At 39.7% G+C, this 144,179-nt stretch overlaps 1 protein-coding gene across 7 annotated transcripts; it reads right to left on the bottom strand.

Annotated features, from left to right (window-relative positions):
• Window positions 1–68,296: 68,296 nt before the first annotated feature.
• On the bottom strand, window positions 68,297–123,489 carry LOC101871905 (ADP-ribosylation factor-like protein 8B). Of its 7 annotated transcripts, XM_031046278.2 has the most exons (9): window positions 119,282–119,330; window positions 106,583–107,772; window positions 105,361–105,450; window positions 88,719–88,799; window positions 76,184–76,257; window positions 75,745–75,838; window positions 73,606–73,673; window positions 70,720–70,790; window positions 68,297–68,698 (listed from the first exon to the last, which is right to left on the bottom strand). In XM_031046278.2, exons 2-9 carry the CDS (start codon window positions 107,549–107,551, stop codon window positions 68,649–68,651), a joined length of 1,497 nt encoding a protein of 498 aa, XP_030902138.1. In that variant the 5' UTR covers window positions 107,552–107,772; window positions 119,282–119,330; the 3' UTR covers window positions 68,297–68,648. The 7 variants fall into 7 exon arrangements, with proteins under 7 accessions (XP_030902138.1, XP_033918686.1, XP_033918685.1 ...); XM_034062795.1 differs by lacking the exons at window positions 105,361–105,450; window positions 106,583–107,772; window positions 119,282–119,330 and adding an exon at window positions 92,992–93,282; XM_034062794.1 differs by lacking the exons at window positions 68,297–68,698; window positions 70,720–70,790; window positions 73,606–73,673; ... (2 more) ...; window positions 88,719–88,799; window positions 119,282–119,330 and adding exons at window positions 100,188–103,545; window positions 122,686–122,843; window positions 123,415–123,483.
• Window positions 123,490–144,179: the final 20,690 nt, after the last annotated feature.

Here is a 144,179-nt window from a genome sequence, read left to right as displayed (position 1 = left end):
GTGGTTTTGATGTTTTCACTTTTTACGTCACTGCCAATGAACAAGAGACAAACAGGAGGTGAAAGCAGAAATTTGCAGTTTAAAATTTCCCTCTTTGCATTCTGCAGTTCCCTGGGAGAAAATCTGAACACTGTCTTCCAGGCTGGCAGAGCTAGGATTCACAGCTTCGAAGCTGGTGCCTTTCAAATGGATTTGAATTCCGCTGGACATAAAGAAATAGTGCCTAATTCTGCTCTGGCCTAGTGACCCCTCTACTACTTCCTAGTTACTATGATTTGTGCAGAACTGTCCTTGTATTGGGTCCTACCCGCTGGAGGAAAAGGCAAATCCATGCAACACAGAATCTGTTTTCAGCAGGGCTGCTGATGGGCCGTATTGCTTTATGGAGGAAAGAATATGGAGGCATTTGTTTCAGTCTTCTCAAATCCTCCAATTTGACAGCCTCTGGTTGAATAGGATGAAGTGGGAAGAGGACAGAAGGAAAAGGTAAAATAACAGGCAACCAAACAGACCTTTCAGTGCTCTTTGACAGTGATAAAGGGCAACACAGAGCCAGAGCTGAGAATGAGTCTTTATGACCAAGGTAAATGAAAGAACATGGGAGGAGAAGGCTAATGCAAGAGGCAGGGAAGCCTCTTTGTTTCTCTCTCAGCAGGCTGCCAGCCAACCTGAGAAGCAACAACAGGTTCAAACCAGAATGTTCCAGGGAGTATTGCATTTCACCCCCATCCCCTTACAGGGCATCCTAAACCTTTGCAGCAAACAAGAAATCATTTCCTCTTGCTTTTTTAAATTCTGAGCAACCAGAATTTCAGAGAGAAGTGTTTAGTACAAGATGGTGTTCCACATCCTTGGAACCACACTTATTACAACAGGAAATTGAGGACAGAATTATGTGTAAATTCATTAAGCTCTTCTCCTTGAAGAATTTGAGCTGCATCAGTTCTGTAGAAGAAGCACACATACAGTTTACACCAGCTGTTCAGCAGGGTCCTTTCAAAGTTCTCCACTACATATTCCATATATATATAATGTATGTATATATATATAATGTATGTATATATATATAATGTATGTATACATATATTAAACACACATACGTGCAGCATTTTCCTACCACCCCCTCACCTGCACCCCAGGAATCTGTAATGGCTTTAAAGAAGCTTTGCAGAAGCGTGCTACTGCCATTCTGCTACAACAGCTGACTGAACTGACAGCATTATAGCTGGAGCGCAAACACCAAAGCTTGACAGTACTAGTATTTAGTGCAAAGCCTCAGTATCCAGGGTATGAGCCTGAGTTCCTAGAGCCTCTGCAGCTGTCAGCCTTCAAATGTGAAAATGCAGATTTCACTTTTAAGACATAAGCACCCAGCTAGGGAATGTTATTCCATTACGTACTGAAATCTGTATTTGCTATATTTAGGAGACTCAGTGATTGTGATGCATGGAGTAAACCAAATTCTAAGTCACAGTCAACATATATGTTAACTCAGATTTTCATTTTAAAACATAAGCATCCAACTGGAAGATTTTATTATTCATATGCCAGACAACATGGCTTCTATGTTTAGGATAGTTAGATGCCATTGAGATATGGAACAAATGAGTTCTTCTTTGGAGACAAAGCATTTTTCTGTGCTTCTGAGCACATGCTTTGATCACATATAAATTCATCACTAATGTTTTTTCTTTTTGGGTTCATTCTGAACATTTTCTCTTTTTCCTTTCTCTTTACCTTTGTCATCATAGTGAGTGAATCCCATGTCCATATAGTCCTGGCTTTCTGTTCCTTGAGCGCATTCTCAGCAAGCATATTATTAAGTTAATAAGGTTTAACTTTGATCCTTTTTCTGAACAAATCAAGCTCTGTACTTAATTTCCTCCCATTTTATGCTTTCTCAAAAGCTTCAGCACTATGAATAAATTTATTACTTCTCTGAATGCCCCTCTAGCATTCATACTATGAAATGTATTGACCAATGAATAAACTTTTCTAGTCTTTTTCTATCAATCAGGAAAGAAAAGTAAGAGCAGTGTGATAAAGTCTGTTTCCCCTGCAATGAGCATTTGCATGGATAATACTTATGAATTCTAAATTGAGTTACACATTGTGCGGAATGACGTCACTGTTCAGAAATGTATCTGACAGAAAGCCTATTCAGAAGATTGATATCTGTTTAATAAATGCAGTGTAAAAAGAAAGCTTTTTAGTCTTAGAAATATTTTATCACAAAAATAATTCTTTTTTTTCCAGCTCAGCACATAAAATATCTAAATAATATAGAACCTTTGTTATAAACATTAAATAAATTTGTTTATGTTTTAAATAATAATGACACAGAAGCTCGAAAACTGTCTTTTCCTGGAATAATACTCCTGCTTCAGACTGTGCCTATAGTTCTTTACTTGGGGATAATTTGGGATTAAATTGGTGGTATACTTCTTCATTTGGAAAATTTTCCCTTAAGTATAATTTCTAATATCAGCTGTCTCTATTTTGTTTATGCAAGCACCCTTAAGAGCGATAAGGCAAATAAGAATGGGGAAAAAAAAGGTAGATATTGAGATACTGCTGTTCAAAAGAAGTAAATATTCCATAAAAGATTAAAAGGGACCAGAAGAGAAGAGAAAACAATAAAAAGTTAAGCTCTTCATAAAATCTGAAGGCTGGTCTGAATACAGTTAATGAAGAAGCACAGCTTACAGCACCAAAGTTATAAAACATGCTTCAATATTTTGAAGGAGGCTCAAATCCTTTTGTTTTAGGTATGGCCTTATTTATAATAATGAGAAGAAGCTAAGTAGGTGCTTTTCTAGAGTATGTCCTTCTGCCACTGAATGCTGATGGGATTATTTCAAATTCCTCTGTGACACAGCCACCAGCTCTCTTAGCACAATAAAAACACCTACTTTGCTATGGAGAAGCGACACAGAGGGAATTAAGGGATGGAAATATTTCAAGGATTATTGCTGAAGGGCACTTTTCCTTCAAATTCAGAAAGAAAATATTTGTAGGAAATCTAAGGCTTGTAATTCCCACTGGGACACGTGACATGGGAGCTGATGCTTCTCTCAAAATGTCAAGATTACTGACATTTCCCACAAAGTTCCCAATCCAACAGAAGCAATGACTCTACCCAAAGGCAAAACAGTACTGTTATGCTCAGTAGTACCTGAAAGCAGCTGTGCCATATAGCTCAAAACCATACTTCGTGTGCCTGGTGTCAATAGTGGATGCCAAGAGAGGAATACAGGAACACAACAAAAATAAAGGAACTCCTCTTCAGAGTATTTTCCCATTGCCCAGTGATTCATTACTTAGGAAATTCCTGAGCCAAAATTAACACTATAATTGCTCCTGCTGTGCATTTTCCCTCTATGAATTTGTCTCTTTGCTTTATCCATAACATCATGTGGAAAGTTGTTCCTCAGTTACCCAGCATGAAACTGTACTGTCTTTTGTCTGTCTGGGACCTGGCATCTACAAGTTTTGCACAGTAAATGAGAGTCAAGACAGCATTTTCTCGTTCTCCTGTGGGAGCCAGAAACCACAGGACCATACTAACCACATGCAGTTCTCTTGTTTCTCAAACAATCCCCCTTCCAAAAACATCACTTTGGAGGCATATTAGCTTGCCACAGCTTGGAGAGTGAAGCAGTTGAAGTTAAAAGACATATAAACATTTTAAAAGTTCTGATGCAAATGCACATTCATTTTAAGGGATATATGAAGTGAAGAATACAGGAATGACACAATATATCAAGAATTATGTACAACAAGAAAGTGTTTTGAACTGACTTGAAGGATACTAGAGAGGCACAGAACCAAGGCAGAATATTTTACAACTTAGTGTTTGGAAGATATCTTTTTGCCCACAGCACACTTTTTCAAGTGTGGAGGGTTCCTTCCCTGTATCAGCTATCTTTCTGCTGTTGGTCTCTTCCTCTAGGCCAGTGAATAACCCCTTCTTTCTTTGATAACCTTTTGTTAGAGGTTTTGTTAACCGGCTGCTTAGTGTCATCACGTGATCATTGCGTAGTTGCTTTTACTCTCAGGTTATCTCAACCTCATTCCCATCTTGGGTGCCCAAAGGCAATCATTGCTTTTTTCACTCTGAAATTTAACCTACCATTAATAAGACAAATCAACACAGTAGGTAGGTAGGCCCCCATTCATAACTGGGACTTGTAGTTTAAAAGCTATATAGGAAGAGTCCCAAATGGCATCTGAAAGAATTTGCCAGCTGAAGATTTTGCAAATCATTGTAAGTACTACGCATTTATATATTTTTGAGCACTCTACTGATCCATTGTCTTCTGTATTTTAGGGGCTAGAAAAGCTTTCTGAGAAGCAGTGTATAAAGGCAGCTCTTACAATTTGCATTTACTTAAGTAATTGAATTATTCAGAGTCCACTTTTAATTCTGTGTTTCTTTCTTAACATAAGAAAGCAACAAGAGTGATAATTCTGAAATACTAAGAAATCTGAAAGGGAATATGAGATGTATTGAAAATAGAAAATGAAGCATGCTGTCATTAGATTTTTAGATAGCCTTCTGCTCCAAAGATGTTAAACATCATTAAAAATGCCTGGGCTCAGAGACAGGAGGACTGAGAGGACTCATTCAGCAGCCTGGCAGAGTGCAAGATCATCTGAAATAAAGAAATAGAACAAGTTTTGATAACATGCAGAGGGACTAAAATAAAGTACTTTTATCAGGATATCTTCTAAAATGTGTGATTTGCTTAGCTTAACAGCTGCTGTGGAACCATGATAAAAATGTCAGGACTATGGAGATTTCACAGAAACTTTTACCTCAAAAAGCAGTGACAAATGCCCATGTCCTCCTTGCTCTTTCCTTGTCCTCCACTCATTAATAAGTGCCATCTAAGTGCCTTTCTCTAACGTGTTTACTAGGGGCTGGTAATTTGCCAAATGTAATTCATTCCCTCTCTCCTACCCTCAAGGACTGTCATCTTTAAGCAGAGTTTTCTAACAAGTGTGTATATTCTTACACGTCACTCTTCACAGCCAGTAGTCTTGGGAACAAATTCAATATAAATAGGGCAAGAAGTCTTTCTTTCCTCATGTACATCCTATCACAGAAGTAGTACGCTCTTTGCACGGGAAAGATCCAGCAGAAGTAGGACAACCTGCAGTCCATGGAACACCAGATTGCCTTCAGGAAAAACCTAGCACTTGTTACCCAGCCATAACTTAAATACATGGGTGGATTTTTGCACCTTTTCAAAAGGATCTAAACTTTAAAAGAGAGGAACTAATGTTCTTGTAGGATGGCATCAGCCTGTCAGACTTTGGTATATTGGAACTGAATAAACTGGTCTTCACAAGAGTTTCAACACTGAAACACAAGGAAGCAAAAACTGCTTGGAAAGAAAGTAATATTCACATCTTGAAAACCTCCACTACTGCTTTCTGTGGTGTGGTCTAAGGGAATAAAGGAATTGAAACAATTTCTATACCTTAAATTGTGTCTAAGGTAAGCAGGAATGAAGGATAACCACTGTAGTCACCATACAGAATTATTGGGGTTATTTGTGTCTGTGATATCAAAGTTAACAATAACCCAGCATTGCATGCAACTCAGTGACCTCAACCAAGAGCAGAGGGTGTATTTTCCTCATTAGGTTGTGGTAAACATGGTAAACAAAGTGTATACACTGACATAAGTGCTTATTTAAATATAACAAGCCAGTGTATAATGATAATATTTTCACCTGCAGTTTGTGGGCTAGCTTTGGACATGATTTATAAAATATCCTTAATATTCAGTTAGGGCTTGTCTACAAGATAAAAATGTGGAGAGCAAAAGGCACCAGAAAAATAGTAATATTGAGATTCCTCATGTGGTTTCTTCACACTGAATAGCATGCAGTAACTTCATCTAAATAAATAACTGGCTTTTACTTCACTGAAGTTCATAGCTCCTTCATTAGAAGAATTCATCAGTAAGTTTGGATTTGGGGCAGATGTCTGCATTCCTCTGGGTCTTATGCATTATGAAAGTGTTCCACTGTAAAACAAGGCACACATCCTACTTCAAATGGCTTCCAAACCCTGTTACCATTAGAACAATATTTTGCAGTTCTTATTGGGCTGGAAAACTATTGCCACTTATTTAGAAACACAGACAAAGAAGTACAGCCTTGCAATGTGAGAGCTTTTCTGGAGCATAATACGCACCTTAAATTGTGTTTTATATATACTGGTCATTTGATTTGCAATTAATAATTTTCAAGCATATTTGAAATTAAAACAGTGCTGGTGGTTAAGAGTATTCATCATACAGAGATGGTCTTTGCTGCAAGATAGTTTTATTACTAGGTTTACATTGGTGAACTCTAAGAGAAGAGAATGGCTGACAGAGCTAATGCTTTATATTCTGTAGATAAATCATAATGAAGGGCAAGGAAGCTGCTGCTAAAATTCTAAGAACTTTCTGTGTGGTTTGTATTGACACAATATTGACTCCAAGTTCATGAACTGATGCTGTAGGTGCTCAGTATCCAGTAGCCCACATAGCTCTATTGAAATTCTGGCCCCTTAGATGACATACCTCTCAGACACCAGGGACCCTCAATGACTTGATCCCCTGCCTTACTTTTATATCTAGTGTAGAGAAAGAGGCACTTTTAAAGTGAGTCATCTTACCTAAGCAGGACATCTGCTTTTGAGATGAGATTAATTCCATTGTAAAACACCTTTTGCTTTGTGGAAAAAAAGGTCTATATAGGATTTTTTAACCTTTTTTGTTGTTGTTGTTGTTGTAACTAGCATATGTATGGTGTCATGGCTTAAGCCCGGCCAGTAACACAGCACTGCACTAGCTACTTAGAAGGAGAAAAATAACTGCTACAGTTGAACCCATAATGTAGGGGCAGTTACATTTTCTATTTTGTTGAGATGAATCCAACTTTTCTTACCCAGTGTGCATAAAATAAAAACAGTAGGAACCATTATACTTCTGCACCCATCTATGTCTATTTTTCATGCTGAGCAACCTCAATTTCCCTTCAACATAGGGATCACCAGTATAAAAACAAATAACAGAAGGATTTATTTCAGAAGTATCAGGTAATGCTTACTAGCCTCTCTGTAAGACTTCCCAAAGTCAAAGGTTTTGACACCAAGTACACTCGTTTTATGTATACACATGAAGTTTCACTGACAAAAATGGGGTCTTTTCCTTAAATCAGTCTGATTTCTTACAAATTCACACAGCAAAAATGGAATGAAGAATACAGTAAAAGAGACCTGATGCACAAAATCTGTGTGTAAGTGCAGAGAAGAGAAGAGAATAAGCACTCCAAAGATAACCTTCCATACTGAAGCCAGTTTATTATGACTTCTTATGCACATTTTTGTTACATAGGGGCTCATTTGTAGTATAACACTGTGCATACTGTAAGAGTGCCAGAGCTTCTTTACAGCATTGCCTCATCTTTAATGGTAACAGTAATGCAGGGACTGGATCTACATGATCTTTTGCTAATGATTGCTTTTATTTTCCCCATCATATTCCTAGTAGTAGCACAATAATTATTTCAAGAAGAAAGGGATTTTATTATTTAAGAATAATCATTCTGAAACTAAAATCCTAAAAGTCAAAATTACACATATTTTACAACCAAATGTTCCTGTAGACATTGAACCTCCATGCTTACCTTTAATCAGTTTAGGTAAAGATTTTCAAAGCCCAAATCCTCTAAAATAAGCTTTGTCTGAAAACACAGCACTGTTTACTTATTTTTAGTGAACTTCCACAGTCAGCTGACACATCCTTACATGTATATGAAATAAATGTTTCTTAAAGATTAGAGCAGTTCAGTTTACGGATTGCTGACTTTGAGATGCAACATTTTTTGTAATTATTATTCATCTATCTTAGCATTTGGAGCAATCATTTTCACATTCTATTTTTCTAGAAACTAACATTTTTATTTCTGAAGATACATAATCAGTTTGCTTCTTTCTCCAAAATTATTCTGAAGGATTTTGGGATTGATAAGCCATTCACTTGATGAAGGAATAAGTAATAAATAATCTGTAATTATTATTATGTAATTAAATAGTCAATCATTGCTTTACTGTAATTATTATTGTGATGATGGTTGTTGTTATTATTGTTGTTATTATTATTATTATTGAAGGCAGGGGATCCTGATTTAATGAAATGAGAAATTCTGCAGTGTATTACTCTGAAACCGTGCAAATCCCTGAGGCTAGAGAGAAAGAGAAAGATACAAGACAGGATACTAATTACAGAATATGTAGTCCTGAGGCAACGCATGGCAAATTACTTAGGTGAGCTGTAGAGAAAGTGTCAATGCCTGTAGTAGCATAAAGAAGGCCTTAAAGGAATTTGGGATAATACACATCCATGCCAATCATTTTAAAGTTAGAGGCAGAAAATGCTTTTTATGATAAATCTTAAAATACAGCAAGTTCATCCCACAGGTGAGGAAGGCAGCTGATGCTGAGCCGGTAGGAAGCTGTGGCCAAATGAACACATTAACTTTTGAAACTTTTCCAGAGCACAGTCTTATTGCTGTCATCTACTTTTGATGACAGGCTGGAAAGCACAAACAGCAGGGCCTCATTAACATGCACACATTGTAATTAGAAAAAATAAAGATGAAAAACACAAGGAAGACTCATCTTCAGAGGAAGGAGTAAACTGCAAAGCACTGCTGATCAAGATCCTACTCAATGTACCAATACCTCCTAAGGCAAAAATGGTATTGTACGATTGCCAAGATAAACAACTAGGCATGCAACATTCTTGACTTTTACTGTGAGGCCATATACCTGCGAATGCAGCAAAGTCAATTTCTCATTTACAGTTCACACAATTATAGCCGAGCAGTGAGGATTGTGTACCAAGCATTGCTAACATCTTAAGAAAGCTCATGCATTCTGTTGGCATACCAAATAAAAGACAATCTAAAAGGGTAACATACTGTCACCCTCTTAATTAAATATGTATTTCTATTTCCTACTCTCTATAGTCAGCTATATATCTGCATCTGCAATGTGATTTTGCATGCAGAGCTAACAGAAATAATACTCAGGAATTATGAATCTAGTAATAACTCTAGCAACTGCCTTCTGCAAACTCTTCATGTGAATCATCACACTGAATCCAAGGAGACTGCTTTCATAAGGACTATTCTTACAATTATGTGGTGTCACAATTTGTTGTCACAGTGCTATAGGCTATGCAGGAAATGTGTTACTCAGTGTTTTCTTTAAAAGCCATGTGGATTCTCCGTTTCTGCTTTGCCATTTATTGAGGTGTCAATCTACCCAGAAGAACAGTAGTCATCATGACTCAGTATGGGTTGTTAGAAACTAATAACCTCTCTAAAATGGACACTTCGCACAATTTCACTGACATCAGACATGTAGCCATGGAGTATCCCAGGGCGTGAGTTGTGTTTGGAGACTTCAAAGGAATGTGTGAAACTTTAAATGATAAAAATGTAAGCACAGAGGACACTTGGTTTAGCATTAGGTCTGAAATCACAGCAGTCAATTCAAGAGTGCTCTCACGTTGAAAAACTGTTGTTTGTTTTTTTTTAATACAATTTTAAATGAAAAGAATCCTGAGGAAAAAAATGAAGAGTGCAGGGAAACAGACAGAGAAAACTTTCTTGTACTTGAACTAAATGTAACTTGTCAGGGTTATAATCGTGCATGCACTGTGTTGGAGAAGACAGCATTAGGAGATATTTTCACAGATCAAAGGAGAAAAGGACTTGAAGGTCAGTCTGAATTTACAAAAGTTGAAAAAGACAAAGAAATTTGCTGGTAGCTCACAGCACATCAAGAGGAGGAAGAAGTAGCTTTAGACACTCCTCCCTTTTTAAGGCACTTCCATCTAGAACTTCTGTAAAGAAGAGGCCCCTGGGTTTCCCTTTCTGCCTGTGACATGGCAAATGTCACATTTCAAAGCGCAGGAAAAAAAGGCCTCAAGTTCTCTGATTTCAAAGAAACTTTAGATATTTCTGGGTTTTGCATTAGTTTGTGCTTTACCCTTTTCTGTAGATCTGCAGCAACTCAGTAATGACTATGTTGCAAGTTAGACTAATGCAGCTAATAGAGACTAATAGACAGCTAATAGAGACTAATAGAGTAGGAAAAATGACTTAAACAGTCAAACCCAAAGCAACCAAATAGGTTGCAAGCAGCAGAGACAACTGCTTTTGACTCTTTTCGAGGAGCTTGTGTTTAGTATACAGTACTTTACAGGGATGTTTTAGAGCTGTGTGTTGCAAATGGGATATCTGCTTTGCAGCCCTCCCTTTGAGCACGAAGAAGGGGTGACTTTGGCAAAGCAGTTTAAAAAGCCTTTCTTTATAACCAAGAGTTTTCAATTCCTTTTTAAAAGCATCTTTCTTTGAACTTGCATATGCCATATATCCCCAAAAGGTTAGAAGATCAATGGGGGCCTCTCTGTACGTTCAAATACTGTTTCACTGTCCTTTAGACCATTCCATCCATATCTGAATACAAAGCATGGCTAGAGGATAACTGCTCCATCCCATCAGAAAATAAACTTTAAATTCCTCCCGAGAAACTTCTTTTTTGTAAAAACCTATTGTATATTCTGTGTTTTTCTCACTAATGTGTCACAGTGTGTTTCAGCATATTCTTTGGTCTAGGAACCCACAGCAAGACACCACTTTTCCATAGTTTAGCTATGACATTTCATCAGTTGAAAAGCCTCCTTCAAAGCTTTTTTTCCTGAGAGCAATAACACATGGTGTACCCCATGCACAGAAATCAGCATTTAAAAGCCCCTGTTTCATTATTTTGCTTATTTCCTGTCCTGATTGAGTAACAGGGGCAAAGGGCAGGGAGCCTGACGGCCTGCGATTAGGGTTAGACCCCAGACAGCAGTGGTGATGAAGCTTTTCAGAGGATGTTGCTAAAGAATGAATATTTATGATTTCTTATCCTGTAACCTATTTCAAAGCATAAAACCCACAGCACAATAATGCTCCCGGGTTGGCAAAAACCCACAAAGCAACAAAAATCATTTATTCAGTAAAGGGGGGAAGACTTGTGTGAAGGTAATTGAAGGGTGATTTTGACCATATCTTTGATACTGACTCTGAATTAACTCTAAATCTGAGGGCTAAACTATGTCTGCAGCTTTCCCTGTCATAAACAGTCCACAGACCTGGGTGGATGTAGATAAGAATAGAATTTATCCCACTATGGGAATTTTGGAAAGTAGATTCATTTCCTGAGAGAAAAACGTGTAGAAAATCGCCTTTAGAAAATCACCTTTATGTTTTCATCGATGCCTTTTGAATTTTAGTTAAGAATAGTTTAGTTTAGAAGAAAACCTTTTTTAAAAATATTGAAAATACCTTCTATTTAAAATGTTTCTGGTCTGTTGTTTGTTTTCTTTTAAGTCTTACATACTTAGATGACAAGGATTCTTTTGTGGCAAAATGTTCCATTTCATCCCTAGAATCACTTGTTGAAATGCAACAAATCAAAATTGTTCATGTTTTTTTTCCAGGCACATCTAGTCTCAGTTTTCAAGAGCACCATCCAGAATGATATTCAGGGAGTCCTATTCAGAAACAAGTCCAGTGCCTCACATGGAAATTTTATATCTCAGAGACAGGTGTTAAGGGAGATGTCCAAAATAGTTTGGATTACTTGCTCTCTGGAAATAACTCTTTTCTGCAGCTCTGAAGGAAGCCTACAGTGACTGAGTCATGCTTTGATGTTTAGCAGTGTTCATCTCTTCAGGATTTAAAGTATCTCAGTATGGGCACAGCTATGCAGCGGAGTACCTACTTCAGGCTGAGAAGACAAAATCCAAATGTCTTTCCATCTGACTCTCCTCCAGGGCTTATTCCACTCCAGTTTTTGAAAGATCTGCAGGCAGTCTTGGTCTCAGCATAGAATGGAGTGGTGGCTATCCTCTTCTTCACAGTCAAGCCAGAGATGGAGACATATCATAGAATCATATAATCATTAGAATGGTTAGGGTTGGAAAGGACCTTAAGATCATCAAGTTCCAATAACTTCACAGTATGAGAAGGGAACAGGGAAAGCAAATTCCAGTGTCTTCCTCATTCCAGTGTCACCCTTGGAACATCTGGAGTGAACTGGGCATTAAACAGTAATTATTCCCAGCAATTCTTGGCAAGGAGAGGTGTTGAGAATTTCATGCACTGGTTGGTAGCCAGGTCCTTCATGAACATGCTTATTTATTTGTTGCCTACTCAGGGAGGTTTTTGTGCATCCTTTTCTAAACCACCATGTTCTCTCCTTCAACTCTAAATTCAGGACCACAATACCTATGGCCTTTTTTTGGACTCCCTGCTTAAGTGTTTTACAGCACTCCTGTTTCCTAGGTAGAAAAATTATGGGATTGCTCCTTGTCAGCCCAGTGGTAGCACTGCAGCAAGGGTCGGTATGCTGGTTGGGCTTTGTGCACGAAACTCACCTTTGCAGCTTTCTCTCTTAAATTTTTTAATTCACTTCAGCTCCCCTAGAGAGTCTTTAACATAAATCTTGTCTTTGGGGTTGGCTTCTTTGCGTTTCTGGGTGCCACAAAAGATGGAATTGAGTTGAGTTCTTGAAATTGAACAAAGAAGTGTTGGGGGACATGCCTCCTCCGGGCACCCATATATACTGAGGATGACACCACACATTTGAAACTTAGCAGCCTGGAATTTTGCCCCTTCGCTAGTGCCTGGAGGATATATTTCAGCTGACCTTCATCAAGGAGAGAAGGGAATGCCATGACTAGCAAATTTAAGATTGTTTTCTCTCCAGTTTGTTTTTCAGATGAATCAGCTTTTATCCCTGCAGTCTGTGTGTGTGTGATTGAAGACTGTGCTTCTAAAATACAGGCAAAATATAGGGCTACAGAAGGAAGAGAGCAAGATGGTAACAGTGTTTATGAAATTATCCTAACCAATTCAAACTGAATTTGTTCATTTGGATCTTGCAGATGGGTCATAATAACTTAACCTATCCTCTCAGCCAGCCTGGACATTCACAAGACATAAACCTGGTTTAAAAAAACCCAAACCAACCAAACAAAAACAAATGTAAAGAAACCCAGCCTCTTTTCAGAAATTAATCCAGCTTCCAGACTAATATTCTTTCTTTTCTCCCTTTTCTTGCCACATTACATGACATTCCATGCTGTCCTGGCGCTACTCCTCACAACCCACAAACCAAGAGATTAAATTCATTGGCTTCAGACTCCCCATGAATCTGTATGAGTTATCAGGCAGCTCCAGCTACCCCTTCTGCATTATTTTTCACTGGAGCTTTGGCTTGCTAAAGGAACTGTAAATCTTCAGTTCATTTCTCTCCACATCCCTTTGTTGCTTGCAGGGTCAGACAGAGGGAACCTCTAGGCCTACCAAACAGAAACTACTCTCAAGATGACATATGCTCAAGGCATGGGCACCCCCACAGACTCTCTTATGTTATAGTAATGACTGCATCAGCCAGGATACCAATAAGACAGTGCAGACTTCTGGCTGCACATCCATGTGAAAAAAAAAGAAAGAAAAAGAATAGCTGGTTCTAACAAAAAGCCTGTTTTATTGATCTCTGTACAATCCTTGATAGCAATTACCTGTGAAATGCCTCAGACTACTATAATAAAGTCTGTTAATCCTTTTGCAGTAACAGAAAGGCACACTCCTCCCTGCATTTCAAGCACCAGCAATTCCAGAACAACAAGCTTTTTATGCAAGTATAAAAATGCTTCCAATGTATATTGGGAATGACATTTCAAGCAGTAACTTGCTTATATCCAAAGTGAACTGAGAACAGCTTAAAACTAGACTGTCTTGCTCAGATCTGCCCCAGTTCTCAAAGCTCTCCCACCCAAACAAGAGCGTCTCAGCTCAGTTTCATTTGTGTAGCACACACTGTCCTGAGGCATTCATAAAAATGAAATTTGGTCAGAGATATACCTTTCTAAATCAAATTTCTATGATATCACTGTTCCACATCCCTGTCAAAAAGAAACAATCTGACAGCTGCACTCTCCTGAAGAAATGCAGAGAGTAATAAGAGAAATGCCATTTTCTAGTTGTGATGGCTATTTACAAGAGTTACTGAGGATCCTCTGGCACCATGTTATTGTGGCCACATACCTTCACTGCACAAATCCCTGCTAACACCTGCATGCGTATTTGTAGCACAACTCTCCATACTGTGTCAATGTTAAACAACTGTGCTTCTTGACAGAGTTTGTAAAGCTGCTTGGGAAATGAAATTGTTTAACCAGGTCACTCAATGGAAAGGGTAGACAGGAAGTCATTCAAGCACAAACGCTGGTCATTCAAGACTTTTACATATATATACATTGCTAAATCTAATTCCTAGCTGCAGGAGGCAAGTCCTGCATACAGGTGCCCCCATTTGTTCCCAGCAGGGACATGACCTCCTTTAGATGTTGCAAGAGCCTTCCCTTCAACATGTACTTAGAGAGAAAACACCCCCAAACAGAATATAGCTCTGCTTCAAGGCAGCAAAACTATGGCAAGCAACAAGCTATCTTAGATGGGAAATATTTCAGTGTAAATAAAAATAGGTCATATAAGATCTAGGCTTATCTTGGCTTTTATTCTGTAATGCCTGGCTCCTAAATCTCTTCCTTTCTTTGCTGCAGGAAAGCTTTTCTAAACAGAACCAGTCAAGAACCTGTCCCTGTCTCTGTAGACCTTCTCTTCCTAACAGACAGACAGAAAGCAACTGATAGGAAAAGTTCTCAAGAGCTCAAGGAGAAGAGCAGCCTCTCATAGCAGTCAACAACAGTCCTAGAAACACATCCTAAATTTGCAAAGCTGTCTATAAAGTCCATAAAACAAATTTCTGCCTGCAATCTCTTTCTTTGGCAAAAAAGGTCAAAACAAAGTTTTCATCTACATGCTTTCCATATTTTTTTTGCTTGATTTCTTTCCTTGAGCAGAGAGTATATGTCCTGAAAAACGTATATATTAGTTGGTGATGGTTATACACCTCAGATTGTTTTGGTTTATAAACCTCCATTTGGATGGCAAAAAAATGTCATGGAAAGAAACCCAGAGTGTCCTTTCTAAACTGTTCAGTTTTGGGGTTTGTGAAACTAATGCCTAGCAGTATCCTGATGTATCACAGATGCTATAGTATGTAAACTATCTGCGTGTTTATAGAGTGGTAGAGAATGTCCATTTAAAACAGCACAATCACAGTTAGCCAAATACAACCTTCACCATACACTGTATTTGCACATGTTTATAGTCTATTAGATTGGGCCTAATTGTTAAGTATAGGACTGTAGTGGATGTAAAAGTATCCTACTTCCATGTATGTCTTTTCTGAAAAGTCATTTGTAAAATCAGATTAAGCTAATCCACACCTTTTCCCTGGTGCCAGCTAGAAGCTGCTGGCTATAGCATTCACATGGCTACAACATGAACCCAGTCAGAGACTTCAGATTTAGCCATAACTTACTGAGTGAAAGACATTTCAGCTGAATGAGGTCCACCCAGAATGCATGGGCACTAATGAGATCATAAGGTAAGAGCTGATGGTATGTGGATGGTTTTTAACAGGTATGGGCAGGGGTCAGCCCTTTGGTAGTGATGTGAACTTAGATCAACTTAAACTTCTGGTGCAACTTCACTATAATGAAAATTAATGGCAAAACTCTACACCAAGGGAGAGTGATGAGGAATAAAATCCATGTTTTTGGATGACTAAGAAAATGGGATTTTGTTTTGATTCATCTTTAATTAGATGAGAGACAAGTATTCCATCACATGCTGTTAGGGCTCAATACCAGGCAATCTGCAATATAAAGTTCAATGTTATTTACATTTGTTTTCTCTTCCCCTCACTCCTTAATGTATTCTGGTCTTCCCACTCATTACATAGTCACATACAGAAGTGTTCTCAGTTATTAAAATGCAAAGGAAATTTCTGCATCTATTCTTTACACAAACACCTACTAAAATCTTAAGATTTGCCCAACTCAGAATTTACCCCTTAATATTGTTGCTCATCATTGATGCAGTGAGTCTCAAGTTGGCATTAGTCCAGCAACATGAGAGAAAACAGGTATCTGCCATTATTGCTGAGATGCAGGATGCATCCTCTGTTCCCACTGTAGCAGACTATTTCAGACATGAAATAACTAAGATGGACATATAAATTAATAATTTTTCATTGGGATGCAGAGTCCAGAGTTAGTCAAAGCTCCATGTAGCATCCCAAAACCAAACAATGAATTTCACTCAGGTAAAATGTCTTTAAGTGGGGACAAAATTATTTCGCATTTTGTCTGCTAAGGTATATTTTTTACAAGGACATAAACCAAAGATGGTAAAACAGCTTCCACTGGACTGATGCCAGCAATCTGGTAGAGAAGCTCGCAGTGTGTTTTAGATACACGTAGGAAATCTGTAATCTTATTAGAGACAGAATTATTACCCAGAATTGTTCCACAGAGACCACTAGTAGAAACAGCTTGGAAAATATTTTCCTGGGTGTAATAGTTGTCAGAGTTCTTCATTACGTAACCACTGAAGCAAGAAAAAGGATGCTGTTTAGACTTGATTTTATCAAGAAATAAAATAATTCAGAAGCTTGTTGTACAAAATAATCTTGGGTTGAGAAGTGATGGGTTATTTCTGTTCAAAGAAATCTAACAATAAAAACACAGGTCTATATCTAAGACTGCTTTCAATAACCAAGTGCTGAAAAGTTAAAGAAACTTCATAGCAAAATCGTACGGATGAAGGCACACAGAAAATCTTGAAAGTGGACTTTCTTCATATCAAAGGAGCTAGTATGTTCAGGAGTCTGCATTCCCCAACAGATGAGAACCTTGGATGAAGAGCTATCTGATCCAGTAGAATACTAAGGAGAAAAGAAGTCTAAAAATAAGAAGGATACTAAAAGTAAGAAAAGAATAGTAAAAAGCACAGAAATCTCTATGCTGGGCATCAAATTAGGCAACGTTTACTGTGCTAATGACCAAAAAAAAAATCGAACTGAATTCAGCTTTCTGACATAGAGAGAATATTTGTCCAGCCATAAATATATATATATATATTATTGAACAAAATATAAGAATACTGAAGAGATAGAGTAAGATATATTGGAGTGGTCCAAACCTAAATACTCTGGTTAGCTTTCAAGACTGATGATGTAGAAAACTAATCCCTATTGAAAACAGATAGTGAAAATGTATATTTAAAACTAGAAATTGTCACTACTGCAGTAGAGAAAAAGCTTACAGAACATAGGTCAAGTAGTGAGGTATGTCCTCAGAACTGGTATTGAATTTGTAAATACAAAATCAAGAATTTTATCAAGTCCTTCTGCATAATTTAAGATAGCAAATGAGGTATCTATATTTAGGAAGGTGGTGTGAGCAATTTCAAGAGTCTCAGTCTAAATTCCAACATAGCAACCTGGAGAACTGACTTGGAAGGAATGGATAAGTGAAAATTTGGAGGTAGATGAGATGAAATGTCTTGTGGCTTATTAAAATGACTTCTTGACAGATTGACCTAAGTGTTCTTTGATGGTATTTGGCAAAACTAAGTATATCTCATTTATGTGGATTTCAGTAAATATTTTTATGTTCTGTAAATATTAGTTAATCTGGCAAATACAGAAATTAATAAAAGAACCCTAAGGAATATATTTTAAGCAGCATATAATTTATTTGAATTATTTGTTCTTCAGTTAAGTTATAGTTTGTTAAAAGAGTGAGTATGTGGAAAGCAGCACCTGGAAAGAGCAAACACTTGTTGCTTCTTATGGAGGCAAATAGATATGCCTGAAGGTCAGTAGCTTTGAGAGACTGTCATGAGTGATGGGGCAAGGAAGGAGAGAGACAATACACAGGGCTAGGAGCCGGAGTTCAAGGAGAGAAACTCAAATGTTCCTGTAAGGACAAGAAAGAACAGGTAGGTCTCAGAGGGGACACGAGTTTGATGACTGTTAGCCAAAGATGACTGGGCAATTTGCTGCAACTCAAGAGTCATTGAGGTAGCTAAGGGTAAACACAGAAAGAAAGATCTTTCTGCAAGAATTGAGTGGGCAGGAGGAAAATATCAATTAGCCCTTATTTGTTACTGTATCTTTCCTAGCTACATTAGGGTTTTTTCTGTTTTGGAAGCTAATTCTTCATATTCTGATTAAAGCTGATTTCTTTGTTTGAAAATTTGAGACCTTGGACCAGTTTGCAACAACAAGGTCTTGCCTATCTCATCAAAGCTGTAGCTGACTCACGGTCCTGTCATGCCAGGGAAGAGAATGGCATAAACAATAAGTGAAAATGGGTAGGGAGGGTTATTTAGGGGTAAAGAGGTAACCAGTGCAGTTCACCAGAAGCTGTTTACATTATTGACCATAAAATACTGCAGTCCATGCTCATGAAATCCACCCCTGGTACAACACTGAATGTAGCATCAAGGCATGGAATGTTGAAGTATCATATAAAGAGAGAGATACGATTAAAGGAGTAGAAAATATAAAGGAATTAAATAGTGTAAAATTAACTAGTAATATCAGTTCTGAGCTGTTAAGGAAAACAACAGCAAATTGGGAGTTCTTCAAGTAGTAACAGCAATGAAGGATGGTGTGAGTGGTTTTGAACTCAGGAATAACTCAGTAATCTATGGCCAGTGTAATGTAAAAGTGACTGTGATGTTTTAGAAGAGAGGTTTGTAGTAAAACTGTAAACTGCTGATATTTGCCCCATTGTACAAGGCACTGCTACACCCTTGCCTACAATATCAAGAACTTGTCTGATCCCCTACATGAAAGAAATATGAGGTCAAACTAAAAGAGACACAGAGAAAGAACATAGGTTTAAGTTTCTACAGAATCTAAACATGGCAAATAGAAGCCTGAGAAGGCAATTTATTTTTCTATAAAGATATGAAGCAACTAAATTACAAGGATCAAAAAAAAAAACAACCCCAAAAAAATCTAAGGGATAAGTCAAGTCAGAAGTGAGAGCTATGTCTAGAGTGTCCCTGCTAACAAATTTCTGGAAATTAGAAGGTTTCTAAGAGTTATAACAAAAAAGTAGAACTAGTCTGCTATTCAACACCTTCCCCATCTTATTGTAGGAGATAGCATAGAAGTAATGTGGCAGGTGCTAAGTTATATCTACCTGAAAGTCTGAGGAGAGCAAAAGTGGCTTGGGTTGTTTCTTTTTTTCCAAAGTATCAGCACTACTGAAGAAAAATGTTAAATAAAAAGTCTCCATAGTAACAATGAAAATTATGATTTGGAGGACACATGTAATTAAATATTCATAACTCTCTTTTCTCATGTGTTTTCCCAGGTGTTTTTACTTTAATGAGAAGCCTAACATTTATAACTATGTCAGACCAAGCCTGTTATATGTCAGGTCTAATAACAAGTGCAGTTATAAAATTCTGCAGTTTGCCACTTATTTCTTTTTCATGTTCTTGACCAGCAGAACTAACATTCTTGTGTTCATGTCCTCCAAAGGCAAGGCACATTCTTCAGCTGGGTGTATACTTAAAACATAAACTCTTATCAAAAATCAGTGCATTTCTGAGAGGATGAGGAAGAAAATTAACCACATGAAACAGATGCTTGTCATGTTGCTTCAACAACTAGAAAGTCCGAGATATTATGAAGATGGAACTATAAAAGAAACTATCCCAAATGGCCATGACTTTATTTAATGCCTAAGTAAGAGATTAGTGACTGTCTAGGGCAAGTCTGCATTTTATCACACTTTAAAATATGCTTTATAAATTTCACTTACAGCATCATGGCCTAACAATATCTGATAAAATATGTGTTGTCATCTTCAGGCTGTCAAACTTGAATCTGCAGCATCAAACAGTACCACAAGCTTCATCTAAGTTATGAATTGTACAACAAACCATGATTGATTCCTTAATTTACATTTTAATGGCACTACAAATAGCAATATTTACACCCTTTTTGGCATTGCACCTCATTTCGGCAGCACAGAGACTGATAAATAGCATTTTATGTCCATTACCGAGAACATAGATTGTTTACAATTTACTTGATCTTGGCAGTTTAGATTTACATGAGCTGGATAGAGAATAAATTTATCTAAAATATAATATTTATTTTCTTCAGTAGTCTCATTTCCAGAGTTGTACTTGGGTCACAAAACTAAATAACAAGAAAAGAAAAAGTAAATTAAATCTTCTGGGACCAATCCTGCTATTAGCTGCAGCAGAAACAGCACTGAATCCTTCATGAGGCGATTAATATGCAAAGCAGAAGAAAACAATATTTTATTGTTGATGTTTACTACTGAATGTTTATTTTTATTACCTTGTGGAAGCTGAGGATCCAAAAGTGTTATGGGGACACATAATAAAGGCAAATACTTCTGAATTTTTATATTGGTGATAATTACTTTGATCAAAGTTTTCAAGACAGCTCTTTTACAAAGTCAGAGAGTAAATGACATAACACATAAGAAAAATGGATAGGGAACTGATCAAAATATGTTCCTTTTGGTTATACCAATAAATATAGAAGTTTAAACCTATTCTAATAATCTATTTTTCTTCTGCTGTACTTATTTTTCAATACTTTTTAGAAGATTCCTCATTTTTGAGATGCCAAGCATACATCAGCATACCTTTTCATTAATGTGGCCCTGCTGTGATCTATCTAGAACTTTCATGAATGTTTAACGCTGAGTTATCATTACAGAATCAGCAAATTCAAAGAATCCCGTATATTATGTCATATTGCAAGTAGATGACCACTGAATAAATGTTTACTCAGAGATGTCAGAACTAAATCAAGACAAGGTTAATGAAGTGCAACCAGAGGTTTCAGACATGGTCACATGGATTCAGCTCACACCTACTAGACAATTCTAAGAATGTTGTCTTAGAAATGCCCTAAGGACAGGTCACTGGTCCTTGGAGACTATCCTGAAAAGCATTAGTATATGCCTCTCTTGTTCCACATTCCTCCTTGGTCACCTGTTTTTAGCTATTTTCAGAGATAGGAGTGTGGCAAGATGGACCTTTGCTTGTATTTATCACAGACCCTGGTCTGATATATTTTTACATTAAAAGCCAAATGATGCATGAGAGGTTGCTCCTGGTGAGAAAGGGAGAATTCAATGGCAAGGACTCTTCCAAGGCTATTCCTTGTCTAACAGAACACTACAACCACCTATGCAATTCCAAAAGATGCTTTAATCTGCTGTAGTCACTGAAGGTTAGTAAGCAGCTGAGCACCATGCTAAAGATCATTATTCACATAACAGAAAAAAAAAATAAAACCTCTGTTTTCTTTTTTCTAATCACCTCCATTACTATGAAGATGCAATAGCTTCAGAGCAAATCAAGTGGAAGTGAAACCCTTCTAGGCTAATGTTGTTGCTTTTTTGTCCATTGTACTTTTCTATACTGGCCTCCCTAAAAGTTGTCTTTAAACTGGTCATCTCTCACTGAAAGACACTTATCTGTGTAACATGAGCTTCACGGTTAATGTCCTTTTTATTTCCCTTTACATTCTTCTCAGAAAAGACTACAACTTACCTTTCTCAAGAGCAGTCACTTCCCAGTACTTCTCCATGGAAATTATTGGTTTCATTTTATACTTTAAAATGTCTTTAATTTAAAATCACAATAGAGGAAAGATATTCAAACATTTCCTTCTTCATGTAAAGTTTTAATAAAAGTCCTTCAACCCATTAGGAAATTTGGGTTTTCAAAGAAAGGCAGTTCTGCCTACAGGATGAAAAGCCCTTGTATAACTTTGACTGCTGACCAAAGAAATACCTTCAGTTTATTAAACAGCCAGTAACACATGAGATTTTCTGTATTGCCGCATGATCCAAATTTTGGAACATCTGGAAGGGAGACAACAACACGAAATATAAAAATAAAAATGTGCTTGTTACCTGGACCAGTGTACTATATATCGGGCATTCAAATGGGTGACAGTAATAATTCCTAGCAGGCTTGTATGTTGAAAGCACAGCCTAGACATCCATTAATCTTCATAATACCTAGCAGGCAAGAGGGTAAATACAGTTATTGCCATTTGACAGATAACACGAGTATAATCAGGTCCCAGCACACTGGAGACTGTGCAATGAGCAGCAGATACAGTGGGTATAGACCAAGTACCTGAAGACCTATGTGCCACATCGTGATCATAGCAAGCCCATAAAATAGATAATTAGCAATCAGGTTGTAATAACACTGACACTGAGGGGTTCTGCCTATCTTGTAACTAGACTTTGTAATATTGTTTATATTATATTATTTAACTTCCACAACATCCCCTGTGGAGTCTTTTAAAAAAGACCTTGCTTAGCACAGTGTATGGGAACACCTATAAGCTGACCTGAAGTCCTTTAGAGGACACTGCCTGAAATCTGCTTTCAGCTAATCCATCAAGGCTGTTATTTTCTCATGAAAAATAAGCATGTGTTTTACCAGTAGGGTTGATCAATCATAAGCAAATATGCCAAGCAATTTTTACCTGTCTGCTCAGATCATGGTATGTTACCAAAGCTGAGATGACTGGATTAATGGGCTGCCAAAAAGCATAGCTGAATTCAACTCATGTTTTCAGCTCTTTGGCTCAATAAATATGGCTTTCACCCTCCTGGCTACTACGAAGTTGAGACTTGCACTGCTTTCTGTGGAAGAAGATAATACTGTGCTATGCCATGTTATCATTACTAGGGCATGGCTTTAGAAATTTCTCCCCACAGAACTGTATGAAAGGCAAGTTTATCTAAAAAAACCCCAGACAGTTTCTCCTCTTTAAAGGCAAACAGAGAGAAAAAAAAATCCCACTTTCTGTGAAACTAGGGAAAATTACCAGCTCTCTCAAGCTCATCGATGTAGGAAAGAAGCAAGTGTTCAGATTTACACAATGCTTTAACACCTCATCTCAATTCCATGTGAAGAAAACCTTCCCTCCCTGTCCTGCCTGCCGACTGATAGTAAAAGAGAGAAAGGTAGCAAGGGAGAATAAAACAACAATGAAAAAAAAATGGAATCACCTATTAATTTAATAATCCTATAAAAGTTGTCATCTTTTCTGTCTCTGTGGACAGAGGATTTGGGTTAGGTCCTCATTTTTATTATTTTTTTAAAGCATCACTTGTATCCAGTGTAGGCTTCCCATATTCTCTAATTCATTACTATGGATGAGGTGCTGTTCTGTGTGTGTTGACATAAATGCATATAAAGTCTGAAGTATCAATACGGAGCATTTGGCATTACTGCTTTGGCTTTGCTCAGTGTTATCCAGCTACTCTGAAGTGCTAGTCCTCGGCAGCTTTGCTGCAATTGTTTATCACTCAAGCACACAACAGTATTTTAAATTTCCTGCTTTCAGCGTATTCACATTTATGGCATTTGTAAAATACTATAATTCAATTGACAACGGGACTTTATTGCTCAGAACAGACAGAATTTACCTCATGCAAAACAATCATTTTTAGAATTTTTGCTAGTGTCTGTTTTTCTGTGACTTCTTTTCCTCTTTTTCTTGATTATACAAATAGCAACGCTGTTATTGTTAGGGAATAGAGGTAGGAAATTGTATGCTTGGCACCATACTTCTTAGGTAATGCATCAGAAATTGTCACAGTTTTGCTTCAAAACATTATGTCGATCTATCTTTCCAGATCTTTAAAAAATAGCAGCGAGTGTTAACCCCATGGACTGGCTGTTTTTTGTAGTAGATGACAGCATATAATATAATATGCAGAGAGTGCTGCATAACCAGACCTTGAAAACTATCCAAGTTCCAATGCGAAAACTTCCATGACTGGTCCTAGTGCAGTCAATAGTTCATACCCATACTGTTGTCCAGTTTGGTTCTACTAAGAAATACCCAATGATAAATCAATGTATTATATACAATGTGAAAACATTTATATGTGGTGGCCCAAGCCATAGCTATCTGTCCATTTGAACCACTAAAAAAAATCAGATCTATTCTGCACTGAGGTGTGGGCAGTGTGAGAAGGCAGACCCTAAAGCAGGGAACACATCAACAGAAGTACCATTTTCTTGTCAATGGAACATCACGTACAGCCAAGAGGGCAGCAGAAGGGAAGGGAGCCTAATCAGGCTGATTAGGGATGTGCATTCATCAGTTTCTTGGCCAGGCAGCACATGCTTGGAGCACAGGTAAGGCAGGGTCAAGAAACAATGGACCTGAGGCCAAGCCATGGCTGGACACTTTCCCCTCCTAGTCAGAGGGTTAAATATGAAATCTATAGGGTGACTGATTTTCATAAAGGTCTTCCTGGCTAAAGTCTGTGGCTTCTACCACATTGGTCTGCACTGGTATACAATTCATGTATAGGTCCTTGTCTCCACTTGTCTTATTTTGAGACAGTAACATGAATCATGCAATATTATTTTTGCACCAAATAGTTTGTCTAAATTACATTCTTTTTGGGACCAGTTTGGGGAACTGAAGCCTTCTGCCTGCAGCTTGCTGCTGGGGATGTGTCGTGGTTTAAGCCCAGCTTACAATTTAGCCACCCAACCCTCGCTCACTTCCCTCTTTCAGGCAGCTGGGACAAGCGGCCAGCATGGGGCATGAAGGGTTGAGATACCAACAGATCTGACCGGAGTGTGTCTAATCGTATTTGTGATAAGCATTCATTACTTCGGATTAATAGTCACTCGTCACAATGCTGATTTATTGGCTGTCAAAGTTGTTGCTTCTGATCTCACAGTTTCAGCATGTCGTACCTTACTTACAGCCGGTATTTGATGTGTTAGTGTTTATCAGATGGGGGCTTGGGCTGAGGTTCTTTTCTCATTTCATTTTATGGTAATGACTTGTAATACAATAGAATCATTGATCATTAAACTGATCTGGCTTGTGTTCCCAGTGTGGTCACCACCTTTATACTTTGGTAGATATTCCATACCACAGCATGTCATGCCCAGGATGTAAAACTGGGGGCAGTTACTCAGAAGGACTATTTAGCTGCTGGGTATCAGCTTGTGGGTGGTGATTGGTTGTAATTCTCTTCCCTTGTTATTTCCATTATCATTATTATTATTGGTGGTAGCAGTAGTGGTTTGTGTTATACCTTAGTTACTGGACTGTTCTTATCTCAACCCGTGGGAGTTACATTCTTTCAATTCTCCTCCCCATCCCTCCAGGAGCAGTGGAAGGAAAGGGGAGGGAGAGTGAGAGAGCGACTGCATGATTTATGCCTGAGCTTAAACCATGACAGTTCAGCAGTCCTGACCACCTCAGAGCACTCTGGGCTGCAGCATCCAGTTTGCTATGCTGGGGGGACAGACAGATGGCTGACATCTGCAGGCTCTCAGCACGGGGGATGGTGGTGAGAGGAGGGTGGCAGCATTCCTTTTTGCTGTCCTGTGGATCAAGTAGCTGCACAGAGAAACAGAAATAAGATGCAATCCAGGTATCAAAAGGAGACAGTAACATCCAGGATCTGTTACCTGCCAGTTCTGAGACTGAAGAGTGTGAGGGAGGGAAGTATATCCCTGTGGATCTAATCAGTAAGGAAATACATGTCAAAAGGAGGTTAAATTCAGCATAATCGTATTTTCCTTTTCGATTTCTTACATTGACACTCTTTAAACAACAAAAATTATCATTTTCTAGAATTTGAAGAAATGTATTACAAAAATAAACCTGCCTGTGGCAGAAACTCTCTGACATTAGTGTTTTTTTCTTTATTAGCAACAACAGCTCATGAAAATATAAAAATTGAAAAGTTCTCATAATAACCTCAGTGAAAGCATACAGAACATGTACTTTGGACAGACATCCAACACATGCCTTACTGGTTCCATCATTGTTATTCGGTGAATGTGATATGGAAAGTCAGTGGAAATGAGCTTTTGCCTCTTTTGAGTAATTTCTGTCTTGGTAGCTGGGTTCTCTGCTGCTTTATCAAAAACTCCTAAAGTAACCAGGTAACTCGCTTCTTACGGCATGTCAGAACATGAGGAGAGTTCCCACTGGCCCTACCAAACTCTAATTTAAGATCTAAAAACTCTCTCTTGTTTACCCATAATTTACACTGTAATGTGTGTGACAAAGCTAGGAAGTCCCAGAGGGCAGTACCATCTCTCCTGTCAGTTTGGATACATTCTCACAGGTCTTGTGAGTCTCTGGGATTTCACAGTTGTGTTGCAAACCCCAAGGCAATTTAAAAAAAATAAATAAAAATCAACAGGAAGCAGAGAAATCTCACACTGTAACTTAAGAACAGCCTTGTCTCTTATGTGGACTCTTGGTTTTCAGTGACACCATGCAGATATATCAGAAGGATGAGCCTTCCTCTGCCCAGCACCAGAAGAAAGCACGTTTACAGGAAAACTGAATAATGCTGTAGGGGGTTGCCATGTACCAGAACAAAGAATTGAAATGGTCTCTACATTCTCCTTTCTGTACTGTGGCAGATCAACAGCAATAGAATTGACTTGTTAGAATAGCAAGTGTGTGAAGTTCCCCCCTGCTCCATACAATTTTGTGATTATTGAGACCAAAGTGACAGTAATGGAGACAGAAAGGAAAAACTGCCATGGCATGGTTAACAGCAGCACAGCTTCTCTCCTACTGCTTCATCCATATGGTCCAGAAATTAAATGGAGGAGCCACTTTTCTAACATAGTTGAGTAGATTCTTGTCCTTTTCCTCTATATTTAGGTGTCTAGCAAGCTCTGCTGGTCAGGTCCTGGTGACAAAGGTTTGTCTTGTGGGGATTTATCCACTTGGAAGACAGGTTTTAGGCCACCAACAAAATTTTAAATAGAATTCAGGCGTAGGAATCTAAATAATATTGAGGTGAGAATACTTCATAGAAGTGTATGTCTCAGGAGTTCTGCACGGGACAGTATTTGGTCCTATGCTGTTTAACAAATGTAGACATTTTCATTGCTGGTCTGGACTCATACAGAAAAGAATTGCTGATACAGTGTACTGATGTTGCACAACACTGAAGGAGTGGTCTTTAACAGTGAAGAGAGGAAGACTCATCTGGAATGATGTGAATCAAGATGTACCCTGAAATAAAACATTTTTTAACATAGACAAAACCAGAGATACTGTATTCAATTTAGTGTTTCCTAATTGTTTTTCATTTTTATGTGGCTAAATCTGCATTGAAAAAAATGTTTTTTCCAGCTAGAAATTCTTCATTAACTTTGTCCAATTTCTCCAAGTATCTGTAGCCAAACAAATGTATCTGAGGGAATGATGTTACTACCATGCCTTTTTATCCACTAGCCTAGGTACTTGTTCACCCCAGGAGAGACCAGGGGTCAAACCTTTTTAGTGAAGGGATCTGTCTTCACATCTGACAAGCATCAATAAAGTTAGATCCGTATGCTAGAGCTTCTCTGCTCAGCATAAACTACTTAAAATACATTGACCCATCATGTGAAGGAGTGAATTATTTCACTACCTGACTTGATCTTCTGGACACTCTCATAGGATATAGCACACTTTCATTCCAGTCCCTGATTCAGTGAGTCTTTCAAAATTAATATAAAACAGCATATATGACCAACAAGACACAATAAGGACATCCCACTGTAGGATGATGGTATTTATGCCAGCACGGTATGCATTTAGGGAAGCTTCCTGATATGTATTGGTTCAAATTTGCTCACAGAAACGAGCATGAGCCTTTGGCCTTCCTGAGGATTTTGCTAAACCCTAGAAACTGTATAAAAGAAGGTCAATGGCCAAACTATCATTAATTTTCACTCTTCATTTAATTTTTTGTCTTAAAGTGATAATCAAATATTCTGCACATGTTCAATGTAATGTTTCCATAAGAGTGTGACTATATTTTTCCCTTCTTTTTTTTTTTCTGGTTTGGCAAAGATAAACAAAACCAAAATATAAAATTCATTTAAACTAAATGAAATTTCATTTATTATTTTCTTCCACTGGTGAAGAGAAAATAACTACTCAAAGATCTTTAATTGCATCTATTTTGGGGGGAAAGGATCCTTAGCACTGTATTCAATTGTCACCTAAAAACTTCATCAAGCCTTTAATGTGCACTTGCTGAAGTCTGAATAATTGCATTTGTGGTGACTGAAAGCTTATTATGTGATTTTAATTGCTGAGAGGGCAATCAATCTCTGTACCCTGCAGCTATTACTGTGGAAAATTCTATTTAGTGCCCTTTTCCTTCATTTTCTTTTTTGGGTAAAGGAAAATTGATCAGGTTAAGTTTTTCCTCCACTTGTAAAAATGTATATATTTCATTTTAGGGTTTAATACTAGTTGACCTGCATAAGCAAGAAGAGCACCTAAGAACAGTACATTTCCTGATATCATTTGGCAACAGCTCAGCTCTGCGTTTTCTTGACCAAAGTGTTGTTTTGTGTGAACAGGTTTGCTGGTCTGTTGCATAGTTGATTTTTGGACCTAAAGTCTAATACCAAAAAGAAGTTGGCCAGTGTGCCCTATCTGTGAAAGGGGAGATGGGGAGATAAAATATTTTCCTGTTTAAGATGCTGGAGATTTTATCCCCTTTATCATTTAGACACCTGCAGCTAAAGATGTCACCAGGAAAAAGATGGGAAGGTTGGAAGCCCTCTGAAACCTCTCTGGCAGTGATATGTGCTGTCTGATTCTAAAGCAATTGTGCCTTGCAAAGTGAAAAAAGTCTTTGATTTTTCTTTAAGTCCTGCCTCAAGTCATTCTACTGTAAATTAGGCTTAAGTGAGAGCCCAAGACAACTGAACTCATTCCCCACATTATACCCTTTCTGACACTTATTCTGTCACACGCCTATTCTGCAAACACTTTCAAAAGTACCTAACTGAATTCAGCATGACCTCTTCTGATCAAATGCCAGACTTTTGTAATCCTGGTTAAACCAGGATCGAAGGATCATATAACTCCTTTTGCAGTATTATCTCACTGTCTAGGACTAACATATCCAAATCTTTTTTTTTTTAAGTTAATTTCTGGTAGATATTCAACATGTTCATTTTTCTTAAGATCACATACCATTTGGACCTACCAACCAATTCATTTAAACTGAGCAAGTTACACTGTTCCCACTGCAGTTAATGAGGGAGAGCAGCAGCTAAAAAAAAAAGTCTTTTCACTTGGATACTTTCTCTTGGCTACAATTATAAAGAGGATCTAGGTGAATTCTAGTCGAATTCCATGTGTCATTTAAATCAATTAAGCTTATATCTAATTAGTATTAGGAGTTGGAAGTAATTGCTGTTTTTCAGGCTTCATGATCTGGCCATTTTTTATATTTCTATATGTTCATTAATATATTTCAGTAGTGTTTGCCATAGCTATATTTAAATTAATGATATATTGCACAAAATATTTGATTCTGTGAAGAATAACAACTCAAACAATTCTAAATGCCATAACTTATTCTTTACATCCAGTGGATTACTTCTGTAGGAATAAATGAATAAATGATAGAATTAACTCAAAGATGTTTAATTTTTCTGTACTGGGAAATCTCTATTGCCAATTTTATATCATACACCTAAGTAAGTTCTTTATAAAATAAACAAAATCTGTTGAAAGATAAAAATAGATCAGAGGTCACTTTGTCTTAGGAGTGTCAATGATATAATCGTCTTAGCTTAGTTTCACTATGGAGAATGCTTTGACAAGCAGAACACTACAAAGACTTATTAAAAGTTTTGTGCAGCTTTGAGGTATTATGAATGTCAGTTCTTGCATGAACCACAATCACTAAGATTCATTCTTTGTCAGTACTATTTCTCCTTTTCAAAGAATGACTACTTAAAAACCCTTCCACAGCAAAAGTTGCAGTTACTGAGGCTCATTTCTTGTGAGCAGCAGAATAGAAAAATATTATAAAGAAAATGAGATAAATGTGCAGAAAACTATTCTGCAGATGCTGATCTTTCTGTATTAATGTACAGCTTCCTTGAGGATATTATATATACTGTGCTGGCATATAGTTTTTCATTTATACTTTTACTGGCTGTAGCTTCACAGTTCTTCCAGTTTCATCTCACTGACTTCTCATTCTCAACTCTTTTAACTGAGCTTATTTGAAAGCAAGAGAGGAGGAAAGAGAAAAGGCAGCTCAGAAAGAAATCAGACTGCGAGAAAGTGCAGGAACATAACCTGAAAATATGATTCAAACTGTCACCATGATTAATATTTTTGGCCTCCCTCTCATCTTCTACTCATCAAAACTTCTTTTGCCTGTGGTCTTGGATCCAGCAATATCACTTACTTTTGATTCTACTTCACTTCTAGGTCTTTTACCCTTTTGCTCCATCCTTCTCAAGTTCAGCCTTGCTCTTTTTCACTCTCTGCCTTTCCCTTTTCATCACCCACAGGACATCTTGGTGAGTTTCCTCTTCAGCATAATTCACCTGAGAGAATAAGGTGACTTGGGTTAACCACTTGCTGTCACCAGGACTCTCTGCTCAGCCTGTTGATCATTTCCCTGCTTGCACATGAAAATTACACCACCCTCCCCAGACCCCATTTTTGCAGAAAGCTGATCCTGAAGGTCTCATCCTAGCCTGAGTGAATGTACTCTCCTCAACCAAAATACACTCAAGACTAAACACAAAGCTGAATGGTGGTTTGGGGTGTTACATCTAATTTCCCTGATTTTCATCTAATTACACTAATTCTATGTCGGTAAATGATAGAAGAAAGATTCTGATCAAGTGTAAGTAATTTGCAGATCTGGTCTACAGATACAACCCATATTAGGTTTCAGAAAATCAAAAGCAAAGTTCAGGCCTGCTCTAAGAGCAGTAGAAGAAGACAGAATAACCAGACTAAAGGAATTTTTCCTAATGCCAATATAATGATACATCAGAGCTTGGGTATCAAAGAATCATAGCCGATTATTGCATCACAAGTAAGAGAGTGGAGAAATGCCATCGTAAGGTTTCACTTTTTAAATTTATTGCTTTTGATTATCTTAAGTTATTTCAGCATTTAAAGAATGAAACTCACCAATTTGACAGTCTGTCCTCCATTTTCTTATCTATCAGCTGTTGTACCGTAATGTAATTTCTGATCAAGCATGCTACGGTACAGCTAAAATGTGGATGATAAAACAGTTTCATCTACTTGCACCCATAATTAGTAGGTTAGAAATTCATCTACTAAAATAATTCAATTTATAGCTAGATAGAAACATTCATCAGGATCCAGTATTACTACCAATCACTACAGTATTTATAAGGGACAAGGGAAAAAATGGAACAACACACAGAAAGGACAGAAATGATGATTAAAATAAACTCTCAGTGCTATGCACTTCATAAAGTCAATTTTTGCTTTGTCTCTAAGGGATTTTCTTCTTGATAAATCTGAACTCTAGCAACTGCTGAGGTTATGTTCTACAGCTGAATCAGCTGCAGCACCAATTCATCACAACTGCGCACATCTGGCAGACTATTATACAGTTCATATAGTTTATTTGCCTGCTAAGGTGGCTAAAAAAAAGTTTTTACTTGAAAGGGTTATCTACAGATGTTTCCTCTGATACAAAAAGTGTATGTGTTTCCCAGGAGCTATCTCATTACTCAAACAGGGCTGTATTGAAAGCTGTGCATTGAAATCCAAGTGCTCAGCATTAGACAGTCAGGTTATTCTGGCTGGAAGAACTGCTACCAGCTGTGCTGAATAAGGCTGCAGCTGAATACTAGCTGGTAGAAGAAAGCAGGAATTGCTTTACCCTTTTTTTATTGTTTGGGCTTTTGGCATTTTTTTTTCTTTTTCTTTTTGCTAGAAGTCTAGCCAAAATAAATTTCTTAGATCTCCCTGCATTAAAGAGTTTTCCTTAACACTAGAACAACAAAGAACAGGGCCAGTTCCATAACATAATATTTTCCTTGTGTTCCAGGAAGATACTCTGTTCTGTGAAATCATGGCAGTTCATACAACGCATCCACCTTGTTCCATACTTCTGTGGGTGAGCTGGTACACCAAACAGCACCAGCTGGCATAGTCTATCAGGACAGTACCCAGCAGAAGATGACCCTATTGTCTGCAGTGTCATTCCTACCTTTGATCTTTAAGTCAGGAAGAGAAGATTAGGGGTAGGATTCCATTTGAATAGTTCATGTCTCAGCTTTTAATATGGGTTCACGTTGGCCTGAATGAGGGGAAGTGAAGGAGCTGTTTTCCAGCCCTCCTCAAATAATTGTTCAAATTCTTACCCAGTTAACAGAAAAACAATTAACTTCAGAAGGTCTGGTCGTCCTTGTATATGTGGTGCTTAGGAACATGATTTAGTGGTGGACTTGGCGGTGTTAGATTTATGGTTGGACTTGGTGGTCTTACAGGTCTTTTCCAACCTAAATATTTCTATGATTCTACAAAAAGTGTCTCACTTCTCCAGTGGGCTACATGAGTGCAGAGGACAAGTCCTTCTGTTTAGATTTGCAACCTACTACCTCACTGAGAGTACAAGTGGCTCAAATGGAAATGTTATGTATCTTAGACCAGCATCCTATTCAAAGTGTTCCAATACAACAGTAACTGGAAAAGAACAAAGGGAACAGTGGCAGAGCTCAAAAGACACATTACTTGAAATCTCTCCAGAGAGTCTTCTTAGTCTGAGGATAACTGTGTCCACATGTTTCCAATTCCATGTGAGCACCTTTACCTTCAAGGCAGAGGATATGCAGGGTGAGAGGAATCTTTCTCTGTATCTTTGAAGAAGCATCATTAGGAAGGACAATAGCACACCATGACACAAAAAGTCAGAAGAGAGGAGGGAGCCTCCAAGACTATAGGAACCTTCAAAATTTTTACAGAATAAATAAATATATAAGTAAAAAGTAGGAATTAAAAAGTAGAAATTAATTCACATAAGGGGAGGAAAATCCTCCCTTCATCTTCCCTGCCTCTTCCCAATTGCACTGATTTACCTGTTAGCTGACCTCCCTCCTAACAGACATTGTCATGCTTTTAGGTATACGTAAAAGGATAAGAAAAAGATGTCAGGTGTAGGAGAAAGAAACTGCAGCCTGTAAAACCTGCCTGGCAAAACCAGCTCTGAGAGAAACTGCTAGAAAGTTGAAGACTACCTGTGGTACATCAGGGCTAGGACAGAGGAAAGAAGTTGTTCATGGTTTGTTCTGTGCTAGTGCTAGTACCTGTGGCCAAAAATAGATTTGAAGAGGGACTCTTCTCTTTTAGCAGGTTCATCTTTTCACATTAAGTATGCAGCTGCATGCATTTGGTTTTTAAGTGGATGCCCATGTTTTGATTTTTGCATTTTCTGCTCTAGGCTATTTGAGGCCAATACATTTATGGTTGTTGTAACTCTTGGTAGCAAAATTTGCTTTGACACATAAAATCTTTTAGACCTTAAAAAAGAGGAAATGATCACACTTCACACTTTCTGGCTAAACTACAATTCTTGAGCAGTTAAAGTAATAATCCTTTAGACATGTGCAAGTATTTAGTGTCCACAGTACAGATGTGAAAACTGTTTCCATTAAAATGGTGTTCAGTTTCTCTCTAATTTGTGTTGCTGAAATTATCACTCACTTGGCTTTCTCATTTAGATAAATAATAACCCTAGTATTTACCACAGCTATTCACCACTGCAGTGCTGAGGGAGATCTGCAGAAGAAAAATAGAGAAAAACTGCCTTTGTGGGAAATAAAAAAAAAAGAAGGAAAAAACCAAAAGGAGACCAAATGGCCTCCAAGAGAACTAAAAAGTATTTATTGTACAAGAAGCTATTGAACTTCTTCAGCATGACAGGACAGTAGAGAATTGTAAGTTCCAGCTGCCCTTGAATTACAGACCTTGGCTCTACTGTCATGCAAGAAGATGAGACTGCAGCAGGTAGGGTTAAAAAGTTGATTCAATCACTTCTGCCTGAATCATAGAATAGTTAGGGTTGGATGATTTCTGGTGCATTATCTATGGGCCTTAAATGGACCAATACTGTACATTTCTGCCCTTGTCCCTTTGCTTTCTTTTCAGAGAGTAGTTATTGAGGGAGGGGAGATTATTCAGACATGCTGACAGATGAAAATAAGTAAATTTGAGGGCTAGGAAAACGAATCAGAGTGGTATTGTGGCAACGTACATTTGTTCCCTAACAGAACCCCACAGGATATGTAAGTAGTAAAGTGAAGCCAGCATATTAAAATGGAACAGAATATGTTAATATTCCAGACTGAAGACAGCAAAATCTCAGTATAGGAAAGACATGGACCTGTTGGAGAGGACTCCAGAGGAGAGACACAAAATAATCAGAAGGATAGTGTGGGAAGGGCTGAGAGAACTGGTGTTGTTCAGCCTGAAGAAGAGAAGGCTCCAGTGAAACCTTATTGCTGCCTTTTAGTACATAAAAGGGACCTATAAGAAAGATGGGGAGAGGCTTTTTAGCAGGGCCTGTTGCAGAAGGACAAGGGGTGATGGTTTTAACCTAAAAGAGAGAAGATTCAAGCTGGATGCAAGGAAAAAATTCTTAACCATAAAGATGATGAAGCACTGGAGCAGGTTGCCCAGAGAGGCGGTGGATCCACCAGCCCTGGAGACATTCAAGGCAAGTCCAGATGTGATTCAGGACAACCTGATTTAGTTAAAGATATGTCTGCACATTGTATGGGGATTGGACTGAATGAGTTTTGAAGGTCCCTTCCGATCCAAACTATTCTGGGATTCTATGATTCTGTAAGTCATGGGACCCTTTCCTATAGCTGAAGTGGGCATTGCATCAGGGTCCACATGGATCAACATAAGGGAAGCTTTACTTATATGCAGATTCTCACCTCATAATCTACCAACAGAAGTGAAAAATAGCACTTATGGGGTAAAACCTTTCATGGAAAAGAGTTTAAATACTTCTATTTGTTGTTAATGGGAGAGTACATCTAATCCATCACAACTGCCATGGAACAAACATCCATACAACACTCTTAGTTGGTAATCTTTCCCCTGTTTCAAAGGTTTCTAAAGTGTCCCTATACCGAAGTGGAGCTGGAACAACTTATTTTTAATGTTGTGGAAAGGCTCTAGGGCTGAATTTTGGGCTGCCCTCAGTACCCGTGCATAGGACAGGCCGCCCTGCATAGGCTGACAGCTATAGGAGCTGCATCTGACAAGCCATAGGTGTTTCTATTATCACTTGTATTCAAATTGTTCCTTATTCTCAAGAGAGTTGTAGCTTTTTCTTCTGCAACTGCATTGGATGTTGCTGTCAACTATGAAACCAGTCAAAACTGCTGCCCTGGAAGAATGAGCAGTCTAAACAAATAACAGGGTGGGGGGAATGCCTGGCCAGAAATCACCCCGGAGGCTGGTCACAGGATTCAGGATTCCTGCTTGACAAATTGTGCTATTTTGTCTTTCGTCATTAGTGCTCCCAAATCCTCATCTGTGTAAAAGCAAATGCCGTTCATCTGAAATATTGCCCAAGTGCAGGCAGCACAGTTCTTAGTGTCTTTACATGCGCTTCCCTCTAGTGTTAAAAGTCAGCAACTCAACATACTTGCCGGAGCAATTAGCTTGCCTTTAATTGTTACACTTAGCAGGAATCCCAGATTTCTCTCTGCAGTGAAATAACATCAACATAAATAGTGCCTTAAGTATCACAGGAAAAAAAAAACAAAGATCCTACCATTTACTGTGTTTCCAGAGATATTGCAAGTCATGAGAATTAAAACAAAGTCAAGGTAAAAGATTCAGAGCCACAACATATTCATTAAATTCTATCAGACATTTATGTACTACAGCTGTGCATTAATATTGGACCTGACTTTCAATCATCACCCAAGACAGCATTGCTGATATTAGGAGTATCCCTAAAGTACAATATGTCTGTGTCTGAACGTCAATAAAGGATGTACTGACAAGCAATACCCTTCAGCACAATAACCTAGACAGGCCAAATTTAGGGGACACATTTTAGATGTCTCATTCTAGCCATGCTCAAAGAGGTCAATGAGTTTTTTAAGCCAGATGCTGGCTTAAAGTTGGAAATACTGTAGTATAGCCAAGCTAATTTATAAACATGAAGAGAAAAAAATCTTGCTAATCAAAGACTGAAATTTTAAAGGCATTTTCATTTTGTGAATAGAACACTTGAAACAAAAGAGCATCTGTCTGAAAACAGTCAAATCTTCTGATGGCTTAGCAAAATTTGTTCACTACAAGACCAAAACTTTCTCAGTATAAATATATATATATATAAAAACTCTGTGCCTGAATCAGTATGTGTATGGTTTGGCTGGTCACTTTCTAAAGCCATTTCTACTTGGGAAACATATTTCAATTAACTAACACAACAAAGGTATCACCTTAGCTTTTCTAAACAATATTGTTATGCAATTTGTTCTTTTTAAGTGTTAATAAAAAGTATGTTCTAGTTAAACCTATTAAGAAGTGTCCATGGATGCATTTTAAGCAGCATGAAAGCTCCTGAAATTCACCATGGTAAGGTCAATATGAAGTTACCAGTATTCTCCTTGTTCTTCTTTATTAATATTTTCATCTCCTATTTGGATTCCCTATTGTCTTACATCCCTGCAGACAAACAGTCTGATGCAAATGAATGAAACTCTACTGATTAGCCAGTGCTTGCTCTGGCTTACTTATATATCTGTAAATGTCCGAAGAAGACCAAAAGCACCAGAGATTTTAATTCACTATTCACAGGGCTGTTTTATGATATACTCAGGAGCCTGAACACAACAGCTGAGTAACAAAACCACAGAAAAAGTCTTCTGAAACGTCATCTAATTAATAAGGCTATAGCCCTGCAGTTCTCCCTCCATGGATGTGCTTGTTGCAGCTTTGAGAATTCTTTGGGAAGTCACATACACACCATTTATTTGGTTCACAGTTCTAATAGGGTAATGAAATATACAGGGTCGTGTCCTAAGTTTAGATGATTACCTCATGAGAAAAGCTGAAATAAGCAACTAGTCTGGATCTGAAGACAAAAAAAAAAAAAGGAAAAAGCTGGGCAACATTGCTTGGACTCATAATTTATTTTTAAAAAAATAACCTACTAGGATTGAAATAACAAACAGTTTGAGTTATAAAAATGAGAGGAAGGAGTTGAAATACCTCTTTTCAAGAAATCCTGAGTTAAACATTTTGACATCAGCATGTGTCATAGTTTAATTTCTTAAAAACCAAACCAAAACCAAACCTAACCAACTTAACTCCTAAAAACTGAAAACTTCTCATCTTTCTGTTCCATTTCTGGGGTTTTCTTTTGATCACAAAACCAAAATGTGATCCAGGGCTGTAACCACACAATTCCTCCTGTCTTTCACTTTCTTCATTTCATGTGGCCCTCTAGAATTTCTCAGTAATTGGTACTCCAAACAGGTAAGTCTGCAGTTTTTGTTTGTGTGAAATATGAAATACAAAATTCTCTTAAATTCTGCAATTATAGAAAACTGCTTAGAGAAAGAAGACAGAGCTAGAAAGATATACTATTATATGCCTATTTATACATAAAAGTGGAAAGAACTGGTTGTCTAAGGGATATGGTGGTATCAGCTGGAGGAAAATGAGGTATGTGAACTAGATAATCTTAATGGTCCTTTCCAACCCTAACTGTTTTATGATTCTATAGATAGAGCCTTGGGTGACATGGTTTAGTGGGAGGTGTACCTGCCCATGGCAGGAGGGTTGGAACTTGATGATCTTAAGGTCCTTTCCAAACTTAACTATTCTATGATTCTATGTTTCCTTCTAGCCACTTTCATGAGCTCTGCCTAAAACCACCGCTATTTCACAGCTTTCTCTCCTTATGCAAACTGTGTTCTGCTCCTTGACTAACTATCTTCAGAGGAGCATCACTGCCCCCATCATAACCCAAAGCAAAACTTAGTGACCTACTGTGCATACACACTAAGCCTGTCAAGAAAACTCTTGCAGAGCTGGCATCTCCAATTTTAAGAAGTTTAGTAGTTAAGCAAAAAAAACCTTTGCTTGGGATCCATCTGTCCTAACTGAAATCTAGCAGTTATATGTCCAAACCTTGCCAATCACCCTTGGATCTATGTAGTCAATAGAGTGAAAGAGATATCAGCAGATGATTCATGTGTCCTGTCTTCTTTATGAGGGCTAGAAAAATAAAATGACCTTCTGGAAGTTAGGATTTCTCTCCACCAAATGTAAAAGGACTCAAGGGTAACAAATGCAGATATATAATTGTTAGATGACTCATTTAGGTCAGATGAATCTTCTCATTATTTCAGCAATGACAGTAGCTCTTCTAGCCAGATGCAAGACTACTCAGAAAGGTAGTATCTCTTCCTTGTGATGCACCAATGAGTTTGTGCTACAGTAGTCAGTCTAGTTGGGAAGTTAAGTCACAACAGACCTCATAAATCCCAAATAAATTAATAAATACTTAAGAAATTCAAATTACAAGGTGGTTTTTTTTATGGTTAAGGTTAGTGTCTGGAGGAATCTGTCTCGTTTTTGCAGGTGGTTTGGGGGGAACATGCTGAGCTATTGGAGTCTTCCTTAACAATCTAAAAACCAGTTTTAATAAAAACAATGGTAGAAAAGATCCTTTCACAATATACTCTGCTTGTGATGTGAGTTGGAAAGCTTGTAATACAGATTTGCTTTTCTGTTCATTCAAATTGAGGAGCAGAAAGCATTGCCCTGTTAGTACAGTTACTATTCAGATTCATTGCAGATCTTCCTTTCCAGTTAACCATAAAAGTTTTGGCCTTCATTGCAGCTACCTGAGTTTTCTGTGATATGCCCTGAATTTATAATTTGTGAACTGCCTCACATAATTGGGATTATCAAAACTCAAAAATACATTTGATATGTTACAGAAAAGCTGATTTTTTAAATCTTTTTTTGTATTTTATTTTAATTGCATTGAGGAAACATTGAGAGAAGCTAGATGTCAGCTGTTCTTATCAAATTTGTTCAGATCATGTCAGCAGCTGCCTTTTGCTTAAGACATTAGTATGCTAAAAGTAAGGGATGCTTCTGGGTAACAGGGTATAAAAGTAGGTCAATATACAAAGACATCCTCTCAGTGACAGCTTTATGACTTAAAGCAATAGAGCATCCCTGGCTACTTGTGTTTCAAATTCTAATATTGAGTTTTCAAGTAAAGAGATGAAATTAATATATGATCCTTCAGCATTCAGAAGTAGTAAGTTCTCTTCATTTGTATCTGTCAATGGAAAATTCAGTTCTAAGTAGTATCTTTCCTAAGAGATCATATTTAGTGGAATCACTGAACTGTCTTATTCTTTCTTCCTTCTTACAGGAAGTTCTTGCACCTTTCATTTTACTGAATAGTGTTATCTCTGCACTAACGTTGAAAATTACAAATTTAACTACCTTTACAAAAACCAGTTAGAAGTACAATTGTGTGCAATTAATGAATTGGTTAATATTCATTCATGTAGACTTATAAGAGTTTTGGAAAAACAAATACAATGTTTCCAGTTGTTGAACCTGTTCCTAGAGCCTGCAATACCTTCAATATTGCAAATGTTTAAAAGCTTGGGTCATTGAGCAACCAAATAGTTAACTTACTTATTAAAAATCTTGAGTTTTATTTCACTTTTGATTTTCTATTTGCTAAAAATTTGCAATGCCATCTCTTCTCAGCACCGATGGCTTGTTTAGAAGCATTGCTAAGGGACTAGATTTTGAATTTGTTGACTGAAATTATTCATTTTAATTATACATTATGCTACCTAATCCTGCTGCTCTTGTTTTCTTGCCTGTGACCAAACTTTTTTTCACATTGAATAATGAATAATGAATGACAGGCATAAGTCCAAGATTGCAATCACTAACGGAAAAATAACACTGAAATGTTTGAAGGATTCACAGACATTTGCATACAATAGACTCTATTGTGAAATTATGCACAATGGGGAACATAATCCCTCAAAAAGCCGCAAACTTAGGGTGGCACCAGGATAATACCATAATAGTGAAAACTGCAGTCCAGCTACTTCTTAGGGAAAACATGTTTCTTGGCCTTTCTAGGGAGTGTTACTCTGCTTCACTACTTCACCTATCTTTTGAAACTTTTCAGATCAGTGAATACTATGAATGAAAATATCAGTAGTAAAACGCCATTATTCTTCCTTTAAAACTCTCATTAATAAGTGTTTTTCTTGCACAGTAGAAGAAAATGGAAATCACAAGAAAGAGCTGTTATTTCCATGGTTGTTTTTTACATTGCATCTGGGTCATACAAGTAGCACAATCTCTTTTCATCCGTTATCTATAGTACAGTAAGTTCTCAAGGCTTGAAATAGGGCGTAATCCTACTGTGCTAGGCATAACACAGATACAGAACACAATTGTTCCACTGTAGAGATTACAATATAAAGAGGAATGTAACTGTAAAAAAAACCCTCACTAAAGTATGACACAATCAGGCTTGGCAAAATGAAATAACAAAGACTCCTAGGAGCTCAGGCAGCATAAAGTCATGGAGACACCAACTTTTGAGTACTTCTGTGATTTATTGAACAGCAATAGTTTTGATTTTTATTTCCTACTTTAGACAAAAATATCAATAGTCAGAAATTCCCCATTAAGAACCTTAAAACTTTAATGCCTCAAACTTTACCTTCGGGGGCGGGGGTGGGAAGAAATAAGAACACACTGTAGCACATAATGTGGTCCTTTCTTAAAAAAGAAAGGTACGTCAGCTAAGGTCTCATCTGGAGCACTCTCTTGCTCAGAGTGGACTGCACCTTTCCTGGGCACAAGACAGCCACAGACCACTTAAAGAGCATCCAGTGATAAGCAGACAGTGTGAAAAAATGTCTAGAAAACATTTTTGTTGAAGCTGATTGTTTAAATTAACACTGATAATAATCTGTACTGTCAAGACATGAGAAACTCCTTTGTGAAATAAACACTGGCTAACATAGCTTTGCTTTGTATAATCACCTCTCCAAACTGAGAGAGTACAACAACAAAATGAATGCACAGAAAGAAAGGAAGGAAGGAAGGCAGCAAGCTGTTTCTTTCCAGAAGAGAAGAAATAAGCAAAACATTATGTTGTGAAATCCTAGTGGCTCAACTTGCCTGCCTGAGGAGTACAGGAACAGGCTCTGGAGACACAAAGCCAGAATAAACCTTCATAAAAAATGCATTGAACTGTGATACCTCAAGAGGTGAAAGTGGGAAAAGATTAAAAAGTCAAAACTAAGAGAAAATAGGTTTTCTTGCATGCTGTCCACTGATGAAAACATATTCAAGTAAATTGAAAGTCTGTGAACTTCAAATGTATTTTTGCTGCAGAATTGTGCATGTCTTATGCTGAATCAGCCAGCAATAACTGATCAATAGTAGAAATGCAGCAAATAAAGTAATTAGGTTGTTAGCAAAGTCAAGTTTCTTTTGAAAATGGAAGAAGACAGTTCATAGGAGCAGAGTCTGCACAGTCTAGCATTTGGGCAGTCCCATCTGAGGCTGAAAGACTTCTTGCCTGAAGCTTTTACTAAGGGTGCTCTTGAGTGAAGAATTACAGAGAACACTGGAAGGGACCTTGGGCAGTCACTTAATTTTCCCTCTGTCATGCCCAATGACAGGGTACCAAGGGTCCCCAGTATCTCATTTCTCAGAGAGATTGGTTTAATCTGGTCTCTAAAAGCCTCAGCAGTGATTTCACAGCCTCCTTACACAATGTGTTGAGTTCTTAACTCTCCTGCTTGCTAGATTTTGCTCAGTATCTATCCTAAATATTCTTTGCTCCAGTTTAAGCTTCTCAGACCTTGTCCTATCTCCAGTGTGTATGAGAACAGTTCATTTCCCCTTTGCAAAAACATTTGAATATTTTCAGACTGTAGCTGTCTCCCAAGTTAGTCCATAGTTTCTCCATATTAAACAAATCTATGTCCTTCATTCAGTGCCCACAAGTTTTGCTTCCTGATTTTTCTGATTATTTCCTCTGAAAACTAATCTATGTTTTCCATGTTTGTCTTGCCCTGAAATACCCCCAATTTTAGAGATATAGGAAGAAAGTTTTAACAAGGAACGTGAGTTTTTATATAGGATGTTCTCAATTCTCATTTTACATCTCTAAGGTGTCTTCTTTGCATTATAGCTAATAAATGGCACTCTGAAATACAATGTCTGAAATTCCATTAAACTACCTTATTTTTTATGCATTTGCACATTGTATGTACAATAACCAGGCTTTTTTGATTAATTATCCTTTCTTTGGTGGGTGCAGCTCTGCTGAAAGCAATGGCCACCTGTTACTGTCCTCTATATCTAACCTATCATCTCCTGCCCCCCATGGTGCAACTCTCACAGGTCATTTAGAAGATTGTAATAAGAGTATGCACTAGGAACTTCACTTTTTTGAGACAGTGATCTCTGCATAGCCCATATCTGGCTCTCTAAATCATAAGGGAATCTCTATGCTTGTTGTGGTTTGACAAACTGGAGGAAACAGAATGGGTGGACAATAAAAAAATGGAAGGATACTAAAATGGTGGACACAAAAAAAGCTTGCTGAAAACCATTTAGTACAAGTAGAGAGCACTCAGACCCAGAAGGCAGTTCTTTCCATAAATCCCAAAGTCAAGCTCTGCTAGGTACCCCTGTTCTCTCCAATCTAACATCCCACTCAGAGTGCCAGAAGTTTGAACTTCAAAACTTTTATCAAGATGCACAGAAAAGCCCCAGAGGAAAATGCAATTCCAATGGCTGTTTCTTTTTTTCTGAGCATGTATTATTCTTCTGTGAGGTTTTTTTTTTTTTTTACCCCTAGGAGAGCGTATGGCTGAACAAAACTGATCAGGATCAGGCTAATCCAATTACAAGCTCTACCCAGCTGTTCCTTCTTTTCCTTCATATGGTTTCCTTCACTGCAACATCTGACAACCATATATCCTTTTTTACCCATCTGACACTACTCCTCCAAGATATGACAATGCTGTTCTTCCCACTAACAGGTGGGAACTGAGATAACTATCTGGAAATGGGCTTAGGTGTAGCAATGCTGAAAGCTGCAAGGCTCTTAGAAGATGCCTGGAGCTTGAACAAGACTTTGCTGCTCAGAAGTACCTGAACAGCATGGGGGGAAAGTCAAGGATCTCCAAATAGGGTTGACAAGACCCACTGTACTGAATAATGTATCTTAGGAGCTCCCTAAAATAGCCATTAGGAAATGCTAAAGAGAAAGGTTTATGTAAATTCAATCTCTGTCCAACTTTCTTTTTCCAGCCTCAGGGCAAGGACTCCAAGTCCCTCCAAACTAAAGTATCTATGTCAGAACAGTATCTTGGATCTGGAGGTGTCTTTCAAGAGATGACCTTGCAGATAAGAACAGGAAGACACGGGTTTGATGACCTCCTCAACCAAGGGACCCCAGCGGTTTGTTGTATGCACCAGACAGAGCAGGACTGCAGGGGCTTGGGAAACTTGGTAACTAAAATTTGCACTTCTGAAGGTTTACCTGAATGTTTTTCAGGTCACACTCTTCAATTAATATTGAGGATTAAAGAACCTTGTATTAGTGTCAGTGGCACTGATGTACCTTGGACTTTCTGGGTGCATGCGATTAGCCCAGTGCCACACAGCACAACCTAGAAAGGATTGAAATGAGGGTTGTAAGACCAGCAACAGCCCACCATCCTTTAACACCAGACAGCTCTTTCTGGAAACATTGTAAGAGCTGTCACAGACACAGCACCTCCCAAGTCAGCAATATAACAGCAAGGGGCTGCTTATAGCTAGCCAGAGTCCTGGCCTGTATGGCACCAAGCTTTCCTCCAGAGATTGACAACTGGAAGAATTTCACAGGCCTCCTTTCATACAATTGCTCTTGGTTAATGGCCTTTGTTTTGCTTCCAGATGCTTTCCAGTATAAGACTTATTGACTAAATAGCAAAATGTACATAGATGAAACATAATGGTGAATAATATCAGTACAGTTCGTGCAGCACCAGTTAATGTGAAACAGCATCCACAAAACATGTTTTAATGTAGGCTGCAGATAGGCACTTCTCTGGAAGCTCATATCTCAGGTAAATCCCCTCTTTAATTACCAATACAAGTACAGTAAGACATATATGAAAGTACTTATGTCCAAATAGATTCCCAGTGGCTAGACGAAGGTTAAAACTCTTGTTGGCTAATTGCTTCAATTTAATACTTTTAGCAGATGCATTTATAGTTTTAAAACCCTTTTTATGATGTCTAAGTAATTGCATCAATTTGGCAACCATCTACTTAATTTTAAACAGCTTTAACAGAATGCCTACAGTTGAAAACAATTCTTGTCAATGCTGCATAAATTGGCTCATTTTAACTGTTTTTTTTTTTGTGAAAGGGGGCAATTTGAACAATTACTCTGCATTGAAAACAGCTTTTATCATTGCTAAATTGAGTCACTTGAACTGTTATTTACATCTGCTATAAATTTTTATTTACTGTCAAAGGGCTTTTCTTGCAATTGAATTTTCATTGTAACTCTTAGATTTTGTTTAGAGTTAAATGGTTAACTCATTGCCTTCTATTAGGCACTCCCAGTTGGTGTCAGTGATTAGAAACAGACTTCTTATTTTCAATAAAATGAATCTCCACCCAGTACTACTCAAGTAAAATCATCACTATTATCCACTTCCAGTAGAAAAAGGACATTTTTTGAAAGGTGGAGAGTCACTGACTGAATTTTCATCATCTTTCATCTCAAAGCTCAGCTTCCCCCAGCACTTTGAAGCTATTTCCATTAGACAGCCCTTATATGCCAGGGCAATTGTAGATGCAGCAATTAATTCCAGACAAGACGCAAAATATCTGCTGCTCATTAGCAACTAGCTAGTCCATGAGAAAAGACAAGCCCAGCAGTACTGACATCAGTTGTCTCACTGATATCGTACATTTTCACAGATGAATTCAAGTGGTTGTCAAAAGTGCCAGCTTTGGAGCTTTGGTGAGTAAAGTCTTATTTGAGCAGAAAAAGATGTGGTACTGTTTTTTTTCCCTGCTTTGCCCTTTCAGCCTGCTTCATGGATCCATGGAGAGCTCACCCAAGATGAACAGCTTGTCCTCTGATCACATGCAAGGTCCTCTGACAGAAGGCATCGGCTCATGTCAGTCACAGTGGAGCTGTGCACATGGGCTTGCCTGCTTTAGGAATAGACATCTGTCTGATGAGTAGTTACTTTGTCTGACCTTGGGGCTGGGGTTGAATTGATAATTCCCAAAGTGAAAGGTCTTAATAAAGAAAAGGACTGCAGTGATTGTTTGACATTTTAAAATACCAACTAGCCTCTACAGTACTGCAAAATGATCCCACTTGGTTCAATGTAGGAGCTGGGATCTCATGTGGATTTCAGCATCTTTGCACCCATCTACAATGGAGACTTCTTTGCTTATTCTGGAATATGATGGGAGGAAAGCTTGACTGTGCCATGGGCTAGAGGGTGGATTTAGTGACCTCTCCAGACACTCTTCAATCTGATTTTCTCCAATAATTCTTTGGATTATTAAACCTCCATCCCCTGTGGCATACCCTGTCTATTGCAACTTTTCCTCAGTCCTACGAGCGCTTTAGCTCCTTTATCCTGAATGTGCTGTGAGCCCACACAGTGCACACATGCTCTATCTGCTCTGCTTCTGTTTGGCAGTTTATTGCAGATCCAGATGTTGTTTCATTGATTTTCTCATTGCACACAGGTTCTTTTCACTCATATTACAGGTGCAGCTTGTAGAGGGTATTGTCAGCATCCCTTGTCCTCGTCTTCCTGAGGCTGCTGGCTCAGGGTTTCACTGCAAATTAAGTACAGATCCTGTTTGTTTTCTTCGATGCTGCGGTATGAATGATTCTCTTGTGCTAATGGCAGAACTGTCACAGGCAGAAGAATCTGCTGTGTTTACTCAACAGCAGCAGTAGCAAATTGCTATTATTCTGGACAGTTTCACATTTCTTTAATGCCATTATTTGTTTTGCTACCAGAATCCCAAATGTTTTTCATCTTGGTTCCAAGGACTTCTCTGACCTTCTTTGCTTTTTTTCTGTGTTTTTGCAACTGTGGCAGCCGAACAGCCAGATGCCATCTCTTCCTTTCAGTTTAAAGAACTACAGCTTTTTCCTCTATGCCTGCCTATGCACGCTCACTGTGCAGGCATTCAGAGACAGGTATTCTTCATTTTAATTAAATAATGACTTGCTCTGGTCATCTGGGCATTTTCCAGTGAGTCAGACTGATAGAACGTGGGTTGTTTTGGGGTTTGTTTTTTTTTTTTATATCTCTGCTTATCACCAGATCAAAACTTGCTCTCAAGCTGTATTATACATTTAAAAAGTGTTCTCTTCATAGCTGCCCGCTGAAGCCACCCAGCACCAAGCAGTGAAGATAACTGGCACGATGAAGGTTTTGCGGTTCTAGACTTCTTTCTAACTTGCTGAAAATCTAGTGCACGTTTGGGAAGACTTCCTGTACATCACAAATCTGCTGACTGTCTGCACATAACCATTTCCATCTTCCTGGCCTTCTGCACCATTAATACCATGGGGATATCTCTGACTGGCATAAGAAAGATTAACAGATCCAGACATCATAGGCCATTCCCAGTGCAGCATACATAAAGGTCCTCTAAAAATAGTATGTGCTCTTGTAAGCAAAGACTGAGCCATGACATCCCTGAACAACTGGCAGTGTACCCCTGACACTAGCTAGTTTGGAGTGCTTAGTTTTGTAGCTTAACACTATTAGAGTATACTTTGTCTTGTATGATTATATCTAATTTGGGTACAACCCTTGAGGAGGCTTTTTTTGTGAGATGTAGTACTTTAAATATCTTTAAATCTTCAGTGGAATGATGGTTTAGTTTTTGCAGCAGGTGCATCAATTTCAATGTTGGCAATTAGGCATGGAGCCCTTGTCAGACTCATGAAGCTGCATTTCAAAAACAGCAGTGAGCTGAGAGTTGGGAAATGAAAGACTTTGATTATTGAATGGTTTCTGTGTAAGCGTTTCCATTTGTAGCATCTATATTTGAAAGCCACTTTAGTCAAACAGGTAATCTAAAAATATCCTGTAAAATTCAGATAGAAACTGAAAATCCCTAAGTAAAGGGCAAAGAAGTTACACCAAAAGAAGTCCTCCCTATGTCCTTGTCATAGCCTCCTTAAATGGTAAATGCTTTTACATCTGCATGAATGGATTTTAATTAAATATATTCATAAATAGAATACTGAGATGACATATCTTGTTGCAAATACAATCTGTCAGCAAACAGCATCTGGAAGAGATGGTGCTCTGTCAGCTAAAGCAGATATAGCAAGCCAGAACCCATTCCCCTTTGAAGATTAAAGGAATGCTATCTCAGCTCACTGAAGATGGTCCACACAGACCCATATATCCCCAAGTTTCAACAAAGGAATGAATCTATGATATTAGAGAGGGGATGACTGGATTCCAGTAACAATTTTCTGGTACCCCATCTTAAAAGCTACTCCAAGAGACTGCCCATCCATCAGCATCCATCAGCTGAGGTAAGAAGCCTGTTCTCCTTTCATCATTCACAATAAATATCTTCATGGCAAATAAAAGAAAATGTAGATAAACAGCAACAATAAAATAATGCTACAAGCTCAGGAGTGTTACACCCCGACTAGAAGGAAGAGCAGCAGGAGGGCCAGGAGACCTGCTTGGACGGATAAGGAGCTGCTGAGAAAAATTCACAGGAAAAAAGAGGCTTATAAAGGGTGGAAGCAAGGACAGGTGGCATGGGATGAATACAGGGATGTTGTCTGGGAAGTTAGGGACCGGGTTAGGAAAGCTAAGGCCCGATTGGAGCTAAACTTGGCAAGGGATGTTAAAGGTAACAGGAAGGGATTTTATAGGTATGTAGCAGCTAAAAAACAGACTAAGGACAATGTAGGCCCCCTCTGGAAACTTTCAGGAGAACTGGCTACACAGGATTTGGAGAAGGTTGAGGTTCTGAATGACATCTTTGCCTCAGTCTTCACTGGCAAATGCTCTGACCGCAGCACCCAAGTCTTGGAAGGAAGATGCAGGGACTGTGGAAATCTAGACCTTGGGCCTACTGTATGAGAAGATCTGGTTCAAGACCCTCTTAAGAACCTGCACACACAGAAGTCCATGGGACCTGATGAAATCCACCCGCGGGTCCTGAAGGAGCTGGCAAATGAAGTTGCAAAGCCACTGGCCATCATAATTGAAAAATCATGGCAGACAGGTGAAGTTCCTGATGACTGATAAAAGGGAAATATAACCCCCATTTTCAAGAAGGGGAAAATGGATGACCCGGGGAATTACAGACCAGTCAGTCTCACCTCTGTGCCTGGCAAAATCTGGGAGCAGATTCTCTTGGAAGGCATGCTAGAGCACATGAAAAACAACAAGGTGCTTGGTGACAGCCAGCATCCCTTCACTAAGGGAAAATCCTGCCTGACCAATTTGGTGGCCCTCTATGATGGAGCTATGGAACTGATGGACAGGGGTAGAGCAGTTGGTGTCATCTACCTGGACTTGTGCAAAGCGTTCGACATTGTCCCACATGACATCCTTGTCTCTAAATTAGAGAGACATCAATTTGATAGGTGGACCACTCGGTGGATAAAGAACTGGCTGGATGGCCACACTCAAAGAGTTGTGGTCAACGGTTCAATGTCTGGCTGGAGACCAGTAACGAGTGGTGTCCCTCAGGGATCAGTGTTGGGACCGGTCTTGTTTAACATCTTTGTCGGTGACATGGACAATGGAATTGAGTGTGCCCTCAGCAAGTTTGCCGATGACACCAAGCTGTGTGGCTCAGTTGATACTCTAGAAGGAAGGAATGCCATTCAGAGGGACCTTCACACGCTTGTGAGGTAGTCTGATGCCAACCTCATGAAGTTTAACCATGCCAAGTGCAAGGTCCTACACCTGGGTCAGAGCAATTCCAGGCACAGCTGCAGGTTGGGCAGAGAAGAGATTCAGAACAGCCCTGCAGAGAAGGACTTGGGGGTGTTGGTCAATGAGAAAATGAACATGAGCCAGCAGTGTGCACTCACAGCCCAGAAAGCCAACCGTTTCCTGGGCTGCATCAAAAGGAGCGTGACCAGCAGGTCGAAGGAGGTGATCCTGCCCCTCTACTCTGCTCTCGTGAGACCTCACTTGGAGTATTGTGTGCAGTTCTGGTGTCCTCAACATAAAAAGGACATGGAACTGTTGGAACAAGTCCCGAGGAGGGCCACGAGGATGATCAGGGGACTGGAGCATCTCCCATATGAAGACAGGCTGAGAAAGTTGGGGCTGTTCAGCCTGGAGAAGAGAAGGCTGCATGGAGACCTCATAGCAGCCTTCCAGTATCTGAAGGGGGCCTATAGGGAAGCTGGAGAGGGACTCTTCGTTAGTGACTGTAGTGATAGGACAAGGGGTAATGGGTTCAAACTTAAACAGCAGAGGTTTAGATTGAATATAAGGATGAAATTCTTTACTGTGAGGGTGGTGAGGTACTGGAATGGGTTGCCCAGGGATGTTGTGAATGCTCCATCCCTGGCAGTGTTCAAGGCCAGGTTGGATGAAGCCTTGGGTGATATGGTTTAGTGTGAGGTGTCCCTGCCCATGGCAGAGGGATTGGAACTAGATGATCTTGAGGTCCTTTCCAACCCTAAGTATTCTATGATTCTAATGTGGACATCTGTTGTAGGTCTACTTGCATTTTAACATCATGGGCACCTGTTAAAGAATAGGGTCATTTTAGGTAATGTATCTGAACAAACAGAAGAGTGGCAGATAAGACAGACTGGCTGCATGCCAGAACTATCACTGGCTGCTATACTATGCACACACAGTCACCTGCCATGTATGATGGGGTTGTTTTAAGTCACACCAAAAGCCACCTATTTTCTGTGCACATTGTCACAGCAGGGCTTGCAAACCGAAGCCTCTGAGCTCTAGTGTCCCACAATAATAGCACTCACCATGTCTACACGGGTATGGCAGAAAGGAAGAAAAGCCGAAGCCTGGGCCCATCAGCAATCTGGCAGTATTTTGTTTAAGATGGTAAGGAACAACTAGCGACACAAGGGTTCTGAAGATACTTTGGTAATAAAAACAACTGCACCTTTTTTGTGGGTGTATTTAATTACCACAAAGGGACATAAGCAGGAGATATACATTTTCCAGGAGAGAGCTATTTAGTCAGCACACCAGCTGTTTCGTGTTATACTAAATCTGAGTGGAAGTTGTCTAGACTCAGCATTGCATTCCTCTATTCATTAACACCCTTAATGAACTGACCCTTAATAAAGCAAGGCCCTTCCTGATTACCATTTCAGCAGTTCCTCTCTTCCTAAAACAGGGAGCTTTCACCTCTTCTTAAAAATAGTCACTCCCTCCCAAACCCTTTTTGGACTTTACTCAACTGCCCAGCTCCTTGAAATGTTTTTTCTTACAAAACAACAGCCACAAAACCTATTTTTTTTACTGAAACACACCATAGAGACCTTGAAAAGATTGCCATATGTGTTTGAAAGCATTCACAGACTAATAAAAGCCACAGCCAAATACATACAGGAGGGATGGGAGATCTCATTCTGTTATCCATGACAGGAGAAAGATAAAAGACAGTTCCAGAGACTGTGATGTATTTTAATGATGAGCATTTCTTAACAGTTACAGTGTTTGACCCTTAACCCCTTATTAGTCTTTTATTATCCATCTGGAGTGCTAATTACCTGTAACATTACCTTGAGCCTGAAGTACTTCCAGCTGATCTGTCTCTGTCTCAGGCAATAGTGAGAAGACTAAAGAAGCAAAACCATGAACCCTGAGCATTATTACATGAATGCAGTTAAGTGTGGTTATGTTGTGTCCAACGTTATGTTGTGTGCAGTGTGGCACAGTGCAACTTAGTGCTAAAGTAAACTGCAAGATTATATGCTGTAACTTTGATATATGTTACTGCTTGGGCCCCGCATTGAAGAGCTACTGACCACAGGAACTGCTGTATTCAGCTACAAATTCGGTATTTATGAAAACTGAGCTGCAGAATGTCTTCTTATTCCTGGATACCTAGGCATATCCTTGGGCAATTGCTATCTTTTTTTATTCTTTGCTCATCTGGTGGGCTGCCAATTAGGCTTCTGGTTCCTATTAACAATTGCTAAATGACATCTGTGGTGTTTCTCCCAGAAAAGATTGCAGTGAATACAGCTTGAATAGAGCGGCTCATTTCCACAAATTTTGCATTTCACTAGCATCCATAGATTTGCAATCGCATCCCTGTAACATTTCATTAAAGATACAGAAAAGATGTAGTTGAACAAAACTACCTTGGGCATTAAAATTAGCAGAGGGATAGAGCCCAGGCAAGCTATGAGCATGGAGGGGTTCTATCTCTCAGCTGTAGAAATCAGCATATTCAGAGGTACATCAGTTGCTTAATGTATACAAAACTAGAGAACTTTCATGCAGAGAGCTGTCATTTCCATTTCACAGGTAAAGAACATAGGCACAGTGAGCCTTAATTGGATTACACCCACCCCAAGCTTATGTACAAACTAAGTTCATCTTAAACTCAGGCAACTGTCCTTTCAAATGTAACGCAAGCTGTGCAGAAAGCATGTCAAACTGCTTTAAATGCACAACAGACAGGACAAGACAGCTTTGAACACCTCCAGAGAACAATTTAGAGAGCCTAAGTAAGGAGTTTGCTTCTCAACTTGTTAGTGTACATAAAGACTCTTAGTGCCACTTGTCCCTGCACAGTTGAGCAGGCAGCCAGCTAGAGTCGATCGATAGCAAACACTAAGCACAGGCCCTCAGCTCTTCTCCTACCGTATGAAATGCAGCAGTGCTGCTGCCTGTCTTCCTGTGTGGCAGCCTGCTCTGTGGGGACCTTTGCTGAGCAAAGGTGAGCCTGCAGTCTGGAAGATTTTCTGGCAGACAAGTCCAAGGAGGGTACCCATGTATAGGAAGGTGAGGCATTCAGGATGGGAATACTCCTCCATTCTCTGCTCAGTAAGACCACTGTAAAGCTGCGGAATACAACTTGTGCTGAAAGAATGGCAACTTGAAAGAATCTGATTTTTAATTAGAGGATTATGGTCTTATTGAAATATGGACTTATTGAAGTCATGTGATGTCTTATACTCTTTGGGTTATTTCTGCTTTTTGCCTACAGATGTCAGATGCATAAACACTTTTGCAGGTAGGTATGACTGACCTACAAGCATGTTCAATTGCTTCTTCTTAATCATTGGATAATATAAATTCTTGACATATAACATTATTCCATTGGTTGTATATTTACAGTATCTGGGCCTGTGTGTCTAAATAAGACATTTGTATGACTTTAAATGTGACTATATTAGCAAGTATTATAAAACTAGTGGGTGCAGATGCTGTTTCTCCTCTTTTGAATGTTGTGGTTCTCCTGCTGAGGGGATTACCCCAATAAATGGGCATATAAAGGAAACCAACACTTCATTCCTTTCTTTTAGACTACAGTAGCATTGTTTTCTTCCCTTTACTACACATCAGAGAGCAATTAATCTCTTTCAGAGGCTATATTGATTTCTTTTTTTTCTTCTTTGACACACTGTATTGCTTCAGAAGGGCTCCAGTTTTAGCATAGGACACTCTCTGTTTAACCTGTAGCTAGAAGGGCTCTCTGAAAATATTTCCTTCATGCAAGAGGGTGTTTGACTTGGCTTTTCCAAAGCTCTACTGAAGAGGGAATTGAAAGGAAAGCCACTTTGATAAAGCAAACAGTTGCTTTCTTATAGTCATTGCCATTAAACAGAGAAAAAAGCCAACTGTGATTATTGCAAAGGAGTACAGAAGGATAACCAGCTATTGCTTCAGAAATAAAAATGTAAAATAAAACTTCCTGGGCAAATCTTAAACATGAGTTGAAAGTGAATCTTGTTAGTTTTCACAACAAAGTCATCATATTTTAACTTTGGGCTTAAAAATAGAATCATAGAATCAACTAGGTTGGAAAAGACCTTTAAGATCATCAAGTCCAACCGTTACCCCAGGACTGCCAAGTCCACCACAAAACCATGTCACTAAGGGCCTCATATATATGTATACATATATATGTGTGTATTTAGAAGTCCACAGAAGGGCAAAAACTTACTAGAGCCTGACAGATTAGAAATATATTGATAAAATAATAATCATTTGATTCACACAGTAAGACTGGAGATCTTAATTTTTCCTTGTAGCTCTTCAATGATATTAGTTTACATAATTAATGGCAGAACTGTGAACTTTGGTGAACACTTCTTTGAACTGAGATTTCTTCCCTCTTGCAATATTAACTTAGCATCACTGAGTTCTCACAGAAGGCAGAAAAATTGATTCCTCACACACAGGACTTTAAAATATCATATTCTGTCTGTTTGTACTTCACTGACAGTTCATCTAGGCCAAAATTAACAGTGGTAAATACTGTATTTTCTGGATTGGAGCTCAAGGTATTATAAGCCTAGGAAGACTCATGTACTAACTGCTATCCTTAATTGTTCTATAAAGTTTCTTGCTGCAATATTACATTATATGAATCAATTCTAAATAGCAGATTAGGTTTCACTTCAATGCACACAGACTGATGTGCAGATTAATGGAAAAGGAGGCATCATGGTACTTCAATACAAGTCAACATTTCAGCAGCATTTCTGGCACTGATAGACTTGCTGATTTTATCTTAGGCTCATCACTGGATATACCCACCAGGAGAATATTTTTTTTCCCAGTTAATTAGCTGTAGAAAACAGGAAACATATTTTTAATATATATGAAAGACTAACTGAAGATGTGTCCCAGATGGAAGCTTCTCAAATTCTCTGATGTCTCTTAGTTATTGGCAACTTGTCCATTTTCCATTTCAGAACAATTTCACATCTTCCCACCCACAGCAAAGAATTGATCTCATTTTGACACAGATTATTAAAGATGTTGTGGATGAAATCCTGGCCTTATTGAATTCAGCAGGCATTTTGCCAGTGATTTAAGCAGAGTCAGGATATTACCTGGCTGACTCTAATGCCTGGAGCTTTATAGCAAAACTAAAGCAGTTCATTTCTCCCATCAGAGAGAAATCTGCTCCCCTACTCAATAGTCCAGGTCTTTAAACCATGAAGTAGCTTTTGAGACAAAGCTCCCCATGGCAGGAGAGAGATGTGCAGGTTTTTAAGGGCCCTCCCACAACACACAGTTAGTTTGTGGACCTTAACCTTACAAGGCTTTGAGGAACTTTAGGAAATTACCAAATAGCTGTAAAAATGTTATGAACATTCATATTTTTTTTGTTAAATAAGAAAGGTTTGGAAGAATCTAAGACTTTGGGTTGTGGATTATAAAGAATCTTGATTATTTGATCACAGTGTAATGCTGTGTTTCATTGCACCTTCTTGAAAATCTGTGCAACTGGAAGGATTGTAACTGGGAAAAGTATCAGAATTTAAATCTGCAACAATTATTTACCTACATCTTTATTGTCCTTACCCCTTTGAGATTAAATATCCTTCACTGGTTTCTTGAAGCAACACATTGAAAACACATAGATTTGAAATATGTACTGTCTCCTGAAACATGAAAATAACATGGTTGTCATTACTATTCCTAATAGTATTTTAATTTTTATTCTGATAAATAAAGAGATGCAGAAGCACTTGACTTGCAGGGGAGATCACTAAGTAGGTGGGAAATGGTTGACTAAAGCAACAAAAGAAAGCTGAGTTCACTCTCTTCCTCAGTCTCATAATATGACAATGATCTTCAGAAGACTTGTAGAGAGTGAGGCCAGGCTCCCATGACCAGGCAACTTTCAAAACTGTCTGAATATAAGTTAGTATTTCCCTCTATCATATTGACACCTGTGAACCTGGTTCAGGGTCCCTATTATGCTAGACATCATATATGCAGATTACAGAGTGCTAATGTTATCTTTTGGTATAAGGCTGAATGCCTGCTCAGAATAGTCACTAGGGCACATTAATCAGTATTGAAATGGCTGTTCATCCCAGCTAGCATCTTACACATAGTTCCATGGCCATACTGGCTATGGTGCATCTCAGAAGCTGCTACTGCACATGAACAGATAAATCACCCCGTTCGCTCCATCTGTGCAGGCAGACACTTGTTGCTATGCCATATGCTTGAAGATTCTGACTGGATTTTACTGTACATGTCATATAGCCACCCTGTGCACATAGAGGGTGCTTGTCTGGGGTGATGGAGACATCTCCAGGAGTATTGTGCCCATGGCCTCCAAAATCCCAACTACAGTCCTGACAGTTCTTCAGAGAATTTGCAGCTCTCTGTGGGTATTCAAAAAAATAAGACAAAATACATGGGGCTCCAGGGTGGGAAGCTGAAATTAAAACAAACAAACAAACAATCAAAAAAAAAAAAACCCAAAACCCAATGGAATTAAAAGAAAAATTAATCTTTGTCCAGCTTCTTTCTCATTAAAGGTTATCAATTTTAGCATGACACAATAGGTGGAAGGACGATTATTATCTTGAATACATCAGTGATTATAGTCTGCAAAATGGTGATAAAGATATACAATATTTTTTACTTGTGTTTACCCAAAATGTGCTGGAGGTATTGTAAATAAATGATTAACTGCTTTCTCTGAAATGGCATGAGCAGAGACAGTATTGATCCATCCCAAATCTGTGGGTTCTTTCATCCCATTATGCCTAAAGCGCCAGTAGGATCTGCCTGAAACCTGCTCTATAAAGTCTGCCTCACAAGCAATTACATCCTACACCAAACTTATGTGTCACTGTCATACTGCAAAGTCACCTCTATTGAAAGCTATTCTTTTTCCCCTTCTTTGAGTATTGCATGATCCTAGTTCACTTGCATTTTATAAAAGTATTTGCTAAAGCCACCATTCTAAGTTTATGTATAAAAAATTAGTCTATTATTTCAAGGAATTGTGAAGAACTAACAAAGTCCTTGTTTTCACCGCTTTTATCCAGTTCAGTGAAGATAGAAATAGACTTTCTATAGCCTACAAAAAAGTTCAACTTTTCTCTGTTTATCCCAAATTTTAAATACAGAACTACAGAGTGATGTTTCCTATTATTTTCACTGAAGAAGCAGCATTTCAGCATACTTACTGCAATGTACTCAGCCCAGTAATGGTCGTAGTGTACACACTAAGGAACTGCCAAGCAAAGCGCAGGAAAGCCTACAGGAAAAATAGTAGCCCCAAGCCTTACGAGAGATTTATGTTGTTTTGAATAGATTTATCTTGTTGCAATACATGAAATTCAGCTCAGGGTCTTTCACAAGCACAAAGGCAATGGCAAATCTCACTATTAGTTTCAGGGGAGAATGATGAAGGTACATCAGCTGGTGGCAAACGAACAAGTGAATGATTCTGGATAACCAATTTATCTTTCTGCCACTCAACCCTCATAGCTGTAAATATATAGCTGTAGTATCCATACCCAATGCCGACTGCATCATCAAAAGCAGGATGAAGTCTGCTTTGCGTAATTACTGTATTTTGACACATACATATATATGCGTGTGTATATATATATATATATATATATATATATAAACCTTAGTTTATTTTTCTCCTTCTGAAAGAACAGGGCACACATTGCATCACTTCTTGCTTTTGGCATAGTGCATTTATCAGAATTTCTTCAGATTAAGTTTTGCAGTACATTTTTTAAATATTCAGCTTGTAATAGCAGAAAAGAAAACCACACAACAGAGCTAGCAGTCTATTGACTTACAAAGCAAGTTTCATTTCTCTGTGACTGCAATATAATATCTGCTGAGTTTTCCTTGATCTTCTGTCTCTACGTGTAACCTCAGCTAGAGCAAATGAGGGGTAAAAAATATCTCTGGTACATACACAGGCTCTCGTTTCCCCAAAGCTATCTATTTCTGCAATATCTAGGCCGGCAGTTTAATAAACACAGCAGGGCACAGATGTCTCTAGATGCCAATGAAAAGAAGTTTCTCCAACAGACAGCAAAGAGTTCTCCTTGGCTATATCAGCTCCATGTTATATGCATGTTAAGAGGAACATCACTTTTTGAAAAAGAGACTGAAGCAAGTGGATAATACTCAAGGGACTGTGAGATAACAACCCCGAAGGTATGAACAACAGTTTATGCTGAGTTGCTGAAACTTCCAAAACCAATTTGTTGCTCAACTGTAAAAAGCATTTGCAATTTATGTATGTTTTGGGTTTGTAATCTGCAGATTCTGAAATCTTTTTCCTGGAAGTAGACCTGCCAAGGACAAATATTATTCCATACATGTAGTTTTTTAATGTTTCCACTTCTATGACAAAAACTTATGGATTTGGTGAGGTTGAGTAAGAGGTTTTTTGTGTGGACTGGTATGTTGCTTTCTTTCCTCACCTACTCAGTATTTCACTGAAGTCTTTGCAAAGAGAGTGGACACAATTCCATGGCAGAGTCTGGAGGTCTTTACTGGAGGCTGTGGTGACGCTTGCTAAATATATTTTTCACATGTCCAAAGTTTTAGTCAATATGGTCAAGCTCTTCAATTTTATTCAACAGCAGATTTCACCTCCCTCCTCAAACATTTAATAGTGTGATTATCATATCACCTTGAAAACTCCTGCACTTTACATGCGTATCTCATGCCCTACTATAGGTCAGCAAGCTTCCCTGCACTCTACCAGTCACAGGAAGACACATCTGCCTCTCAGAATCCCATATCAATAATTTTTCAAATCAACCTGTACAACTGATATGAAAATATGTCCATCACTCTCGAATATTCCCCAGCCTGGAGCAATGTTCTGGGGAGTCATGGGGTTATTAGGTTTCCCAGTCTCCTACTTCAGAAGCTGGTAATATATGCTGTGGATGTCATCTGAAAGTGACCTTAAAAATAGTCTCATTTCATGGCAGGTTAAGGCAAAAGCAAATAAATACGTGTATTTGATAAACACAAAGCAGAAAACACCATTTTCAAAATACAAAGATACCGGTGTGCAGAAGTAATGAGCACTTATTTGTAATATGTATCCCATAGTTGAATAAGGAATTGAGCAAATTATTTAATGCTGATGTTTTTCACCACAGCAGCCCTTCACACTCTGCTGTAAAAGCTCAAACTTCAAGCTGAAGCTCATTAATACATAATATCATATAGGTAAATAAAAAGTGCATCGGCTATAATACAATATATATATAGGTGTGTGTCTATGTGTGTACCAACATATGTATTTTTTATGTATGTTCTGCTGCTTTAGATTGAGACCACTCTATTTTGGAACATTCAAGGTGAGCTGTCTCTGAACCCCATCACTGAGGGACAAGGGAACAAGGGCCTGGCCTGGTTTTCCCCATTTCTCCTGCCTTTCCCTCCCTTCTGCTTCATTCTTTTCTCAAACAGTCCCTGATCAATATCAATACCTTCAGAGAAATACAACATCCATCTCACTTCATCAAGTAGACTGTCTGTTGCCAATTGCCTCTCATCCTCGGGAAGTAGCTGATAGTACCATTCCCAGGAAGAAAGAAAAAGCTCTAGGATTAATTACTCCCCATTTAAGTGCAGAAAAGACATTTTCTATGGCATATTTATCATCTCCCAACATTAAAAAATGCTAACATCTTGCACTCTAAATGGAAAGTCAGAGACTCTATTCTAAGAAGCCTGAATCTTGTTTTGACATGCAGCACAGCACAGATGATAGAGAAGGACAGTAAGAAGGAAGATGAAAGTGGGGAGAAAGAGTGAGGAACCAGGAAGTTGCAGCCCTGTGTGCCCCAACACTTGTGGAGCCCTGCATACAGGTCTGGCATGGGAGGAAAGCTCAGGCAGTGGTAAGTGGAGCAGACAAATAAGCATCACTAGGGAACAGCACCAAAAAAAGAAAGCCAGATGAAAGAGATGAGGGAAACAGTCACATAAATCTTCATCCTCTTTGTGTATCATATTAATTTGCATGGTTGTTATTTTTTGTGAGAAGATATTTTTTTCCCGAGGAGTAATCTGTCAGTTTTCATTAGCCCCTGGACCAGCAAACCTCAGCCATCAATGATGACCTCCAATTCTCCTCCCCAAAAGGTGACATTCCCACATTTCAGGTTTTATACAGCATGTTCCGCTGTTTACACTGTGCAAGAGAGCAGATTGGCTGTACCTGATGCAAAATAAGGGACTTGAGGTTCAAACAGTGTGTCTGTGACTCTGCTGATCTCTGTGACATTTCACTGATTTATGACAGCTCGGCATCAGACAATGAATTTTATTGCATTAAAAACTAAAGATTTTACAGTGCCCATTAAAAATCTTCTGTTAAAGACTTAAAGTACAAAAATTAAAAGTAATTAAAACTATCCACCACAATTGCCAACACATTCTGTTCTGTACAGTGTGAAAATCTCTTTTGCTGTTCCCTCATCTTTCATCTCTTGTTTTAAAGACATTGATTTATTAGTTTACAGCTTCAGTAAACTGAGAACGCCTGATTCTCAGACTTCTTACATGTGGCTTCTGAGTCTCATTTCTCAAATGTGGTGGCTCCTGTGACTGGAGTGTTTCAATAGAAGGATACAGGCTCTTTAGGAAGGACAAGGCAGAGATGAGGAGAGGTGTCACCCCTTATGTCAGTCAACAGCTGGAGTGCAGAGAGCTCTGCCTGGGGATGGATGAGGAGCCAACCAAGAGCTTATGGATCAGGATTAAAGGGAGGATAGGGACAAGGGACATTACAGTGAGGGTCATGTGCATTTGCTCATGGTTGTAAGCAAAAAGGCAAAACACAAAGCACTTCTGGGTGTTAGGCACATAATAAGGAATCACAATATTAACTAAAAAAGTATCCCTATTTTATGTTCTATCTTTTTCTTTTTCATTTAGTGCACTTATAAAAGAGGCAGTTGCTAAAACCTAAGGCTGAAACTCACAATTCATGTGGTTGCAGAAATATAGTACAAGGTTGGGCCATAAACATAGATAATTTCACAGTGCAGGGACGACTGTGTGGAGTCAAAGAGGTTGGCCCTGGGGTAACAAAAAGGTTAAAAGGTTTGCTGCCTGGAATATCTGACTTCCTTGCAAACAAAACTAGCAAAATCAAGCTCTCAGGTCCTAGAAATAGAAGGCAGCCCTCCTGAGTAGTTTATAATGAAAACATATTTTCTTCCATTTCATTTCATGGCAGACTTGCTTTACAGTGCCAGTAATTCACCTTTCTCAAAAATGATACAGTTTTGTACTGCAAGTAAAACTTACTTTTTGACCAAGTCATTTCTCCGTGCCTCAGGAGGTCCCCCAGCAAAGCACTGGAGTTTTCTGTATAGCACAAGGGAGCAAACTCTCTGATAAACAGATGCATCATAAAGCTTTTCTTTCACTCTGTATGGAAGCTGAGGTTGCAGGAGCATGAAATGTGCTTTAATGTGGCTGTCTTCAGATTAGCATTCAGCCCCAGGGTCCTCAAGGAATCTTCCATCTGCTGCATACCAAGCACTAAGGAAATTGGCAGAGTGATGGTTTGGAGGCTGAGCTTTGGAGTGCTGAGGAATGGAACTTCTGTTCAAGATGGCACGTACTGAAGGCTGTGGCATGGTATCACAGGCTCTTAATCTGATCTGGAAGCTGAATTTTGTGGCACAGTGTATAATAAATACTGACATTTAATTGGGCCATCTTGGTAGGTTCTTTGCGGAGCACTTACAGACATCCACGCAGCATGAGTACAGCTAAAATACTTACACATAATCCTCACTAACCTGTACAGAAGAGAGGTCATCTTGAGCTCTTTCTTTCCTGTGACTGATGACAGATTCTTCTAAAATGTCATTAATTTTTATCTTATACAACTAAGAAGGTAGCCAATCAGCCATCTGCATGTACAATTGAATGTAAAGTACATGGATGTACACTTCTACATCAAATCAAAGTAGCTGCATTTGTGTTTGTGGTTGTGCGTGGATCAAAACCTGGTGTGTGTGTGTGTGTGTGTGTGTTTGGTTTAAAGGCTTTTCAAAAAAGTTAAAGTCTATAAAACCCAGTTTACCGCTCTCTAGGGACTGAAAATGAATGACTGCTTTCCTAGAGGTCTCATTTTAGCTCTTTCTTGAAAAATACACTTACTTATTGTCCAACAGTTCTTAAGAAATCTTTTTCATCTATAACTGATAACACATTCTGCCATTTCATGCTCTAATATACACCTGTCTATGCTGTCTTCTGAACTGTAGAAGCATCAGATCACCTCTCTATTAGCTCTTTAATTTATGTGAAATCTACTAATCCTTAGGATTTCTGTATCCATACGCAAGTAAAATGGGGAAGAAAAGCTGACACACAGTATCTCTGCACGAGGCTTCACCACATCTGCTAAAACTTAAATGCAGCTATATGAGTGTTTTCAAAGACTCTGTTCAAGTTCTACTGCCATAAACTTAGGGGAGAAGGTGACAGGTGAAGGAAGGTACAAGATAGTGCAGAAATGGTCCTGACTGCCTCGGCATACACTCTGGTTTCTATTTCAGACTGGAGGTCAACCTGTCCATAGCATATGAGGGGGACAGCCTTGTTTAGGAATTATTTGCAATGATATCAGCATTAGAGGGATAATGTGAGTCAAAACTTGGAAGATGTTCTATTCTTGAATCTCTGTAACAAGGTTCTTGGTCCAATTCATCAGACTCCAAATCAAGCTTTATGCTGCAAACTTTCATTCCTTGTCTTTTAATCGGTAAATAACTCTAAACACCAGCAGCACATGTACCTGCTATTACACTGGAGGATGAATTAGGGAAATCTATTGGCTCTTTTCTACTTCAGTGAGAACAGTTGCCATGCAATCTATAGATAACAATGAGCAAAGAGTCAGGCAATGCTGCTTAACAAACACACTTACTTTAAGTGCACTTATCTGTAAATACCTTGTTCCTGAAAAAGTGCACTGCCTACATAGATGCATCATAGTGCTTCAGTTTGTGAAACTAGAAGGCAGATGAGCTACTCTCCCTGGGGACCATTTTGCAAAATTACATGCACTAGGTGCAATCTGGTCCACTCAGTTATAAAACAGAAGCATTTTGTAAATGCCTATCTGTGGGCCCCAGGGATGAGCTGTCATCAGCAAGGATTAGGTTTACAGACATGACAGAGAAAATACCTCCCTCTTTCTACAACTCCTGAGCGCAGAGCTTTGACTCCTTCCAAGGATGTGCTGGACACCATGTGAAAAGCCCATGAAAAGCAGAATCATTCAGTCCTCAGTCAAGGGTTTAGGTGCCCAGAAATACCTGAACTGCTCCAAGGCCCCATACCTTATCCACACTGAGAAAATCTACACAGAGGGGGCCAATCCTTCTCAATGGTTTTCTCAAAGCAAATTTAAATGCTGAAGCAGAGGGCTTCAGCCTCTGAAGGCTGGGCCAAGGCCAGCAGTTACACCCAGCAGCAGCAGGGCAGAGCCTGTACCACTGAATGGCCAGAGCTGCCTGGCCCCTCTCTTAAAAGCTGTGTTTCTTCAAAATCTCCTGGAGACAAGCAGTGATCCCAGCCCCTTCCTTCATCACCCCAAGTGTGCTCCCATCCAGCAACAGATGCCTGCAAGAAGAACAATCAGACCATGCCACAGAGAGCCTGACACCCAGCGTTCCATGGGGCTGGAGGGAAATATACATGGCAGCTTCCTTGTCCTGCTGCCCCCCTCCCAGGTGAAGAGCAGAGATGGCTGCTGTGAGCTGCACATCTCCTCTCCTTTTGCCTTTTCTAGCCATCAAGGCTTGAAAAAGCATTGATGTCTTGAAAATCATTCAGGCTTGGCAAAGCACTGAGCCTTGGAGGGCCAGCTGGATCCTGTCCTCTTAGCTGCCATATGGCTGTGGTGGCATGAGCTTTCTTCCCTTCCTCTTCAACCAGCAGAGACCAGCTTGGCATCCACACCTGGAAAGGCAAGAGAGGCAGCATTTGCCAGAGCCACTGCTCTCCTTCAAGCCAAAGCTGCTGACATGCTGGGCACCGGCTTCAAAGACCATGACCATGAACAACCCCCACAGAAGTGCTACTTCAGATCATGTCAGAAAAAGAGGGCAGAACAGTTTGGGTCATCGGGCTTTATGCCCCTTTTTAGAGGAACTTGGGAGATGGGAATAAGCGTAAGACACTGCTTCACTTCAAACATTCTGCCTGCTGTCCTGTACCTACCTTGCACCTTACTTATCCACACCCCAAGGCTGATTTATGAGACTCTTTCTCCATGAAAAGTCTACTTTCTAAGGAACATTTGGACACTCAGCTTTCAAATGCCCTTACTTCATGAATAGCTCTTGAAATGTACTTTCTAACTCAACTGACCATGCTGACCAAAGAAAAACAGATGAAGAACTGCTCTATGTTCAGGCTGAGAACATCCATAATCATCAGTTTATGTCACGGGTCAGCTGCGTTGCTCCTGTTCATCCATCCTGAGATTGTTGTGACACAACAATGCTATTAAAACAGCATTTGTTGCCTGCCCAGTCTTCACATTATTCCATGGTAGGTATATCTGCAAGATGCTCATGTAATGACCTTTCCAGCATAACGGTCACGTTCTGGGAGAGGGCAAAAATGCTGCAGGCCATGCCATGAGACACATCAATAGTCCTGGCAGAACTGGGGGCTGGTAAAAGTAATGTCTCTGCTGGTATACCACAAGCCAAGCCACGTGAAATACACTGGATCCTGCCAGCACTGCAAACAGCTCCTGACAAAGGCTGAAGTGTGAGGCCAGAATGGGCAAGAGTAAGGTTGCTTGCCTGAGTTGCAAGAGAAGGTGACACATGATATTGTTCTCATTCATTGCCCCACAGATCTTAAAACCATCCTTCCCCATAAGTGAGGAGGATGCAAGAACAGCTCTTGTCACACTTCTTTGCTTTCAGTACATTGTCCTGCATCACGCCAGGCTGATGACCTCTGGCTCTCGGACAGGTTTGTAGGCACTCCACACAAGAGAGTGTGTTAGTGTTCTATGTCCCAGGCACAAAAATATAATGCAGAGATACCATGGCTCTTGTCACTCTACACCAGGATCTTTGAAGGCAAAAGTATAAATGTGTCCTGCTCTTCGAAGTCATTTGAGTAAGACAAACCCGTAGGAAGAAGTGATGCATAGATATATTCTATGGACTGCCACATACTGACTCCAAGGTGTGAACTGGTCTGGAAACCATGGTGTACAAAAGTAATAGCTAAAACTCAACCCTTCACCCATATTCCACTGCCCTTACATAAGCATAGAATACAAGGTTGGAAGGGATCTCAAGGATCATCTGGTCCAATTTTTCCTGGCAAAAGCAAAGTCTGTACAAGATGGTCCAGCACCTGTCCAGCTGAATCTTAAAAGTACTCAATGTTAGGGAATCACTGCTTCCATGCAGAGATATTCTAGTAGCTGATTGCTCTTACTGTAAAAAGTTTTCCTCTTGTCTCCAACCAGAATCTCCCCAGAAGTAACTTGTACCCATCACCCCTTGTCTTTTCCATGTGACTCCTTATAAAAAGGGAATCTCCCACCTTCTTTGAAGCCGCCCTTTTAATGCTGGAACATGGTGATAAGGCCTCCCCTGAGTCTTCTTTTTTCTAGCATAAACCAACCCTTTTCTCTCAGCCTTTACTCATACTGGAGGCTTCCCAATCCTTGAATCATCTCTGTGGCCCTTCTCTGACCCTCCCCAGCCAGTCCATATCTTTTTGTACAGTGGGAACCAAAACTGGACACAGTATTCCAGGTGTGGCCTGACAAGCACTGAGTGGGATAATGACATCTTTATTTCTGCTGGCTATGCCCTTGATGTCATGCAGCATCCTGTTGCCTTTCTTTGCTGCAGCAGCACACTGTTCATTCATACTAAGCTTATTGTCCACCAGGACCCCCAAGTCCCTTTTAAGCTATAATGATGTGGCTTGAACTAGGCAGTTTGCTATGCAGGCCCTTGCAGGGGCACAGCGTGAGTGCCACAGACCAGACTGTGTCACAGCAAGAGGCAGAAGGGCCGTGCTGCAGATGCCAGCCAAGGGTATGGCCTGTTCTGCTTTAAAATTTTGGGGTCTCTATACATAATTCTTGTGTATGTTCCATCATTCTGCTCAAAGGTCTCCTGACAGCCAGTACATACACCCTGTCCTAAAGCACAGAGCAGACATTCCATTTTGTATGCTGCTCAGGTGACTGAAGTACCTGCCTTTACAAAAGAGCTCACTCAGGAACAAATTATGTATGTCAGTGCTCTCTGCAATAAATGTAGAATGCTTTATAGCACATTTGATAAAAAAATGGACTTTTATTTGGGGGTTTTATATCATTTAACTACAATTTTATGCTTGTGATTTCTTTCTACAATACACAATGCAAATGGAGAAAAAAAATGGGGAAAAATACATGGCTGGCAAAAAAAAAAAACAAATAAAATGTGCTGCAAGTAAAGCAGATGGTCAGCACTTGGTAGTTGTCTATGGCCCTGGGTGGCAGCTAAGCTGTTCCTATGCTTGGAGAAGGGAAAAACGGAAGGGAAACAAGTCTGTATCACTGTTGCACTTGTGCTATTTTAGGGATCTTGACGCTGTGGTGTCTGGGGTTATGAGCAGTGCCTGGACTGAAGGTTAGGCCTAGTTCCTCAGCTGCCCACATTCCCCAACCCTGCTCTTTCCCATATCCTGGAGGATGTTGTGCCTGTAGGCCAGACGACCACCATGATGCATGCATGCCTAGGGATCAGGACCTCTGAGCACAGGATGGCAGTGACCACATCCCAGGCAAAGCCAGAGCAGTCAGCCTTGCAGTCAGCTTCTCAGGAGTGCTGAGAAGCAGAAAGCAATCACAGTGTGGCCACTCCACCTATCTCCAGGTCCTCCCTGCTTCTGAAACACACCTGATGTGGATCCATGCAAAGCACTGCATTATGTGCTGCTGTCTGAGCAAGGAGAGACTCCCTGCACAGAGGCTCATTCACACAACGCTGCTGCAATACTGTCTTCAGCGGTCTAGACCTCTCTAACAGTTCATGGCCATACAGAGTCTCAGAAATAGGATGTCAGAGCTGTCAGTCAGCTACAATTAATCTTTCCCACAACACTACAGAGTGTGACAGTAAACACTCATCTTCGGATAAGCCCATTTTAAAAAATTACTTGAGGGCAAGATGCTGAAGCACACAGGCTGTTTCAGACGGGAGCAGTGAGGCCAGTGCCTATGCTGATTCGCCTGAGGTTCAGACACAAGGTCACACAGTAGGAGAAAACGAGAAAAAAAATCAGCATATGCTGTATAATGAGAAATTTTAATAACAAAATTGCTCATTCTCACTTCTTATGCAGAGAGTTCATTCAGCCAACCTGGAACCTAATGTCCTCCCGCCACAAGTTATCTTTAGCTTGCTTTGGTACTTGGTGATGTGTGTGCTACATACCAGAAGCTAACTTCTTTGGTTGTTCCCTAAGGAAACACTACACTGAGTAAAGCGAGGGAAGGATAGGAACCAGCACTCCTTTTCTTATCAAAGCAGTGGTGGAAAACTGTCTGGTTCCAATCAATCTGCAAAGAGGTTGTGTCCACTCCCACAAACCTTCTGCAGCAAAAGAGCAGGAATAGTCCAGATCAAGGACTGATGCAGTAAGATATGCTATGGAACTCCTATGCCAGAAATATGGCCTTGCATGCCAGGACAGTAGGTTGGAAGGATGAGGCACCACCACAACTACAGGAAGGGTATTGAGACCGCTGGTATAGAAATGGCTCTTCTGTTGAATGCTTTCAATTCCAGTGCATTTTGCAACAGCTCTACTACTTCAGAAGTCCATGAGCAACAAGAGTGTTCAAAATTCATCACCTTAGCCAACTAATGCTGGATTTTTAGCATACAAAATATCACTAGATGGATTATATGGCAGATTTCGGAGGGTCATTTCCAACATCTCATTTCAGGCACATCCGCTATTTAATTTAGTTATTTACTAAGCACTCAGCACATAGTCAAAGTATTTTCATGTAACCACAGAAAATTTGGGGCCAGACTTCTGTAGACAATACTGCAAACATTTCTGAACAAGTGCTACCTGACTACCACGCTTGTAGTAGCATTCCTGTGACACTCAAGAAAGACTTTATCATATCTGTGCAGTACGTGTTTTAAGCAGCTTACCAGAGCCACTAGCCTAAAAGCATCCTTAGACATGGCAAAAAACATCGCTGATTTTACAGTTCATGTACTTAAATGCAAGAATTGCATAAATGATTTACACCCTTTTTAATACTGTAGCAACCATTTGATTTACCACATCTTTAGATCAGCACTCCAGAACTTCTCCCTCCTAGGTCTGCAAGGGTCCTTGAAACACTTGGCCACTGAGTATCTATCCTGTGTAAGTTTTCTCTACGGCTTCTTGATATGAACTTTCCATATTTAATAAATTTCCAAGCTTGCAGAATTCCCATCACAGTGCTTCTAAGTGAAGCACTCGGAAGCAGGTATCTGTAAGATATTAGCAAAGCATCAAGATTTAAGAACTGAATTACTCCTTTAATCTGTTTCAAAATAAATAATCCTACTTCAGAGGCCAGCTATGCTATGGTGTATGCTCAAAAACTCTGCATAGTTGAGGAACAGAAAGAGTAGTCCAGAAGCACTGTGAAAATGATTTCATTCACAAAAAAAAAATGCTTAGGAAATCCATTAATTTTTTGGGGGTAATAATTTCAGAAAAGATGCATATGATCTCATCATTAGGTCAGACATAAGGAAGAAGTTCTTTACTGTCAGTGTGCTGAGGCACTGGAACAGGTTGCCCAAAGAAGTGGTAAAAGCTCCATCCCTGGCAGTGTTCAAGGGCAGGTTGAACAGAGACTTGGGTGATATGTGAGGTGTCCCTGCCCATAGCAGGGGGTTGGAACTAGATGATCTTAAGATCCTTTCCTTCTATCCATTCTGTGATTCTATGATCTGCTCTCTGTTTCATTCTGTGTTTAGGAGAGAAAAATATCCGCTGCAATTCTAGACTCTTTCCTCTACCAATAAAGAACAGAATAGCCTAGAGTTTGGTTTATGTGTCAGTTCCCCAAAAATATTCATAACAATAATTCATATTATTAACCTGAAAAACTATATAACTACAGATACCCAACTTTGGAAATAACTTCTTACCAATGAGAGCATTTGAAAGTGTTCTGATTAACAGCATTTTGTATGAATAAGATATTTTTAATAGTGGTTTTAATTGATTATTGATACTTAACTAAAGATGTCTGCAGGGAAAACATGTATGAATAATTATATGATGTGTTCAAAAAAGATCAGTCATATGTTTCCACTGTGCAGTTTATTCAGTTTCAAATTAGAAAAAATTATGAAGTATTTGACAATTCACATGCATAAACTTAAACATTTTAGCCCCGAAAAGTATTGATTTCTTTCAGTCTTGTATTAAGGCATTCAGGAGTTTCACCTAGACAGACAAATATCTGGATTAAAAAAAAACAAAACAAAACAATAAAAAAAACAAAATAGACAAGCTATAACTCAGTTTTACTTCTGTTAACAAAGACAACCACGGTGAGTCCTGGTAATACACAGTTGTATTCTTTATCTTTTCAGTTGTGTGTAGCTGATAGGAGTCAAAGTGATTGGGAGTTATCCTCAGGAAAAAGTTTCTTCAACAGTGTCTTGATTTGGAGTGTTGAATAAGCCATTGTAGTGTTATGTCTGCCAGGACAGATAAAATAAAATGAAAAACTCAACAGCCTGTTTGCAGAATGTAAAAGGACAACAGAACACCAGCAGGTTAATACAAACAAACAAAACCCCAGAAACCACAGGTTCTCATTTATACCTCATTAAAAATTCAGTACTGAAAGCTCCAGGTAAGGGATTTTTAATCTTGTTGTTTGTTTTTAAATTATGTGCATTTTGTATTCTTGGAATACGATGACTGACATCAAGTTCCCTAACCTACAGATGAAGAACTGTTGGAAAAGCAAAGATTTAAAATTACCATAAAATGAATGGTAAAAGCCAGACTAGAACGAAATGCAGTGTGGGAACAAAGGCAGAAATACACAGAAGTGAAGGACAAACATCTGAAAAAGCACTGAGAAGCCATTTAGGCAGGTTGTAGGAGTCCAAGGTCTCTGAAAGACATGCAACACTGGACTCAAATTCGATAGCTGAAATGGGTAACCCTCCTGATACAATGTAATGCATTGGGCTGAAAATGGCAGCAGTTCACAAGCTGATTCATGAGCTTAGATGCTTTTGCCTCAAGGCAGTAACATCTGTCATGGAGGTAGGAAGAATGTCAGGGGGAAGCAACAGCTCTAGCCCCAAATTTAAATTTGTTGCCACATCTGTCCTAAATTCCAGACAGCATTCCATGAATATTCTGGCAAACCAGTTTAGGCACCAACACTGCAGAGAGAAGCATCCTGCAGAATCTAAACCAAAGCTAATAAATATATACTCATCTTCATACAGTTTCTGTCTCTCAGGACACAGTAACTGGCAGCCTTACACCTACACTTCCTGATGAGACCCATCAGCCTGCAATTCGCACTATCACCTCTTTCAACTGCAACAACATCAATCAAAAATGCAGCAGACGACAGCTGCCAGTCTTTTTAACAGCCTAATAGTTTCATCACTAATAAGCTAAATACATTTTCATTCTAGTTTTTCACTATAAATGATATTTTTCAGTCCTTTGATCTCCCTAGGTTTTTGCCCAACCTCTTTTCAGTTTCTCAAGGTCTTTCTTAAAAGACAGCACACAAGTGCTCCAGTAATGCCCACACAGTTCCAATCACATGCAATGCATATAGTCTGATCCCATCTGTTAGTTCTTTGGGCAAATACTCAGGAACCAGGTTAGCCTTTCTAGGCACAATGTTATGTGGAAAGATACTTGAGTGATTCTCCATTAGGATTTGAGTCGTCTTCATCACCAGTCCCAGGACTTCCCCACAAGTGATCAACATCCCTCTGCATTAGAAATCATTCTTTTCACTATTTTCCCATTTTCAAATTTTAGCATGCATTTTTTTGCATGCTTTTCTCCTCTAGACCACCCATATGAATGAACGAGGATCAAAAGGTATTCTCTCCAGGATCCCTTCAGAAATTAAGCTGGTTTTACCAGCTTCTAGTCATAATAGAACTCTTGAGATCCTCCACTGCAGCCTTGCCAATTCGATGAAGATCAAGCACTGCATTTCTAAATCTCAACCACCTTTGCTGCCCTTCACTTATCCTGACTTCAGGATACACTCTTTGAGTCTCCAACAGGACAAAAGCACTAGCTCCTCAGTTTGAGGAACACTGCCATACAGACACATGCATGTAAGACCTGCTTGCAAAGTAAAACCATACATGGAGCAAAACCGCTAACAAAATTTTTTAGGTATCAGCTAAGAATTGGAAGGCCTTCATATCCAGTTACTATTTTGTGAGGGACTCAAATACTTTGGGGTTTAGATGTGCTTTTCCAAGGCTCCTGTCAAATTAATTTCTTAACTTCTCATGGAACTAAATAGTTCTACAAGTGACTTTAACACGTAATTTATGTCAAAACAGATACAACTGCATGCAATATTTGCAACAAAATCTTACAAAGTAAAGAGAGATTTTCAGTTATACAGTGGAGCTAGATATTTAAATCTCATTAACATTTTAACATCTGAACCAAAGTACAAAATATACACTAATGATACTGTAAAAAAAACTAAGCTTACCAATGTTATCCTTCTCTTTACAGGAAATAGAATAGCAGCAGATTTCTCTGTCTTGAATCGCTGAAAGGTTTCTACAGAAACAGAAACAAAATAAGTGGTACTGCAACTCCACAAAATCTGACAACAGAAATTTCCATTAAATTACATGCTTCCTGCTTTTTACTCAGTAGGTTCAAATCTATCCTCAGATATTAAACTTTTAAAATATGCTACTGCTCACAAAACCCCCACATCTCTTTAACTTAGCGCTCATCTTCTACTCTTTTCCCTTTGAATACAGTGTTTTTATCTCTAATAACTCTTCATCAAGCAACAGTACTCAAATGAGATGGAGAGTGGAGCCACCAAAAAGATTTTGAGTTTTGAGATCACACAAGAGACTCTAATAAAGAGCTAGTGATCTCCCTGAATTCCAGGAGAGCAGATCTGGCCTCTTCAGGAATCTGCTTGGAAGAGTCCCATGGGATAAGGTCCTGTAGCAAAGAAGGGCTCAAGAAAGCTGGTTAATATTCAGAAATAATCTCCAAACTCAGAAGCAGCCCATCCTAGCAAGTCCAGAAAAAAACAGCCAGGAGGTGTAAGTGGATGAACAATTTGCTCCTGGCAAAACCCTGTTACAAAAAGGACACATACAGAAGGTGGAAGCAGAGACAGGCAACCTAGGAAGAACACAGAAACGTTGTCCAAGCATGCGTAGACACAGTTAGGACAGCCAAAGCCCAACTGACATTGGAGGAATGTCAAAGGCAACAAGAACAACTTCTATAAAGTACATAAGCAACAAATGAAAGGAGAAAATATGGGCCCACTGCCCAAAGAGACAGGCAACCTGCTTACACAGGACACAGAAGATGCAGAAGTGCTGAATGCTGCTTTTGCTAGCAAGATTAGCCTTCAAGAGTCAGATGCTCCAGAGGACCAGGGGGAAAGTCTGGAGCAAGGAAGTTGTACTCTTGACAGAAAATTAGGTCAGGAAATACACAGCAAATCGGACATAGAGAATTACATGGGCCCTGGTGGGATACATCTAGAAGGAATGAGGGAGCTGGCTGATGTCACTGTGAGGCCACTCCTGATAACCTCATAACTGGGAGAGATGCCTGAAGAGTAGAGAAAAGCAAACTGCACTCTCGTCTTCAGAAAGAGCAGAAAGGAGGACCCAGGGAACTACATGACAGTCCGCCCCACCTTGATCTCTGGGAAGGTGATGGAGTAACTAATCCTGGAAACCTTTCCAGGCATGTGACAGATAAGGTGGTGATCAAGAGTAGTCAGTATGGATTCACAAAGGGGATATCATGCTTAGCCAATTTGATAACCTTCCACAATACATTCTACAGCTTGGTAGATGAGGGGAGAGCAGTGTCTGGGAAGCAGCTTTGCAGGAAGCAGCCTGGGTGGACACCAAGGTGAACATGACCCAGCAATGTGGCAAAAATGGCTAATGGTATCCTGGGTTGCATCAGGAGGAGTGCTGCCAGCTGGCCAAGGGAGGTGATCCTTCCCTTCTGCTTAGCTCTGGTAAGGTTATAATTGAGTGCGGCATTCAGTTCTGAGCTACCCAGTACAAGATGGGTGTGAAGCTACTGGAGAGAGTCCTGTGAAGGGCCACTAAAACCATTAAAGCAGTGAAGCATCAGGAAAGGCTGAGAGAACTGGGACTCCAGCCTGGAGAAGAAAATGCTGAGGAAGGGATCTTATTAATATGTACAAATATCTGAAAGAAGGCTGCAAAGAAGATGGAGCCCAGTGACAGGGTCAGAGGCAAAGCCCCCTCTGAACATAAATAAATACTTTTTACCTCTGAGGGTGACCAAGCACTAGCACAGGCTGCCCACAGAGATTGTAAAATCTCCATGCTTTAAGATACTCAAAAGCTGTCTGTACACAGTCCAGAGCAATCAACTCTAGATGGCTCTGCTTGAGCAGGTGGGTGGACAAGGAGGTCCTTCCAACCTTAGCCATTATGTTTCCTAAGTCCCAGTTTAATTGCTTAGCCTTTGGATCACAGAATTACAGAATGGTTTAGGTTGGAAGGGACCTTAAAGATCATCTTGTTCCAAATTCCCTGCCATCAGCAGAGACATGTTCCACTAGACCAGGTTACTCAAAACCCCATCCAGTCTGGCCTTGAACACTGCCAGGCATACAGCAGCCACAGCTTCTCTGGGTGACCTGTGCCAGCGTCTCACTACCCTTGCAGAACTTCTTCCTAGTATCCAATTTAAATCTCCCCTCTTTCAGTTTAAAGACATCACCCCCTGTCCTATCACTACATGCCCTTGTAAAAAGTCCCTCTCCAGATTTCTGACAGGCCTCCCCAGCCTTCTATACTGAAACTTCACCGCCTACTGATTAAAATTCTGTGATTTGAGATGCAGAACCCTATTCTGCAAAATTAGTGCTATATTGGCCATTTTTACAAAATTGTGTATTTCCTTTACAATTACCCTTGCAACACATCAATTTAAGTTAGTTTCAGTAATCCATAAGTATATACTTTGGATATGTGCCAAAAATATTTGAATTGCTTAAATTTACAGACAGTAATTTGAAATGGCTATGTTTTAATGCCATATGAGCATTACTGAGCAATGTACTCTGAAAACTGTAAGTAAGCCTAATGCTATGTATAGCAGATGTATCTTCAGTGATGGGAAAACAGGATTATCTGAAACAACTTTATACAAGTGAAAAAATAATCAAGAGAGGTTCAAATCTACTGCAGTCAGTTATCAGCCTAGATTGCTATTTCAGTTGCCAGCAGAGCTTGAAATATCTGAGAATGTAAAAAGGAATCTGTTATAGCTGGTTATTGCCATACACTACTAGCGATTTTCTCTTACATATCAAATTTCAGTGTTGCAGCTTTTTACAGCTACTTACAATTTCTCAATTAACTGCTTTTCATCCAGTGCACCTGGGAGGTCTCTTTTATTTCCAAGGACTAACACCTGAAAGAAATCATTCATAGGCATGTTAAAGTCAAGAGCAATAAAAGTTTATTTTCATCTTTAACCATTTGTTCGCATTATTTTGGATCTTGCATCTAAGTAGTTCTGCAACAGCACACATATTCAAAATGACTAATGACTGTGGAAACATCATGAAAATCCTGCTCCTCATACAGGTCAGATACTGTATGCACACCCTCTGGATCCAATTATTTCTGGCTGTATCAGTACCAGAAGTCTCCTCTGGAAGTGAATCTCCTTTCTGAACGGCACTATGGGATGGTGTCAGATTGAATGCAACTAAACCTTGCGGAGAGCATGCCCTGGGTGCACTCAAGCCACCAACAGACATTCAATTCACAAGATGAGACTAATGTTAATCAAAAGTAGGACCCCAGCAATAGAGGCTGGGTCCTTGAGACCCAGACAGCATTCTCTCTAGAGAATCTTAACACTGACGTACTAAACAGTCAGGCAACCAAACCCTGTATCATCAAAGCACCAGCAATATGACTGATTACTTGCTCTCCACTTTGAGCATCCATGGTAGAAATCAGAAAGGCACCCATTTCGAATTAAGTCTGAAAAATGCAGAAAAATTACTGAACAGGTGTTGGAACTTAAGAGTTGCTACAAAATGCTTAAGGCTTCAAGTATAAATTAATGTTAGATAAATGGGTTGAGCACACTAAGATAAAGTAAGCAATGGAAGGCTTTCCTAATTATGATTGCATTATTGTTTTCTAGATATGTTACAATTTTGAGTCAAGACTGTCCCACTATTTTCCATTAATCTGGAACACATTAAAACTCATTACTTGCAGACTCAGATTAATAAAGCTACTTTAAAATCTATAATGCTAAAGCCTGCATACAATAAATTGGAGGAAGTTCAATACTAGTTACTACCTGTGAAATAGAAGTAAGTAAAAAACACATTACTGCATCTTGGAAATTACTGTGCTGGTCAGCCTGGGCAATTGGAATGTGATATTATGACATATAAAAGGAAAGGAACTTAATTAAATACTTCTGAAGATATGAAAGACCTATCATTTCAGGAAGGAAAAGTGAGAAATAAAACAGGATGTGAAGACAGCACAAAGGACAATGTCACTCACCATAAATAGCATGACTATAGACTTCTGCAGGATATATTCAATATACACTTAGCATATAGAAACACAACAGTAATAGCAAGCCTTATAAAAATTATGGAGAGTCACCTGAAAAATTCACAATGATTTCATGTTGGCTGTCTGTCTACTCATTCTCAGTTGACTTTGATCACATGCGCTGGCCAAATGTCGCCATATTTCCTTACAAAAAAGGGGGCCAAGTGGCAGCCATCAAGTTGTACCTTCCTCCTGATTTGTGCTTACTATTGTTTTCCTTCTTATAATCAAAGGTACAAACACTTGATTGGTGATATCAGCAAAGATCAGTGCTAACCTGATGGATTCCTTCTAGTCTAAACTGGCAGATTATATTTAATTAACCAGCTAGTTCCCAACTTCATAGTTCCTCACTAGAAGTTCAGCAGAATATACTATTCTTTGACACTTCCAGCTGGAGAACAGATGTATATTTGCATTTTTTTCCACATGGTTTGGAAAACTAAATAGTCAAGAAAAAGTTGAGACACCTAAAAAGTCAAACTCCTCCACAGTTTCTGGAAGCAGATGACATTATTTAATGCATATGCCAACCTTCAGAAAGACCAATCTCATATGCCTTAAGATACTGCCAGAAATATATCTGGGTCACTGGTTCAAACACAGCCAACAAGGGGACTGACTGGAAGTAATTACTGTCCGATAATGCCACATATGAAAATGATTTTTTTTTCCAAATCCATTCAGACCTTTAGACACGAAAACGTACAACCACACTCCAGCACTGATGGCTCAGATGGCTGAAAAAATATCACAATCATTTTTGTAACAGCACTCAATACATCAAGGCTGCATCATACTTACGGTAGTATTTTTAAGAGTCTAGAGGAACCAATTCATGAAGATTTAGGCTACACTGTCTACATTCAGGTAAGAATAATAATCAAAACACTTACGGGAATTCCATGCAATTGTGGTTTATCTATCAAACTGTGTAGCTCATTCTTTGAAGCTTCTACTTTTTCTAAGTCTGCTGCATCCACCATGTAACTGCAATGGGAATATAATTATTTATGATATTGACCATTCCTTGTAAAAAGTTGCATTAAAAAATTTTTAATTTGACAAGTATGGTTGCATTGACAATAGCATTAGGACAGTCCTCAGTTGTATAAGGCCTGGATTTATTAAGACACAAAGATACAGAATCAAATACAGGCCATGGGAAAAAAATGACCTGGAACATGCTATTACTTATGCATCTGGGTTGCTGGATGTGTAAAACATGCTACTTTTATCATGCTGGGTCTTCCTATGCGATAGAGATGAACAAAAAGAAAAGCATACCTATATAAATAATATACATTTTGTATAGGCATACAGAAGAAAACTTACACAACTGCATTGACTCCTCTGCAGTAACGCTCCCACATACTTCGAAACCTTGGCTGCCCTCCAATGTCCCATACCTGGAAAAGGTAAGAACACCTCAACCCCACAATGCTTTTAACTACACAGTAGTAACAGCAGAACTCTTACATGCAGCATGCAGATTGCATTGACAAAGCCTAGATGAAGGCAGTTTTCCAAGCGACCTTCCTCAAGAGACTGGTCTTCTCAGCCCCTTCCAGACAGTGGAGTGGGACAGGCACACTCACAGGGCAAGTCAGTCCTGTGACAATAGCAGCTCCAAATATCCATATAGAGAATGTTGCCCTTCCCACTCCAAGAAAAGTCTTCCTCAGATACCAAAGTGAATTATTGCAAATACACAGTTTAAAACGCAGAAAGAATAGTACTATTGTATGAAAACAGTTATGAAGTTGCATTTTTATGGATTTAGGGAGACCTATAAAATATTAAGTAAATAAAGATATTAAGTAAATAAAGATATTAAAGATATCAAACAAATAAAGAGCTGGTCAGAGAGCAGATTAAATCCACAGAAAGGATAATATACTCTAGGGTGCTCCGATACCTCCACAGATCTCAATTTGCTCATCAAATGTGCTTTAAAAGACATGGATTAACTGACCAAAACCAGAAAGGAAACAGTAGTATAGGGTAGGTTCTGAAAAATTAATCAGTGAATCTTAAAGCCCAAATTCTGCTTGGGATTTTATAAAGCTCCAATCCTGCAATACTTAAGCATGCTATTAGTATCCAGCAATCCTACTGAATTCTTTATGGTTAAAAGGCTAACACATTATTTATCTGTACAGGAGTTACTTATTCTCCTTTGCTTGCAGAAAATCAGGAATTTGGGTGGATGACTGTAATCTTGTTTCAAAACTATTGCCAAGATCACAATACCAGGGAAAGGATTTAAACTATGCAGGCACGGGCTACGTGATGATGTAGACAGTTGTGTAACTAGTGGCACACCTATCAAAATAGTGATGAACACTCAAAAATAGAAGGAACTGAATTGTTCATATATTAAGGATAAAGATAAGTAATCATTTCCTATTTTAATAAGATTTAGCTAGGAAAACATTATGTACTGTATAGCAGATCTAGGAGGCATATCCACTACAGTACAAACTAAATTTGGAAGTAACATACACAAAAGCAAAATTTTCTTAAGAGTTGTTTCCATATTTCTACTTTATAAATCCAAACATATTAAACCTGCAGTGACAACAAAGACTTGCACAAAGACTTAACAGATTCTTGGGATAAGGCCTTTTTCAGCTAAAATTGTGGACTGTATTTTTAATTCCACAATTCATAAATCATATTTAGGTATTAATTTCTCTATCATTTTCAACACCTTATGTTTGTATTTTGGAAAGAAGTATTTCCCAGTTCACCATTAAAATAATTTCCTGACTGATCTTACTGTTCCTTCTGGCATAAAATTAGTATGTCACTTAAATGAAGACTGCCTCTGTTCCCCTTTATAAGATCAAGAATTTTACATATGAAAGAGGTTTGAGTGAACTTTTGACAGTGTACTTCTGACCATGAACTGGGTATCAAATTCTATCTGCACTGACATTTAAAGTGCTATTTTAAAAGTATTAATAAAATAAACCTTTTATTTTAAAAACTTGAGTACACAGTTCTGTATGATAGTTAGATGACAAACCTCACACCAACACTATACCAATAACTCATCAGGACCTTGAAACTATCAGTACCATCTGCTGCACATCTGGCTCTCTGGAAAAAGAAACTAAATTATTTTCTTGGTAGATTAGAGAAGAAAGAAAGGGAAGGAGGACAGGGAAAGCCAGTAGTAAGATGAGATTCTTGGAGACTGATGACAAGATGATGTAGCCTGGACCAATCACAACATAAATACTACAAGACAGAGAAATACTGGTTTTGGCCTTGTTTGATGATATACTGTAATTATACTACATTAAGTTGCACTGCAGAACAAGCTACCTCAAAACAATGGAAAGGTAAATCATTTCCAGTCAGTTTCCCTAAAAAGGCTTACAGCTATTCATTATAGTACAACATAGAGGACACCACATTGACCAGGTGTTTTTAACAGTGCCTGGGAACCCAGTTTACCTTAATATCTTAAATGACAATAATCTGAAATAGGGAAAAATTAAATGCATGAAATAAATTTTAAACAATTTTCACCCCTTTATTACAATTGCATAACCAGTGACAGAGTTGACTAATTTATTCAAAACACAAATCTCTGCCAAAAATAATTTCCACTGTACATCACAGAACAGACAGAGCTGTAAGAATACTAGTGGCATCCAGGACAGAAGGGGGAATCCTTAATGTTAAAGCTTGCGTAAGCCTTTCATGTTTTGTAAATCACCATTTTTGTATCTCAGTATTTAATACACAGGTAAAAAGTATATTCTGGGTGTGAACTGGGAAAGGCAAGTGACTACACCTTAACAGTAGAATAAGCAGCTATAAAAAGAAGTTTATTTTGTCTGGGTGTTTTTTAAAAGAGACATGACTTCAGATTTCTTCTACGGCTTTCACTGGTCCCTCGGCAAAAAGTTTTTTATAATGTTTAAGAGGCAATTTTATCCCTAGAAGACCAGGTGACTTTAAGAATCAGAAAATACCTACAGAATGACCAAACTAAAGACAGAAAAAGCTTCCTTAATACCCAGCCCCACTGCCTCACAGGAGACTAAGATCTCAAGTTGTTGTTTAGGCTCAGCCTCAAAGGCATACATCTCATTTCTACTGCATTTTGTAAGCCATTATTGTTCCTGTCTATTCCTATGAAGTAGTAGTTCTAATTGTGCTTGCAGGTCTACACTATCATAAAATAATGCAATGTTTTAATTTTTAAACTAGATTAATCACCATACTTTGGAATCATCATTTACCTTAGCACTTATACATACTTGTCAAATTGAATTCTTCTAAAACAGGAATCTCTCTGGATATGTCTCTGCTTCAATTTCTTTCTGTGGCTAGAAGGCTCCTTCTTCAGACCACACCTACCAAGTACACTGAGGAGCAAATCCTTTTCCTTTGTACAGAGCTGTATCATGACAGTTGAGCAAAAATACTGTTGGGGAATAGGTTCAAAGGTTTTTGAAGGCTTTCGGTTACAGGGAGGCTCATTAACAGTCTATTTGTGTTTCTGTTAATCAGCTTATATTGTGGGAAGGCTTGTTGGTTAATCAGACAGTTTCAGGAAAAATTAGTTTCTAGATGTCAGTTTACATGGCTTTTTTCAGACATGCTGGGTAGGTATTTCTCGTAGACAGAGACATGTACAATGACATGTCTGTATCTCAATGTCACTGCATGGGTTCAGTACCCAGAATCTCACGGCAATCAGTGAAGCCTAGACAGCCATTCAGCTGACCAGACGCAACATCTTCGTTAGGATGACAAAATTATGCTCTAGGCTTGACAGTACTGACTAGAGCTCCTCTGACTACTGCTAAAGGAGCTTAACCCTCACTGCAGATGTACAGCTGTTTACATTCAGACACCTTAATTTACAAGATGAATCCAGTACTACAAATACCTGGAACTCAGAAATGTATCTTTCTGCTTGGAAGTATTCAGAAAATATCAGCCATAAAACATAACCTGAACAAAGAAGTGAGGAAATTCTAATGATTGTATCTGTCTTACCTTGCCTACTAGGTGACGCATTCCTGCAAAGCACCCACTGCTCTCCACTGAGTTCAGATAATCTGGCTCAGGCTGGCTTTCTCCTCTTTCATCTGGCTAAGTTCCAGGGAGACAAATCTGAACAGTCATCTATACTAGACTAGGGTCTTCAATCAGTAATGTTCAGCTTCCCTATCTAATAAAGGGAAAAAATAAAAAACTAAACCAAATAACCTTAAATTTTTTAATAAATTGTCTTGTGGATCGTAACTCCAGAGCCTTACTACGAGTACCAGCCATGTAACCTATTACAGAAGCCAGAATACCTTACTACCTTAGAATACTTGCTATACACCTACTATCCTGTATTTCAGAAATGCCTTTACAGTTGCTCTTAAAGCTGAAAAAAAAAAAAAAAGCCACATGGTTACATTTTCTGTGGGCAATTGTTCCCAGAATACTGTGTTCTTTGAAATCAGTCTTGGTCCTTTAAGAACTCTGTTGTTACTCCTCACTGGTGATAAAGTCCAAGTTTTAAGCATTTTTTCAACTGGGTATTTTACTTTAGTAGCATCAGACAGAAAAAAAAAAACCTAAAAAAAAAAAAACAAAAAACCCCTATATGCATGTTTCACAGTTTATAATTAGTTAATTGAATATTAGCACTTCCACTGAAGAACTGGAAATGGACTTAAGACTTGCAACACAAAATGGTTGAATAACATCAACTCCTGAGAACAAGCACAGAGGCGTTTTCAATGGGAAGGCATATTTCTCAATGACCAGGAGAGTTCAAGGGAATGCAGCTTTAGAGGGAAGACTGTAATCCTCTCAATCAAGATGTAGCACACATCTAAGCAGAAGAGCCAATCCATCCTAGCCCCAATATTGTGTTGTCCCTGAAGCAGAAAGCCCTAATTCTGCATGACTATGTGCAGTCCTTTGTACCCTCTTTTCACATAGTCTACAGACATCAAAATCCAAGATATTCTGGTTAAAATAGGCATATAAACTATAGGCAGAACTTGCACTTGGAATACTGATGGCAAGGAGACCAGAAGCAAGGACTCTGATAACTCAAGAGATGATCAATACTAATGTAGTGATCAATTTTGCTTGTCCTTGAAGAACATACAGCCATGAAAGCAAAAGTTGCCATTTGCTCAAAAGCACAGAAAAGTCAGGAAGATGTGCACCAGTGTATATGCTGTGAAAAAGTAATCTAATATTGGCAGATTGGAAAAGGACATTCTCTCATGACAGATTTAAACCCACAGATCAACTTTCTGGCATTCTCCTCATGTGTTCTCCTTGCTGCTGCCTCTCAAGTCTGAGGAATCACAGCAGGTTCCCAGCATTAATCAGACGAAGTTGCTGAGAACAGTGTTAACCAGGGGCAGCATTTATGGTTCCCAGGTGTCCTAACAGGATGTTGAACAGAACATATGTTTATATGAACTACAGGTAACTTCATGCTGGGAGTGGATAAAAAGAAAAGACCAGAATCCTAAAGCACCCAGAGCAACTAGAGGACTGGTCTGAAATAAGGTGGCTGAAATTCAACACACGCAAGTTCAGAATAGTCCATTTGTATAGAGGGAACAAAGCACACCAGCACAAAGTGGAAATAGCCAAGTAGAGGTGAAGGACAAAAAGCTTAAGTTCACAAACTAAATCTTCAACAGTGTTGCGAACCTTAAATCAGCCTGTACTAGAGCAGAAGCATGTTATGTATTATTTGATAAGTACGTACTGCCCTGTCCTCAGTGTCTCAGAACACCAGTGTATAGAGCAGACACAAAAGTCCCGATGAGAAAAGAAAGGGTGAGATTTTGACAATATGACCTATAAAGAAGAGATGGGGAGCAAACCTACCATGCTTCCCAGAAAATGGCTGCCACGTATAGAAGAAGGAAAACAGCTCAACTTCTGATGACAGCAACTCCTATCAGATATTAAAAAAAAAGCTTTCTAACACTTAGAGTGAAAGAACACTGCACAAAACAACAGATATTGTAGAACTTTTTTCATAGAAGAACAGATTTTAAGAAACAGTTACCCAAGATATTTGGGTATCTGACTCACCTCAAAGCACAGGTTTGTTTTAGGTGATTCCCTGAGATCAACTTTTGGTCCTCATTTTCAGCAGTCCTAACAGTTACTCTGAATGACTGATGAGACATTCAGCACTGCCTGTACTGACTCAGGACACTGCCTTCTGACTCCATGTGTTTGTCCCAACCACTGCAGAGGTTCCTATCAAAGTCATGATGCTGAGTCATACTGTGCAGCACACAACTCACAGGACAGGTACAGTCTCCAAGGCTTCTCTTCCCAAACTATAAGATGGGACAGTGCTTTTCATACTTTTCCTTCTTAGTTGACCATTGAGTAATTCTGAATATACTCCATACTTATTCTCTGAGACACTTTCTAACCCTTATTTAACTCCTTTTCACAGAATCACAACACCATTGAGGCTAGCGGGGCCTCTGGAGACTATAGTCCAACTCACTCTGATCAAAGCATCATCACCTACAACAGACTGCTCCAAGGATGTAGATTCCAGAACTTGCCTGGTCAACCTGTTTCAGTGTTTGATCAGCCTCACACTAAAAACACTTTTTCTTATGGTTTAAATGGAATTTTTCATAGTTCAGTTTGTGCCCATTGCCACTTGTCCTGTCACTGGGCACCACTGAGAAGTTTGACTACATTTTCTGGCTACATTGATGAGACCTCCCTCAATCTTCTTTTACTACAGGCTAAACAGTTTCATGTATCTCAGCATCTCCCCACATGAGAGATGATCCAGTCCCTTAATTATCTTCATGGCTCTTTGCTGGACTCTCCAGTAACTCCCCATCCCTCTTGTACTTCAGGTATGGCCTTATCAGTGCTGAGTAAAAGGCAGGGATTAATTACCTCCCTTGACTAGCTGTCAAAGCTTCTCCTAATGTAGCCCAGGATGCTTGCTGGTCCCTGTTGCAAAGGTACACTGCTCACCAATAGCCAACTTGGTATCCAGCAGGACCCCGAAGTCACAGAGTCAGAGCATGGTTTAGGCTGGAAAGGACCTTAAGATCATCTAGTTCCAAGCCCCCTGCTGTGAGGGGCACACTTCCCACTGGACCAGATTACTCAAGGGCCTCTCTAACCTGGTCTTGAACACTGCCAGGGATGAAGCATTCACAACTTCCTTGGGCAACCTGTTCCGTGTTCCTTTCTGCAAAGCTGCTTTTCAGTCAGTCAGCCTGCAGTGGACTTTGTGCTTTCACATCTTAAACTTCATACAGGACCTGTCAGCCCATACCTGTCAAGATCCCTCTGGATGGCAGCATAACTTTCTGCTGTTATCCAGTCAACCCTCCCAATTTTGTATCATCAGCACCTGCCCCATCATCCAGGTGAATAGGCTAAACAATCCTTGTGGTGTATCACTAATAACTGGGCTTTCTAACGTAGATCATAGCCCTTTTGAGTCCAGCAGTACATTTTTTCCTTACACACAATTATCACAGATCACTGGGACATCTCACAAAAATTCTTTATAGAAATGACCATTTTGACTTGAAATCAGCCCAGATACTGCACAGCCTTTTCAAAGTGACCCCAAGCCATGCAGAATAGCCTGTACATGCTGAAACACTGCTAGAGTTATACATGAGATGATGATGACAGGTAAGGTGGTTTTTAAATGCTGCTGAAAAGCAGAAGGATTCTGTTTCTGTGAGGATGTTTGGACACTTGGCAACTCTCCAGAGAAAGTAGGAGTGCTGCAACTAAGGAAGCTGGAAGAAGAACGCACAGAGCAGAGATCCTCCTCCCCCCTCTCTGACATCAGACCACACAGCAAGCAGCAAGCTTGGCCTCGCCCTCCAGCAGACAGGGCTGCAGCTCCCGTGGAAGGACGCTGGCCTCTAGTGGTGACAGCTGGAGGACAGCAGTGTAGCCAACCTCCGCAGCTCCGGCCCCCAAGCACTGCTTAGGGCAGCCGCCGCCGGCCTTGATGTCCATGGGGTACAGAGACTGGCTGATGGTGCTACGTCAAGAAAACCAACTGCCAGAGCAAGGAAAATGAAGCTGCTGCACTGCCTGTGCGTATAGATGGCTTGTGTTGCTCCCTTCCTTTTTTTATACCTGAGTCTATTCTATCACTGCAAGTATGAAAGATTGGTTAGCTGGAGCTTCAGTCATTTAAAACAACAGCTTGCAATGCATGTCTTCTGAGGCTCTCAAAAATCTGAGTTTGTTCAAATAAAGTTTTTAGCTACTGTCCAGCTTATTGGACAGTAAATGTCACCAAAGCAAAAAGACTAGTGAAACTGAGCTGATTCAAAAACAGATTCCATCAAAATCAAATCACTCAGCAAGCAAAACTTGCTTGGAATTAAAACCCCAAATTGATTCAGTAATAGATTTGTCAGAAAAAAAAAGTGGTAAGTCATTAGGTTTGTTATGAACTTCATCAAAATAGTTTTAACAAATCTCTAAGCTGTAGTACATTAGGTATTTCGATGCTAGATACCATCTTGTAATTTAATACCTCAACCACAACCTCAAAATCCATAAAACTTCCTGTTTATATTTCAAATACTGCCCAATACAATCCTTCTTCTTTGCCTCTTCTTTTGTTGGAAGTAACAGGTGACAGGTTTTATTAAACCTACTGACAAGCCAAAATTTGACAATTCATGGTTAAAGCTGACAGCTTTACATTTCTGATAATCCTCAGCTTGGACTGAATGCACATTAAATTGGCATCTTCGTACAAACTGTTTCTGCTTGCATAAATCAACATTTTCCTTTCAGTGTGGTTCAGATAAACACTCATACACACAGCCATACTGGTGACCATATTTTTTTTTCCACACACTAGGATTAGAGACTAAGCATGAGAACAAATCTACTGGCTTCCAGAAATGCCTGCCAAAATCAAAAGAAAATAAAGAGCAGGGGCTCCCTTAGTTGTTGTTGCCTGCCGAAACTGTATGGAACTTACAGAGAGAGCTGTAGTGAAGAAACCAGGCAGTGGCACTGCACTAGCACAGTGCCTCCTCTTAGTGGCCTGCTCCAAAATACAGAAAAAAAACCCCAACCAACCAGCTAAAGAATTAATATCACCTACTTGTTGGTGTTGCAACTTCCTTTGCCTAATGTGATCAGTCTTACATTTGCAGAATGCCTTTTTTTTCAGTTGATGACTTTTTGACCAGATGGTTTCTCAGCTGCACTGTTATGGTAAGTTTGTTTCTGTTTTGCAGTATCACCTGAGACCTTTGAAAAAGGTCAGACACAAGGCCTATCTGCTTACTATGAAGATCATTCCTACCACGTTTGAAAGACTTCATAGAGTTAGTAACATAATACTTTATCCAGGAATTTTAATAATAGCTGACAGTTGGATATCATAGTATTTTTATGAGAAAGGTAACCTGCTTTGTTGGGATGAACAGGTTAAAGAAAATTCCACTCTGAATCCTTGTTGAATAGGCTGCAAACAGCTCATCAAATGATTCATTCTTCCACCATCAACTTATCAACAACTGATGTCATTATTCTTATAGTAAAATGATTTTGGAAACCGTATCTAGCAATTGGCTGTGAGATTTAACAGCTTACCTAGATACAGGAATAGTGATGCATAAGTATTTCATCTTGACAGGCTTTTAAGAAAAAAAGTATACGTAAGAGCCACACTTCCTTATACCTCCGACTTTCATTGTACGCTGCCAAGAGAGAGAGCACAAGAACTGGTTTCCTGTGCAGACTGGCTTCCAAACCAAGTATGTTTTTTGAAACTAGTAAACATATAAATAACTTTAGCATTATCTCTCCTTATTCTTACAATCTTATTATAACAGCTGTATGTAATATGACTTTTGAGATCAAAGGGTAAAAATAAGATACAGTTCTACAGAAACTAGCATACCTCCTCCCTATATGAACGTGATCTTGAAGTACTGTTTGTGCAGACAACTTGAGTACAAACTTCTTAGTCATTTCCTTCACTTACCTGAACTATTCTGGCTCAAAAAACACTTTATTTTGAATACTGTCTACTTGTAAGCGATTTGCTTCTCTAGTCAAATGAACTATTAATAACTTTCTCATTTTCTTCCACATGTGACAATTCTGTCTCAGCATCAGTATAGCAATCAATTAGCCTCACGCTTTCTATACATGACCATCTTGTTCCTATGCAAGACAGAAAACAAAGGAACTGAAAGGAAATTCCTATTCCTGTCTATTATTTATGAACTATGGCTGAATGCAGTAACTTTTTTATTGACTGTTGCATATATGGACTTCTTTGATCAGTGGCAGATCTTCTTTGATCAAAGACAGATGTGATGAAAAGTTTATGAAACTGACATTTAGAAATAATTAAAATAGAATCCTCTCCTGATGAATTAGGAAGCATTACTAAAGCTCAAGTGTAAGGTACTGCTTCAGTACAAACGTACTCCTCTGAAAGAGACAGGAAGGCTCAGGTAGGAGAACAAAGAACACCTGCATGCCTGAAAGAACAGTAGGAAAAAAAAATACATCTTTGAAGAAGTGGAAACTTAAGACAGTTTGACTACGTAATGTGAAACAAACAGCTTCTGCTTGTAATTCTGCATTTGAGGTGTCCTATCACAACTTTGTCACTGCTCCTGTTCTACACATCTGCTACTGATGTGCAAGAGGTCAAGAAAGCATGAGATGGCCTTAGGGTGCATTTGCATTCGTAGAGTGTTATACTATCAGAGGCAGTACACGTCTCACGTTCTTGCTACAAATACAGTATTTGATTTGTTGTCATAGCTAGTGTATATGTTAATTTGTTGTAATAAACATAATCTTGGGGGTGAATATCTATACAATTACCACGTCAATCAGAATGTTCTTCTGATATCAATGCCCACTGACTTCTCCATAAATTCTCTTTCATAATTAATATGAATCATTAATTAACCGTAAGGACTATAACACCATCCAAAGTTTGTAAATCCTAACAATATAGCACTAAATATTTATCTTTTTTAAATACTGTCACTGATCCACCTGAAGCCACAAGCAGTCTCTGTGTGCGTACTGACCATGTAATTCTAGCAGCTCTCTAGCAACAGGCAGTGTTAGCTCTGCTTAGAAATCTGCAGCTACCAGAGTGGAAGGATGAAGGAAAAATTAATTTTTCTCACCAAACGGAGAGACTGCTTTCTCGCTGTCCAGATTTTGCACTCTAAATATGGTGGTTTGCAGCTATATAAGTCAATCTATCCAGGCTGCCCCCAAAATGCATCATTCTGCCATGTCTGTATCCCACTTTCTCACACAGTGGTGGCACCAGCAATCACACAGCTGTTTGAGGAGCACACTACTTGGGCACTGACTGCGGAAAAACTAGCATGGGGGCAGGTTTGGTTTGGTTGGTGGGTGAGTTTTTTTAGGTGTTGCGTTCATCTAAATAATTTGGCTGATGTACCATACAATCACTGGTGCAGACGGAAAAGGGGTGCAAGGGTACAGGGTGTTTAAAGCAGAAGGTAAAACCTCAAACTACAATGTACTTCAGCCAATTGTAAAAGCTGACCTTTGATCTCTACTACCCACACTAGACTTGCCTGATTTTCTCCTAGGTTTCCCAGAAGGTAAATCTGGTATGCCCCTTATATGAGGAACATTATATGGAAGTTTAGAAGTGCTACTACAGGCAGAAAAGCAGGTGCATTAGAAATTTATTTTGCAACTTTTTTTAAGAGGGGCTGGTTTTACTTCCCCTTACAAGGAAGATTCTGCTTGGCAAACAGTTGTAGATGAAGCCATTGATTACACTGCAAGCTTGTAACAGGAAGTAGATAAACAATTGGAATGTACAGCGAAAGGCCCTATGGTCATGTGGGAGTTTGAAAAAGTATAGCAAGGTACTAAAACCAGAAATAACAGGCACTCACAGCACTTACACCACTATGGTAACTTTAGGTTTAGGGTTTTCTAGTTCAGCTTTAACATCTCCCAGCCAACAGAAGTAAATGATCCCTTTTACTACCCTTTACCTGCTAACTTTTTTTAGAGATAATGCACAGTTAACAACTGCTTATATTCACATTACAGGTCATTTCAGAAAGTCCTCCCTAGATTTAGAAGCCACACCAACCCAGAAGAAAAATTCTATCTTTAGAACTGAGAAAGGAGAGAAAATTACTTTTTGTTTTGAGAGAAAAGTCAAGGTAGAGGCAAAAACCTATATACCCTTTACATCATTTTAGATAGAAGTTACGAAGATCTGTACTAACCAACCAGGCTCCCTTCACAACCAAACAACACAGAGCCTTAACACTACAGGAGTTACTTATCTCTATTTTGATGCCTATGGCATGAATCACAATCAAACTGGCATCATCTGTATTTCTCTATAGACACCTAAGAGATAGTTCCCTGACAACTGAATTACATTAGATGTTCCATTCCCATACAGCCAACATCATGTGAGCTGAACTGCACTCTCCACTGAGATGCGTAAGTCAGGAGTGAAGCTGTTTCAGATTTCACTTAAGAGTTGTGAAGGGGAGAGAGAGAAGAAAGGCACTTGTGTGAGTCAACTCCAACCCCTTAATATTCCAGAATGTTCTGACTTTTTTAACCCAAAAGAGTGCAACAAAGTTTCTGCCTGGCATGGATATAATGAAATCAAATTTCATTATTTCTAGATTCATGTAACACAGAAATATACAACTATGTGCCTTTTAAAAGTTCCGAGCTAGAAAAACAGATAAATAATCCTACCATCTTAAAAGAAATTTCCTATCCTTTCACATTCCAAATTGAAATCACTTTCTCTATTAGTTATTCACTCTGTATTAATTCAAACATGCACACCTACCTTTATGGTAACATTTCCTTTTGTTATTTTTCTCATATTGAAGCCTACGGTAGGAATCATATCTTCTGTGAACTGCCCTGACTAGAATACAGAAAAAAAAAAGAAAGAAAGAACAAAGCATTATAAAACAGTTGATACACAAAAGATAAGTTTCTCATTTGCAATCTAGAATTTTTATCTTACAATACCGTAAAATATCACATTAATTTTCTGCAAGAGCACCAGCCAGCAGTGACGTTAATGCATTGTCATGCCAAGAAAGACTGTTCATTTCAGCCCTTCAAATGATCTTTTATTCTCCTCAGTGACAAAGATCAGCCCAGAAACCATGAGACCTTGGATAATTCATCTGCTCCTTCAGCAAGCCAGAAAGCAGCAGGGTCAAAATAGAGAATCACAGAGCCATAGAATGGTTTAGCTTGAAAAGGACCTTTAAAGGTCATCTAGTCCAACCCCAAATATGATAAAATATGATAAAACTGACTATAGCAGGATCTTTCTGTATAGTTTCTCACTACTGTTACCAATGGTTTAACTCCAAATGTAATAAATGACAATGGAGTACTCTTGTAGAAAGTATTATATGTAGACCCTTTCCTTCTGAGTAGATGCCAGCAGAGGAATCCTGCTGTGAAAGCTAAGAGAATGCCATAAAGATAGAAAAATACCAGGTACTAACTCAACACAGCATAAATCCAAAAGATAAATTCAAAATGCTACCTCCTCCCCCAGTTTCAAGAAATGTTTTTACAAGACATATGCTTGTCATCATGATAACAAGAACCTTACACACATGTACCCACTACAAGAAGACAGCTTTTGAGAAGAAAGGTGAAACTCAGACCTTAGAGGATAATTCGTTCTTTCTTTTCAAAAAGTATTGTTAATAAGATATTGTGTCTCCCAGGCATGGTGCATTCTGGACTTGCTATTACTCTTCCATCTATATCTGGCCATATTCCCTTCAGCCACCTTGTCATCCCATAAGCCATGGCTTTGTGGTTTTTTGGAAGAAAATATGGGCATGCTCCAATACGTCTCTCCCATCTGAGAAGTGGGTGATCATCGCTTCACAGTGCACTGCAGCAGCTATGTGCCTCACAGAGCACATACTGCCACCAGTTCACCCTGATGCTATTGCCGGTCTCTATTATGCTTTCTGCAAGTTTTCCCTGTTCATGGCAGAGTGAGAATACATGATGCCTCTAGCTTGTGTTCACAAACTAAGATTAATGATTTTTAATCTGGGATTTTAAAAGCTGTACAACCTTTGACAGGTACTTAACCCCCAGAGATTTTGGAGTTTGGAATTAGATTCTTTCATCAGTTACTTGTTCAACCTCACCTATGGGAACCTTCTTGCTATTCTGTACAATACTCCCCGTCTTTTGTTTCTGAAAGTCTTTTTTTTCCTTCCTCTTTCCTTGCTTCAGTGACTTGTCAACAGCAATATAAAAAAACAGCAAAGACAAATGCACCTGCAACCTCATACAGATACAAGCAGCCAGGAGTGACACAATTTCTTAATTGGATGGAGTAAGATAAAGACAATCAGTAACTATCTCCTGTAGCACGTACTGGTCTAATTTTTTTAAATATAAAGCACATTTATATGTGGAGGCCAGATATATAAACACATAGAAATACATAAACCCTGAGAATGTAGCATCATTACTCAAGCACAAGAATGCCTTGAAAACCAGTCAGCCCACTCAGAAGACTATTGTTTAAACAAACTCGTAGAAAGTCAGGATTCCACTTTGTCAGCAAATTATACACCATAGGTAACATGCTAAACTGGAAGACAGACATCAGAAAAAAAACCAAACCCTTCATAACTGCTCTAGTATCAGGGATAGAATGCAAAGAATTAGCATCCCCTTTACAAGTCTTCAGTCTTCTACAAATTTTCCATTCTGGTTGAATGAAAACAGCAACAAAGTATTACGTTTACAGTTCTTTATTTTCCCACACAATGAAGGAAACAAAGTAATATGTCAAATCTTTTGCCCACATTAGTACAAAAGCTCTAATTACTGTGTTTTGTTTCAAGTGCTGTAAGCACCATAAAGTAAGAAATCTGTTCCATTTTGCTTGCTAAGGAAGTTTTACATGACAAATTACCTATTTTGAAAATATTCAAGATGTGCAAACAAATTTAGGGTTGTATCTCAGTAAAAAGAGATTACATCCTGACACAGATGAAAGTAACTGATGCTACAACATGCTGTCCTCTTTCAATGTTGCTGAATATTGATTTGACAATGAATACTGTCTACCCCCTACCATATCCATAGCCATGGGCCAGATTCTACTCAACTACGTTAGTGCAGACCCATAGTACCACACAGGGACATTATCCAAGGTTTCCACTGGTAACAAAGGACTATTACATATGCTTCAAATTCTTAAGGGAGGAGGCTGTCTCAAAGGGTATTTATTCAATGTTAGTCTGCTAAGATCCCTAAATACACTTGCAAAGTGGAAAAATACAGTCTTTTCTTAATACTTTTATACGATCCATTGCAGTTTGCATTTTAACTATCCACTGTTTTGTAACGGTTAGTTTCACGTTTTCATATTCTAGCCACATAGACACAAACAGAGTTCCCAGTCTATTTGCCATCCCCATAAAACTGTATTCAAGTGTAAGCTATTAGCGGCTGCCTTATCTTAAACTGTTTACTCACAAATTCTTGAACCACTTTTGTTGATTATCATGGTGTGTCATCTCCAGACTGAAAAATACAAAAGCTACAAACCTGCAGTCTGTGACACTCCAGATGTCACAGAACATGGCTGCCTTGCAGAATACTCTTAAACAATACATATACTGGCAAAATCAGGCCTGTAGTAACAGCAGTGCTCTGCTATTCAAGGTATTAGCATGAGAGAGACAAACATATGATGCCATCCCACTGGTGGTCTAGCATAAGCAAGTGGACAGGTACAAAATCTAACACCCCACACAACTGTAATCAAGGTCTCTCAAGTGCTGTATTCTTCTTTGCTCCGTTTATGAAATCAATCCAAGAAGCAATGGAACTTATCATGCCTTTTCCCCCCTCCTCCTCAAACCCCGTCCTTTGGAGCTGAACACTTCCAATGGGCACAAAGAGTGCTAAGGCCTGTGCTGAGTGTCTAACAAAGTAACATATTAGATACAAGTATTTTCTGCTTATTGATTGCTGATGCCCCCCAAAACATACTTTCACTGTACACTTTCCCTACTCCACTTCTTTATCTCCTACTTTGTCTCTACCTCTTTACTCACACTGAGTTAGAACCTTCTGTTTTTCCCTTATCTCAGAATTGTATGCAAAAGCAAACAACAAATACCATATATTCATGTCATCTTTGCCTCAATCTCTTTGGCTTTAGGTGATACACATCCCAGTTTGGTCTAATCCGTGACCTAGCAACTTTTTAGGATAAGCGCTAAAGAACATCTGGAAACCTTTATCTCATGGCACGTGAAGCTGCAATACATCTCACCAGTCAAGATGTGCAGCAAGAGTAGGTGATAAGCTTCCTGACTAGTAGGAGCCATACTTAACATATATAGCTGTTTCCACTTTCCGATGGAAAGTAAATCTTCAGGATGGACCTAAATAAAGGTCAGAGAGCACAGTAAACAAAGATGAGAAACAAAGATGGCAACAAAGTGGAAAAAGCCATGGCAAGTGTCAGCATTACAGGGAAACAAGGCTGCAAGGCCACCACTACAGTGGGAAGCAAATGCCAGTATCAGACATGGAATGCTGGGAAAGAGCTACCAAGGAATTGTGTGAGGCTTTAATACTGATGCAACGGATGGGAGGGGAGAATTCAGTTGACAGGGTAGTTGTGGCCTTGGAGGATGCAACCATACATTCTGAGTTACTCTGGGATACACTGGCCGTGAAAAGCCGATTCAATCACAGGCAAGCGCCCATGCCCAGAACGGGCACGCTGTGCGGTCAGCAGAGGAGACATTTTCTTTCTCTCCCCCCCTCTCCCATTTTCACACTGCTGTGAAATTCCCGAGGCTGCCAGCGATGCGGGAGCTGCCTCACGCCCGCCGCCCCCCTCCCCGCAGCGCACCGCGGCGGGGGCAAAGCCCGCACTTGTTGCCGGAGGAGGCGAAGCGAGGCGGGGCGGGCGGCGCCCTCCACACCTCCAGGCCTCCCACACCGCCTGGCCGTTGCCTCGCCGCCCGCGGCCACCGCTTCCCCGCCGCGGGCCGCCGCCCTGCGCCCCTCCCGCCGTGCCCCTGCGCCCGGGGGCCGCGTACCGCCAGCACGGTGAGCAGCGTGGTCTTGCCCGAGTACTGCAGCCCCACCAGGGTGAGCTCCATCTCCTCCTTCCAGAACAGCGACCGCAGCCACTCCAGCACCCGCGCCACCAGCGCCAGCATCCCGCCCAGCGCCCCCGACCTGCGGCAGGCGCCCAGCCCCAGCGGCACCGCCTCACTGCTGGGCATGGGAGCGCGGGGCGAGGCGCGGCCGAGCTGGGGACCGGGCCGGGGTCGACGGCGGCGACGCTGCGCGGGGAGCGGGCGCAAGCACGACCCTCACGTGATGGCGCCACCGCCCTTCCCGCTGCCACTTGCTGCAGACGGGGGAGGGGTTTGGCCCGGCCGGGGGCGGGGAGCGTGAGGCAGGGCCGGGAGGTGGCCGAGCCGGATCGGGCCGTGCCCGCTGCGAGGGAGGGGGGACATACGGCCAGGGCAGCTCCCGCAGGGGATAGCAGGCGGTGGGGCATCCCACCGGCATTACGGGCCTGAGGTGGTGGCATGGAGGCACCGCAGTCTCCGGGGAGGAGCAGGGTGGCTCCCTGCAGCGCGACGAGGAGAGCGCGGTGTGAGGTGAACAGCTGGTCCCTGGCCAGAGTGTGGCAGGACGAGGTTGCCCAGCATAGGTCTGTCGCCGCGGGCTGTCCGCCCAGCACCCTGCACGCACGCGGTGGGCCAGGGCCACATGTGCACCACTGGCATATGAGAATTGGTGGACTTACATCTTCTTGACAGCATCGATGCTGTAGGTCCTTCACCTGTGGTGGCAGTTCTCACACTCCCGAACCTCCACTCTTCTTGTGCTACTCTGAATTGTTTTATCATGTAGGGACAGGTCATCATAGAATCACAGAGTGGTTTGGGTTGGAGGGGAGTTCAAAGTTCATCTGGTCCAACTGCCTGCAATGAGCAGGGACATCTTGCGCTAGACCAGGTTGTCCAAGAACCACATCCAGGCTGGCCCTGAACGTCTCCAGTGATGGTGTATCCATCACCTCTCTGGGCAGCCTGCTCCAGTGGTTTACCACCTTCACTGTAAAAAATTTCTTCCTCGCTTCCACCCTGAATCTCCCCTCTCCTAGTTTAAAATCATTGCCCTTCATGCTGTTGCAGCAGGCCCTGCTAAGTCTTTCCCCATCTTTCTAATAGGCCACTTTTAGGAACTGAAAAGTCACAATAAGGTCTCCCTGTAGTCTTCTCCAGGCTGAACAGCTCCAACTCTCTCAGCCTTTCCTCATCGAAGTGTTCCATCCAAGGTTTACTGTGGTTTTATTTGGGTTCTTTTTCAACAATTTTTGGTGAGTCTCTATTAGGATTCTTCCTTGCCTCAACAAGAGATGGTTGTGACAGTGGTTTTGTATAGTGGGCAATGACAGGACATGCCGCTTCACCAGGAATCTTTTACCCACACAGGATAAAGAACATCTAGCATACAGTCTTGCCACACATCATTAAGACAAAAGCTGTGTTCCCCTGTAACTGCAGAGCTAGCACTTAAGCTGGATCCATCACTGAAATTATACGTGGTGCTCCAGAAGATTACAATGCTAGTGGTATTGCTTGATGAAGGACTTTCACAGACGTATAAACAAGGCACTTCAGAAATTTAGTATTGATACGTGTACTATTGAAACAGAGCAAATTCATCAAAACATTTTGAAATTAGTTTTTCATGCACTTTTTAGAGACATAATTTAGCATTTGGGAGAATGCAATTTGTGTTAAACCTCACTGGTTACGTCAGTCAGGCCACAGAAATTGTAAGCTCTTGTGACTTTGCTGTCAAGAGCAATTGGTTCTGAGCTAGCTGCGAAGGTGGAAAACTTTATTCTTTTTCATGCTCTCATTATAGATACACTATAAGTGATTCATAGGGTAATACTAAGATTTATAATTTTCATTATTTTTTTTTTTACAGATTTTCATCGATTTACTCTTGTAAATTTAATTGAACATTTCCAGAAGGAAACTGGACACTGGAGCTGGCCCTGCTACCCAATTGGTACTGTAAGGGAGTTATTTTTCTTTGCTTCTCTTAATACAAAGTCTGGAGGAAAGCAGACACATTTAAGTGGCCAGGCCCAAACAAACAAAAGGAATTGGATGGTTGGGGTTTTTTTCCTAGTTTCATAAGATTCTGCTCTTGACACAGGTAGTCCTTTTGTCCTAACACTATACTCTAGGATTGGTGGTTTGGGTTAGAGTTTTGGATGCCTGTCTTAAAACTGAGGCAGTGATGGGTGTCTTTGGCAGTTTCAGAGCATGGTACAGCTCCCAAGGTTTCTTGCAAATGGGTGGCATAGTGAAAAAAGAACATGATCAGATGGTGCATTGAGAGAGAATGTAGCAGAACTCTGCTGTTTTACTTGCCTCTTTGTAGCAGCCAGATGGCGATTCATTACATATATACATCCTCAGGCACTGGTCACAAGTTTACCCACCAGTTACTGTTTATGCTAGATATAACTGGGGGATCACTGGAGACATGGGTCAAAAGGCTGACATTGAGGAAATTAATTATTCTGGTTGCACGGGTAAAAGGACCAGGAAATAATTCATTGGCAAAACAGAAGTATTTTTCTGCTGTCAATCTTGTTATTTTCAAAAATTTGTTTCAGCCAAAGCAATTATAGATTTTCAGTGAATAGGTGAAGTGTTTCTGGGTGCCCTAAAAACTGAAAAATAAAAGAATTTCTCCTATATCTACATATGACCCAGCTGGCAATGTGCAGAATAAAGACAGTCCTTTTGTGAGAGTGGTTTCTGGGAATCAAGTGGCTCAGATTACTGAATGGGGGAAAACTTGCATGAAATTGAGCAGTCTCTGTTTTTGCAAGACTTCTTTGAAGAGTTTTTAATTCTTCAATAGTGTTTAAGGCTCATAGTGGTGGGAGCTTAAAGAAACAATATATTGCAGATACAGTAACATATTCTGAAAAAATACATTTCTGCCATATCCAGCAGAAGATGGGCTGATAAATCTAAGCCATTAATTCAGCTGTACACTGACTGGAGTCTTTTACAGTGTCTTGGAGGTCAAAATATAATATCTTAACAAGTCTTGGAGGGTTTGTCCAAGTTAAAAGATCTGTTAAATTGATCTAAAATCTGATATATCCTTTGCAAAACTAAATTATTATGAAGGACAATTCTTTACTTTGCAGACAGTTTGATAATATTGTATGTAAAAATACAATTGCTACCTTGCTACCATTAGCAGCTCAGAGGAGGTATGTTCTTGTAGCTAAAAGCCTGAGCTGGAGCACAGAAGGCCACAATTCACTATTCAGTGTGACTGTAGGCAAGCCACTTAATCTCTGGGAAACATTTGACCATTGATCAAGTATTTCACTTTCCTGTCTTGTCTACAGGGATTTACACACTTCAGGATCAGTTCAGCAGTGTTATGGGGTCATTGAGTCTTTCAAGCGCTTTGTAGATGAAGTGATAGTAAAGCAGCTTACTCCGTTGCAAAGGCTTATTTATGCTATGAAAAATTATAACAATGTATCTTACATTTCAGGTTATGATGGTGTTGATGCAACACATGTTCAGCAAAACCTGACTGAACCAACACTGCATATCCAGATATTTCCACATTTGGGGAGAAACAAGATGTTTGGGATCCACATCTCTAGTTTGGAGCAATACCAAAGAGATCTGATCACATTATCTGTAGTTTAAGCATGGACTTCAGTGACAGCTGAAGATCTTAATGAGAAGAAGCCTTCAGCTGAATGAAATCCCCTGAGTGGAGATCATGAGGTGATGCCTCTCTCCAGTATTTTCAGTCCTGATGTACTAGATGTTTGAGAAAAAAACGCTGCAGAATAAGCCACACATCTTTTCTGCTAATGAGGCACTGCATTAGTGAGAGACTAGTTATCTTTTCTGTTTGTAGGCCAGAGTCAAGCAGGTGCTTTGCCAAAGAGAATAGAAAGATTGCGTGGAACTTTACAGTGAAAGCAATGCAATGTACCCGGCAGTGTCTGCCTGTGTCGTCAGTGCCCTCTGCTGGCTGGAGCGTCAGGAACTCCTTAGTATCTATATTCGTTTTCATCATGCTCCAGTGAGGGAAGAGGTGAAAAAGGATTTCTGTAAGGATTGTTACACTGGTTCGGTGGGCCAGATTCAAGATTTTAACTTAAGAACTCTGTGTTTTGGGTACCTAAATTTTGTATATGCAGCACGTACTGAAACAATGCATAGGATTTCGAGACAAACTGCGTCTATTATTAGTCCAGTGCCCTTAATTACTAGCTGTCCTAGCAGTGAGGTACTTTGTTGTGACATTAATAATATTGTTCTTATGAGACTGTAGGGTTCCCTTAGCCTCCCTTTAAATGGTGTTTGTTAGGTCCCTGCCTTAGGAAATCATTGCTTGACACTGGCAACCTGCCATCTTGCCTCAATCTGCTAGTAGCCTAAGGGAATAGTGTGTGCCAGAAGTGATGGCTTGGCGTCACAAGTGAAGATTTTGGGAAGGGCTTTAACCCCGCTTACTTCAAGCACGATGACCAAGGGCGAGTGGGATATGCAAATCTGGTTTGAAAAGGGTGCTTAGGCAAACAGGAAGTGTCCGACCAGGACTGTCATCTCCTGAGTAATCTCGAGCTACCCATGCGTTGGTCCACCCGCATGCAAGGTTGGATCTGCAGCTACCCATGTACCTTGTCACCTACTGATTTGAGCCTCACCTGTCCATACAGACAAGTGAGAGCAAGCCCTTCCAGCCTGCGCAGTGGAGTTTTTAGGTGAGGCGCAGCTTGTGCAGAACTGTCCCCACCCTTTACACCTGAGGTTTAACTGCCAGGCCTAGCGAGCTAGGACGGTGACAGCAAAGTCCGCAGGTCGTAGGTTTTGTAAGAGTGTCCTTCTCTTAGATGGAAGACCATGCTAGGCTGGACGAGCTCCATCAGCCTGGGTTTGAAGATAGGAGTTTTCATTCTCCTATGTTTTGAGCAAGATTGTCATTTCCTGGGTCAATCTTGAGCGAGTGCTAATGCGAACCCACCGAGGCACCAGCGGCACTGTGGTATCGCTATGTCTGGGCGGGATTCTGACTTAGAGGTGATCAGCCATAAGCCCACAGATGGTAGCCTCGCACCCGTGGCTCCTCAGCCAAGCACACGCACCAGGGATCTGAACCTGCAGTTCCTCTCGTACTGAGCAGGATTGCTATTGCAACAACACATCATCAGTAGGGTAAAACTAACCTGTGTCAAGACGGCATAAACCCAGCTCACGTTCCCTATTAGTGGGTGAACAATCCAATGCTTGGTGAATTCTGCTTCACAATGATAGGAAGAGCCAACATCAAAGGATCAAAAAGCGACGTCGCTATTAACATTTGGCTGCCACCTTATCATCTAATTGGTGACACACATGAATGGATGAACGAGTTTCCCACTGTCTCTACCTACTATCCAGTGCCAGAAGTACACTTCCAACATATGGTATAGTTCTTCTGAAGGATCTTGAAGTGTTATTGCATAAATACATTTTTTGAGATGAAAACAAAGGCAGAGAGGGGTGACTGTGTCTTATCTGATGGCCACATAAATATGGCATTGAACACAATGGTCTGGAATCATGTGCAGAGAAACAAAATGTTGACTGAATATGTAAAATAGCAATTGACATTAATTTTCATACTGTCTGTTTGTATCTGATTACTAATCAATAAATACCTTATCAGTTATAAACTAAGGGTTATACAAGCATACACTAAAAATGTCATCTGATTACTATTAGCCAAGGAGAACTATAATCAATACACCAAGATGGTGGTAACACATTAGTGAATATAATGAAATACAGTGTTGTTCCTTTAAAGATTATAATATTGATTAGTGCCCTTTACCTCCTTGCCTGTTACATTCTCGTATGTAACAAGGGGACAACAAATGCAAGAAGATTTTGCGGTTCTGAGTACTAACAGCACGAAAAGCTGCTGCAAAAGATTCAGAACATCTGCACCAAAGAACTGTTCTACAGACCCTGATCCTTGACTGGTATACATAAAAACTTAGAATTGATCCTGAATATGGCTTGTTTACATGACTGCCATCATAAAGAAAATTCCGTGGTACCTATTTGAATTTCATTGGAGTTTCCAGAAAAGCAGACAGAAAGGTCTGGAATAACCACACATCCAAAAACATTTAGAAGTGTTAAGGGCTGAAGTTAGACCAATCTGCTTCGAGCCACCTATACAATGGTTTTCAGTAGGACAAGAAAAAAACTGCCAAAAAAGAAAAACAAAAATGAGATTTCTTCAAGAAAGATTAAGTAATTATTAAATGAGGCAATAATATTTTTTAAGCCATGCAATAAAAATTGGTTTTTATCTTTGTTATTCTTTGGAATGAAACTCGTAACTCCGTCTTGAAATCTCAGCCCCTAATTTTGCAGGCTGTTTTGCTTTGGCAGAATAGGTATCTGTCAGTGCAAAGGGCCTTGCATAAGCACACTGAAAAACCTTTCAAGTAAGTTTTAAGCGTGTGTGCTTGAAGGACAGAATTTAGTTGTCTTCTTAAAAAGGTCAATGCTCCATAACGGAATATGTTTTAAAATTATGTGCTGTCTTCGCTGCCTTCTTGTTTGTATTGAAAAGTGATGGATAGGTAGATGCACAAATCTAATCTGTGTCTGGGAGCTGTCTAGTGCATATTGCACAGGTCGAAAATCTTCCACACAATTCTTTGCTGATATATATGTATATATTGTGATGCAGGGATTAAAGCAAATTTAGCTGGGCTCCTTGGGATGCTAGTCACATACTAGGCTGTCTACAAAGTGGTCTTACTGGCCTTGCATCTCAGTCTCTCTCTCCATGTTGCTATTTTTAATACAGAGAAACAAGAAACTGTAAGGCAAAGACTAGACTATGATTTAACTTCTGTTCAGATTCTGTGCCAATAGGCACCTCTCTTAAAAGCTGCAATAGCTTTGTGTGTCCCAGAGTAACACAGTAAACCAGATCCAGATTCTTCAGATAGAGAGACGGAATTTCAGTTAAAATTTTAACAGAACTTTTAGACATTGGAGGAGCGCACTGGGAGGTAGTCAAGCAACTTTCTTTTAGACCATTTCATCAAAACCGGTTTAGCATTTCCCATTCCCTAACTATTGCCAGCCTGAAATCTTACTAGAAGGGAGACATACAAAATAATGAATGGCAATCGAAAGTGAAATGAATGTTTCATTAGTGTTTAATCTTTTGAAAGACACAACATAAGAAACTGAAACTACAGGGCTACAGAGACAACTAATGATTACAGGAGGTGCAGTGAATGGAAGGGGAATATTTGGAGGCGGTAGATTCTGCTTCGGGAGAATATAAGATTGGCTTTGAATGTAACATATTCACCAGTAATACGAGGCATAGCACCCCTTTTTGTTCTTCCTGACTCCATGGAGGCTCTCTGACTCCATGTAACTCTAGCATAGAATATAGGCAAGATAAATATAATACAGAAGAAAATAATATATTTGGAAAATACTGTAATTTTACACGTAGCCAGCCTGATTCTCACTATGGCAAGAAGTTTGTAGGACTTAAAGCATGAATTGCAGATACATGTAGGTAACATAAATATACCAAATGAGCATTCAAAAGGTGGTTAGTAAAGGACCATGCATTGGAGCATAAGACACATTTCTATGGACATTTTATTGCAATAGTCTGCTTTCCTTTCATATCCCTTTGCTGGTCTTATCTGCTCTCAAGAATAAAGAGATGGGACCAGATGGATAGGTGTAATCTAACAATATCAGTTACTGTGTTCCTTTACCTTTACAGTGGGCCTCAGGGAAAGGCTGACTGTATTAAATGCCAGGTAGATAAAAACTGTTGAGTGGGAAGAGACTGGTCTGTCCACATTCCCCACTACTTCGCTCTTTCCCTCCTTACTTCAGCAGTTCACTTCCTCTGCATCCACTGGGAGGTCCTGGCTGTGCCTCAACTCTTCTGTGATTTCAACTTGTCATTCCTGCTTTTTGTTTTATGTTTCCAATTTTTAGAAACCCTTTGATAACCCAGTTATCACAACCATAGTGTGAAAGGGGAGGGACCTCAGGTACAGTAATTATGATACCACGGCTTTCGTTTACCCAAGATCAAATAACCAATATCAAAGTTGCAGTGAAAAATAAATATGTTTTTACAGAGGTGATCACAACCAACTGGCTTTCTTTTGTGTCAGACAGTCTGCTACATATGTATTTTTTATCCATGATTCTACTTGGAATATTAATGGCAGAAACAGCTTTGACTCAACACCGTAACTGTGATGACAAAATTGTCACTCCCTCTTGATAACTTGCTGCCAAAAGCTATAAAACATTATTTCTCCATGTTAAATCTAAAGACTTCATCTATTTTTCCGCATGTCTGTTATGACTGACAACCTGAAAATTCGAAGGCAATGAATATGTGTTTTTTGCTAGATTGAGGCATGAACTTTTCATAAATAAAGGGCTACTATATATTGAAACCCTAGACATTTCCATTAGTGAGGCAGGTTGCATCTGTGCAAGGTGGTGATTTATTTATGAGGATCATGCCTAGCTCTGGGGAGACTTTTTAATGTATCCATGCCAGCAGCCACTCTTCACCCATCAGAAGTCCAGCAGCCTATTAAGTATCTGACACAATAATTTGGAAAGGTTATTTTATCAAATAAACTGCAGTTAATTGCTTCTAAATGCTTAAACTGTTAATTGCTTCTAAATGCTATACATACATCATAGACTCCTGATATGATACTGGGAATAGTTTTGTTCTGAGGTATCTCTACTACTTTCACACTGCTTCTGGCAATGGAATAACATTACATAAATAGCCTTTGAGCTGTCAGCAGACTGCATCAAAAAGTTTGTCCTGAGGTTAGGAATCACAGGCATTAGCGGTGAAGAAAGGGAGTCCCAGACCCTCAGTGTCACTCATCTTACGGTCTCCACTGATGGGTTTTCCTGAGGAACAAACTGGTTTCCACCAAAGAAACTGCTCAGGAAAGTTCTGTGCTCACATGCTTTTGTCCAAATGGCATAGACAGCTCTATCCCATTGCTAGGACTGGCTGGATAGAGAAACTACGGCTGGTGACCATTGCCCATAGGAAATGCAAAGGCAGATCAGATGAGTTGTCTTGGCCAGGTAAAACAAGTGAAAGCCAAGGATGGGGCATCTGAGATAAGGAGGGGAGGGCTTGGGAGAAGAGGAAAGAAAGAAGGATAAACTGTTACAGCTCTTATTCTGAATAATGAAGCTGTGATATTTGAAGTGAATAATTACATTAAAGTCAGAACCTTTAGAAGAGTTACAAATGTATTTAATTAAAAGAAAAACCACAGTGTCCCTGTAGGTATTGTGAAAAGTGGAGAAATGTTACATTAATCAGATAAATTCTATGCTGCAAAGTCCCACAGATCTAAAGTTAAGTCAAATATTTTTCAGAGCTAATTTTCATATGGAATAAAATTAATTCCTTCATAGAGCATCAAATCTATTGATTCCTGAGACTCAATGAGATCCAGATTAAGATGTATTTAACTGCTTAACTTGAAGTATACAAAATGGCATTATCAACAATTATTTCTTTTTCAAGATAACTGTTAAAAATGTAAACTGTAAAAAAAAAAAGCTCCTTATTCTGTATTGTCCTTTGGTGTAATCCATATTTACAGATCAGTATACCTTTGGCACAAATAGTAGTTTATAGAACTAAACTAAAGAAATACATTCAAGCTGAAGTGTCACCTATGGAATAGAGAAGGTTACCTGATACAGATAAGACCATATGCCTTTCAGGAATGGTTTTTCTTTGTAAATAAAGCATACAGAATTTCAAACACAGCCAGAGAAAAGAATATTCTCACTTTCATAGGTCATTTGTATTAATGTTCTCAAAATTAGAATTAAACTCAACAGATTAAACATGGTTATCTTAAAGGATGAAGAGCTACTGGAAGTACGGGTATCATTTGCTTCTAAATCATATCTAGTCACAGCTGTGACAGTGCTATGTTTTGGAATTGTTATATTGAGTATATTATTTCCAAAGGTAGATTGGAAATCTTCTATTTCAGGATGTGCAGATAATGTCACCTTACTCTGAGAGAGTAACGAAAATACAGTTCTATTAGACAGGATCTTTTCTTCAGAGTCTTCTATATTAGAAAGTGCATTTGAGGATATCTGAATGCAAATATCTTCTGAAATGCAAACATGGAGGTAATGGATGTCATTTATATCAGCTCTGGGTTCACAACTCTGCCCTGCATAACAGTGGCAATCAAATTTTTCTATGAACATTTGCAGATCCTGAAATGCTGGCTGCCCTTGTAGAGTGTATTTTCCATCCTTTGTCATTTGAATGACAATATTCTCAGGGTTTAAGTGAAGATAGTCACTGGAATTCCCTTTTTTTCGTACACAAGCGCCAGAGTCTCGGCATAACACCTGGCTACAAATTCTGGCTGCCATTGTGACATTGATGAGGTATGGGGTCAAGGTCCTCCTAAGGTAGTTGTCCAGAGTTCTGCAGGTGTTCTGTGAAAAGAATATTGTATCTGCATAGTTTAGTATGGAAACCATTAAAATGCTGTCATTCTAACACCACTGTACTGTAGTGGATATCTATGAATGTTTCTTCTGTGGTTTTGATAATAGATAACAGTTCCAGTTAGTTGTTGAAAACAAGTTTATCTGAGAAATTGCTACACAGTTCAAGGATCACAGAGAATTTATGTGGGTAGTTGCTGGAGATGTGCTGAAAAACACTTATATCAGAAAGCCGACAACTTTAGGCTTTCATTTTATCTGTATATTTCATGTAGCTTCTTGAATCAGATGCATTTAAAGAAGTTACATGAAGGATCGAAGTTCTTTTTTATGGTCTTGAATGGTTTGAAGGGATCTTGGAAGAAAATCTCACTTCTTCAGCCTGAACAAATAATTTTTCTATCAAATCATCTCTATGAGACTCTTCAGTTTTGCCCTGACCTGAATAGGCTGCAGGAGAAGGGAACGTTCACAGCATTTTTGAATGGAAAGCATTTTGGGAGGATGGTCAAACTGGATATATGCTAAAAGAATTGAGCGTTTGAATTTATCATAAAGGCAACATATATTCTGTGTATGCTTGGCACAATTTAATAATCAGAGGCTTTGGAAAGTCTTTGTTTCTGACACTGTCTTCTTAGAGCGTTTGCCTAATACCACATATAGATACAGCTAATACTTACACCTGTGGCGATCACATTGGTGAATATGGGGTACAGGTAGGGGTTTTTTGTTTTTCTTTTAGGTATAGATAAAAACCCTGCCTAGAAATTTTGGTTGATGCAATTCTTGCAGTAATAGTTCATTGCTGAAAGGCTACTGACTCTGATAGCTGTAAAAAAAAAGGTGTGATTAGTGCACAAATACATAGACTGACTGGGCTGTGGAAAGTTCTGTTTCCTCACATGAATCTCAAAATTCAAGCAATAAAAGTTGTTGTTTATCTCTGATCTGATATTGCACTAATGGGCAAAAAAAAACTTCAAGTGCAATTGATATCCTTTCTCAAAGGGAGGCACATACAATAAAGTCAAGATCGGATGCTTTTGGGAGTTTGATGCTAAGAACTGGGAGGTTTATTTGGCTATGCTTTCTGTGACAGGAGGTCCAGCAATGCTTTAGAATTTCAGTTACTTGCACTTAGAAGACTTCAGAAGAGTCTCCCCATACAGAAGCTTATTATATCTAGCTTGCCTGGGTATTGAACGAGCTAGTTTGAAAGATTTTTTTGAACATCCTTGTAACAACGTTTCTCAAACGATGTTTTTTCCCTTCCTAAAACAAACTAGATTCTTTTCCCTTTTCTGACCCAGATCTTTCTTACTATGAAATTAATCAAAGTAGTACTTCCAACAAACATAACAGGCTAGCACTGAAATTTCACAGACTGACTCCTAGTGCTTTAAATATTATTGGTAAATGAACTACTTTAAAAAGTAGAAGTCTTTTAAAGATTGTTTTGGGCAAGCAAAAGACTTTTTTTTCTGTACATCAAGACTGCAATGTAATGAAAATATAGGAATTCTTTCCTTAAATTAAGAAGTGTGAACTTTCCTACCATTATCACGGTAGCTTGTCCAGTTGCTCAGATCTAACACCAATACTTTGAAAAACTGAACTCTTACTCTGTGTGGTCAGTGACAATACACCTCAAATGTGCTTGATTTTTTGACTTGGTAAGACTGCTGGCAATACAGTCATTATTACAAATGTAGAAGATCTTATGTAAGTAATCATAATGCTTTATGTCCTTTTCACTTTATAGCTCTTTAAAACTGTCATGTAATAATTAATCTGGCATACCTTATTTTGTGTTAAATTCATATCACCCCAGATCACAATTCCAGAAGCACCCAGTGCAGCAGATTCTCCGATGGTATTTACCAGGTCATCCTGAGTGGAAACATGTTATAGCTTACTTACATCAGTATGATTCGTTGTACAAGGGCAAAAGGTATAATGTGTATAGTAAATTGCATAGCCAAACAACTACTTTGAGGACAGCAAGTAATTATACACTATGCAAACATTCTGCTCTCAATTACATTGTTTAATTCTGGGATTGGGTTGCACAGGTGACACCAGAAAATGTTGCCAACTATATCCAATTTATGTATGTCATCTGGTTAGAAAAACAAGGCTGTAAAACTGAGATGGTGGTTAGGTATATGACATACACTCCTCCAACCATTTTAAATTATGTTTTGCGCATTTCCTTGCCACTGCTCAGAGTTGGTAGTAGCTGGTTTCAGTAATGCTGAGTGAAGCAAAGGTTGGACAGCACAGCTGTTTTGGTTGTTTGGTTTGGTTTTGGGGTTTGTTTCTTTTTGTGCGTGTGGGTTTTTTTAAACTTCATGTCAGGTACCAGAAAGTGCTGAAGCAGAAAAGTAGCAAGAGAAAGAGCTTTCATCAACAACAATCAATTTTCTCCAGAGGATGGCTCTGGCCTTTTACAGAAGTTAATCTGGGAAATTTGTTTCTGCTCATATCTCCTTTTAGGGTCAGCTATTAACCCAGCCCTAACAAAATCTTAAAGCCCATCTGGCCTGCTAGAGGACTATGGGTAGAAAAAGAACAAGGGGAAAACACAGCACATGAAAAGGAAAAATGTAAGGATTACAGGATTTAAGCAACTGGTTAGCAACCCAGTAGGGACCCTGACAGCACCCCTTGCTCCCTGAAGGTATCCACAGAACTGGGGACAATGCCTGGTGATGCTGTATCTAGAATGTGAGATGACAACAGACACAATTACTACAGCATCTAACTTCACTTTCCTTATGGTCTGGATGACCAGGAAAAGATTCCCCAAATTGGTAGCATCTCTGATAGCGTGGGTGTATATAAAAATATGAAGGGGAAAGTATAGTCATAACTGCAATAAGATGATTAGACCTTAATCAGAGCCTAACCTTGGCTAAACCATGAGATGCTGAAATACTATTTAGAAAGCTACTTGAGTACAACTAGTGACAGAATTTTCTCACTATCTTTTAACCCTTATTTAAGGTCTATCTCCACTCACCTGGGAGAGATATTCCTCATAGACATCTGTGAACACTGGACGTGTATATACAAAAACTGGAAGAGGATGAGTAGCATTAGAGACATAAGAAATTCTAATGGCTTCTTGAACTCTGTTGCGAACAAAGAGCTGGGCATTTCTGGAAGATCTTAAGGCTGTCTCTAGATAGATAGATGGATAAAGTGCTGTGCTTTTCTCCCACAACCAATTAAGCTCATTATTTCTTTCTATTTCAATATCTAAACAGGTCCCTGTGTAATTATATGGGTTTTGTTTGTAATCATAGTTATAACAGTCTGGATAAAGGTAATATCCCCACAGACGATTTGGCTTCATTTCTATGCCCAGCTTTAAAGACTCCAACATAATTGATTTTGCTGCAGCTTCAAATTCCATTTTGGCTATAATCCTGGCTTCTGCTTCTGATAGACTGAGGTCTCTCTGCTGAACCAGTTCAATGGATTCCTGCCTATAAATGTCTTTTGATCCCCAGTTTCTTATCCATACAGGTCTCCAGTTTTCCCAGTCAATGACAGCCAATCCAAATTGTTCATCTGAAGGAATATAGAACTGGATGTCCTCTTTGGCTTTCTTTAAATGATTTTCCAGCAGTGAGAGTTGAGGGAGTCCTCCATTTAATGCCTCTCCTGTGATTTCATTTTTGTAAGGATAGTAGCCAAGCCTGTCTGGATAGAAAAGAGTGATGTTTTGCCCAGTGGATGTCTTCAGTGTGCTTCCAATGAAGGAAAAAATATTCATGTCCAGCTGTACTCCAGTCCTTTCAGTACAAAGCTCTGTAGGAGCATTCCAGATAGAAAGGAAGGGTGAATTCTGAACAACTGGACGAGCTCTTATGTTCAGAGATGAGCAGCAACACACTAGAAGAGTGGCAAATACCATACCAGATGCTATAGGATACGTATAGGTAACACAGATACCAAAACTTTGCATTTGTCTTACAGTTTCCATTGTAGCATGTGCAGTAACATTAGGTGGCTTTGATTGGACAAAAACTAAATGCTCTCTGAGTGTTAGAAGGTTGGCTGTCTGTTAAATGCTTTACCATACAATATATTACTTCAGATTAATACCTATTAAGCAATATTCCTTGGGTGTAAAATTGGGGTGTCCTTTATATGAGGTTCTCCATCATTTCAGGCTGTAGGAAACCTTTCAACAACTTCTGAAACCTAATGCAGAGAAAGAAACAGATGTAGATAAAGCAAGAGATGATAAACATTTAATTTCTAACCATGAAACACATGCTATTTGTGATTTTGAATGTATTGTAATATTTGAATAAAATTCCCCTGTGAAGCAAAAGCATAATATGCAATCATAGAGGAAATAAATTGTATATATATAAAGTCATATATATATAAAGTAGGTATAAAACTGACAGTGGAATGGTATCCAGTGAGTCATGGATCTGAATGAACATGCTCAATAGTAGTCCTGATTATACCAGTGACTGAAATCTGTAAGCGATCTCACAATATCTTCTCTTAGTCAAAAGTAATGTATATGCAGCATTTCTCACCTACTTCAAAATAGAGCTCTAGCTCTTATTTAATTAATTTTACAGAGCACTTAAGGGAAGTTAAAAGATAACACAAAACTGAAATCTGGACTGCTGTATATATGCAAGAAAACAATCCATGTACACTCATTTAAATCAGTGAGGTATCTGAGATATTATAGGTACTCCATCTTCTGTCCAGAGCTCTATTAAACAGGCTCAGAAGCTATGTATCATCTTTGTAGATGGCCATCTTTATGTTGCTGGAGGCTATTTGAGATCTACAGATTAAGTGATCCCAAGTCCAAGTCTACTTGTACGTGTAATTCATTAGGAGAGCTGAAGTTGTCCATACACCCACAGTGAGCAGTCACACTTTTATTGAATAACATAATGTAAGCAGTGGTAGTCATGGTGCGGTCATCAACTTTTACATAGTAGCCCAGGAGCTAAAGCATTTCTCGGTGCAGTAACTCACTTGAACCCACTTCCCTCATGATTTTGAAATAGTTCAAACTTGGATCCATCACTTTTGATAGGCGCCTCATGATAAGGCCATGGAGTATGTAAGGAGTATATAGAAGTGTGCACAAAAATATAGGAGCCACCATGAAGTGGGCCACAGTGTCTCTGGCAGTGTAAAGTCTCTGAGGACAGATTGAAAAAAAGCCAAAAAAGATTTTGATTTGCATTTCCTCAATTCAGCTAGGAGTGAAAATCCACAAATCTCTGGTTCCCACACCCTGAATTGTATCTCTCACTCTGTTTGTCTTTTCTGTGACTACTTAGTGTAAAACAAGTGTATGGGCATAGAATCTTAGACCTCTCTTCCCCCAACAGCACATGCAGACAACAAGTTGCAATTATTATCTATTTGCATTTTTTCATCCTCCCTCTGGCTGCATGGTCATATTTTTGATGTGTTTCAGTAAAATGGCAAACTGCCTCCATCCATCAAATTGTTACATAAACAAGAAAGCTTGACAGTATAATGGGAGGTTGGCAGGGACTCGAGCCTTCCTAAATCCAACCTCAAGACAGATTCACAGCAGAGATTGTTGTAGTATCAGTACAAAGAGTTTCCCTGTGTGCATTCACTGTTTGATCACATCTGAATCTACTGGAAAATAGATTTGCTTTGTCTGAGGGAGAAAACCATGTATGAAAGGTACTATCATGGGGACAAGAGAAGGCAGAGCAGCATGACTGAAATCTAGACCTTTGGGGGATCAAAACAACAAAGGAACCTACCAACTATAAAGACAAATGGACTAGACCCTGCCCCTGGTCACAGACTTCACACTCTCTAGAGATTATTCTGGGATTCTTCTTAATTTGAGGGTAATTTGCCTCTTCTGAGAACTAGGAGGAAATGAAAGACAAATGAAAAAGTTGTACTGGAGGAGGAGACCTCTAGGAGTCAAGTTTGCCAGAGGAGGGAGGCTGTATGCATTACAGGGACCTTTGAGACATGCCAGAACCCGTACTCTTAGGCTCCCAGATCAGCAAGTCTATTTTGCAGATCTCACTGTGCTTCTTCCTCATCCATCATTTCTGATGCCAACAGGCAGTAGGGATATTTTCCCTTTTATTCCTTTTCTTCCTGGGCACATTGCCAGCTCTTGGCCATTGTGTCAGTGGAGAAGCATATAGCTGCTAGCCATTCCTTTTGCTAGGTCCCCAGCCTGGCTGAGAAGGGAACAACAGCCAATTCAATCTTGTTGGCTTAGAGCTTCTAGGACATGTGAATGAAAACAGCTACTCAAAAACATAAGCATGCACAGCTGAAAAACTGACAAATAGGCACCTATAGAAAGGGCTCTTGGAACATGGCTTGGCAGCAGAGGAAGACTGTTTTTCTTTAAAAGCAGAACCTTACAGTCCTGGAGTAGGAAGTGCAAGTAGAAAGGGGCAGAAAGTACATCCATGCAGTATCTTCAAGCATCACTTCAGAACTCATCAGCAGATATACAAAAGACAGGTAAGGAACAGAAGTAAAACGTAGCATAGATGGTGAGATGCAAAGTACAACAGATCTATAACTGCAACAGCTTCCTCCTACAAACCATGATAGCACCTCCATCTTCCCAGTGTCACTGCTAGTCTCTAGAACCCAATTTCTGACAATAAATCAAGCAACTTAAAGCACATTCTACATTCTCTACCAGGAATCTCATCAGCACCTCTCTTTCACAGACCCGCACAAACTTTCAGCTAGGATTTTAGCCCAGGCATCCTCTTTCCCCTAGTGTTCACAGTGCTATGTGCATATCTGCAGGGATCTCCATGTCCTTTCACAAAGAGCCGAGCCCTGCCCAAATTTAGTTCTGCACTTCTTTATTTAGCTTAGCTTTTATTTTCTCCCTTACAGGGAAGCTTTTTGTTCTTTCTTCAATGGTCAAGTTTTCATCAACATATTGGAAGATATGGAAACCAGTGCCTTGAAAGATAAACTACCAGTCAAGAAGGCCAAGAGCTGTAGAGGAAAACTGAAATGACAGATGCTTAAGACCCTACAATCAAGAGGTATGTATGGTGACTGCCTATTGCTTTCAACAAGCTTGAATCCTTCTTCATGATCAAGCTGTTTTGTTCTCTCGGGATGATGAATATGCAGCAGTAGACAGGAGTTCTCACAGTTGTGTTTGCATTCCTTCACTTAGTCTTCAACTGCCCACTTCTTTTATCTTAAAAAGCCTTATCAATCACAGGAGGCAAACAAGTTCTTGGTATAGAAATAGTAGATGCATTGAAGTCTAAATATTCATACAGATACTTTGTCATTCTGCACCTGCTGGTGTGATAACTAAAGAAATCCTGCCAAGAAGCAGTTTCATAAAATAGACTTATAGATCTGATCACCAGGAAACTAGATATGGCTCTGTTCATTTAAATTGTTCCAAGAGCAATACCTCATTTACATGGCATCTGCTTGATGAGTCTTGTAGAAAACAAGGCTTCATGCACTTCCCCCAGCTGCCCAGACATGACAACAGGAAAAAGCCATCTCTCCTCTGATCTAAACTCTTTGAGCCTCTCCTCACATGACATCCGTTATAATCCCTTATTCATTTTTGTAGCAATTTGCTGGACTTGCTCCAGTATGTCCATTTCCTTCTTGTACTTGGGAGACAACACCAGGGGTGGAGACAACACTACAGGTGTGGCATCCCCGCTGCTAAATAGAGAGATTAAGCACATTCCTCATCAGGTTATTCCTTGCCAGGTGTGGGACTTTGCATTTGCTTTTGTTGAACTTCATGAGGTTCCCATCAGCCTGTTTGTCCAGCCTGTGAAGGTCCCTCTAAGCAGCAGCATGGTCCTCTAGTGTATCAGCCACTCCTCTCAAGTTTGCATTGTTCGCAAACTTGCCAAGGGAGCACTCTGTTCAGCTAATTAATCAAGATGTGAGATGGTATTGGACCCTGTATGAGCCCTTATTGTACATCACCTGAAATGGGCCTCCAGCTGGACTTCTTGGCACTGATCACAACCCTTTGAACTTGGCAGTTCAGCAAGTTTTCAGTTTCACCATCCATTTATCTAGCTTGTACTTCATCATCGAAAATGTTACAAGAGACAGTGTTGAAAGTCTTGCTAAAGTCAACAGAATCTGCAATAAAAGTAATATCATCTGTTCTTCCTTTGTTCATCAAGCCAGTCATCTCTGTAGAAGGCTATTGTGTTGGGCAGGAATGATTTCTTCTTTCTTAATACATGTCAACTACTTCCAATCACATTTTGTGCTTAATGTTTGGGAATGTTTTCCAGAATTATTTGCTCCCTTATTTGACCTTTCAAAGATTATCACGAATGGCCTTCCAATGACATCAGCCAGCCAATTCAACACATACAGCTTCTCATGGACATGTGAAGTCATGCCCCATAGACTTGTGTATGTCCAGTTTGTTCATGTGTTCCCTAACCTGATCCTCCTCCACTGAAGGCAAGTCTTCCTTCCACCACTCTTTTTTTCATTCCAGAAAAGACCGAGGTGGAGAAGCCATTGAGTACCTCTGCCTCTTCCACATCCTTTGCCACTGGACCTCCTGCCTGCCCCATTCAGCACTGGGCCCACATTTTCCCACATCTTCTGCTGTTGACAAACCTATAGAAGCCCTTCATGTTGCCCTTAACATCTCTTGCCAGATTCAACTCCAAGTGGGCTTAGGCTTTCTTAACCAAATCCTTACACCTCAGGCAGTGTCTCTGTTCCTCCCAGTGCATTTGACCTTGCTTACCATTCATGTGTTCTTCCTTTTTATGTCTGAGTTTTGTCAGAGATCCTCCTACTTCTTCTTGATTTCCTACATGTGGACCATTTTTGAGCCTGGAAAAGGTGATTCTTGAAAGTCAATCAGCTCTTGGATCCATCTTTCTAGGGCTGTCTCCCATGCAGTTCTTCCAAGCTGGTGCCTAAAGTGTGGTCTCCTGAAATCAGTGGTTGTGATCTTGCCATTCACCTCTTTTTGGAACCCTGAACTTCACCATCAAATAATCACTGCAGCCAAGACTGCCTCCAACCTTCACCGTCCCCATTTGTAACTGTAAGGTTCAACAGAGCATTTCCCCTTGCTTGTTCTTTGCTGTATTATCCAAAGTGACATTTTCCAAGGTGGTACAGACTGAGACTTCAATGACAAACTGAAAGAATTCCATACTGAAATTCTGAGGGAAAGTATTTTCCATTCATGCAAATACACCTTATTAAAATGGAATAAAAGTATTACACATAGAGAGCTAAGATATACTGGCATTTGCCAGGACAGTTATCCTTCATGGGACAGGCTTTGTCCTAACAAAGTGGGATAACCTCAGAAAGGAGCTGTAGGTGTAGTTCAGCTTTTACTGTGCCCTTGGCTCTGGTTATAAAATATTTCTTCCACCCAAAGTCAGAAAACTGCAGGACACAAATTTTATTCTTTGTTCCTACAGGCTTTATTTATGAGTGGATTTCATCAATATGCTGATTCGATGCAAAGAGGAAAGCGTTGTTTTGAATCCTGTGTTTTCTGGTTTAGCTAGAACATTTTTTTTTGGCGAATATTACAAAGTTTGATTTAACTGATTGTTGGGAAATGCTGCTCCTCCAAGTCTTGCTATAATGTGCTCTGCTGGGTATAAATTAATACGTTATTGTATGCGATAATTTCCAGTTAAAAGGATTGCCTGTAGCCCCATCTAACAATGACAGCTCTGACAGATATTGCTCTTTTTGGTCTTCTTGAGCATCAGTCTGAATGAGCGGAGTCATAAAGCCACCCTTGTCTTTGTCAAAAAGTCAATATCTTTACAATATATTAACACAAATTGCTCTGGGGCTACCTGACTAGGAGTACATACTGATTGATCTTAAATGCCCTTTGTCTAAGGAAATGGCTTCTACTTTGTTTTCCCAAATTTGGCATTTGTAAAGGTTAAGTATTAGAGGAAATCATATTAATTTTCATGCTTTAATTATTTCATAATTTTTCACAGCATGAACTGCACTGCAGAAACACACAATTGAAACTACAGCAAGTGTGCTCCTGTATTTTGGTAGCTACTCAGTCATAGATGCCAGGGGACCCTGAAAAAAATGCCCACTTGGTCACAGACAGAAAATAAAAGGGAGAGGAATTCTATACATACCTTTGGACTTCACAAAAATGTTATGCACCACAACCAGATGATTTATCCCATCAAGTAATCATTGATTATGTTGTTTGGCTTATATGCAAGAAGTGCCACTAAATATTAGAAGAAGTCAGGTTTGGGCTTTTTAAAAGAAAATTAGACATGAGAGTCCATGTCTAGCCTTGAAGTGATTAGACATTGCTTAATGAAGTCAGATTTGCTAACATCAAAAATAAACTTAACCCAATAAGTACAACCAGTATCTGACAATGTGTTTTTAATTATCATAACCACATTTCTCAGATTTCAAGCAAAAAAAACCCCAAAACATAGAAACTCACTTTCCCTGGTTTAGTTTGAATGCTGAGGAAGCAGTGGTGCTCCTCATGACTTCTGAGAGAAAAGATGGGTGGTACTGAGCTGTGGTATCTGATTGAACAATAACATGTAGAAATACTTATAAGCCCGAGTTATCAATATAATTTCAGGTTAAAAATGACATAATTTAACTGTTTATTAACCATTTATTGCATTGCACACAATGTGTTGCTATCTATTAATTAGTAATATAAAATAGTAGCAGAAAATACTGATGTAAAAATTGGTTGAGCTTTTCCCCTGTGCCAAGGAAAATATGAATTCAGAAGTTGGCATGTGGAACTATTGGTCTGTTTTTCTTTTGAAAGGGCAGAAGAATCCAAGTCTTTAAATCCTTCTAAAGCTGTGGTGCATGTCACATAGTCAAATATGCAGATGGGACCAGAATATTGAGGATTTATTCCCTATTCTTTCATTTTCATATAAACACTAACCATGTTAATGTAAAAATAATTCCCAACAGTACAGACAAAACATGGTACTAGACAGTGTAACTCCATAAGTTCTTTGGTCAAGTTGCTTTATATCTTCCTTCATCTTGAAGGCTATGAAAACCAAATTGTGAAAGATGTCTAAAGACTCCAGCTTCTGTGAACAGATCAGCACTGATCAAATCCTAAGGATAAATAGAATAGACTCCTAGGAGCTGAGAAACAGACTAAGGATATGTTAAATTAGTGTTAACAAACTTGGAACTTGAAGCAAAATCCTTCTGGATGAAAGGACCAGTATCACTGCTGCAACTTCAGCTTAGAGAGGATTTAAACCCTGCTATATATTTATTATATATATTTTATATATTATTATATAAGAGGTGCAGTCCTTGGGCTAGAGGCTGTTCATTACAAAGAGGTTTCATAGTTATGACACAACCACAGAGGAAATGCAGAATAACCCTGTAATTATATCGCATTTCCTACTTGGGTCATTTTGGCATTTCTAAAAGAGAAGGCAATGATATTCAATTAACCCAAACACACGTTGATGTTGTGGTAACATTAATATCTGTGAGGAATAGGATGCTCCTCAGAATGAAGGTCCTCCTCTGGAAGTATGAGCCATCAGTGCTGCACACCTGATGGCAAGTTTAACCCAATGAGACATTAAGTGTGAAGGATGGTCTTTGCATAGCAGGATGTAACCTTATTGTTAGGAATGCATTTAAGCTGCACTTCTCTGTGAAATCACAATTTGCTAAGCACTTACTTTTGACAGTGGTTGCTAAAACTCCACCCTCATTTCAGTGTAATCTTCTCAGTTGGGTTAGGGGAACTGTTTATGAGGCCACATAATGAATTTTTCATACTAAAAATACCTCAGCCAAAAGGAGAGAAAGCAATGGGGGTTTATGACTGAGTACACAAACCAGCAAAACTGGCTAGTTTAGCCAGCATGTCTGATTTAAGACATGGTTGTTAAACTACACCCCAGTGGTGTGGCTGTCCTTATCATCAAGAAGTGCCAAACCACCTCTTTCATCATTGCTTACTCCCATTCTTGAGTTCTGTTTCCTAGTACAGGGCAATGAGTGCATGAGGACCTGAAGCCTGAGTAAACCTCTAAACAGATTTCTGTGCTGGCGTGCCTGACTGTTGCCTGTGGAAGACATCAAAATAAGCCAATGATGTAAAGGCCAGGAGCTAAGCATGCGGGTTATAGACAGCCCCCTTTAAAGATGTATATACAAAAGATTTAGTCAAACTGCCATTCAATTATCTAAAGGAGCCCATGATGTTTTTACTAATGTATCCCAATTATTTTTGTTTTATAGTCTTACAATGACTACTGCAGTGTTCCATGACTAGTTTCACATGTTAGGAAAAGCTATCCTCTTCATTCTTGGTTTCTTTTTCTCTTGCAAGTTCTAATTCTCAATTTCATAAAAATTCTTAATACCCTAATGACTTGTTTACTGATGTTCTAATTTTTAGCAAGTTAGCCAAATAAACTGTCTGAACACATTTCCAAGAGTATTTGGAAAATTTTCTTTGCTGTGTTGTGCATACTTAGGCTTGTCATTACAAAGTCTGAGTTCTTCCACTTCCATTACACTGAGGACAAGATAAAGAGTCCATCGCATGTCACTTTGCAGAGTATTCCATCTCATGAAGGTTATTCTGCAAAACTTTCACTGTTTGCTGAATCTCTAGCACTTTATGGCAAAACAAGTCCAAGCACTTTTGTAGCAAGAAATATGCATTACTAGACAATATTTTTTTAAATTTTATCTACTATTAGTATCAATTAGCCTATAGCTAATTAGAGTACAGATCAAGCTGGGAGTGTATTTGTATCACATTTCTGCAGTACACCACTACAACTCTAATGTGGAATAGAGCAAATCACAGACCAATTTTTAAAAACAACTAGTGGTTTTCTTTGGTTTGTAATTAGTCAAATATTTTTCACTGTATTACAATGAACCCTCTTGGATAATTCTAATTAGAAGCCTTCAAAAAAAGTCCCAAAACAACCAAACAAAAAATCCAATCCTGCTTTTTTTCGGTTGAGCCTGTATGTTCAACCTGTTCTTCATCTGACAGCTTGACAAAGCTGTAGACAAATTTTCATAGAAGCATAGAATGGTTTGGGTTGGAAGGGACCTTTAAAGGTTATCTGGTCCAACCCCCACTGGGGACATCGACCGAGTAAATCAAATAATCTTTGAATAATTTCATCAATAAATGCTTTGAAATTTGACCCAAGATGCCCAGTGTCAGGGGTTGGTTTTTTGTTTGTTTTTTTTTTTTTTTTTTTTTGCAGCAATATCTGAAATCCAGTATTACTTAAAACTCTATTGGACAGCAACTTTTACAAAGAGCTGTTGTGCAGATCACTGTGCGCTTGGAGTTACAGTACAAGAACAGGCTTCCTAAGCAGTTTACTAGATCTTTTCAGTGCACTCTTCTAAACATGACAATGTTATACCTGCAAGGGCATAGGCAATATCACAGGGAGCTCATACTATGGAGGATTATAATATTCTATTAACATGTATGATCATTACCTCCCATAGGAATATTACTTTGAAAACCAGAAGTCTGAACTGAACTTAAAAATATACAGTGTTCTTTTCTTCTAAGCCTTCATGCAGCACAGAAATAACTTCAACACGTTCAGACAAAGCAGACTGCATTTCACATCTGTGTTAAAAGTATATTTTCCCCCAACCAAATCATTACCCTGGTCTAGGGATTAATATGGTAAAATGATCTACATTGTACAAAAGCAGCTGTACCTTTGGAAGAGGTAAGATTGCTCTGGAGAACATCTGAGGAAAAGAGAACAGGCTTTTGCTTAATTTTTTGGAAGCAATACAGCATTAAAATTAACACAGCAGCCAATTCTGAATGTGAAACTGGTTCGGTTCTTTCAAGAAAAAATGAGAGTGGTGTTCTCTTTTAAAAACAGGGGAGCAGATATACCCCTGGAGCAAACCCAGCCTGCATGGATTAACTTGTTCCTGGGTTTTCAATAGCAATGCTTCATAGCTAGAGCAACAGGAGGTGGAGGTGGGGGGTGTCCTCAAAGGGAATTATCCTTGGAAATAAATATGTATTGTTAAGCTTAGTACCAGTTTGCACAGTAACATCTGTCTTCACAGTATGTGGTTTCAAGTTCTGTAGTGCTATACCTGAATGCTCTCTCTTTTTAAACTTCCTCTCCTGGGACTGTAATTCAGTCCATATTCCTTTCTTCCACACAATCGTATATAAATAAATACAATGTGAGGAAAATATGAAACTGCAGTAAAGAAATGAACCTTCTCTCAAAGATAATCTCTCTTTCCTACTGTGTCCCTTTTCACCTGCTGTTTCTTCACAATCCTCATAGCCTTTTGTTATTTTGCTAAGCCTACTAATACCGAGGAGCCAGTGTAATTGCCACCCATCCCTGGAGATAAGTGAGAGAGATGTGTAACCAGATGTCAAAGCTCAAAGCAAAGGTGAGTACAAAGCTATGCAGAACACTGGTGATTTATAAAGGGGGCATTAGCATTATCTAGCACTGTTTTCAGAGACAGTTATGCAGAGAATTAACAGCTTCAATTGAAAAGAAGAAAGGAGGGCAGTTGGACCTGCCAGAGCAAGTACATTAGCATAACCCTTGGAGAAAGCCTAAGGAAAGGGATTTTACCGGGAGGGAGCTGAAAGCAGAGGCTTGTGCCTCTGAGCCAACAGCAATTTCTTTTTCTTTGGACCTACCACTGCTAGGGAGGCCAAGCTGGTGCAGTCCTTATGAACAGCAGGGATACCTGACCTCATCACTGGGTTTTCTACCTGAAGTAACATACAAACCTTTACACATGTCGATTAAACAGCAAGGTTGAGAGCCACAATGAAGTCTAGAGGGTAAGAGACCTCAACATCTATCATGTTGAGAGAGGGACTGTGGACCACTTGCCAGGGGAGCTAGGACAATGTGTGCCATTCAGGCCAGGTGCTTATCCTCTCTCAGATTTCTCCTTGGCTTCAGCAGAGACCCGTGTCAACCCACAGCTGTGCAAGCTATGCCTAATGTGCACTCCATTGCTTATGAGCAACTCTGACTCAAACCTCTTACCTCGGATATTTTGTGGATTGCCTTAGCCACCTGTGGCCCCACATAGAAAATAACTATTACACTGTAACGTATCATTTCTCCGAGTTGTTGAAAGGCTGAAAACAATCAGGTGTATTTTCTTTCACCCCTGACTAGAAGCATTCACTAGGGACAAATAACTTCTTATTAAACTTCCCCAGGCAGAAGTTTATACCGGTAGACTCCTGAAAACCAAAAAAAATCCCTACTTTTACCTCTAAGTGAACTGCATTCCCACCCCCTGTAGACTAACAATCTTATTTTAAATAAGAGCTGTTTCAAGTTTTAGGTTGCTTTAGCAATTTTGCTGGTATGGAGACACAGATTTTACTCAATACCACCAAGAGCTACATATCTGCAGTTTATAGGTAATCTGTTGTGTATGCAATAGTTTGGTGTATCAGTTGCTTTGAAAAAAAGTTAAAACAGGCTGAGAGATAATGGGGTGGTAGCACCATACGTGGTTCAGAGCAGTGGTTGTTACACCTCACAATTCCTGACAATCTTTCTGCTAAGTCCTACTGAAATTTACCTTGCCTGGCTGAGATTCACATTTCAAAACAGTAAAAATGTAAGCAATATAAAAATAAGCAGGAAATACTCACCTACATGGTTCTACGGGTCAAGGCTTGCTGGAGTGAATGATCGAGTGAGTGGACAAAATAATTATTCCTGTCTGGAAGGGCAGGGCTCTGGCCCAGCCAATTGGGATTTGTATTTGGTGAAAGCCTTAGCATAATTATAGGGTAGTTGATGAAAGGTGTCTTCTGTCACAGCTGATTGCAGTAAGCAGTGTAACAACACGTTACCTGTCAGAGGTCTTACATTGTGTTTTATGGTATATTGAAAAACTGCTTTGAATGAGTTCTTTTTTCCTAAAGTAAGAAATGTTTTATAGTTTGACTTAATTTTGCTTTCTGGTGCAGCAGTGATTTGAGTAATGGCAATGCAGAAATGGGGTATGGAGTAAGCAAAGCTCTATCCTTCATGGCCAGAGTGTTGAGTACCCCCAGGCAGTGCATCCGCACTGGGCGGGAAATGCAATCATAGGAGGAGATCCTTCACTGGTGAGCCACACTGGGTTGGCTGCCTGCTCCCACAGAGATTAGGGCAGGAGCACCAGAGCATCCCTTGCAGGTGTTGATGAGTTTGTTACCGCCCAGACAGAGATAATTAAACAACCTTCCACTGTTTGTTGTTAAACTCCTAGCTCTGACTATGCTCATGCTGTAGTTTTGTGTTGAGGGGTTCCCAGAACGGTGGCATGGCAGGCACTGCCATGGGTTAGAGCTGATTTGAGCTGTAGCCCCTCTGTTATATTTATAATAGAGTAATTTCAAAACTGTTCCTTTTCTTCCTCAACATAAAACCAGTTTAGTCTTTGTAATAGGTTTCAGTCTCAAGACTTTCATTTCAGTTCAATCTAGCAACATCCCCTCTGGCTTCTATCGTCAGACTATTTGTTTCAAAACAAGACTTGCAGTCGCTGATACAGAAGGCTTCCATCCCCAGAACATGCTCAGGTGGGTGATCTGCAGATTATTCACCCAGTCCTCTCAGTCTTCTCTGTGGGTGCTGCTCAGTTTTAAGAACAGCCTCAGTGCCCCTGCTGAGCCTGCCAGCAAAGGAGTTAGTTTTAGTTGTATTTTTATGATGTGGACATCTGTCCATTAGCAACTGGAGAAGAGCCACCAGCATCACTCCCCACAGCTGCCAGCCCATCAGCAGACACTGACAATGTTTAGTTGTTACTGAATGAGCTGGATTCAGCCCAATAACCTGGTGCTAAATGTTACTGTGCTCCTCTAAATCATTAGACTATGGCTGTTGGGTGGCTCCTCACTTCCCTTTGATATAACACAAATTGGAAGGTGCTCCTGCTGGCTGTGGGGCAGTGGGAGAAGGTGAAAAATTACAGAAGCCACAGCTGGCAGCTAATAAGAGAGGCGGTGTCATTCCAGATGGGAAGAGAAGCTGATGAAAAGATGTAAATACCACCCAGTTGATACCACTGAATGCTGCAAATAATAATAATTAAAAGACTAGTGATAATGTGCAAAGGCAGAAGTGGTCCAAAGGTTCCAAGCAGTATAGGCAAAATTGAGCTCTACTTCCCCAAGAATTAAGCATTGAGGAATTGATCCCATTATTAATCAGTGGCAAAACTCAACACTGTGATTTTGTGCAAGGCTGAGGGGATGGAGTGAAAGAAGGCAGGCTGCTCAGCTGAGAATGTGGTATCTCCCTTCTCCCCTCACATCCCCTGCTCTCCTGCCAGTCTTGTTCCACTGAGATGAATCCTGCCTCCCTGCACTTCTTCATCTCTCAGCAGAACAAGGTATTAAGGCAGCTGTAACCTGTTTCTCTGCAGCTATCCTGTGAACCTTCAGTCACACCTGTCAGATCCTTCTCTGCACACCTTCTTCTAAGCCCACACTCCACAGAGGTCCTGTTCTCTTTCTCTGTTCCAGTACAGTCTGGGATATCTCCACCTTCAACCTTCATTTCTCCAAAGTGCCCATCTTAACCTCTGCACCCCCAAGGCAGAGGGACATACTCCATAGTATGCTCACCGACCATGCCCATGGGACAGAGCTCCAATTCACATCCCTCAGGATGCTCTTTTCTTTCATCCCTTCAGAATATGGGGCTGACTTCCCTATCTCACTCCCATGATATTGCTGTGCATTACCCTCAGCCAGACCCAGGCAGCGTTATACCCCTCACAGTTAAGCTATGAGAGCTGAAGTCACACCAGGAGTTTTGACAGCATCACGTACGTTTGGCATGCCCTGTGCACACCTGGGATTTGCTTTCACCATTTAGACATGACTCTATTACAATTTACCACCTCTTTCTCTTTAGCCAAGATTTTCTATATATTTGTCAACTCCAGCCTAAAGATTGAAATTGCTTTTTGGAGAACTATGGCTTAACTTGACCAAGATTCCCTATTTGGTAGAAGGTTCAGCTACCCACAGAGGTGGACCATCATATGCAACTATCACCCACATTCTCTTTTGTTTGAAGGAGCCACTTTAGTGCTAGAGAATCTGTAAATCTTACTTTTTTATATTATTATTGTTATTTTTCCTGCTCTGGCACAGCCTCTGGCAAGGCTACCTCTGACTTGTGCTTCTCTGTGCCAGCTAAAGGAATCCTGCGATGGGCAGCACAGCTCTCCCCCAGGAGGCCTCCTGCCATGTGACTTGTACTCAGTGCCTTCCAGGACTCAGATCTAAGCTTTTAAAGGCAACACAGAATGCTCTTTTGCCTTTATTTTTTTCCCCTACAATAACAAACTCAGTTTTGAGAATGACAGATCTAATTTACATTTAAATCTTTCTAATCCCTTTCCAAGCTGCCATGACAATAGGCCCTGTAAAAATTAGTAAATAAGAATTTTCTTATTTACCTGATTGCCTTTCCTGTCTCATTGTCTTTTATGTCAATCTATGTCAAGGCTCTTTCAAGTTATATCTTTAAATGGGAAAGCTAAAAGCAATCTGAGTGAAATGGTTTTGTGTCAAGAAAGATGCATTCCTGTGTGTTCTGTGCACATATTGAAAGCAGAAGCTTTAATCAAGGAGTAAAGAGACACTCTCCCTCACCCGGCTTAAGTGCAAAAAGGTTTGTGAAACCAAGTTCCAGCTTAAACCAACAGCAGTAGCATGGGATGCTTCTGAAGCTTATCTAGTCCCATATTCTCAGCTGTGAAAATCCATGCAGTGAAAGAAACTCTGGTGCATCTGTGTGGATCTATACCAATGAGCCCACATTCACCAATACAGTGATATTTGGCATTGTGCCTTTTGCAAGAATAAGCCCACTGCCCTATCCATGTGCACTGATGTGGATGTCTACAAAAGGTTCTTCTCCACATAGGTTCAAATTACACGTGGAGAGAAGACAGAGAAGCACACATCTTCACCATAACAGCATAGAAAAGGAACTGCACCACCCTCCATCCTCACCATTGTAGACACTGAAGAGTACAAGGAGCACTTACCAGTCTTCCCTGTACTCCGAAATTTGTGCCATTAGGATGCCAGGACCACTGGATCCCAGGGAATCCTGCTTCTTGTTCTCAGCCAGACTCCACTTCTGTGTGCAGAATGTGTCTTGCGGGCCAGAACCTTTCTTTTTTATTATGGCAATATAATTCACCTGGATTTCATTGATGTGGTAGACATGCAAAATCCATGTTAATGTTCTCCACCCATATTTTCCTAAAATACTAATGTTTGTATTAACCATAGTCCATGAGAGAACAATGAAAATATGACATACGATACTGTCCAGGAATAAACTATCTTTGGTATAGAACCTTGACCTTCACCCCAAACTCGGGGACATAACACTGCCCCAAGCAAAGATAAATGCCAGGCTCATAAGAGACAAGGCTTGGTTTCCTGGCTATTGCTTTGCAACAGGTTGTGTAAAAGGAGGCAGACAAGAGAGGAGGAAGGAGAGGGCCTGGAAATGGGCTTTTGCTGGAGTGACTGAAGGTGCTGCAGTTCCCTCTTGCCCTCCCATCTCTCAGCTGGAAGCTCCCTACATGTGCAGCAGAGACAGGTAACACAGACACAGGCAACATTCCGCAGCCAAAATCACCTTCAGCTGGATGTTACCTGAACCCAGCAGGCTCTGGACTGCAGTAGTGCCTCTTCTGCTGCAAGAACATGTTTCCTACTATGTGAAACACTATTTTTCTATTTCACAGTCAATGTGGACTCACATGAATTGGAGAACCCTGTGTTCCCTGCTGGTTTCTGTTGGTCCTCTGGTTTCTTTTTCTTGTATTTTATTTTTTAAGAGACTGGCATTTTCTGGGAAAAAAAAAAAAGATATTTTAATCAAAGAGTTCCCATCCAGCAGTAATTTACAGTGTGTTTGACTGGGAGGTTTTTGTTCTTTCCACCTTTGCATGTATTGAACTTGATTTGGACTTTGATCTCAAGGATTTTCTACTTCTGAGACCTTTTTGCAGTTAAATTAGCTCTTTCTCCTGAGCATTCAAAACTTCTCTGCTGAGTCTGCTTGTTTTTTCCCTGCCATCAACTCTGCTTGTGAAGTCAAGGAGAGTAAAACCTCATTACAGCTTTGCTGTAACCGTGTGTGCACTGGAGGGAAGTTCTGAAGTGTAAAGTAGTAAAAGGTTATGATCAATCTGTGCCCTGCTTTACCAGAAGTTCAAGGGCTCCAGAGGCCTCTCTCAATTCTGTTTATTTGCCTGTTGCTGGCTTGCATATCACTTCTGCAGAAATCAGAATAGATTAGTACCCATTTCTAACTAGATCTACCTAGAAATAGCCTGTCCATCTTGTATAAACAACCAGAGGCTGTTGCTTACTTGTTTTTGTCAGAGTGATAGAGACAGGGAATTTTGCTTGTGATTTCCATATTAAGAGCAGTAGTACAAGAAATTCTAAATCCAGTCTGACAAAGACATTATGCACTTATAAAGTAACTTTGAAAAAATGAATTATTGAAATAAATCAGTATCTCAGTTTTTATAATGCTGGAAAAGAAACAGATCCCACTGTCTCTTACCTTCAAAAAGTCCAATTTACTAAGCCTGCTGAGAAAAGTGCTAATTAAAGTAAGTTATAAATGTTCTGTGTGAAGATGACTACCTGAATTTGAATCAAAAACAAAGCCAAGGGTTTTCTTTCACAGGGGCTAGGGTAGGAGGTTGCTTACTAGCTAGCTCCCACACCTAACACAGCTGGAATGTGGCCTAAAAGAAAGTCTGTGTTATAAACTGCCTCTGAACTGCCTCACCTGCTTGTGAAACAAATTCAAATAACTCCTAAAAGCTGCAGAGGTAGCAGTTCATTTGGATTGCAAAGTAGCAGAGGTAACAGTCATTTGGATTGCAAAGTAGCATAGAAAAGGTAAGTGTCTTCCCAGGCTAGCAATCTACATATTAAAGACATAAAAAGAACTATTTGGAGCCAAAATAAACTCAGGAAAACCCATGGCAAGTGAAATGGTGGTTCTGGGCAGCACTGTCAGTGTTCATGGGTTTATAGGGTCTTAAAATGTTTTTGTACATTAAAAAAATTGTACTACACTTCAGAATGGCACTGCCCAGTACTGTCAGTGCCATTTCCTAAAGGAACAGCTTTAGGAAATGGCACTTTCCATGAGAATTTCATGTCTAAACCGCATTTAATTTTCAGTAGTTTAATTCTCTGTGATATAGAAATAGAATTACTGGGGGGTTATTTTTTTATACTTTTCAACTAGTCATTTAAGAACCATCACGGTTTCTTCTATGCTTGACTGTAGCTGGAAACTGTTTCTGTAAAGATTATATGTGAAATTCTGGAATGCTTACCAGTGTGAATCATTTATTTCTGATTCTGTCTCTCAGACCCCAAGAACAGGTGTCTGAACTTGCTAACAAAACCTCACGTAATCAGGTCATTGTGAAACCAACAGAATCTGAGAGGGAGATGGAGATTAACAAGTTCAAAAGCTTTATGTAGGATTGTTTTAGATGGTGGGTTTTTGCTATCTTCTGACTTCTTCATTGAATAAACAGAGTAAATAACTCAGGACAGATGTTTCTCTGAACATAAAGGAAACAAAGGAACTTAATAATGGATTAGACAGTAATTAAGCTATTTCTTAAACTGGGCTTTTAGCATACTATTTTTTTAAGAAAAGTTTAGTGAAATATTAATTTTCAAAAGCCATTTCCAAAGAAGTCAATCACTTCCAATTACCACAGGATATGCAACCATTCTGCAGCCATGTTTAGTAGTTTATCTTTTATTTGCTTCTTCAAACAGTTCTATAGCATGTAATTATCTATAAAACACTGCTGGGTATCTCAGGAATAGATTTACAGTCAGTCAATGTACATCTTGCTCTGATCCTGCCTTAAATACCTGCTGCAGCTTTGCACAGGAGGAATTGTCTACATGATTAATGGTAAAGCGTGCAGCACCTATCCACAGCAGAGGGAGAAATCGGAGTCTTATCTCCTGGGCATTTTATAAGAACTTGTCTAGAGCTATTGATTCACTTTTTTTAGACTCAGTTTGTGTCTCCTTTTTTTGGGCCAGAGAATTAATTGCCATGAATCCAAAACATGCCACTCATTTGAATTACAAGATTAATTTATAGCTTTCCTTTGGCATAAAACAGCTGCTTCTTGCTTGTTAATGTTTTCATAGTGGTTAGAGGTGAGAAAAAATATCATGCTGAAGTAATTTGTTACCAAGAAAATATAGAAAAATGATCAGGAAAATACACTAGTGTAAAAAAAGATGTAAAAAAGTCCCCAAATGGAAATACCCAGTTGCCCAATTAGTCACTGGCTTGCTAGAGGCACGCAGTAATAGGACTCTGGTAGTGTGACATGTACACAAATGCATCACAGGTAAAGTTGCAGAAAGTGATATACATTCATACGTGTGTGTTGATGTGAACTGATATTACATGCCAGCTCAGCATGCACAGCCTCCTCAGGATCCTAACAGAGACTTAAATGTAACTTCAGACAAATGTTCATTTTTTGCTGAGCATGGCCTACAGCACGGACAGCCTACAGGTCTGCCTAGGAGGCAAAAGAAATAATTATCATATGGAAGGAATGACCAGGCAAAAGGTTGGATTCAACTCAATAGGGATGTATGCAAAAATTTGTCCTGAGGTAGAAGAAATCAATTTAGCAGAACACTGAAAATGCGTCAGAACACACAAAACAATCAAAGTCTAGGAAATACAGCCAGGTAGGACTGAAGAAATAAAGGAGATTTCTCTAAAGGACATTATTAGGAAAACATGGTAATATATTTTTTATAGGCATGAAATGGAAAAAGAATGAAAAGGGATGAAAGTTACATTCATATATTCTTTGTGTCCACTAGGGGTTAGGCAAGGACTAATGAATCTCAATCACACCAAAAAAGACTTAGATTGTGTATTAGAAACCTTTGTAGCAGTAAGAGCAGATAAACAATAGAATATTTTGTCTAGGATAGTTGGGAAATCTTTCAAGGAAGTTGTAGGTATAAGTAATCCTATAAACTTTGGAAAGCAAGTGCTAATCAGAGTATTTCCAGAGGACCTTTTCAGGATTGTATTCTTTGACTTCTGCAGTATGAAAAGATCTCTTTGACTTAGAATTCTTCTCTTTAGTTTGGTTGACACACAGTACCCTATGGCTGCAGATACAACAGGCAATGTTATGATTCAAGAGATGAGGCACATTGCAGGATTGTTTGCTAGATAAAGCTTTTAAAGGCTGCTCACATTTTCATTGCAAACCAGTGTAGAAATATAGGAAACAAAGTAATTTTGTAAACTCCTCCCAGTTTCTGGTGCTGCATATTTGTGTTCAGAAGCATTAAAAGCTCCTCAGTCAGTGTAAGGCTAATGCAGAAATTTTAACTAGTAGAGTCTCAAGACAAGTACTTACACATTGCACCACCCACAATTACTGACTGTGTTTAAAAATATGAACCCATATTTTATTTTTATCAATTACCCAGATGAAACCATCAGGTTTGGGTTCATTTATGTCATTAGGTGCACCATTCATGTCCTCTCTGACCAAAAGCACACCAGAAGTGTGAATTTCTGCACACTGCCGCCAGTAACTAGAACAAGTTAAACTTTAAACTCATATTTGATCTTGCCTCTGAGCTGCAGACCTCATATAAGACTGCACAAGCCAATGCTGAGCAACTTGTTCATAGCTGGTCTGCATAGCCTTGTGAGCACTTTTCCAGTATAGCAGCCACATGTTCACTCTTGCATGCAATATGATTATTGAATTATTAGGACTTTTAAAGGATTTTAAACTCTATAAGATACAAAAGCCTACTAAAAATTCATTGCAAGCATTGTTATCAAATCATGATCATCATGACGTGAGAACATTAACATCTTCCTGAAACCCATACTTGAACCAATAATGGTCTGTTCTCCATCCCTTCTCTTAATGGATTTAAAGTATCTACAGTTAAATCTACTTTATCTTTCTGCTATTATGGCATCACAACTAAGTTGAAAGTTCAGTTTCCAGCCTATCCAGTTAGTATCTTGGCTACCTGCTGCATCACATAAAATTGGTAAAATGACTTCAGCTCTCTGTCATAAAATCTGATGTACAGCTGAAAGTAACTGAGTTAATGACAATGAAGGCTGAGCTATTTTCTAACTCTTTAGGCAAATCAGAGCTTAATGACTTTGAATGATACTCACAGAACATTACAGGGAAGCTTGCATCCTGCTGCCTGTTTTACCCTACCGGATAAGATAAAAGACGGCTATTAAGCTGCTGGGATGATCCTTCCCTTTAACACTTACAATTGGATTTCTCTCAGCCATCTAAAAGTTAGGTTCCTGCTCCAAGGTAGTTATTCAAGACACTCTTTATCTTTGGAAGAAAGAGACAGAAACCCCTAGAGCATGACTCTTCCCATCTATGTACAACATCTGATTCTATGATTCTATATTTATCCTTGCCAGGAGATACTACTGACTGAGTAAATCACGGACACATACCTGGTTCCACAGACCTAAAGAATAAATGGTTAAAGTCATAAGGACTGACTGTCACAGTGCAGTTTACCCAGGCAACTTCAGGCATGTAGCTGAGGTGCCTGCTTTAGGAATGCAGTTGTCATAGATTCACTCTGCAGGAACCTCTTAAGTTTATCACAGATCTTGAATGGTGGGTGAGGGGGGAGGAATCACCCTGCACAAGTGTCTGTCTCTCTTCATTGCCTGCAGATGGTACCTAACAAGAGCAGGTCTCTAATTAGTGCATCAAATGTATGTAGATGAATTCAAGACCTAAATAGTCAGTTATTCACACAGAAAATGAATAGCAATTTCTCTCCATAGGAGATGGAAGCACTTTCTGCAATATATTGCACTACTCAGGATGTGATAAAAGACAATGTGAATACCATCACACAAAATTATTCAACCTGGAAGTTAGTGCACAGGCTAAAGGTGTGCTAAGGACCCACCGGGGCATCAACCATCTAGTTTACAGGTTCATCTACATTTTCTCCAAGATACTGCATAACTGAATACTGGATGTGTAGCCTGGTTTTTAATAAAATTATATAAATTATAATAATTACCTACTTAAAAGGAAAAGAGAGAAAGGAAAATTGAAACATGGGTATCAATAACTTTTCCAAAGAGCATACAGCATTAGACAATTTAATCAAAGCTTTGCCTGTACCAAATTAGCTCTAAAGATGCCCACTACATAAACAATTATTATCAAATTGCTGCAGTAATAAACTGAACAAGTTATTTTTATAAAGAACAAGTATAGAACATCAGCATGGTCATGAATATGGTTTGAGCAGCAACCAGGGCAGATTTAATAATGGTGACTCAAAGAGAACAAATACAGATACCAGTAGCTTGAGGAGTTCATACATGCAAGCACACACACATTCAAACCCTTTGGCTTTATGAGTTACAGCAGTGGGTCTAGAAATCTAGTTTTAGAAAATGAGGAATGCTAACAGATCCTGAGGGTTTCATGAGTGCTTTCACCAGCCACTCATTCATCTCCCCATAACATAAAGAAACAGTTCAAAAGTAGTTTCTGTTATAGATTGACTACCCATAGATTGACCCAAAATACTTCACAAGCAAAGGAGCCACCCTTTTAAATCAATTTACTTCAAAAACAGATGGAAAAGAAAGCCAAAGTAAAGGAACTGCCCCATAGAAACCCACTAACAGATACTGTCCTGGTCTGCCTGGGATGGCTGCCCTTCCACCAGACACATGGATCAACACATGGTGTTCAGCCAGTTATGTAGCAGGAGAGGGAAGAAAACAGCTGGTATTCCTTCAGTCTCTTCTCTGCACCACCATAAGTAAAAGTATGCCTGGGAAAAATCAGCCTAGTGTGCTGCCCATGCCTTTCAGCAGCATACAATATACATTTGCTGTGATACACATTGTTTATCACAATTAGAGGATGTATCTGCAAAACAGGGAGAAAAAATACCTTTTTTATTATTATTATTCAGCTAAGCTATAAATTGCCATCTGGAAGCAGGAGTCATAAAATGTAGCAAGGTAATGACAACAGACAAGCTCAGAAAGAAAAATAGCTTGGCACTATCCTCACCATTGCTCCCAGACCGGGTTCCATATCCCAGCAAGGTGCAATCCATCTGGGAGCTGTGGGAGCATGCACAACTCTCTCATGGCAAGTTCTTCCTTTAAAAATTAACTCATTACCCTGGATTAACAGCTGGCACTCAGCAAATAGTATCCATGCTCTACTGATTTTACCTCCTTTATAGCTTCCTCTGTGACTACCCTTGAGTTAATGGTTACATCATGCGTGAGTAGGGTAGCGCTCACCATTCATTTCCCAACACAGCAAGCATTGTCATGCACTGGGTCATAAACAGGTATAAACCAGACTAAGCCCTGTGTAATTAACTTTGGCCCAGAACACTGAAGTGTCTTTGACAGTGAGCATCATTCTACCCATCAGTTCTGGAAGGGAAATGTGGGAGAATTCAGATGGGTGATATGAAACAACCTGACATCTCTCTGCAGGTAATAGTACTAGGGCTGCAAGTGAAGGTCCCTGCAGGCAGGGATTAGAAAACTGCAGGATGAGTTATGATGGCCTAAAATGTTTCAGTTCTTTTAGTTCATATCCAAAATAATTCAAGCAATGATAACTTACATATTAAAAAATATATTTCCTATTTTTCTTGTACAGGAACAAGGTGTCAGACTAACTTATTTTACTGAAAGTATCAATGATAGAATCATAGAATAGTTGGGGTTGGAAAGGACCTTAAGATCATCTAGTTCCAACCCCCCTGCCATGGGCAGGGACACCTCACCCTAAACCATGCCACCCAAGGCTCTGTCCAACCTGGCCTTGAACACTGTCAGGGATGGAGCATTCACAGCTTTCCTGGACAACCCATTCCAGTGCCTCACCACCCTTACAATAAATAACTTCTTCCTTATAACCAGTCTAAACCTCTGCTGTTTAAGTTTGAACCCGTTACCCCTTGTCTTGTCACTACAGTCCCTTATGAAGAGTCCATCCCCAGCATCCCTGTAGTCCCCCTTCAGATACTGGAAAGCTGCTATGAGGTCTCCATGCAGCCTTCTCTTCTCCAGGCTGAACAGCCCCAACTTTCTCAGCCTGTCTTCAAATGGGAGGTGCTCCAGTCCCCTGATCATCCTCGTGGCCCTCCTCTGGACTTGTTCCAACAGTTCCATGTCCTTTTTATGTTGAGGACACCAGAACTGCACACAATACTCCAAGTGAGGTCTCACAAGAGCAGAGTAGAGGGGCAGGATCACCTCCTTTGACCTACTGGTCACGCTCCTCTTGATGCAGCCCAGGATACGGTTGGCTTTCTGGGCTGTAAGCGCACACTGAAGCCGGCTCATGTTCATTTTCTCATCAACCAACACCCCCAAGTCCTTCTCTGCAGGACTGCTCTGAATCTCTTCTCTAATACTAAGGTTAATGACTTTTCATTCTCTGAATGTAGCTGTAAGAATCATCCAGGTGAGATAAAGTTTAATAGCTCATTTGTTATTTAAAAATGTACGTATATCCCCTGCTTCATGTACTCTTTTCAAATACTTCCCATAGACCAAGATAATCTTACAACTTTAATTTTAACCTAGTATTCACCAGACTTTCCCTTCTTCTGCATTTTAATCCACTGTTTTTATTTATAAGCTTTGACAACACACAAGAGAAATCCTTTCTTTTCTTGTATCCCCAGCAATTTTTATTATAGTCTATGAATTTGCCCTCGTTTACCAGGAATCACTGTGTAGTCAGTCATTTTTATCTTTTTTTAGTATATATAGTGGTCTTTTCAATTCCTGGTCATATTCTTTTAATCTAAGCTGCTTACAATGCTTAGCATATTTTTGAGGTAGGGTCCCTGCAAATGCAGAGACACTGCTCGACGTTGTCCCACGACTACATAAAATTTAATTGCTATTCTTTTGCTGTTAGATGAAGCTGCTAGTTTGAGACTTATTCTCTCTCAGCATTGCTGTTCCTCTGTACAGCTCTTTCATTGAACAGCTCCTTTATATTATTTTTCTCCACATATCTGTCTTTCCTTGAGGGAGAAAGATTTTTCCTTCTCTGACTGTTACCACTAAGTTACCCTATGCCCACTGGCCTATGAAACTTGAGAAGTTTACTACAGCTAATTTCCTGAGAACTGCTGCTAATGCAGAAAATGTACTCTGGTTCCCAGCAAATACAATTTGCTTATTCAGTGGCTCTTCTTGTCTCCAAGGGAAAATAAAGCACAGGTAGATCTTTTCTTGCTTTCATTTGTGAATAGCTCTGAGTTTGTTCTTGTAAGGTAAAACTAACCCCCTGCAGAATGGAAATAGAGGTTAAAAAGAGTCAGCACCTTCTTATACCATAAGTTTTCTTAATAAAGGAGGGAAAGGAAGAGAACTTGGGCTTACCTGGGAGAATTAAAGAGCAAATCAGAAATAGGATGGGAGAGTTAAAAAGGCAGCCAAGTGCTAAGCAATTATAGGTGGCTGATAGGAAGGAACAAAGAAAATAGAATAAATGTGTATTGACTGAGGAGGTAAAACAAATTCATTTATTTACTGCATTCATTACCAGCTCTAAAAAACTCCTGAGAAAAAAAAGCTGATAAAATGCCTTGCCCAAGGATTCGATCCTGTGCCATCAAAATTAATGTACTTTTTTCATTGACTCTGCTATGAGAAGAATCAGGCTCTTGAGTACCTGAAGATTGAGAATGTAAAGAATTTAGTGGAACAGGGCTGTTAGATTGCCATCAGCTAGAGGGAGAGGGCTGCTTTGCAAATGGGCCACAGGAACAACTGGTCTGCAGCGATGCATTTTTATGGTGAAACTTGGAGTGAAAATCTTTTCAGGAGCCACAGGAAGGCAGTGTGCAACAATTTCATTATAGCTTTGAAAGCTCCATGTCCGACATCCAAGGAAAGGATACATGATGTCTATCAGTTGTTCTACCACAGCTCAGTTTAGAACTGGTCACATTTTTCAGTGGCACATTATTTTCAGGCACAAAATGCTGACTTTTGACCTCTTGCTTAATTCTGACCTTATCATTTTGATCACTGTAATGTAAATGACTGATACAATGTATGTTTGCATGTAAATAATCATAGGGGTGTTTGACATTTATAACATTTCTATCTTCAAAGTGGAGTCAGCCTTCTGTGAATGTCCTGAAGCAACTGCAAAATGTGAATTTAGGTCAGTAAAGGATGAGATGTGTCAGGCAGCAAAATGCCTAAAGCCACAAACATTCAGGTGTCATTCACAGTCTGTGCTATTCCTGGGTGGAGAGACAGGATGCTCTTTGAAGTTTCTTTGTTACGGTGAGGAGGCTACTCAGGACCCATGAGTACCAATTTCAGAGACAACTAATGCCGGCAATAGGCAAAGAGCCACTCAATCTTCTTTTTGGCTGCCATGTTTTAATGACCCAGATGTTCAGATGAGGTAGCCAGGGTATACGGTGTGATCTAACTTGTAGCTGCATTCCTTCCTGTCCCTTCAGAGGAACAGGCAGGCAGAGGGGTTAAGCCCACACTTCCTCAGATGTTCACATACAAAAGGGCTGCAGCCAAAATCCCTGCTTTTTGCTGCTTTTTCAGGGCCCAAAGTGTAAGATATTTTAAAGGGAATCACTACAAACCTGCTTGAACTCCTAATTTCTGGTTCCACTCCTCCTCTGCTCTTGTCATTATTCTATCCTTGTCCTTGTGAACAATTGTAAGAGTAATAGCAACTATTAGTGCAGTGGTGAACAGTGTGTGATTTATATTTATGGAGGGAAGTCATGGCACACTGGTGTGTAAGATCCCTCAAATATAGGTATTGAGTAGCTGGCATGTGTCTTGGTGCAAGGGATTAATTGTCCTGTCTCCAGTGCTCATTCTGTGCTATTTCCATCTTCAGAAAATCCAGCCTGCAGATGCGGGTCACTGAATTCCCTGCATAGTTGCAATCACGTCTCTGATGTGTCTGTATGGAAAATCACAGTTTAAATATTTCTGCAAAAAGAATTCACAGTACTACTGGTCCCTATCTAAAATTTTCCTAATATTTGACCTACATTTTTCTTTTGGATCACTGTGTTTTATAATACAATAATATTATCTTTTCCCCCAGCTTTAGCCTGATACTCAGTCTTTTTGGCAATAAAGTGATCATATGAATTTGCCATGTATTTTACTATTTTTCCAAAGAGAAGAATGCATTTTATTTCAAACACCATTTTTCCAATTTAATTAACATTAATATAGATTTTTTTCATTATGCAAATCAGCTTACAAGCCCATTAGCTATTGGAGCTGTTGTTGGTATTCCTAACTATCTTAGTCCTGCAGGATGGTGTGGAACAGACTCACACAAAGGTTTTGCTACAAGAAAGAAAACCTTATTATCCTGCTCACCTCACAGGGGTATATTTCAGCCAAGGAGAATTTCAGAAGCAGCTGTTTGCCGATGGGTGAATATCTAGCATTGAACTTGGCTGGATATAACATTTTGACACAGGATATAGAGAATTCCTGCAGACGTAAAGCAGAAAATTGAGGGGGAAGAACTGTTTTGTAGTTTCACTTAAGCAGTAGCAAATGCAACAATAGCAGGGGATTGCGGTGTTTTGTTGAGTTTTGCCGTTTATATGTGGTAGAGGGGAACAGCTGGCTTGTGGCCCTGAGAGGATAAGTTTTTTGACATATTTGTTCTTTGCAGTGCAGAAATCTAACAGCATTTAAGCCTCAAAAAGAAGAACCTTCGATTCTGGCCAAAGCCAGAAAAATCGCTGTCTGGTTTTGTGACATTTTCACATGCTAGATATTCTGTATTGCCCCAGTTGTTGGGTAATGGATAAAATATGATTTTACATACATAAGGATAAGTATTTAAAAAATTATTTCCATAAAGAAGAGGAAATTCAGGGACTTGAATATTCAGCAGCTTTATTCAGCTTGAAAAAGAGCTGTCCAGCTGTAACTGCAACTCATTGAAGTTTCCTGAATCAGGCAATTTTCCTAGGCAAGGTTTTCGAATGCAATTTCCAGTAATTTCTCAGTTCTTGATTTAGGTAGGATCAGAGCAGGATATCTTGTGCCATTTTCTTACTGTTTCTACTTCCAGTTTAAAAAAACCTGAAATTATTGCAAGGAGCATGGACTGTGACAGCCGAAAGAAAACTCTCTTTTCTTTCCTAAGAGTTCAAACTTAGTTTTCTTTAGGCTTTGGCCAAGGATCACTGAAAGGTGCAGGTAACTGTTCCTCAACCCTTTTCTCCAGCTGTGATTCTTACTAGAGTTTGGAATGTATTTCTCATACGGTTTTCAGTGTTGCAATCCTTGAATCACCATTATCAATACCCATTAGGCTGGAGAGAGTAAGGTTTAGGCTCACAGAGCCACTTAAGTATTTAAAGCATTTCAAAGCCTTAATTCTGTTTAAATCAGTTGGAACTAGTTGGTAAAATGCATTCTTAAGCATAGATTGTAGTGTCTGCACTCTCAATGTTAGAAAAGATATCCCCATCGCCTGTTTATTTGCATTCTAAATGTCTCAGGCTTTGAGACATTAAACACCCTTTCCCCAGGTGGAAATGAGCAAATGATACCCAGCATTCTGCAGAAGGCATCCAGCAAATGTTTTAAAGAGTAATTTGACTTTAGTATTTGAAGTGCAGGAGGTAGAGCTGCTAGAAAAACCGGTTTGCATTAAAAAGGGCACTACTTTTAATTAAGCATATATCTGAGATGTATGAAATTGTTTACATTTTCTTCAACACAAAATCTCAGTGAAAAGGGAGAGAAAGTTGCAACAGTATCAAAAGATTCTGGAAAAGAAGTTTGTTTGCCATTTGAAGTTATGCTTTCATTTTCATTTTGTATTTAGTTAGCAGTTACAAAGCTGAAGGCAAAATCATTTGTTGAAACTCCTATAAAAGGATTTTTTCATTTCCTGACTGAAAAAAATCTTTGGAGTCTTTAAAGTGATAGCCAGAGAAGCATCTGGGTTGCATTATCCGGATCCCTTGGAAATAAGAGGACATGACTGCTGGAAAAGGCAGTTGAAAATAAAGATCTCTCACAGTTGTTACAAATACTTTCCTGCTCTCCCCCAAGGTTTGCCTGTGGGTTTCTCTCAGAAGTCCTGGTGCTGCCGTGTCTTTGAAGGTCAAACCTGGCCCAGGGCACTCACACCTCACCCTGCAGCAGGAGCAGGATTTGCACCTTTGTAGCTGGTGGGTGCTCTGAGCTGGGGTCATGCCATGGCCAGAGCCTTGCCCTTCAGGGCATTAATCCTAGAGAAAAGCAACTGAATTCCTAAGCCTGCATTTCTATCCTACCTGTTGTACTTTTCTCCTTTTGCTACTCATCTCTTTATGAAAAGGAGGGAGGTGTATCTTGGCAAATGAAACTATGAATGAAAAAACCCCTTTCCATTCTCACTTCTAAAATCTTGCCTCTTTATGTTACCTACTAGTTGAACTAATGGTAAACACAAATTTATAGTAACATGTGGCCCCCAGTGTGCAGATAAACAGGGATACAGCAGGCCCTGCTCAGGATGTAAGATGTTCTCTTACATCAAAAATAGGTGGTGTAGTAACAGCCCAAAACCCAATTTTATTTCATTTATAGATCAATTGCATAAAAGATGGTTGTAGTACCTTGATAAACACTTCTAAGTGACAGCACTTGCTTTATTTCCATTAGCATGAGCTGGCAAAGATTAACAGGCTCCATCATTTTGTACCAATAGTCTGTCTAACTGCCAGCACCACGTTCCTTCCCTGTGTCTCTCTAGCAGAAGAATGTGACTTCCTGAAATACTGATACCTTTACTGTTGCCATTAATTTAGCAGGAAGGCAACATCACGAGCATGTGTCGATTCTGAGAGTTGTTTTTGATACTGAATGCCAAATTTATATCTGTTAAGTGCATATTTTCCCATCTACAATGCCAGACTAGTGGGAATTACTGTGTACAATGAAATTCAAGTACAGTCTTGTTATCAACACTAACACTGTTAAGAGCAGTAACCAGTGCTGTAATGTTTATAGCAGGCCTGTCTGTGTACGTGTAAATAAATTTGACAGATTGAGCAATAAATTTATGAAATGATGCTCAGTATCTTCCAAGAACAGCTTTTAGTAGATACTTCCCACAGAATTCAACTATTTTTTTCCCAAAGGAAGCCATGTGAATTTTAAGTTACTTGCTATTTCTGTGCATAAAGCTCTTTTTTTTCTGGCTAGTTAGAAGCTTTGTGCTAAAATGTGCTAAAAAGGGGGTGGACTGTGCATTTTAGATGCTAAGTGATGTGGAGGGTTTTCCAAGCTTGTCAGCAGAGAATCTGAGTGGTAGAGCTAATCTTTTGCTTAATTTAGCTTGCTGCTAAAAAAGATTCCCTCAAATCTGTTTTCATTTTCCTTATATTTCTATTACTGTATATTCTCGACCTGTCTCTATTCAGTCCTAAGGTTGAATGAGGCAGACAATGCTTTAATAAATATGTAAATTCCAGTCACAAAAAGAAATTATGTTAGGAGCAACTGGTGCTAGTATTTCCACAGCACATCACATGAAGATGATGAATTAAGAAACCTTTTGAAGGTGAAAAACAATCATAGGCTTTCATATGGCCATAAAGGATGGTAAAGACAGAAGCCAGAGCATTTCCAAAAGGTCTTAATCCAGCACTTCATCCACAGCCTGCAGTGCCCTCACTTTACAGGGATTTGTTTTTAAATTGATTACTTCTTGGCTTCAAGAAACTCTTTTGCCCTGCCTTTCTCAAGATAAACAACCAGCTAGGGCACATTGCTAGGAGTTTAGGGAACCTGAGCCTTCTATGTGCTGCACCAAGATGTTACAAGAAGTACCTATGTCACAGAGTCCGAAGACTGTGTGTCATGGATACACTTAATATCATGCATAGAGTCCTTATCTTTGCTGTCTTGGTGACTGTTCACTGGGTTCAAACACTTCTCTGCCACAGCCCCCGAAGGCACTGATGGTCTTTCTGTCCCTGCCCAGCCTCCCCTGGGGCCTCCCTCCAGCTCAGCCCTTCAGCTCCCTTCAGCTTAGCCTGGGGCTGTTGTTCCTTGCCCCAGAGATGCAGGAGGGGTGCCTGTCTCCAGACCCATCTCTGGCCCTATTTCCTGGGTGGATGCCTTGGACCCACACTGTTGTCTCATCTCTGGCTCCATCTCCTGCTGCTCTTGACTGGGCTTGACAGCCCTTGGACCTGGCTCATCACTTGCCTCCTCTGGCTCTGTCAGTGGGCCCATTACCAGCACCTGGCTATACGGGCTGTGCCTTTAGATGAGGGCAAGGCCCATGCTGGGGTCACCCATGGCTGCCCATCCCTTCTGGAGCAGCTGGCACTTAGCCCCAGAACCCTCATCTTTAGCTTACTGCTCTGAGAAAACAGTCACATTGTATCTGCAAGGAACAAAAGCTCACTATTTTTTCCACTCTAATGTTTCACCAAAAGTAGATCTTATTTTTTGCGTCATTACCTAAGGATTCACCAAGCTTAGCCAGAAGTGCAGGAGACCTGGGCTTAAGTTTCTGCTCCCAAGCAAAGGCAGCAAACAGGTCTTTCAAATCCATTTCCTACAATACCAGGCTGTTGACTAAAATACAGTAGAGTTGGTGTTCATCAATATCTCCTTTAGATATCCAGGAGATATGCTTTAAGGATGCTTAGCAAGTCACTCTCAGCTGATCACATAGATGAGACTTCCAGAGAATCCCACCAAATTGTAGATGTGATATAGGTCACCAAGTAGCCAGCTGGCAAGAGGGGTCGGGTGAAGCAGAGATGTTACTGGGAAAGCCTGATGTACTAAAGGAATGTAGCAGTCTGGAGTGCTGGGAAATACCTGAGCAGAAATATTTTAGGGGTTTGGTAACATCTGCATGCTAAGTTGTAAGCATTGTGGATCAGTGTGGTTGCTACCAGTCCACATGTGTTAGGAAGCACAGCAAAACAATCTTTGTGAGTGTCCCCGTGCACTAGGACACAGATGTTTCTTTTCTAAAAGCAAATTTATGCAGACTAAACCCCAAAAGCCTCAGTGCAAAGAGTTGTAAAAACACTTGGTGAGATTTATCTGTCTATATACAGTACATAATAACTGCCCTGTTCTACTGCAGGTATCTCCATGAGGTTGGCAGGTATGACACAGGACGCACAGGAGTCCCGTGTCCCTTCAGGACTGCAGCTGGAGGTCAGGTGGGATATACCTGAATCCCGCCCTTTGCTCAGGAATGACCCACGTCAAACTGTAGCAAGCTTAAACCAAAATAAACAAATTAATGCAGAGGTTTTTTACCTGGTTCTGATGAGATCTGCTGCTTACAAGGCTCTGCAGAAGACAGCTACCAGAACTGCCTGTTCCCAACCTACCCTACCTTTATACTGGCTGGCAGAAATCCAGTTTTTACAGTCCTTCCCTAAGTGGCACAGAGTGAAGTTTGTGGCACACCACTCATGCCCATATTCACTTGTTACAGCATGTACTCCTTGGCACGGCAAACAAAGTGATCCCAACCTCCTCTAGTGTTTGAAATCAGGAGGGGTGAAGGCTCTTGGTATGCAGATAGAAGCACTCTGTGCTATGTAAAAACTGAAGTGCCTGATCAGAGATGTAAATAGAATGAAACCCACCACTGGAAAATCTACATGCTTCTGAAACATCAGCACAAGTCAGAAGTGCGATGGACAGAGGCTTGCAGTGAGTGTGTTTATACTTTTCACTGGACTCCTCTTGAACTAGTACCCCAGGCCTCCTTCATCGAACTAGACACAGCTCACTGGCAAGCAATGCTACATCTTGGGCAGCTCTAGCACGTCTACAAAGGCTCTGCCCATATGCCAGTATGCTGCTGCAGACCCAGAAATGGTCCCTTCCTATTACTCTGAAACCCCATCCAGCAGAAGCAGCTGTCAAGGAGCTGTACAAATCCTGCTCCTCATGAGCAGGAAGGAAGCAGCGTAACATCTGCCAGTATAAATGGGCTGCATTACTGATTCCCTCTCCTTGCCTGGCCAGGCTAATCACATGGAGGAGTTTGGTTTGTTGTCCCTGTTGCTGTGCTGCTTCACCAGCTGCCCAGGCTCCTGCCCACAGCACAGGAAGGGACTTGGAACCCTTCAGAACACGGAGCCATGGAAGCCAGCAATGGGATGCATAGTTACCAAGGTAAACAGCAGGAAAACATCTTATTTTTTTTTTCCCCCCTATCTCTTGAGTCATCCTGGAGAAAGATTTGGATTGTGTTGTGTAGAAATATACACTCAATAGTGAAGTCTGGAATAAGTAAAGGTGATGTCACTCTTCTATTTTCAATTACCGAAAAGTTTTCCTTATTTTGGAAGTGGTCTTTTCCCAGGAAATAATATGAAAAACTCTCACTTTATTTGTTCCTTTCTACACCACGAAACCTTCTGCTGAGCAAAGAGAAGATTAGGAAGGTTATCTTGCCATGTTTTTCAATGCAATGAATTGATCAGTGTTACAGTCTATTTGAGAAACTAGGTAATCACATTCCTGTAGGCAGATTTTAACAGATACGTGACTCTGTTCGTGACCCTTTTCTGCCTGTTTCCAATTAATATTTTAATGAGCAAGTTTTCTTGAAAGAACCTCTTGAGGAAACTGCACATTTTATTTGAGAGCAAATTTCTAAAAGACAAATTTTACATTTTTCCCCATTAACACTTGCCTTGAAGCTTGTTTAAGAGAATTTGATTGATTTGGGCAGAGAGATCAGGTCACTCAGATAACTCGGTAAAATCGTGGGCATTATTTATTAACCTAGCCCTGAAAGGTACAGAACATAAAAAGGTAAAAGTTTTAATTCAGGTACTGCATTGTGCTCAAGAAGTAGGCAAACCATGTGAATAAAGCTAATCTGCTACAGCTAAAGGTTTCTATTTCATAGCTTTGGTGGCAAGATAAAGAAATACCTTTTCACAGAATGTGGTTCCTTTATGTTGAGTTCTGTATATGCAATGACAAGACAGTTCTCACAGTGCTTATATATCTATACCTCAGGTTTTAATACTGTGAACTAAATAAACATTAACCACACATGGGAGGCACATGGGAGGTTCACAGCTTTTCTTCCAGTGGTACCATACACCTGAATGTGAGTACCAAGAGAGGCTTTGTTCCCACCACTGCAGCATGGGCTGTACAGGCGCAGCACTGGTGAATTAAAACTACCATTACCAGTTTAAAAGCATCCAAGAAAGGATATGAAGTAGTTTAACTAAACCAGTTAAGACAGTTAAACTGCTCAGAGCTTCACTTGACAAACTCTCACAAACCCTGCTGATTGTGGTTCACAGTGTTAGTTCTTTTTATGCAGTTTTGACTGTGACTTTTGTTTTACTTGTTTATTTGAATGTATGGAGGATATAGACCATAGGTCTGGTATCATTCTTCGTGTTTAGCTGCATTGCTGAGAACAGATCACATCAGGAGTTCAACAGATGTACGCTGCCATAACTACACTGATTTGACAAGAACTGTGACAGTGCTTTTAACGTCAAGCACTGGAAAAAAAGCATAAGAAAGACCCCAGAGGAAATGTTATAGATTTTTGAGGCAAAGAAAGGACCATTTGCCATTGGGCTCTCCCTGTGCTGTGCTTGGGGATGTCTTCTTTTGTAGGCGGTGCTCAATGCCAGGTTGGACAGAGCCTTGGGTGACATGGTTCAGTGTGATGTGTCCCTGCCCATGGCAGGGGTGTTGGAACTTGATGATCTTAAGATCCTTTCCAACTCTAACTGTTCTATGATTCTATGTACAGTTGTAATATTTGTGATAATGTGGGATCCTGTTCATCCTTTGTCTTTGAGGGTAGCACCCTCATTTGGGGTCCAGACGCTCTTGTCCTGTCCTTGGTTCAGTCATCAGCCAGATGCAAGACTGTCTTTTTGTACTACAATTTGACTATTGTAATATAGCTGTTTAAGGCCTTTGTATAGCACTTTAAGATTCACAGGCTGGACAGGCTATAAAAGAACAGGTATTTACTTGAATCATTATGTGAGAGACTTAAAAGCCACTATTAAAAACAACAGTCATTAAGCTCTTACTGACTTTTGGTTTTATGAGTTTTCAGTCATTGCTCCACACCACATAGATTAAACCTAGTGTAGCTTGAGGAGTGGTCCAGCACCTTCTGGGAAGTGCTGACTTTCTGTGGCAGAAGTTTTATGGCTGATCTGCAGGGAACATCTGCTGTGTCTGAGGTACACTGGATCTGTAGCATGTACAAAATAGACATACCATTTCTTGGAATGGTCATATTCAGTGTTCAAATGTCACTTATCTGATCCTATCTGTAGTCATGAACATGAATGGAAATGCCAGACAAAATTTTCAGCCAGAAAAAGTGGGCACGCTTGGAGAAGCCCATTTGCAAACTAACCCCAGCCAAATGCTCTCCTTCAGAAATGAAAACTATTATTTCTTCTGTACTCCATATTCTGCCAGCCAGCACTGGAGGAAATCATCCAAGTATTAAAAAGCAGTGGTAATTGTGTGGGAACGAGCAAATAGCTGCCAATAAACCAGCCAAGGAGTTCTCTAATGGCAACCACCAAGTAGCCCAGCCACTCACTGCCACTGCTTCAATGCACTGCAGAACAGGTTGGGTCCCAGAGGTCACATCTCACCCTTACCTTCCTCTTTTCTCCAGAGCTTTGCACTGTTCAGACACTCCATCTGGACACATCTCAGGTGAATGTCACAGCCATTCCTTTCCCTGTCCTGGGATGCGGAGGGTGGCAGTGCTACAGCCCAGGGTGCAGATAGACCACAGTGTAGGCAAGGGTGAAGGCAGCCAAGGGTGAAGGCAGCCCCTGAGAGCACAGCCTACTTGCAGCACTATGCCCGAGGCCTGGCTTCATGCAATGCCCTTGCTCTCTGCCTTCAAATCCCACCACAGAGTACAGTCCTGGCACTACAAAGCTGGGAAGGGAACGTGTTCCTCTAAAATTGCCTGCCAAGACTGCATGGAACCAGTCATGCTGATAGTTCATTATAAAGCCCTAATACGTATTTAATGACACCATATTTTCTACAATGCCAATTCTATCTTAATAGCCTTAATAATAGCACATATTAGTGGCATTATTAGTTGATTGTGTAACACTCTCCACCTTCACTGTGCTATGCCAGTAGCAACTAATGAATGCACATTCTAGGAAATTCATCCACCTGGAGCTGATTTCTCTGAGTAAAGCTTTAATTTCAGGGAAATGGGATGTGAGCTTAGTGTGGGAGTGGATTTGACAGAGATTTTATGCTCTTTTGGAGTTATATATCAGCTTCCAATTTCTGCTGATACAGAAATAAGCTTAAAAATAGCTAATTCCACCTGGGCCATTTGTGTGCCTGCTGCTCCAGACCCAGCCAAGAACACCAGACCTGCTGCACAAGCCAAGCTGCTGAGAGGTAGAAATCCAAGATAGGGAGATGCCAATGTGCCATCTTTTAAATGGCCTTTTCCATCCATTCTTCATATGACTAAAAATATTAGCAAGAATAGATGAAATGAACAACATTACTGGGTTACTGTATCAGTTTGGGGGTGTCTGATAGGAGCAGTTTACCAGTAGCCTCATATATTCAGATGCTGTGGAAAAATAGAAAAGTAGGCCTGAGATTATTTTAGGTCTTCTATTTGGCCTTGAACATTCTGCTTTACCCCCAAAATACCATGCAGTCATGCATCTAATCCATCAAGTCATCAAGACAAAATGTTAGGACTAGAGGCAGCAGAAGCAAATGGGCAAATGCAGTAACAATTTACAGCAAACGTTATAAATGCCATTGAGGCTGTTACTCCAAAGATTTTCAGCACCTCCAACAATGCTGTGGACCCTCAGTGGAGGCAGATGTTGTCCAGATTCATGCTGAGCACTTGTTCAGGCTGGGTATTTGACTTTTGCTATCTATTTGTTATATACTTGGCCAACACACTGAGCATCAATACTTCAACATCATATGCAGATCATCCTTTTCTGACATCGCCCTTTTTCCTGTGCATATTTAGAGGTCTGGTTAGAATCAGAGAGCTGGCACTACTTTTAGGCACACTGTTGTTGTAAGATCTGTTTTGACTAATAGTGGTTCCCGGGATGACTTCTGGGATATCAGTTTGATGCAGTCAATCAGGTTCCTTCCTTTGGCTCCATGTTGACAATTAGTCATTTGCCTTTCACTACCCATCTGCTGAGAGAAATGATCCCAGCATACAAGTCCCATATGTCTGTATTCCCATTTCTCCGCCTTACACGTACGTCCAGGCTCCTTCCTTTTTGTCCCCAAAAACACATGAAGCCATAGCAGCTGCTTGGAGCACAACCTGTTACTGGTACCTCAGCAGCCACTAAAAATGTAGAGATAATTTTCTTCACAAACATT

The sequence above is a fragment of the Melopsittacus undulatus genome, chromosome 5 (assembly GCF_012275295.1).
Source record: "Melopsittacus undulatus isolate bMelUnd1 chromosome 5, bMelUnd1.mat.Z, whole genome shotgun sequence".
In the NCBI taxonomy this organism is placed as follows: Eukaryota; Metazoa; Chordata; class Aves; order Psittaciformes; family Psittaculidae; genus Melopsittacus; species Melopsittacus undulatus.
The sequence above is the reverse complement of the archived record's forward strand: the minus strand, read 5'-3'. Positions and strand labels throughout refer to the sequence as shown.

Bases quoted from the DNA above. Each gene is read 5' to 3' on its own strand.
- LOC101871905 (XM_031046277.2), bottom strand. From the start codon at position 107,551: ATGGAAACTGTAAGACAAATGCAAAGTTTTGGTATCTGTGTTACCTAT. The intron at 105,451-106,582 runs GTGAGTGGAGAT...GTTTCCACTCAG, and splicing joins ATGAGGAATATCTCTCCCAG to GATGACCTGGTAAATACCAT. The intron at 103,546-105,360 runs GTATGCCAGATT...TTCTTTTCACAG, and splicing joins TGAATTTAACACAAAATAAG to AACACCTGCAGAACTCTGGA.